This window comes from Ruditapes philippinarum, unplaced genomic scaffold, assembly GCF_026571515.1.
Source record: "Ruditapes philippinarum isolate M1 unplaced genomic scaffold, ASM2657151v2 ctg293_1_1_1_1, whole genome shotgun sequence".
NCBI classification, from domain to species: Eukaryota; Metazoa; Mollusca; class Bivalvia; order Venerida; family Veneridae; genus Ruditapes; species Ruditapes philippinarum.
The window spans coordinates 90,110-234,288 of record NW_026856434.1 but is presented as its reverse complement, the minus strand read 5'-3'; the positions used below and the strand labels follow the sequence as shown (position 1 = coordinate 234,288).

Sequence of the window (144,179 nt, the reverse complement as noted above, 5' to 3'; positions counted from 1 at the left end):
TGCTGGTGGCAAACGCACTATGTTGGTTTTGTCGTGACATGGCTCATTTATTGTGTGTTATTTACTTATAGTTGTATCCAAAGAATCTTGTGAAACAAGAAAGCAGTGACTATAGTGATGATGATGATAATAGTGATGATAATGATGATGATGGTGATGATAACTACGTAAATCCTCCAGTACCTCCAATATTTCCACCAGTAATTCAACAGGCACCATTATTTGGATTTGGTACACCAATATTTGGAGTAACAAGGTAAGATTAAGTTCTGATTTTGCATTAAAGGAACTCCACTGAGGTTCAAAATTCTAAAGATAAAAGAAAATAAAAATATTTTCATTAAAAACGATCAGCTGAGGCACTTAAACAAACGATCTGAAATTTTGCACAAACATTATTGGTCTAGATTTACATCAAATATGGCATTAATCTCGGAAAATTATTTTCAGTCCTATTATGTGGAGTCCCTTTAAGGAGAACACTTATTAGTTTTGGATGTAAAACAGATGTTAAAAGCTTTTTTTAGTTAAAACATATTTTTGAAGGCCTGATTGTGAAACTCATATAACTCACTTATGAGTCTTTTTCAAGGCACTTACCAGTATATTGGTGTGATATGAGGAAACGAGGTTGTTTTTGAATTGGTATGAGCCGTGCCATGACAAAACCAACATAATGGGTTGGCGACCAGCATGGATCCAGACCAGCCTGCGCATCCGAGCAGTCTGATCAGGATCCATGCTGTTCGCTTACCAACCCTATTACAAGTAGAGAAACTGATAGCGAACAGCATGGATTCTGATCAGACTGCACGGATGCGCAGGCTGGTCTGGCTGGATCCATGCTGGTCGCAAACCCATTATGTTGGTTTTGTCATGACGTGGCTCAATTATGTATTTGAATTGGAACTGTGCATTATTCTACACCAATGCACTCAAAATTGATATCTATTTCCTAAATTTCAAACTGTATATTTTTGTTATTTTTCCAATTTTAGAGCATATAAAACTGTGTGTCGTCAGTGCCCAGAATATAAGGATCCAGATACTGGGACGGGAGTTATAGGAGGAATAAAAACAGGTAAATTGTTCAAAGATGTTAGCATGTGTTTGTCCGGCATTTTAAAACTTATTAATATAATGCATTAAATAAAATTGTCAACTTATTGACATATTGCTCTTATAATATATAATTGCTTATAAAACGAGTTCATGTTTGCACTTGCGGTGCACCATCTCTTTTTTGTTTGCCTATGGATATAATGATATCCAGATATAACAATATAAATTTGGCGGTCCCCTGAACATGGTTGTATTTGGAGTATACTGTTGATACGGTATAAATAGGGAGAGTTATCCTACTCACTATGTGTTGGCATCAGAATCAATGTCACAGCTTTGTGAAGGGCTTTACATACTATTTTGCTACACAGGACTAATGTTTCACAAAATCCATCCTTTGAAAACAACTTTTTAAATGACCATTAACTCAACTTATTAACACAAGTTTATAACTTTGTCATGGAATTTATAATAGTCATGTATGTATTTTGACTGACAAGTTTTCAAAAGCTTGATGTTATTGCACAATCAAGTACTGAGATTGTGCAACAAGATCTTGTTCCATATTTCAAATTATCAACCCTCCTCATGCTAAATGTCGTAAATGGACTTGTCCATCTGTCTATCTGGACAAGGCTATTCATTATTTGTAGGGGAAATTTCAAAATATATATAGACAAAATAGTGAACATTGCAGACCATGATTGGAGTGACGGTACAGATTGCCGGCTGATCTTTGGTCTGCACTGGTGGCATAAGTGAATTCTCTAGCCACCAACATTTTATATTAGTTAACCTGATTTTAACTTGACTATATGTGTGGTGCTTTTATCACAGAAATTTATTGAAATCTATGTAATTCTTACCGAATATGTCCAATTTGAATAAAAGAATGTATTAATTGTGTATTTGAAGCTGCGTTCCCTACTAATAAATCAAGTAAAATTGGTATTTTCTTAAAAAAAACTGCCAGTTTTTTTTAATGACACTATATATTCATACTGTAACTATCTATGGTGTGTAGAATTTTAAACACAGCATATGTACTTTGTGTAAAGTTAAAATATGTTTATTTTATATTTACAAAAAGACTCTATAGCAATTACAAATATTTTCAAATATGAAATTTGAGCATAGTAAATTTCAAGCACATCTGGAACTATTCAATTATGAACTTAGGAGAATGTAGATGATGTTTTATTAATAAACACAAGGATGATTAGGAATTTTATATATTTTAACATTTTAGGAAAGAAAGATATTTTTACTATTTTCACACATGTAAAATATTTGGTCACACAAATTTTTACTATTGTCTGTCAGCATTTACACATGAGAATATTTTTTAAGTAAAGTAAATAAAACTGAATTGCATGATTTTCACATAAAGCTGCATTTTGATTTGTCAAAATAAACTAGTATTAAAATGTTTATTCAATGAAGTTACATTTGTACTTTAATGCCTTTAAAGTTTATTGAAAATTCTTCGTAACCATGAATCTTAAATCAGTGCATTTCTTTATATTTATCTACAGTTAGATAGGAAAATAGGAAAAATAACCCCACATATATCAACCCGAAACACCATTATTTTACAGCTCTTAATAATGTTAAGAATTTGATCACTGGAGCTGGGAACCAGGACAACAACACTGCAACTGCTGGTACCACCAATACTTCTGCTGAACCTGCAAGCTCAGGAGGGGAACCATCCACTTCTGGTGAGACCTCAGGAACAGGAGAACCAGCAGAAGTAAAACCATCTACCTCAGGCGATGGAGGTAATAGCTAGCTTTAATATATAGAGGACATTGATTGAGTGTATGTTCAATACTGAATTTATTGAACAAGTTGAATAAAATTTCATAATGCAAGCCCCTGGCGAGCATAATATTACTTAAGTCAACAAGTTCAATAATTTTAGAAATGAATCTACATGAATAAAATATTCTATCTATCACATATCTAAATAATAACCATTTTTCAATTAAAACAATCATTTGTTACATTGATGCACATATGGTGTAACACCAACATTAGCTTACTTTAATGCTATGTTTGTATAACCTTAGTGAACATACCATTTTTACAGAGTCACAAAAGTGGCATGGGTATGTGATAAAGTTATTTTTTCCACAAGTAATATAAACTTATAACCACTTTAAAATGCTAAATATTTCTATTTAAAATGTTTCTTTGTGGGGGACAGAGTGTGCTATAAAGCAATGAAGGAATGTCCATCTGTATCTTGTATAACTAAGAGAAATTGTCAATAAAAATTGCATCAAGATCTACTTTATTTTAGTAGTACATGTGTGTAACTATGAACTACAGAAATTTCCTTTCATGTAATGAAATGGCATGTAAGGTAATGAGGTGCCATGTGAGTTATTAAAGTGACCTATGAGGTACAGAGTTAACCTTTAAAGTATAAAGTTACCAATGAATATTGACATGACATTAAAATTAAAAAGAGACCTTCAAAGTTTTTAATACAGATGTGAACAATAATGATGAGATAACTTATAAGGTACAGAAATCACCTATGTGAGAAAGATGTTACCCATGAAATAATGAGGGAAACAATGATGTGATAAAGTGACTCATGAGATACAGAAGTTACATATGAGATATTGAGGTGACCTATGAAATAATGAGATGACTTATGGTGTATTGAAGTGACTTGTGACTTATAGAAATTTCCTATGAGTTATGGATGTGACCTATGAGATAATGAGATGACCTTTGAGGTATGGAAGTGATCTATTCATACTCTCTGATTATTATTTCTTGTATTTGTTTAGAGAAGACTTTCAAAGATGATCCAAAAGAGATGCCCACACCACCTAATCATGTTTGTGGACCAAACCAGAATCATATACTGTGTCAGTGTTGCCTTCAACCATTTCCAGATAACAGACTGTTCGGACAACAAAATCTTTCTCCTATATCATGTAAATAAAATATATAGTATTTCTTTTTATAAATGCTTCAAAGCATGAAGTCAAACTTTAGATTGAGACCATATATTTAAAGAACCTGTAGTAACACAGTGTTAAAGTAAAAACTCCTCAAACTGGAAGTGTCCCAGACCAGCATAAATTTCCACTTCAGGGAGGATTCTGGATTGCAGTGTCTTTCTCTTTTGGCAATGAAATTAACTACTGTATCATTATAGCAAAAAAAAATTTAGTAAGACCACATCTCTTAGGATAATGTCATTTGTAAAGTAGTCCAGTATTTTAGTGTTAGTTTGACTATACCATTCTTTATTCAAGAATGTACGAAGAATATCTAACAGTTTTATGTTTAAATTTTAAAGAAAGCTATGGTATACTTAATGAGTTAATTTAACTTTAATAGACTTTAGGTGAATTTAATGAATATAATAACATTATCAGAGATTTCCCTTATATAAACAAAGAAGGATATATTTCACAGCAGATGCACTTGCCGTCTAGGCCTTCATGATTATAATACTGCACATCTGAACTCCATAATATGCTATGTTATAACACAGATCACTAAAATAATCAAGATCTATTCTGTAAATTTATTATGTAAACATTTTATGACATGATGATTTCAGGTGGGATATGCTACAGGTCTTACTGCCATGCTTATTGGGGTTGTAGAAAAGCAGATTGTCTCGGATGTTTAAACAAATTTAAAGGTATTGAAAAAGGCATTTTTTTATATTTCTGACATGAATAATATAGTGGGGGAAGCCTTACTCAATAAGATTTATGGTAGAACATACTTATTAATTGACTGGGGTCCAGAACCCTTAAATCATAAATAATCTCAATTTCTTACAATTAGATCAACGGAGGCACTTAAAACAGAAAAAATATGCAAAAGATAAGAAAAGAATGATATATTGGAAAAGACCCCCAAAATGGCAGCCAGGGGAGGTAATAGTTGCTATGTTGTCACCTTAGTATGGTAATGAGTTAATTCTCATTGACTAATATAATGAGTTAACCCGTTACAGCACGAAGGTGACGATGTGAAACACATGTTATCAAAGTCATGATTTTATTTCACTGTAAAGTCTAGATCAACAACATTCACATGGTTTTCTGTTGATTTATTTTTCCTTTATGAACATTTTGATAATTTATGAGTGGTTCTTGTTTTATAATCAAGCACTGGGAAGTCTAGGATACTGTTCATTTGTCAGTACTTTTTATTTATAATTTTAGAGATGAATTTTGGAAGGAAGGCACTGGTGGGGATCATTCTTGATAACCAGTTTGAGTCAGAAATATTTAGGGTAAGTAATCTTTTTAAAAATTCATTGACATTTAACATATACATTGTATACTCTAATAAATGCCCAGGAACATTAAATTTTCCAAGATGGTTAATTAAGCTACCAAAATAATGGTAAATATTGTAAAACAAAACATGATGTTACTGTACATAATGCATACATTCAAATAGATTTATTTTTTCTGTCCGATTATCATCATATTTATATGTTAAAAGCAGTGTTGAATGTTTCATTCAGATAAGCATATGAATAAATATGTTATGAAACTTTTTCCGAATACTTTTTACGAACACCCACCCCTTGCAGACTTCCCGAAAGTTGAAAAAAACTGTCAGACATTCGGTCTGACAAACCATGAAAATCTGTCGGACCGAAACAAAATCAGTCGGACCAAATAAAATTGATCAAAATCAAATAAAAACTTGTGTGTGTATTTCTAAGACACTTTTTGTTTTTTATTTTTTTGCCGTCAAAATCGGCACAATCCGTACAGCGCATTTTCATCCCCTCCCTGTCAAACATCAATGATTCATGGTTCTGCTTCCATTTTTCATTAAATTTTGTCTCAGGTCTATTCTTTTCATCATTTTATTGCTGTTCTGCGCACTTTTCTGATGTAGATTTTCGGTTTTTCCAAGGTTTGGCACCTTTAGCAACGCCATTTTGTATACATGCGGCTTGGATAAAAGCCGGACAGTCGGACCGATCCGGAATAAAAAATTGTCGGACCTGATCAAAATTTATCAGACATGTCCGTCGGACCGACGTATTTCGGGAAGTCTGCCCTTGTATGTTTTATGTAACTCTGTAGTCACATTTATATCCCACATGTATGTTGCAGGATTATATAGACTCTAAAGGATTATCTGTGAGAGATGTGTTACAAGAATGTTGTAGAGAAATGGATGCCGGAAGATTCACTGTTACAGGTATGAAGTTTTAGCTCAAACAGATAATTACCCAAACAACTGAATGGTTCACAAACATTTTGTAAGAATCATAGCAAAGGTCCCAAGTTCCAAGTGGTGTCCATGTTCATTAAATTAAAACTTTATTCCTGGCCATCAGGCTGATTGTGATCATCTGTAAATTCCCTTCACGAGGCTGTCACTTTATGTATAACAGTAGACACAGTGAATTTATATCATTCACTCAAACATGCTTTCACACTTAGCTGTATTGCTTGCTTTGCAATGTGGAGATCCCCCTTGTGTCTGAGGGTTGCTTTTAAGGGTTGAGGTATCAGAATTGCAGTCACCAATTAACCCTGTGTGATTGTAGAATCGACTAAATGGGCTGGAATAAAAAGAGTCTATGCATCTTTTAGCTCAAGCAGGTGAGGTGGTTTTGAACCCCGGTATTGATTGCTTTGAGTTTGTAACAACCAAGGTCAGCCAAATTTTTTTCCTGTTTTGGCACCATATGACTTAAATTGTGTTGTGCATTGAAAACCAAACCAAACATACAGTGTGGAATTATATAACAAGTTTATGTCTATCATAGCCTTAAATATAATAGTAGATTTAAAAGTAAGTTTAAACTTGCTGATTTATTTATGCTCCATTGTGAAAAACAAGTTCTTACAACATCAGACTCTATCAGTATAGAGTAGACATGGTTGTTGGCCGAAGAAGTGCTTGAACCCATTATTCCTGGTTGAAAGGCAGACACCTTAACCACAAGCCAATTGCTCCTGTAAAATTAACTTGATGAATCATGGAATAATTACGTTAATATGATGTTTAATTCTAAACTTGCTGAATTTCTGAAATGGTTTTGCCCAGCGTTGAATTTGAAACAGTCCATTCAAATTATAAGTGATTTTAATTTTAAAATACAAAAACTGAGCTACTAACAGTATAGAGCTTTGTTAAACCACACACATGCACAGGCTGGTCTGGCTCTATACTTGTGGCAAAGGCTAAACCTGTTAGGTTTCGTAAAGTTATGTTTTATTCTGGACTTCCGTGTCTGTTTTTCAGCACAGGGAACACATCGAATGACGAGTGAGACCCCTGTCTGTTATGCTTGTGGACTCGCAAACTTCAAACAGCTTGCATTACAGTTTAGGAAAACATTAAAACGTGAAGATTTACCAGGTAAGTCAGCAAACATAACTAAAGATTCATTGGCCAAAGTATACGAAGTTCACACAAGTTCTAGGTGGCGAGGCAGACATTTTAACCAAATTGAATATGATAATCCTTATATTTGATTTATTTGCACGGTCTTTGTTTGGAGTTGGCTTTACTGCTCAGGTTTAAATTAACTTCCTATTCATGTATAAATTAATTATGCAGTGAGTATGGTAAAGGAACTCCACTGAGGATTAAAAGCCTAAAAACATAACATTTGAATTTCTTACATAAATGAGCTGGGGCACTTTAAAGAGAAATATATGCAAAGATAGTTTAGAAATATACTTTGAAATAAATTGGAAATCTTATTTTTATGCTTTTTTTTAGCCCGATTTGAGTGAAAAGTGTTTAAAAGCTTTTTATTTTGGGTCATTTTTTACAATTTGAGTAATTGTTCTGGAAAAACAAAGTGCACGAACGATCTAAAATTTTGCACAAAGATTAGTGGTCTAAACCTACATAAAATGGTACATTTATCTGGAAAAAACATTTTCAGTCCCATCATGTCAAAAAACCTCAGTGGAGTCCCTTTAATGAAAGTGTGTGGTTGTTGTTGTGGTTTTTGAAGACAGAAAGCAACAGATCTGTACGAGTGTGTTGTTGTTGTTGTTGTTGTTGTGTTGTTTTTTTTTCATAAAGAAAAGTGTGTTGTTGTGTTGTTGTTGTTGTTGCTTTTTCCCCACTATTTGAAGATAAAAAGTGTAATGAATCTAAATTTTTTGTATATTTTTCTTCAGCCAAGGCTCAGAATAGACCAGATTGTTATTGGGGTGCTAAATGTAGAACACAGAAGAATAAACCTCATCATGCTAGGTAAAAACATAAATCATTAGCCATGACAAATATGTCAACTTGAAAGTAAAATTCAATTAATTTCTCTTCTATTTCTGCTCAGTATCAGACCAAAAGAAATATGTAAACTTTAAAATTATTAAATCAAATTTATATTTGTATGTTTAGAACTGTAATAAGATTAACATAGTAACTCACAAAATGAAAGACAAGTTGACTGCCTCTTTCAGGATGAAAATTATGTTATCTTTTTTACATATGTTTTATAATATTTGTGTTAAAAACCACCTCTGAAAAAAGATGATCTCCAATGTATATAAAAACCATCATTTGTAGCCTTCGTTTACAGGTGATACTGTTTACTGTGATACTTAAAATTTCAATACTGTGATTATACATTTGATATTAGATATTTTTGTTCTGTTATAGGAATTTCAACCACATCTGTGACCAAACAAGACAATTTTAGTGGGAACTATATTTTTGGAACTGTGGTACTTTGGTACTATCTTCAGGTAGCAGCTACATAGTGAAATATAGAGAACTTGTTTCTGTGCTCAGCAAAAGAATTGGAAAGTGAACTGATAAAGAAAAAACTGTTTAGCAAACATGTAGCAAGTTTTGAGACAAATGTAGCAAAGATGGAAAAAAATGTTTTGCAGAAGATTTCCGGTGAAAACAGACTTAGTAGATCATGATTAGCTCATTAAACTGTGTATGTTCCCAAATAGTCTAATAATTATTGAAGTATAAATCCCCAATTTAGTCTTCATAAGTCAAAAGAATTTAATTAAAGAATGAATGTGTTATACATCTTTATAGAAAGAAGTAAAATTGAATGAAAAACTTTTTTCCATGTGTCAAATATAAGTGTCAGACATAGTGGCCAAGTGGTAATGGTCATTGACTTTAAAGTACTTGCCCTTAAACTGGAGTGGGTTCAAAACCCTATTTAACAGGAAGCTAGCTTACCAAACATTGGTGGTTCTACACAGGTGCCTGCTTGTGCCTGAAATTAAAATGCACAGAGGGGCATTTTAGGTCTTCTTCAATAACTTTAGCTTGAAAGACACCATGAGATATTTCAAGTGTTAGTTTGACATAAAACCCAACAAAACAAAACAATTGAAATATAAGAACTAATGGGGAAACTTCTGACATGCCAAGGCACTCCCAATGTTTTGTGACAAGACTGTTTTAGAGCTTAATAATAAGTACACATTAAAAAGATGTTATGTTTAAGAGCTTAACTAATGATTATATGCACATTAAAAAGATTAACATGCTATAATAATAAACACATATAAACAAATTAATTACATTTAACAAATTGTATGAAAAAAGATCTTGTTAAAACAACATAATGATTAGATAGATAAAAACCATGGCAATTATCTGAACCACCACACAATATGATACCAGTATGTTAAGCCCCTTTCTTAAAGTTTTCTGTATGATATTCCACACAGTTATCATGCCACTTTACCCATGAGTCTTCAAATTAAAGTCTACAACCAGGTGGTGGTTAGTCAACTGTTTAATGCATGATTGAGCATGGTCAAAAAGTACAATTATACTCGTTTGATTAACACAGAGACTTCCTGGCATTTTTGGGGGGTTTTTTTGTTTTGTTTTTTTGCTGTTTTGTTTTTACACTTTTTTTATGGATTAGTTTATTACATGATAATATTTGTTAAATTTGATACTTTTCTTTTGTTTTCACATGTTGTTATTTTTTGTATGCAAAATTAGTTATTACATGTTAAAGTGAATTGTTCTTATTCAAGTTTATGCAAATGAGTATGCATTACTCAAACAAAATTGAAACATTTTTTGCCAGGTATAAAAGTTATCTATTTGTAATAATTTTTAATAAAATTTGATAATATGATATACATAATTATATAACTGTGTAAGAATGTGTTCTTAATTAACGGGAAGTATATCATAACAATCATGAATATGCAACATTAGTTTTGGATTCATTAATTTTGTATTATATATATGTTACTGGATGTTTCACCTTAACCTGCTGGAACCAAAAGTGATCAGCCCTTGCCACCAGTACAGAGCCAGAGTAGCTTTTTGTCCCTGCAGCTGACCAGACTTTATACTTCTGTATGGTTACCTGTCTATTATTCTGAGATTTTTTAGCCAAAAACGTAGTAACAGGGACAGGTAATCCAGACTTTACTTTTGGTAGTTCAATTTGATATATTTAATTATTTATATTAAAATTCATTAATTTTCAAATGGATTGTTCCAAATTTTAAGTAGGACAATTCCATTTCTTAAGGTTTTTTTTTTTGTATTTTTACATTGAAATCCATTCATTTTTCAAATGGATTATTCCAAATTCTGAGTAAGGCAATTCCATTACTGAAGTCCAGCAGGTCAAATGTTACATCAAAAACATTTATAAAATTCTTAGCAGAACATGGGTCCAAGTTAATAAAAAATAATCTCTCAGCTTAAACTCGGATCTCAGGTATTTGATTGGTCAGAAAATTCCACAGAATGTACTTTGACCAATGAAAATCCTTTGAGAAAAGTCTCAGAAAAACGTTTAATAACCTCGTGGCCTGGCTCATTTTAGAGTTGATTCATTCATTGATTTGTTTATAATTGATTGATCAATCAATTCATTTATTGATTGATAATGTATGTTGTTGAATAGTTAGATTTTAGATACATTACATTTACTAGAAATCATGTCACTGAGATTTTAGATACATTACATTTACTGGAAACCATGTCACTGATCATTGTTTTATAAATCTATTACAAAATTGTTTTCATTGCAGTATTTTTGACTAATTTATTTTTCATTCAAATTGTATGGAATTTTAATCCGTATTTTGTAGGCATACCATTGTTTTTGAAAATAAAGAATTAAAGTTTTCTGTATTTGTCTTTAATTAATGATCATTTATCATTAAAAATGTAATCATCAAACATAATTGTTTTGCCCTATACATCAAGCTTGGATGTAATATGATGATAACCCATACCAACAACATAGTGACTTAAATTTGCGGTTTGTAGTGATTAGCGAGTGATTTTCACACTGTAATTGTTGTTCAGTAAAACATGATCAAGGATAAAGTACTCCTCATTGATTAATATTCATTGGGTAAAAAATGCTCAGTTAGAAATGTTCACGGTATAATAAATGTAAAATGAGTAATGAACCAGGAGTGAGTAGTGCTTATTGAAAAATGTTCACTGAGTGAGAAGTTACAGTGAGTAATGACCACGGAGTGTAAAAGTGCAAGGAGTGATGTTCTCGGAGTGAGAAATTCGAAGTGAGTAATATTTACCGAACTGAGGAGTGGTCAGTAATGTTCACCGTAAAAATTATATAAAAGATAAAATGCCAATTGAGAATTTTTTAAAAGACATTCATCGTTTCGGTCATTCATCATACAAAATATCAGACTTATCACAAATCTGAAAACTTTTTTGTTTACTCAGTTTGGTAAAAAAATCCCCAATGTAAATTGATATATAATGCAAGCGTGTCAGTCCCAACATTTTATGTAACTGGTATAATTTGTGTATATCATTGTGTTCATGTATATAACTGGTCAAATTCAAGATCACGAACGTTTCATGCATCAAACATCATTCTGATCATTGGCTACCTGTGGGGTATTTGCAACACTGTGCAAGTAAGAAAAATACTTTCTAAAACATAAAATTGTACACATTTAGCAAAAAAGAATATACTTTTTCTAATTCTTTGATATATAACATGATATTTGATTGTAAAAGTAGTAATTTAAGTTAGATATAAACTTCAAACTGTCCAATCAGTAAAATATTGAATCCCTTCGGCGCTCATGAATACGATTCAATATTTTGCATATCAGATGGTTTTCGGGTTATATCTTCTAAAACAGAGACAGGGATGTTCTAATCCCTCAATTGGCATTTCCACCGTTGGCAACAGAAAATGGTGAATTTTCCTTTCGGAAAAAAAAACAGTACGTTTTATATCAGGAAAGAAGAAAACGACGGTCAAAAAAAAAACAACAACAACAAACAAACGACCATGCCACGCGGAAAAATGGTGATTTTTACGAAAGATTGTACGTTTTATATAGTGAAAGAACAAATCACCGGTCAAAAAAAACCGACCATGCCACGCGGAAATCTCAAGGCCATATGTGCCTTATATCGCTGTAAAGAAGAACCTCCAAACTAACAATTTCTAATTTGCAACGAAATCATACATATGGTGTTTCCACGATTTGTAACAGAAAATGGAAAATAACATTACCGTTTATATAAGGAAATAACAAAATGGCGGTCCAAAAAGACAATGCCACGCGGAAATCTCAAATGAAGATAATGAAAATTTCAAGGTTAAGGTGACGAGTATCTATCTGCAGGGAACGGAAAACTCAGATGTCTTTGAGCGATACACTAACAGCGTGAGAATCATTATTATATAAATGGTACTTTAAAAACCACATTTGCAGATATATATCCGCGAGTGCGAGCAAATGATAGTGTTGTTTTATCTTTAGATGACATTTTATTTCAAAAAACGCCTAAAAACTACAATGTGTTTGATTGTAGCTTAAATGAAACTATTTTTTAATGAATATTATTAGAAAGAATGTTGTTTATTAGAATTTTGACAAAGTGAAGAGCAACCATGAACAAGCAAAAAACAAAAACACAAGAATACAAAACCGAATTTTTCAGAATTAAATAGAAATTGAATACAGGACAGAAAGGAGAAAAAAAGGAAATGAAATATCCGAAAAAGATTCTGAAGAAGAATTTACTTCGAATATCTGGGGGATTTGAACAAGGACAATATCAATATGTTGTAGAGAATTGTCTGCTTTCTTCAAAAAGTGTCCCTTTTTATTTATCGTTATTTAGTTTGGGTCATTTATGGTATGGGCATGGTGATTGTTCTATTCAATCATGATCCACTGGCGTGTTACTTTGCTTTGTCATATCTAAAAGCAAAGTTATCTCCCTTTTAATAATATAATCATTACAATTGAATATAGTTTTGGAGCATTAGTTTCGAATTGGCGAGGGTCGAATTTACAAATAAGAAACCGATCTAAAATCAAATTACATATCTGAGCTTCTAAATATCTATACATTCTATATTTCAAGTTTCTGTTGTTATAATCGTCTTTAAAATAATTTGGAAAAATTGTGGTGTTCCTAAATCTAAATGTTTTCAGAGAGAACCTGTGATATATTAATGCATGTTCGATTTGGAAATTTGCTCTTGAATTTGAAGGGGCATACGTGACTTTCTGAATAGTGAAAAATAGGTGCAAAGCAGCCTCTTTTCATGATATTTTCATTGCACATGTTTAGAACAGACAGAAGAAAAGCTCAATGGACAATATAATAAATGCAACGGTCATATCTGTTGTACGACAAAGATTAAATGGTTGTAAATATGTCGTAATCTAGTGTTTTAGGTGAGTTCTATTTACTCAAGGTTAAATTGCATAGAAACGAATACAATGGTAAAAAGAAGGTAAACTTTGCGGTAGTGAACACATCAGGAGGCAGGATTATTCCCGACGGACACACCTAAACCCTCGTACACACGGTCAGACCCCGCACCATCCCACCATACGCGGTTATGCGAAATCGAGATATGACCTAAAATGACCGTCTATAGTACGATTTTAGGCTCAACGTCGGCAAAAAAACAGAGTATTCCCGACGGAAACACCTATACCCGCGGACACAAGGACACGCAACGGACAATTTCTTGTGTCGTTACCTTATCTTAACTTAATTATGATGTACGCGTGTGCCCAACTACTTGTGCAACAAATGTCACTGTGACTAAAGTAACACAATGATGATTGATTGAAATGTACCACTTGAAAACTAAGATCGTCAGCTTTCAGAACAAATGCAAAATTCTGAAATCGGGCGCGCCCAATGTGGCATAATTCACGGGCCATTTCAGTACAGTTTTCGATGGAATTAAACTGTAAGATATTTAAAGAAAACTTAAGTAAACCGTGATGGATATTATAGGATATAATAGACCGAAAATGAAAATAAACATGCGTATCTCTTTTATAGGTATAAAAGTAAATACTTAGCAAGTGCTTTTACATTAAATAAAAGCCCCAGTATCAGTAACATTAAAAAGTTACTTGAGAAAAGTATTCGGTATATACACCACCTACGCCCTGTGCTACTGGTGAAATATATATGTTTGAGATCAGTGGTGCATGTTGGTTAGCAGATCATTACTGAACAGCGGCTGAATTTCGTTTTAAATTAATGTGTGCAATTATTTTTGTCATCATTTAAAACGTCAAACTTTTCGTCGTTTCGACAGATGTAACGTTTGTATTCATTATTTCAAATAAAGTATAACAGCAACGGACTGACGTGTTCATGTAAATGCACTATTGTTGAGAAAGCAAAGCACTAAAGGGACGTAATAACTCTTTTGGTGTTTGAAGCAATGCAAATGGTCGACGGGAGATAATCCTGTTTCTTTCTGAACTGTTGTTATAACTGAAGGAAAGTATAATAATTTCGAGACTTTGGCATAAATTCTTCATATGATATCGTGCGCTTTTAGCTGACTATTGATATTGTTGAAACAATCTAGTAAAACAATACTTAATTCACTAAATGTTAAGATTACATTTAGCTTCCTGAAGAAGTAAATACAAACGACCACTTAAGCAGAGCTAGACTTTATTCCCGGGTACCAAAACTAATTAGATACACTGAAGACGATTAAATGCTATGTATACATCCTCAAAATATCCACAAATATCTGGAAAGAATTCGTGTAATTAGTTCTGGGCAATTGCTACTAAAGTCATAAGTAATACATTGGCCAGCTCAACAAGATGCCTAACTTCTTAGAAGAAAACGAAACATAACAATAGAAAACTCCTCATTAGTTTAGACAGAAATAAACGTGTACAACTTTCGTAGAGGAGACTATTCAAAAAAACATGAAGAAGATGATGATGATGATGATGATGATGATGATGATGATGATGATGATGATGATGATGATGATGGTGGTGATGATGATGACGATGATGATGATCATGATGATGATGATTAACCCCGAATATTGTTATTCCTTGTGATTATACATATGTTGCAAGTCACAACTTGTCCACACAACCTCACTGCATAAACTCGCGAAACACATATGACACAAATGTGTCGTCTGCAAAATTGTGCTGCACGTGTAATGGTGCCATTCACTACTATTTCTTGTGTCGTTACCTTATCTTAACTAAATTATGATGTACGCGTGTGCCCAACTACTTGTGCAACAAATGTCACTGTGACTAAAGTAACACAATGATGAATGATTGAAATGTACCACTTGAAAACTAAGATCGTCAGCTTTCAGAACAAATGCAAAATTCTGAAATCGGGCGCGCCCAATGTTGCATAATTCACGGGCCATTTCAGTACAGTTTTCGATGGAATTAAACTGTAAGTTATTTAAAGAAAACTTAAATAAACCGTAATGGATATTATAGGATATAATAGACCGAAAATGAAAATAAACATGCGTATCTCTTTTATAGGTATAAAAGTAAATACTTAGCAAGTGCTTTTACATTAAATAAAAGCCCCAGTATCAGTAACATTAAAAAGTTACTTGAGAAAAGTATTCGGTATATACACCACCTACGCCCTGTGCTACTGGTGAAATATATATGTTTGAGATCAGTGGTGCATGTTGGTTAGCAGATCATTACTGAACAGCGGCTGAATTTCGTTTTAAATTAATGTGTGCAATTATTTTTGTCATCATTTAAAACGTCATACTTTTCGTCGTTTCGACAGATGTAACGTTTGTATTCATTATTTCAAATAAAGTATAACAGCAACGGACTGACGTGTTCATGTAAATGCACTATTGTTGAGAAAGCAAAGCACTAAAGGGACGTAATAACTCTTTTTGTTGTTTGAAGCAATGCAAATGGTCGACGGGAGATAATCCTGTTTCTTTCTGAACTGTTGTTATAACTGAAGGAAAGTATAATAATTTCGAGACTTTGGCATAAATTCTTCATATGATATCGTGCGATATAAGCTGATTATTGATATTGCTGAGACAATGTAGTAAAGCAAGACTTAATTCATTTAATGGTAAGACTACGTTTAGCTTCCTGAAGAAGTAAATACAAACGACCATTTAAGCAGGGCTACACTTCATTTTTAAATGTGGCCCGGGTACAAAAACTAATAAGATACGCTGAAGACGATAGAAATGCTATGTATACATGCTCAACATATCCACAAATATCTGGAAAGAATTCGTGTAATTAGTTCTGGGCAATTGCTACTAAAGTCATAAGTAATACATTGGCCAGCTCAACAAGATGCCTAACTTCTTAGAAGAAAACGAAACATAACAATAGAAAACTCCTCATTAGTTTAGACAGAAATAAACGTGTACAACTTTCGTAGAGGAGACTATTCAAAAAAACATGAAGAAGATGATGATGATGATGATGATGATGATGATGATGATGATGATGATGATGATGGTGGTGATGATGATGACGATGATGATGATCATGATGATGATGATTAACCCCGAATATTGTTATTCCTTGTGATTATACATATGTTGCAAGTCACAACTTGTCCACACAACCTCACTGCATAAACTCGCGAAACACATATGACACAAATGTGTCGTCTGCAAAATTGTGCTGCACGTGTAATGGTGCCATTCACTACTATTTCTTGTGTCGTTACCTTATCTTAACTAAATTATGATGTACGCGTGTGCCCAACTACTTGTGCAACAAATGTCACTGTGACTAAAGTAACACAATGATGAATGATTGAAATGTACCACTTGAAAACTAAGATCGTCAGCTTTCAGAACAAATGCAAAATTCTGAAATCGGGCGCGCCCAATGTTGCATAATTCACGGGCCATTTCAGTACAGTTTTCGATGGAATTAAACTGTAAGTTATTTAAAGAAAACTTAAATAAACCGTAATGGATATTATAGGATATAATAGACCGAAAATGAAAATAAACATGCGTATCTCTTTTATAGGTATAAAAGTAAATACTTAGCAAGTGCTTTTACATTAAATAAAAGCCCCAGTATCAGTAACATTAAAAAGTTACTTGAGAAAAGTATTCGGTATATACACCACCTACGCCCTGTGCTACTGGTGAAATATATATGTTTGAGATCAGTGGTGCATGTTGGTTAGCAGATCATTACTGAACAGCGGCTGAATTTCGTTTTAAATTAATGTGTGCAATTATTTTTGTCATCATTTAAAACGTCATACTTTTCGTCGTTTCGACAGATGTAACGTTTGTATTCATTATTTCAAATAAAGTATAACAGCAACGGACTGACGTGTTCATGTAAATGCACTATTGTTGAGAAAGCAAAGCACTAAAGGGACGTAATAACTCTTTTTGTTGTTTGAAGCAATGCAAATGGTCGACGGGAGATAATCCTGTTTCTTTCTGAACTGTTGTTATAACTGAAAGAAAGTATAATAATTTCAAGACTTTGGCATTATTTCTTCATATGATGTGGTGGGCTATAAGCTGATTATTGATATTGTTGAGACAATGTAGTAAAGCAAGACTTAATTCATTTAATGGTAAATTAAGACTACGTTTAGCTTCCTGAAGAAGTGGGTACAAACGACCATTCAAACAGAGCTAAACTTTATTCTTGAATGTGGCCCGGGTACCAAAACTAATAAGATACGCTGAAGACGATAAAAATGCTATGTATACATGCTCAACATATCCACAAATATCTTGAAAGAATTCGTGTAATTAGTTCTGGGCGATTGCTACTAAAGTCATAAGTAATACATTGGCCAGCTCAACAAGATGCCTAACTTCTTAGAAGAAAACGAAACATTACAATAGAAAACTCCTCATTCGTTTAGACAGAAATAAACGTGTACAACTTTCGTAGAGGAGACTATTCAAAAATACATGATGATGATGATGATGATGATGATGATGATGATGATGATGATGATGATGATGATGATGATGATGATGATGATGATGATGATGATGATGATTATGATGATGATAAACCCCGAATATTGTTATTCCTTGTGATTATACATATGTTGCAACTCACAACTTGTCCACACAACCTCACTGCATATACTCGCGAAACACATATGACACAAATGTGTCGTCTGCAAAATTGTGCTGCACGTGTAATAGTGCCATTCACTACTATTTCTTGTGTCGTTACCTCATCTTGACTTAACTATGATGTACGCGTGTGCCCAACTACTTGTGCAAACAAATGTCACTGTGACTAAAGTAACACAATGATGAATGATTGAAATGTACCACTTGAAAACTAAGATCGTCAGCTTTCAGAACAAATGCAAAATTCTGAAATCGGGCGCGCCCAATGTGGCATAATTCACGGGCCATTTCAGTACAGTTTTCGATGGAATTAAACTGTAAGTTATTTAAAGAAAACTTAAATAAACCGTAATGGATATTATAGGATATAATAGACCGAAAATGAAAATAAACATGCGTATCTCTTTTATAGGTATAAAAAGTAAATACTTAGCAAGTGCTTTTACATTAAATAAAAGCCCCAGTATCAGTAACATTAAAAAAGTTACTTGAGAAAAGTATTCGGTATATACACCACCTACGCCCTGTGCTACTGGTGAAATATATATGTTTGAGATCAGTGTGCATGTTGGTTAGCAGATCATTACTGAACAGCGGCTGAATTTCGTTTTAAATTAATGTGTGCAATTATTTTTGTCATCATTTAAAACGTCATACTTTTCGTCGTTTCGACAGATGTAACGTTTGTATTCATTATTTCAAATAAAGTATAACAGCAACGGACTGACGTGTTCATGTAAATGCACTATTGTTGAGAAAGCAAAGCACTAAAGGGACGTAATAACTCTTTTTGTTGTTTGAAGCAATGCAAATGGTCGACGGGAGATAATCCTGTTTCTTTCTGAACTGTTGTTATAACTGAAGGAAAGTATAATAATTTCGAGACTTTGGCATAAATTCTTCATATGATATCGTGCGATATAAGCTGATTATTGATATTGCTGAGACAATGTAGTAAAGCAAGACTTAATTCATTTAATGGTAAGACTACGTTTAGCTTCCTGAAGAAGTAAATACAAACGACCATTTAAGCAGGGCTACACTTCATTTTTAAATGTGGCCCGGGTACAAAAACTAATAAGATACGCTGAAGACGATAGAAATGCTATGTATACATGCTCAACATATCCACAAATATCTGGAAAGAATTCGTGTAATTAGTTCTGGGCAATTGCTACTAAAGTCATAAGTAATACATTGGCCAGCTCAACAAGATGCCTAACTTCTTAGAAGAAAACGAAACATAACAATAGAAAACTCCTCATTAGTTTAGACAGAAATAAACGTGTACAACTTTCGTAGAGGAGACTATTCAAAAAAACATGAAGAATGATGATGATGATGATGATGATGATGATGATGATGATGATGATGATGATGATGATGATGATGATGGTGGTGATGATGATGACGATGATGATGATCATGATGATGATGATTAACCCCGAATATTGTTATTCCTTGTGATTATACATATGTTGCAAGTCACAACTTGTCCACACAACCTCACTGCATAAACTCGCGAAACACATATGACACAAATGTGTCGTCTGCAAAATTGTGCTGCACGTGTAATGGTGCCATTCACTACTATTTCTTGTGTCGTTACCTTATCTTAACTAAATTATGATGTACGCGTGTGCCCAACTACTTGTGCAACAAATGTCACTGTGACTAAAGTAACACAAATGATGAATGATTGAAATGTACCACTTGAAAACTAAGATCGTCAGCTTTCAGAACAAATGCATAACATGCTCAACATATCCACAAATATCTGGAAAGAATTCGTGTAATTAGTTCTGGGCAATTGCTACTAAAGTCATAAGTAATACATTGGCCAGCTCAACAAGATGCCTAACTTCTTAGAAGAAAACGAAACATAACAATAGAAAACTCCTCATTAGTTTAGACAGAAATAAACGTGTACAACTTTCGTAGAGGAGACTATTCAAAAAAACATGAAGAAGATGATGATGATGATGATGATGATGATGATGATGATGATGATGATGATGATGATGATGATGATGATGATGATGATGATCATGATGATGATGATTAACCCGAATATTGTTATTCCTTGTGATTATACATATGTTGCAAGTCACAACTTGTCCACACAACCTCACTGCATAAACTCGCGAAACACATATGACACAAATGTGTCGTCTGCAAAATTGTGCTGCACGTGTAATGTGCCATTCACTACTATTTCTTGTGTCGTTACCTTATCTTAACTTAATTATGATGTACGCGTGTGCCCAACTACTTGTGCAACAAATGTCACTGTGACTAAAGTAACACAATGATGAATGATTGAAATGTACCACTTGAAAACTAAGATCGTCAGCTTTCAGAACAAATGCAAAATTCTGAAATCGGGCGCGCCCAATGTGGCATAATTCACGGGCCATTTCAGTACAGTTTTCGATGGAATTAAACTGTAAGATATTTAAAGAAAACTTAAGTAAACCGTGATGGATATTATAGGATATAATAGACCGAAAATGAAAATAAACATGCGTATCTCTTTTATAGGTATAAAAGTAAATACTTAGCAAGTGCTTTTACATTAGATAAAAGCCCCAGTATCAGTAACAATAAAAAGTTACTTGAGAAAAGTATTCGGTATATACACCACCTACGCCCTGTGCTACTGGTGAAATATATATGTTTGAGATCAGTGGTGCATGTTGGTTAGCAGATCATTACTGAACAGCGGCTGAATTTCGTTTTAAATTAATGTGTGCAATTATTTTTGTCATCATTTAAAACGTCATACTTTTCGTCGTTTCGACAGATGTAACGTTTGTATTCATTATTTCAAATAAAGTATAACAGCAACGGACTGACGTGTTCATGTAAATGCACTATTGTTGAGAAAGCAAAGCACTAAAGGGACGTAATAACTCTTTTTGTTGTTTGAAGCAATGCAAATGGTCGACGGGAGATAATCCTGTTTCTTTCTGAACTGTTGTTATAACTGAAGGAAAGTATAATAATTTCGAGACTTTGGCATAAATTCTTCATATGATATCGTGCGATATAAGCTGATTATTGATATTGCTGAGACAATGTAGTAAAGCAAGACTTAATTCATTTAATGGTAAGACTACGTTTAGCTTCCTGAAGAAGTAAATACAAACGACCATTTAAGCAGGGCTACACTTCATTTTTAAATGTGGCCCGGGTACAAAAACTAATAAGATACGCTGAAGACGATAGAAATGCTATGTATACATGCTCAACATATCCACAAATATCTGGAAAGAATTCGTGTAATTAGTTCTGGGCAATTGCTACTAAAGTCATAAGTAATACATTGGCCAGCTCAACAAGATGCCTAACTTCTTAGAAGAAAACGAAACATAACAATAGAAAACTCCTCATTAGTTTAGACAGAAATAAACGTGTACAACTTTCGTAGAGGAGACTATTCAAAAAAACATGAAGAAGATGATGATGATGATGATGATGATGATGATGATGATGATGATGATGATGATGATGATGATGATGATGGTGGTGATGATGATGACGATGATGATGATCATGATGATGATGATTAACCCCGAATATTGTTATTCCTTGTGATTATACATATGTTGCAAGTCACAACTTGTCCACACAACCTCACTGCATAAACTCGCGAAACACATATGACACAAATGTGTCGTCTGCAAAATTGTGCTGCACGTGTAATGGTGCCATTCACTACTATTTCTTGTGTCGTTACCTTATCTTAACTAAATTATGATGTACGCGTGTGCCCAACTACTTGTGCAACAAATGTCACTGTGACTAAAGTAACACAATGATGAATGATTGAAATGTACCACTTGAAAACTAAGATCGTCAGCTTTCAGAACAAATGCAAAATTCTGAAATCGGGCGCGCCCAATGTTGCATAATTCACGGGCCATTTCAGTACAGTTTTCGATGGAATTAAACTGTAAGTTATTTAAAGAAAACTTAAATAAACCGTAATGGATATTATAGGATATAATAGACCAAAAATGAAAATAAACATGCGTATCTCTTTTATAGGTATAAAAGTAAATACTTAGCAAGTGCTTTTACATTAAATAAAAGCCCCAGTATCAGTAACAATAAAAAGTTACTTGAGAAAAGTATTCGGTATATACACCACCTACGCCCTGTGTGTGTGTTTGTGTTTGTTTACCCTTGCCACCGGAAAGAGACCATATGGGCGAGCATATACTTCATTTATAATCATTAAAAAAAATGGGGATCTGATGTTTATTATACTTGTTATTATATCCGTACACCTACGCCCTGTGCTACTGGTGAAATATATATGTTTGAGATCAGTGGTGCATGTTGGTTAGCAGATCATTACTGAACAGCGGCTGAATTTCGTTTTAAATTAATGTGTGCAATTATTTTTGTCATCATTTAAAACGTCATACTTTTCGTCGTTTCGACAGATGTAACGTTTGTATTCATTATTTCAAATAAAGTATAACAGCAACGGACTGACGTGTTCATGTAAATGCACTATTGTTGAGAAAGCAAAGCACTAAAGGGACGTAATAACTCTTTTTGTTGTTTGAAGCAATGCAAATGGTCGACGGGAGATAATCCTGTTTCTTTCTGAACTGTTGTTATAACTGAAGGAAAGTATAATAATTTCGAGACTTTGGCATAAATTCTTCATATGATATCGTGCGCTATAAGCTGATTATTGATATTGCTGAGACAATGTAGTAAAGCAAGACTTAATTCATTTAATGGTAAGACTACGTTTAGCTTCCTGAAGAAGTAAATACAAACGACCATTTAAGCAGAGCTAGACTTTATTCCCGGGTACCAAAACTAATTAGATACACTGAAGACGATTAAATGCTATGTATACATCCTCAAAATATCCACAAATATCTGGAAAGAATTCGTGTAATTAGTTCTGGGCAATTGCTACTAAAGTCATAAGTAATACATTGGCCAGCTCAACAAGATGCCTAACTTCTTAGAAGAAAACGAAACATAACAATAGAAAACTCCTCATTAGTTTAGACAGAAATAAACGTGTACAACTTTCGTAGAGGAGACTATTCAAAAAAACATGAAGAAGATGATGATGATGATGATGATGATGATGATGATGATGATGATGATGATGGTGGTGATGATGATGACGATGATGATGATCATGATGATGATGATTAACCCCGAATATTGTTATTCCTTGTGATTAAACATATGTTGCAAGTCACAACTTGTCCACACAACCTCACTGCATAAACTCGCGAAACACATATGACACAAATGTGTCGTCTGCAAAATTGTGCTGCACGTGTAATGGTGCCATTCACTACTATTTCTTGTGTCGTTACCTTATCTTAACTAAATTATGATGTACGCGTGTGCCCAACTACTTGTGCAACAAATGTCACTGTGACTAAAGTAACACAATGATGAATGATTGAAATGTACCACTTGAAAACTAAGATCGTCAGCTTTCAGAACAAATGCAAAATTCTGAAATCGGGCGCGCCCAATGTTGCATAATTCACGGGCCATTTCAGTACAGTTTTCGATGGAATTAAACTGTAAGTTATTTAAAGAAAACTTAAATAAACCGTAATGGATATTATAGGATATAATAGACCGAAAATGAAAATAAACATGCGTATCTCTTTTATAGGTATAAAAGTAAATACTTAGCAAGTGCTTTTACATTAAATAAAAGCCCCAGTATCAGTAACATTAAAAAGTTACTTGAGAAAAGTATTCGGTATATACACCACCTACGCCCTGTGCTACTGGTGAAATATATATGTTTGAGATCAGTGGTGCATGTTGGTTAGCAGATCATTACTGAACAGCGGCTGAATTTCGTTTTAAATTAATGTGTGCAATTATTTTTGTCATCATTTAAAACGTCAAACTTTTCGTCGTTTCGACAGATGTAACGTTTGTATTCATTATTTCAAATAAAGTATAACAGCAACGGACTGACGTGTTCATGTAAATGCACTATTGTTGAGAAAGCAAAGCACTAAAGGGACGTAATAACTCTTTTTGTTGTTTGAAGCAATGCAAATGGTCGACGGGAGATAATCCTGTTTCTTTCTGAACTGTTGTTATAACTGAAGGAAAGTATAATAATTTCGAGACTTTGGCTTAAATTCTTCATATGATATCGTGCGCTATAAGCTGATTATTGATATTGTTGAGACAATGTAGTAAAGCAAGACTTAATTCATTTAATGGTAAGACTACGTTTAGCTTCCTGAAGAAGTAAATACAAACGACCATTCAAGCAGAGCTAGACTTCATTCTTAAATGTGGCCCGGGTACCAAAACTAATAAGATACGCTGAAGACGATAAAAATGCTATGTATACATGCTCAACATATCCACAAATATCTGGAAAGAATTCGTGTAATTAGTTCTGGGCGATTGCTACTAAAGTCATAAGTAATACATCGGCCAGCTCAACAAGATGCCTATATAACTTCTTAGAAGAAAACGAAACATAACAATAGAAAACTCCTCATTCGTTTAGACAGAAATTACGGTGTACAACTTTCGTAGAGGAGACTATTCAAAAATACATGATGATGATGATGATGATGGTGATGGTGATGATGATGATGATGATGATGATGATGACGATGATTATGATGATGATAAACCCCGAATATTGTTATTCCTTGTGATTATACATATGTTGCAACTCACAACTTGTCCACACAACCTCACTGCATATACTCGCGAAACACATATGACACAAATGTGTCGTCTGCAAAATTGTGCTGCACGTGTAATAGTGCCATTCACTACTATTTCTTGTGTCGTTACCTCATCTTGACTTAACTATGATGTACGCGTGTGCCCAACTACTTGTGCGACAAATGTCACTGTGACTAAAGTAACACAATGATGATTGATTGAAATGTACCACTTGAAAACTAAGATCGTCAGCTTTCAGAACAAATGCAAAATTCTGAAATCGGGCGCGCCCAATGTGGCATAATTCACGGGCCATTTCAGTACAGTTTTCGATGGAATTAAACTGTAAGATATTTAAAGAAAACTTAAAGAAACCGTGATGGATATTATAGGATATAATAGACCGAAAATGAAAATAAACATGCGTATCTCTTTTATAGGTATAAAAGTAAATACTTAGCAAGTGCTTTTACATTAGATAAAAGCCCCAGTATCAGTAACAATACAAAGTTACTTGAGAAAAGTATTCGGTATATACATCACCTACGCCCTGTGCTACTGGTGAAATATATATGTTTGAGATCAGTGGTGCATGTTGGTTAGCAGATCATTACTGAACAGCGGCTGAATTTCGTTGGAAAGGTATTATATGACTATATGTAACAATTATTGAATAATGAAACTATAACAGTCCATTTGAATTGTTTTGATTATATATTTCATTTTTATTAATAAACGATAAAGTAATGCATTTGAAAATTAATGTATAGAGATGAATACAACACACCAGAATATATGTATTAATGCATCAAAGTACAGTACATAGATCTGTAACATGGAAAGCTATACAAAAGGATGTACTATAATTTGGTAATTAAGTCTTGTAGGATGATTCAATTAATTGACTTTGTATAGAGTTCAATCCAGATCATGAATTTTATTAGACAGCATCACTGGAAACCCAATATTACTGTTTCAATATTCTATACTGCAGTCCATTTAACGGGTGTTTCAAAAAATGATTTCTTTATTGCTCATCTTTCAGCTTGCCTAGCAATACACAGATGGAACATTACATCTTCCTTGTCTCATAAATAACTATGGAAGAAAAAAGCCTTGTTGTGAGTGACATTGACCTTGGTCAGAAGATGACCCCTATTGTTTTTGAGGTCAGTAGGTTAAAATCAACATGGCCTTGATGACAAAAATGGATTATATTATCAAGCAATGTATACTTCAGTACTTTCAGTGCTTTGATTTGTTTACTTTCTTAGATCATTTGTGAGTAGCGTTTTGAAGGTGTCTTTTAAAACTTTATTTTTTTCATATCCTGTATACCTGAGACATTTGTCAAGCTACAAGTGTCGTATAACATTAGAAGGAAGCTAGTAAAAAGGATTAAGCTACTTTTAATGAGATAACCGCCGTTGATTCAGTGCTTCATTAACGAATTCGGCGTTACCTCGTAAAATGCTTTCAATTGCGTTTTATCTGCTTAATTTATTGTAAATTGGACAATATCTCAGGTTCACCGAATATAAAAAAAATCATAAAGCTATATGTACGTTATTGTATTTAAAGATATCAACGAAACTAAAAATCGCCATCCATACACTAGTCAGGTCGTCATTTTCACGAACGATCTTGAAAAATTAACATTATCATGGAAATATTTTTGATGAGGTTGAAAGTATAATGTCTCAGCAACCGTATGCGCTAACTCATTTCTTCTGATTTGGTGTACAATAAAAATATTAGTCCATTTACTTATCGCGGTGCTCGTTTTAGCCACTACATTGCACAATTCTGCGTTACTTTTGCACAATTCCTGCGTTATTTGCACATTCCTGCGTTACTGGATATTCATGGTGTATATGAAGGAAAAAAATAGCATGTTTTCAATATTGTAAGCAGTGAATTATTGGAGTACCAGGAGCGTATCTTAGATATTTTATAAATAATAATATCTGAAGTTTTCATATAAGCTAATTTGGATTACAATATCTCTTTCCAAACTCTCGTTATTGTTCGAAAAAAATGCTACTATTTTTATTAATGGCCATGACCTTTACCTTGATCCCAGGAGTGAGTCCATATGCTATACTAACCGTATCCGTATAAGCTTGCTATATACCAAGTTTGATTACATTATATCATTCCTAACACTTATTGTCCAGAAACCATTTTTCTATTTCAGTAACGGTGACCTTGACCACAGGGGGTCCAATTGCAATGCAACCGGAGTCTTCATATAAGCTTGCTACACACAAAGTTTGATTACAATATCTCATTCATAAATTAAGTTATTGTTCGGAAACCATTTTTCTATTTTTAGTAACGGTGACCTTGACCAAAGGAGGTCCAAATGCAATACCAAACGGGGTTTTCATATTAGTTTGCTATACACCAGGTTTAATCACAATATCTCATTCCTAACTCTAGAAATTGTCTGGAAACCATTTTTCTATTTTTATATTTCATATATATCACGCGGGAAAATATGCACCTGTTATATTTAAGTACTGTTTTTTTAATAAATGTTTGGTAGGAAAATGTACTATAATCATAAATATTATAGCAGTTTTAGCTGGGAAAGGATTATAAAACCGGAACATAGCATATAATCTTTTTTTCAATTTTCTAATTCGTTTTGGAAAAAAGAAATGATCCAACACTGAAATTTTCATTTTAGTATTTATTTCTAAAAAAATCACTGTTTCACATTAGAAGCAAATGTTTCAGCAGACATTATATAGCGAATCTGTTTCGTCTCGAACACACTATAGCAACACATTCATTAAACAACTTTACATTCATCAACACTACATAAGTGTATCAGGGGTTTACATTTTCTTTGACAAAACAATCCAAATGAAATTCAATGTATTACAAAAATTTTGTCCGAAGGTATAGTATAAAAAAATAAAAATGATAAAAAATATTAAGCCGATCTAAAGTTGAAAATCTAATCCATGTAATGTGTTGGTTGGTTGAAGTACCCGCGACGTGTCAATGTGTAATTGTACCTAAGTGTTTCTTTCATAAAAGCAATCAAACAAGGCTCCTAGTTGTTGCAACAACATTTACAATTGATGACTAGGCCAAGCAAAGATGGTAAAGATGGATAAACACGCTCGCACACAGACACTTGGGGGTACACAGACACTTGGGGTCGAGGATCGAACTTTTAACCCCATCCTGAATTTTTACCTTTACACAAAAAAGAATTTTATTTCCGTAATGCAATCCGTTAAAAATCAAATTTGATCTAGTTGAAAAATACATTTTTTTTTCAACTGGTAAAGTATCGCACCCAATTTGTCTGTGAACATGAAGCCATCCGAAATCAAAACAATAAACACATTTTATGATATCTCAGTGAATATATCATATTATGTTGTATTGACTGCGCATGCTCAATAGTATCTTTTCTTACTAATATTACACATGTTGCAATTTACCGCCAGGTCAAAAACTTATATAGGCAGTCTTGCGACAATGTTTAATACCGCGTGTACAAATTAAGAATGAACAAAACTTAGAAACATTTCTTGACAATACATTTAGGCAATATTTAAAAAATATCAATAAGTACAAGGAATGTATAAAAATGTGTACAAAGTTTTCGAGGTATTGGTAATATCTATAGTATAACTAACGCAACAATTCCACCAAACTTCCATCACTAGACATTAAAACAAGATATGTTTGTAAAACATGTATGCCCCCTATCAGCAGCCAATTAGTCATGTGATAAGGTTATTATGCATGACTTCTGACCCAGTGATCAAACAATTAATAAGGGTTATAAAGTATCTACTGGTCATGACCTTGACCTTTGACCCCTTGACCCAAAACTCAATAGGGGTCATCTGCTGGTCACGACCAATCATCATACAAAGTTTGAAGTTCCTAGGCATAGGCGTTTTTAGTAAATTGATCAGAAACCGTTTTTACCTACAAGGTCAATGTGACCTTGACCTTTGACCCCTTGACCCCAAAATCAATAGGGGTCATCTGCTGGTCATGACAAATCACCATACCAAGTTTGAAGTTCCTAGGCCTAAGGATTCTTTATTATTGATCGGAAACCGTTTTAACACACAGGGTCAATGTGACCTTGACCTTTGACCCTAAAATCAATAGGGGTCATCTGCTGGTCATGACCAATCACCATGCCAAGTTTGAAGTTCCTAGGCCGAAGCGTTCTTTAGTTTTTGATCAGAAACCGTTTTTACTTACAAGGTCATTGTGACCTTGACCTTTGACCCCTTGATCCCAAAATCAATAGGAGTAATCTGCTGGTCATGACAAATCACCATACCAAGTTTGAAGTTCCTAGGCCTAAGCTTCTTTAGTTATTGATCAGAAACCGTTTTTACTTACAAGGTCAATGTGACCTTGACCTTTGACCCTTTCACCTTAAACTCAATAGGGGTCATCTGCTGGTCATGACCAATCACCATACCAAGTTTGAAGTTCCTAGGCATAAGGGTTCTTAAGTTATTGATCGGAAAGCATTTTTACCTACAAGGTCAATGTGACCTTGCCCTTTAACCCCTTAACCCCAAAATCAATAGGGGTCATCTGCTGGTCATGACCAATCACCATACCAAGTTTGAAGTTCCTAGGCCTAAGGGTTCTTAAGTTATTGATCGGAAACCGTTTTTACCTAAGAGGTCAATGTGACCTTGACCTTTGACCCCTTCATCCCAAAATCAATCGGGGTCATCTACTGATCATGACCAATCATCATCTCAAGTTTGAAGTCCCTAGGCCTAAGGGTTCTTTCATTATTGATCGGAAACCGTTTTTACCTACAAGGTCAATTTGACCTTGACCTTTGACCCCTTAACGCCAAAATCAATAGGGGTCATCTGATTGGTCATAACCAATCATCATACCAAGTTTGAAGTTCCTAGGCCTAAGGGTTCTTTTGTTATTGATCAGAAACCGTTTTTACTTACAAGGTCAATGTGACCTTGACCATTGACCCCTTGACCCCAAAATCAATAGGGGTCATCTACTGATCATGACCAATCACCATACCAAGTTTGAAGTTCCTAGGCCTTAAGGTTCTTTAGTTATTGATCGGAAACCGTTTTTACCTACAAGGTCAATGTGACCTTGACCTTTGACCCCTTGACCCCAAAATCAATAGGGGTCATCTACTGATCATGACCAATCACCATACCAAGTTTGAAGTTCCTAGGCCTTCAGGTTCTTTAGTTATTGATCGGAAACCGTTTTTGCTTTCAAGGTCAATGTGACCTTGACCTTTGACCCCTTGACCCCAAAATCAATAGGGGTCATCTACTGATCATGACCAATCACCATACCAAGTTTGAAGTTCCTAGGCCTTAAGGTTCTTTAGTTATTGATCGGAAACCGTTTTTGCTTTCAAGGTCAATGTGACCTTGACCTTTGACCCCTTGACCCCAAAATCAATAGGGGTCATTTACTGGTCATGACCAATCACCATACCAAGTTTGAAGTTCCTAGGCCTTAAGGTTCTTTAGTTATTGATCGGAAACCGTTTTTGCTTTCAAGGTCAATGTGACCTTGACCTTTGACCCCTTGACCCCAAAATCAATAGGATTCATCTACTGGTCATGACCAATCACCATACCAAGTTTGAAGTTCCTAGGCCTAAGGGTTCTTTAGTTATCACTCGGAAACCATTTGGTCTACGGACCGACGGACCAACAAGTGCAAAGCAATATACCCCCTTTTCTTCGAAATGGGGGCATAATAATTCTTATGAAAGAAAATGCGATTTTTTATACACATTTTAACAGCTTTTTTAATTAGTATCACACAAACAACTATTTCATCAGAACACTAGAGTTCTTCAGTACACACAAAAGCACAATTCTTTTGGGAAAAGGTGCTGATTAAGCAAAACAAAAGTCATGTATCATTATTGGTTACCAATCCATCTACATGTATATATATACACATCTAAAAACTTCTAAAATTGGAACACTAAATAAAACTAAAAAGCTGCCGCACTGGACGAGAAAAACACTAACCAAGATTCATTCTTAATAAGCCAACATCCTTTTTTAACTTCTAGGGATTCATTCCAGAGACAAAATTAGAAAATTTACGCACGCTCTTTATGCCAGGTATCAGTTTTGTACGAATGAAATAAACACATATTGATAGATAACCCTATACATTCTATTTTGAAAGCACGTGATGTTGCTCTTTCTAAAAAAAAACACATTCGCCTATCTGCAAGTGAATTTTCGCGCGTATATTTAAAAGCTCTTCAAGATGGAGTTAAATGTAACAATGCGCATATTCGCGCGTCTTTTTATAAGCTCTTCAAAAAGGAGTTAAAATGTACTAATGCACATATTCGCATCAATGGGCGGAGAGTGATTTCACACAGGAAGCTTTCATACGCTTGTGCGGTTAAAGATTTTATCAAAAAAGTAGCTAAAATATGTATTTATAAAATATTTTATTACGAATTTTGTTGTGCAATATATATGAACGCAACATTGTTGCAAAGAAGGAAATTATTATCTTTCTCGACTGCCACCTATATATATACATGTATATCTATATATATATTTCACAATGTACATGTATGAAGCATATAATGAATACTTACAAAATTTATGGCATTAAAATAATAATGCATAGTAATGTATTTAATACACGGATAAAAATTCAAAAAAATGAAACATAAATGGGAAAATATCTCTTAAGTTTCTTTTTCTCAGCCAAAAATGCTTGAATAAAGTTTTTTAAAATTTTGAGTTGTAAAAATTTTTAAAAAATGGATGTTTTTGAGATTCCGTCAGTAAAAAATTACTAAAAATATAAAACTCCTCTACTTATAACGCTGTTTCAACGTATATTTTAGTGGAAATCATATAGGTCTGTGACTATGTACCGACAAACATATTATGTAAATGTAAGAAAAACCACACACATTAAATGAATTGACAAAACAAAAATAACCTGCAAATACTACCATGAAGTTGAATTAAAAAGTTTTCCTTTACAAGAAAAAATGCATTTAAGTACCATTTTAGAACCATAAATTTTCATTTTCAATGTTACACAATATAAGAAATTAAACAACTTTTTTACAATGTTTTGTGTCTTATTTATATACACATAATAACTGATAAAACCAGGTTTAATATAAAATTAACAATATTTTATTTCTAAGTCAAGGGAGATAATTCTTAAAAAAACTTTAATCGTCACCACCATCGTATCCACACCCACCGCCGCCTCCCCCACCTCCACTGCTTCCTCCAGAGTCCCCACCTCCGGAATAACCGCCCCCAATATCCCCACCACCGGAATAGCCACCCCCCAATATATCCCCACCACCGGAATAGCCACCTCCTGTATGTGAGTCGCTACTTCCGGTAGTACCTCCCCCAGTATTTGTATCCCCACTTCCGGTATTATCTCCTCCAGTATTAGTGTCAGTTTTTCCAGAATTATTCCCCCCTGTATTAGTAGTATTATTTTTCTGTGATTTCTGTAACGGTTGGTTTATCTGTTTCCGAGTTCTTTCCTTTTTTTCAGGTTCATGGTTAGAAATTTGTCTCTCGTCATCATCATTGTCTGAAAATAGTTACAGAAACAGTTAGAATAGTTATGACAACTGAGGTTTATGGTTTAACCTTTAACCTGCCGTATCTACGTAATGGATTTGCCCAGTAATGAATTTGGAACAGTCCATTCAAAATTTAAAGGGATTCAAATACGAAAATTTGAGCTACCAACAGTAAAGTGCCATACTAGACTTGCACATGTGTTCAGACTGGGCGGGCTCTATACTGACAACAAAGGCTTATCAATTCCGGTTCCAATAGGTTTATTTTTTAAGACAATAAAAGAAGCTTTTGTTGGAACTATTCTTGTTAAGAAAGTAAAACTAAGATAAGTTAAGTATAAAAAGGTTTAAAGGATGATGGTACTTTGAAAATACATTGTACTTGGAAATGAGGAAAACATATATCATCATCAATGCGGAAGTACATATAATAATACACTTTTATATTCAATATAATTATATTGTTTCCCTTTTTTAACTTAACATTCATATTATGAAGTGTATTAAGTAGGCAATCAAACTTGTATATTTACTCAAATTCATTATTCATTATCAATGTTCTTTCTGTATAGAAGTAAAGAAAAAAAACGCTATACATACATTTATATAGAGGTTTTGAGTTAATTATAAGTAAGTTATGTACTGTTTTGACAATCACCTAATGCTTATGTAAACTATAACGTTTACCGCAGAGCACGAAGGTACATTTTTCAGACTTAACTTGAGACAAAATTGCATGTAAGATTGAAAAAAAACTTATATTGTCAAAATGAATTGCGTTTTAAGTCATTGCAAGCACTTATTTATTGCTAATCTTCGAACCGTATTTAAGAAATAAAAGAAAAAAAACATATAAAAGGTATATATTTCCACATACACCGTTGCATCTGGTTACCAAATTTTAAATAGCAGTTAGTTAAAATAAAATATGAAAACCCAAAACATGTATAATAAAAAACAAGTGTATAAAAACGTTTTCGTTTATTTATGATATTATTAAAAATAAAAAAATATCTGTAAAAATTTTAATTCTTGCATAAAAAACTTCCTTTTTTAAATTGTGTAATATCATTTAAAAACTAAAATCATCCCTACAATTGTGAAAACGGGTGACAAAAATGCCCAAAAAAAATAAATTTATTTGGGTCGAAATTTGCACAGGGATAAACTTTTTTTTAGTAAATAAGGGGCGTCACTGTTACAGGCCCAAAATTTGACTAAAATTTTCTGTAAATTTAGGGTTTAAAAGTTAAAGTGCTGTAAATGGGAAAATTCTCCCCTTTTTTGGGTTCACAAACGAACCCCTTTTAACGAAAAAGCCACGAATGCCTGAAAAATCTTCATTTCACGTTAAGCGGACAGTCAGACGTTGACATTATAAATAAGTTAAATAACCAGTCTAAAAATAGATATATCCCATCTATTCCATTTCATTATAATGAATATCAAGGGAGGTAACAAGAATCACATTTGCAGGGCATGACGGAAATTATTTCATATATTTTTCCAACTAAAAAGCTAATATATATAATAAAGCACTAATTCTGAAATACAATTTCTCTTCTATTATTATATCAAATTATATTATAACAACTGAAAACCAAGCCATGTGTTCAAACCGTGTAACAAAAAAAAAATATTTAAACGAGTGTGCTGGTTGGGATAACACGTGCAATAAAGATTCATTTTATTAAAATCTATGTCAAATCACAAGGGAGCCACTTCAAAAAATGCATTGCAAGGATAACATAAAAAAACTCAGACAATATAGCAAATTTTATGACTTCTGATATATTCTGTAAAAGAATTAAAAAGCAGTATTTCCAAGATCTTGAAAAACATTTCCGTGCAAGAATACACAAGATTTTAAAGGGTATAAACGGGACGCCCAAGGACGATTCATCGCGTGCATGGGATCACCTACTAAACATACAAATTCAGTGCATTTATTAATTTTGCTCATGTCACCCACTCGTGACCCTTATTAGTAAACTCAATTTTGGAACAGAACAGAAGAGAACATGGAACACGACAAAAACAGCTTGGTTTACAGCAGAAGAAAACTAGCGTAAATCTGGTTATTTTAGCTGATTCTCTTTAAGTAAGTTCTTACCTCGTTATGTTTAACGCACTAACAAAAACAAAATAAAAAGAAATCGATAAAATGCAAATAAATATAATGTAGAGAAATGAACCATGCTTAACTTAAAATATTTTAAATGAGCGTTTTAGTAAAGGTTTTTATCCAGTGAAGCTCTTTAACTAGTTCAAGTTGTATTAAACATCATCCCGTACAGGTTATAAACCGACTTTCTAGCTTATTTTAACTGGTGGAGAATAATTGCACGTGCTCATACGTGCACAGTCATACAATTCTTAGATAGAAATCAAATGGAAAAGGATCTGCACGAGATTTGAGTACACAATGCTGTTTAAACATCACGAAAAATGAGAATATTCGAGCCAAAATAAAGGAATACTACATTAAAACTTCTTATTTATATACCTATCAATTTGACAGGAGCACGTGCGAGTTCAATATAACTGAAAAATTGTTAGTTTCGGGTTTTTCTCTTGTAAATTTGATTTATATGCTTCTAGTTTTATTTTCTTTTTTTTGGGTTCGAAAAAAACCCAAAATAAGCATTTAAAATTTTTTTGCCAAATTTTTTAATAAAAATAAATCCTCCCCGATTTATAAAAAAATTTTCCCCCTTAGGAAAATTAAAAAATTTCCTCACAGTGTTTACCCCCCCTTGGGGAAAGGTTCCATGATAAAGGGGAGATTAAACTGGTAGGGTTGGGTTTTTTTTAAGAAAATCATAAAATTTTGAAGCCGAACTCAAAAAGGTTTTACATTTTTTTATAAAAACGTGTATTGATGAAAAAAAAATGAAAATAAAATTAAAAATTTGGGTTTTTAAAAAAAAGTTTCCCAAATTTTAATTAAATTTTTTGATATTAATTTTATGAAAATAGTTTAATTGGGGCATGAAATTAAAAATAAAATTACATAAACGGACAGCATGCATTCTAAAATGTGTTGGAAGACAACAACTTTATATTTATTCTCTAAAATGAACGAATGTTATTTATACATTGCTTTTGCGGTTTTCACAATCCGTTCACCGGAAGTCAACGAATTGACAGCGCAAGCACTTCCGGTTGCAATTAGTTTATAACAGATAATTAAAGTGGGAAAATAATGTACTATAACTTAAAATAATAATAAATAGATTGTTAGCCACTTATTGTTTCTGCTATTTTCTTTTTTGAAGAGCGAAATAAATTGTAACTGTGCATTTTGTAAGCAAGTACATGATAGATAGCTAATTAAGATTGTACATGCGTTCTTGTTTAATGCAAAGATTTCTTAAGCATTAGTTGGAAAGTAAACATATTTTGGAAACACGAAAAGGCCTTGCACTTTAAAAACAAGACGTAAATATTCATTAAATGAAATAATGAAAAAAATTTTTTAAGGGCTGGAAAAAAAAAAAATTAAAAAACTTTTTTGGTCGGGTTCGGGGTTTTGGGCCCAAAACTTAAATAAACCCAAACTAAAAAAGCACCTGTTCCCTGGGGGTTTTTTCTGGGTCCACTGGCTTTTCCATTTAACATGGGGAAAGTTTGCCCCTTGGGTCGGGAAATCTGTTTTAAAGAAAACCCCATAGAAAAAAACTTTAAATTAAAAAAAATAAAAAGGGAAAAAAAAGAAAAAACAAAATTTTAGCAAAAAATTTAAAATTGCCCTGCCCCTGTCTAAAAAATTTAATGCTACGTCCTGCAAATAAGAAACGCCTGTAGATCGCGATTGATAATGATTGTCCGTCTTGCCAACGGAAAAAGTGGGACCGCGTAAATGTATGCCCGGATTTATTTTTAAAAGGTTCCATTTTCTTGTTTGGGTTAATGAACACCATTGGATTGTCAACGGCTTTTAGAAGACAAAAATAGTCTTTTTAGGAGGTTGTTGAATCAAACACCAATTGACATAACTACCATCCCTACGCCATTGTGTGATCTATATCGTATACATGAACATAATCTGAAATCGATATTCGTGCGCCAAAATGAACTGTGCCAAAACATCTACGATCGCAAATTATCTGCATTTAAGCATGCAAAAATAAGATTAGGTAATATCTCGCGCGTCTACAGTTGCAGACGTTATTTTCAAATCAATTTCTTATCAGATGATTATTAAAAGGTAGCATTGCTTCCATGAAATTCTATATTCCACTCTTCCTTTCTAAACGTGCATACAGCCAAAAGCAAAAAAAGTAGTTCTAGTGAACGCATTTAAAGTTAACAGACGTTTTATTCCTTTTCAGAACTTCCCCAGCAGACGACAGCTTTGACATTAGTCCCTTTTAAAGTGAAATCTTCGGAAAAGGCAAAATTTTAAAACTTAAATTTTACCAAATTGAAAAAAGAAATAATAAATGCATAACAAAAATATCTTTAATGGACCATTAATGAAACATTGAGCATAAATTAATAATAAATTTATTTACTGAATTCATTGAATGCAAATGTTTATGATACTTATTGTCAAAAATAGTAAATAAATATTGAGCATGTTCTATTATAACCACATTAAAATGACAAAAAATAAACAGCCTTTTTTTTAACCATACTTTCTTGATTGTATTAAAAGCAAAATAAAAAGTTTGTTCATTTAACCCTCCTTGTTGAGCTTTAATCCAACACCACATTTCTACTTCTTTTATGGCCCTTGAAATGGGGCGGTTTTGGCTTATCATTTTTTCCTTGAACCCCTCCAACTACAATGACAATAAGCATACATTTCCCAAGATAATATTCGGTCCCTTAAATGGCAACGTGTTAAAGCAAATTAAAATTTCCGGGATTTTGTTCTTTCTTCTTCTCTGTCCTTGATTTTAGTCAAAGTGGTGTTAAAATTTAATTGTTTAATAAATATAACATGTTTTAAAATACTTTTCTTTTTTTGAAGTTCCTGTTTTTTCAAAAAACCTCTTGGTAAATGGACATTTTTATAGCACTCTTGCAAATAAAGAACCAAGAGCCCGTAATTTGTTATTGTTTAAAATATAAGAAAAAAACCCGTTTTTTTAGGCCCCACATGGAGGTGTAAGTCATATGGCGACTTGTCAGCTTTTTATTGGAAAAGGTAGACCTCAGATGCCCCTTCGTGCACATTATTATCCGGCAACGAGCGGGCACCTGAGTAGAACTACTGATCTTTACGTCAACTTCCCTTTTTAAAAACGAGGTTTGCGAAAACAGTATATGTATATAAAGCCTATAATACATTGAAGCGCCAAACACCAAAATTTCTTTGGACTTATTTTTTGTAGTTATCGTCCACCTTTATACCAACTCATTTTCATGATTTTTGAGAGAACCATTTCAAATTAAGTCATAAGAACCATTTTCAACCCAGAATGCATGTTTACTGAATTTCAAGATTGAAATAAAAACTGATAAAAGTCATTAATGCGATTTGATAATCATTTTTTAGATTCCTCAAAAAATCATCGTTTTGAGTGTCAGTAGCTATTTGAACATGTATATACGTAGAATTCCTTCCCATCAGCATTTCCGGTGCATCTAGTAGGCAGGCGCATGCGTAATCAAACACGCAATTACGTACCTGTCCGTTTTTTTATTTTACATTTTACCGGAAGTACTCGTCATTGCAATATCTTCTTTACCTTTAGGCATACCAACACTTCTGCCGGGTGGACGGTTGGGACTGTTCCTGGTGTAACAGTATCCAGCAAACAGCACTACAAGGAAGATACAGGCGAGTCCGAACCCGAGAACGATTCCAGTAACAAATGTGTTATGTTCACGTTCCTCTCTCTCTCCTTTCGGATGATACCCTGCAAAAAAAGTAAGTTGCTATATTTCTATTGGATTTAACTCGATACAGGATTGGAGCAGAACCTTTAGACGCTTGCAGAAATCATGATCACAAAATAGACAAATATGGTGTTTTTTCGGCGGTTTTTACATTTTTCATTTTATTATCGTACACTAATCGGTGTGAAGAGATGAATTAGACCTTTAAAAGTTCATTCCATTGCATGAAAATGCAAAATTTGAGAATTTTATCATTCAAGCGCCTTGTCCGGTATATACCGGAATACGGTATTTATTGTGGTGCTCCAATCCTATCATATAACCGCAGCAAAAAATTCTTTAATTACGTTTATTTATGTAATATTTTCCGGAAATAAACAAGAGCTGTCCGTAAGACAGCGCGCTCGACTTTTTTATTGCTTGCCAATAAAAAAAGTTTTTGCAGTAAAAGGCAATACAAGAATCTCTGTATTTTTAAAGTGAACAATGGCCATGAGCATTAAGATATTTAGTGAAGAATTATTTTATTATGACATAATTTATGGTAAAGTGAACAAGTGGATAGGAATGAATTTTTTTAGATTTTTTAAGTTTTTTAGTGCTTGCCTATAATACAAAACATTGACAGTTAAGGGCCATAATTCAAATAAAATCTTTGACAGAATTACCTTCTCCTGGACATGTTTGGGAATCATGATTGTAAACAAGTATTCCAACTTTCAAATTAATATCTCAAACAGTTCAGTCAAAAAGTGGACTGGTACTAAAAAACTTAACCAAGATTCTAAGTCGATAAAAGGCCTTAATTTTTAAAACAAATCCTTGACAGAGTTACCTTCTCTTGCGTACAGATGGGGGTAATGATGTGAAATAGCATTAAAAGTTTCAAAGCAATATCTCAAAGGGTTAAGGCAATAAGTGGATTTTACCCATATTCAATGTATTTTCTAAGTCAAAAAGGGGCATAATTCTGTCAAAAACCTTGACAGAGTTATGTCCTCTTGTCTGTTGTTGAAGGTCGTGATGGTAAACAAGTATGGTCAGTTTCAAAGCAATACCTCCAATGGTTTTGAAATAAAGTGAGGTGGTACAAAAAACTTAACCAAGCTCAATACACTTTCTAAGTCAAAAAAGGGCCATAATTCTGTCAAAAACCTTGACAGAGTTATGTACTCTTGTCTGTAGATGGAGGTTATGATGGTGAACAAGTATGGTAAGTTTCAAAGCCATACTTGTAATACTTCTGAAATAAAGTGGGGTGGTACGAAAAACTTAACCAAGGTGTGACGCCAACGCCGACGCCGACGCCGACGCCGACGCCGGGGCGAGTAGGATAGCTCCCCTTTTCATAGAAAAGTCGAGCTAAAAATGGACCTTACCGCTAACTTTTTTGACAGCCTCCTCAAATTCTATATTTTTGACCTGCCCTTTTGAGCCGCATCTGTTGTAAACAGACAGTCTGAATCTATAGGCCTCTTCCGGTTTAAGAGGGTCAAATTCATAACCGGCTTCCTCGGTCATTACGGCGGTAAGTTTCTGGTGCTCTGTGCATACTGGTCCACGTGGTATTTTCAGTGAATCATCATATTTCTGTGAAATAAATGTAAGATTATGTAGTATGTGTTTATAAAACGCAATGCCCCTATCCCCCCACACCTTAGCAATTCAAAATATGCCAATACAATAACAGTTTTAGTTACCCTGACAGACATTATGCCGTGTGAAAGCAGAAAGTTTATACTACTTATAGAAGAAATATGTTACAATTAAAAGGTTAAACTTTTTGCACAGACAGACAGACAAACACAATATGCCTTCACAGTCATCAAATCAATTGATGTATGAGGGAAGAAGGGGGTTGGGGAATAACAATTACTGAAAGTAGCAACTTGTGGGAGGAACTACATATGTATCTAGTGACTTGTTGACATTAGGTAAAAGAAAATATATAAATAAGATGAAAGTTTATTACATTTATTAGTATATTGCCATGAGGTCAATATAATCAGTTAATGCATTTTATCTCGTCAGTGGATTTCTTGTGAAGATTATTTTTCTTGCAATGGGTTAAATTTAATTTAATAATGTTATAAAATTAAAACAGACAGGCGCACAAACATGATGAATTAACATACAGTAGCTGTTGAGAATAAATATAATGACAATAAGTTTTTTTTTTTATAACTGTTGTCAAAAGTGCAAAACAAAAAATATAAACGGCTACATTGAAAGAACAGCAATAGAAAAGGACAAAAGAAACTAACCAATACTTCAGTTCCACTTTCAATTGATAGACTAGCTTTAGGGTTCGCAAAGAAGGCGTACATATCAAACATGTAACAAAGGGCTGTTGGTGCACACCCTTGTACACCGTCAGCCGTGAAAATGAAAGAACAGTCGGCGAACGAGGAATTTCCGGTGCCTATTAAGATAGAGGTGCCTTCTTTTGCTACGGTTCTGGTAGTTCCACAAGTGACGGTTGCGTCGATCAGTATTTCGCCTGAAATTTAAGAAATAACGGCCTTGTGAAAAGGGACTGCTTTATTCAAAAATTGTTGTTACAAGAAACAATTTTCATTGAGACTGACATTGTGAAAAGCATAGACTATCGGAAAATACGAGTATAGACACGAAGTCTTGTCTGTGAAGAATTCCAGAAAAGTACTGTTGTAAATTAACGAAAAGATCCCCACAGGAAATGTATTTATCTTATTTTCTGTAAGTAAACTATATTTGTATCTCTTTTTGTGTTGAATATCCGTTTATTTCAAAGGGATAAATTATTATCAAACGTAAAGAAACGCTTGCAGGAATACTGGGTCGTCAGTAAGAGACAGATTATCCAGGAAGCGCGTGCAGTCTAACCAGACTATTGTCGTCTGCTAAATGACAGTTAAGCATTTTGAAACATTTAAAATGGACACAGCTACTAAGAAAAAGCTGAATACTCGCATATACAGATTTGAAGATTTTTAAAAATATAAGGGTAATTTTATTAAATGAAAACAATACAATGAGTCAATTAATGAAACACATAAAATATACATACTGGAAGGCACGGATGCCGATGCACACAGCGTCACTAGCAGTGACCCAACTAACAGTAACATCGTCATTCTGTCAAGCTTCCTGAAATTATATAGAGATCTATATATACATTTTCATAAAATAAAACATCGATTCCTGTATAAACAATATAAACAATCATTGGTATTTATTTAGTTCCATTTATGAAACTGATGCTTTTCCCAAACTTCTTCCTCTTCTTAGGTAAACCATCTACACGTTTTATTTGCGGTGGGCAGATACTAAAATTGCCGTCTGCGATTAAAACATTATCGTCTGCAGACCCTAAACATTCCTTCTACGAGACATATACAATTAATGAAACATAACATAATTTACATCCACTCCCACTCATATCAGAAATTCTCTTTCACTAATTACAAATTATGCAAATAAGATTTTTACTGAACAAAATTTTGTCGATTGTCCTATTAAATTATTCTAGTTACTTCCCCTGCCATTTAGGGAACAATAGTTTCGACCGGCAATAGTTTTGACCGGCAAAAACAGACGGCTTAATGTAAGTAAGAAGTAAAATAACAATTATTCATGTCGACAATGTAATTAAATGTACTTTTATATTTTGAAATGTTCACAGATGTGGTAATAAGTAAACGTCCAGTAAATCGAAAAAGACCTGCTTATTTTTATATCTTGACACAAAAAGTATTTGTAGGCCAGTTAATATCGATATTTCAAAATGCACGACCTTAGGTGTACATTGTGAAATAAATCACAGGTGCGCATTTTCGAGAATAACTTGTGAAATAAATCATAAGTATTTTGAAATAAATCACCTGCGTGCTTTTTCCGAGCTCATTTTGAAATAAATAATCTACAAGTACACCGTACATCAGATTTTTTTTGTAATATAAATTTTTGTTTCTTACTTGCATGATATAAGTAATTTGAGGTATAAAATAACTTGAAGGTTACAAGTATATCAAGTACTCATGCACGACTGAAAGTTGAAGGAGGAAAAAAACAGTTAACATTCACACTGCATACAAGTCGTGTGTGAGTGCTTATTCATTACAAAAAGATTAATCACTCGTCCAAGTTGTGCACATCTCCAAAACACGCCGTGCATACGATTTGCATTATTTTGATTAATTAAAGATTACTTGTGTGCAAAATATCAAATCTTTCGCTCACTCCGTTTTTTTTGTAATATTGTGGAAAATTATCCCAAATTGGAAAGCGCTACAACGCTTTTCACTTAAAGCAGGTTAAGAATAGCACAAATACAGGATTTTCAATTTATTTCTGAGTACAATCCTTAATAACATTTGCATATTTTTCCGCTATAAAATAACCCAATTGATTGTAAGACATACAATTTTTATGATTTAAGGCTTTTGGACCACAGCGGAGTTCCTTTAATGAAACCCCACGAACCAAAATTTTAAAAAAAGCATGAAAATTATCCCAAATACAGCCCAGTTCCTGTCCTCCCACGAAATGTGTAAGCAAAAATGCATCTACGTAATTATATATTAATGCAACTAGTTTTAAGTTAATCGTGTATATTCACCATGTTAGAGACTAGGCCAGATAGGTCTTTAAGTCTAGACATTAACTACATGTATATCATATTTCATCCTACATATAAACTCACTAATGGGCCCCACAGAGAGAAGACGCAGCTATCAGCAGCCAGTGGTCATAACGAGGCATTAGCAGCTACGGTCAAGACGTATAATTGTTCTTAATTAAAGTAAAGCCTGTCGTATTTTTCACAAGGTTAAATTATTATAGTTTGTAATTATTTTAGGACTAAAAGTGTTTCATTTGTGGATATTAATTAAAGCAGTTTAAGAAAAGTGTGATAGGAGGTATGTTTAATTTATTTGTATATATTTATTTAAGTTTATACTTAAAATCGTTTACCTTTTGTGTAAAAAAAAAAAAAAAAAAAAAAGAAACTCGTATATGTTTGATGTCTGAACACCACAGACAATATATACATTTGTAGATATACATTTTTAACAACAATATTTATTAGCCAATTTTGTCTGAACACTGCTGCCAAAATACGAAAAAAAAATGTCTGAACACACCACAGGCAAAACAAGATACAGTGTTCGTAATCATTGCTTATCCAAACACCATGGAAAAGCAAAAATTGTCCTGAACACCACAGACAAAAGACTCATTTGTTCGTAATGAAATCATGCTTATCCAAACACCATGGAAAAAGCTAAAAATGTCTGAACACCACAGACAAAAAGACTCATTTGTTCGTAATGAATCATGCTTAATCCAAACACCGATGGAAAAGCTAAAACTGTCTGAACACCACAGACAAAAGATACATTTTTTCGTAATTATGCTTATCCAAACACCATGGAAAAGCTAAAACTGTCTGAACACCAAACAGACAAAAGATACATTTGTTCGTAATTATGCTTATCCAAACACCATGGAAAAGCTAAATGGTCTGAACATTACAGACAAATTATATATTTGTTTGCAATAGGGCGTGTTCATACAACATGACATTAATAATAATAATAATAATAATAATATAATAATAATAATAATAATAATAAATAAATAAAAAAAAAAAAAATAAAAAAAAAAAAAATCAGGCGTCTTGCATATCACAGAGGGACGAATTAATGATTTATGTAGATATCTATTTTGACGGCGTTATTTACGCCTGACTGCGATTAAAATTCTAATCGTTTATATATGTTTCTACTTCATTTTATTGCTTAAATGGACTGCATGCTAGAAATGTTTAAAAAACCTTTTTAGGATCAATGGCCGACGATCAAGAGGTCGGAAACAACCAGTCCAATATTCCCAATATATTTGAAAATTCGGGACACTTGCAGGATCTTCTAGTCAGTTAGAAGACATCCAAAATGCAATAAAAGGTTTAACGGATTCTCTGACTGAAATGAGGTCTGACGTTAATTCTTTGAAAAGAACTGCAGTTACCTGCGAAGAAACATCAACTTTCGAAAACGTTTTTGCACGAGGGATGATTCAGGCTCAGATGACGAAAGCGTGGGAGATTTTTTCACCGAATCTGGGGTCACCGACGGAAATGATGATTGATGATGATGAATTCTGCATGGTGGATTCTTCGAGGATGCCTCAGAAACAGGAGCGGCGATAAGTGACAAACTAGCCACTTTGAGCAATAAAGCTTTGCAGGTACAACCAAAAAGAAGGAAAAATAAAGGAACCTTTTGGACACACACAAGAGGCCTAACAATGTAGAATTTCTACAAGTACCTTTGGTGAATGAGCAGTTGTGGCGACAGTTGCCATCTCAAGTCAAAGCACAGGATTTTCTGTTGCAGAGGACACAAAAAATTTTTTCGTCTGCTTTGGTACCGGTATTGAAGACCATGGATGAGTTAAAGACAGATGGACGACCAAAAATGAAAGTGTTGATTGGGGATACTTTCAAACTGTTAACCAATGCTTTTGTCACTACTTCTCAGATGAGACGTGACAGGAAAAATAAAGAAAGAACTTCTCCCGCTTTATAGGCCAATTTGTTCAGCAAACCAATCTGCCACTCATCTGTTTGGCGATAAAGTAGATGAAGAACTTAAAAAGTTAAGGGACAATAAGCAGCAACTTACATGTACTTCCAGGCGTTCTTTTTTAGGGAAACGCCAGGGCATGGCGACCCTGGTACCTCAGCACAAACGGAAACATGCACTCAATTCACAGGGCAACATGAATTTCAATCTACAGCGACGACGTCAAAATCACAATTACAGAACAAAACAGCAGAAAAAGAATACTTTCCAATCAAGAGCACAGAAAAAATAATATCCGAAGTAAGTAATCATAATATGAAATATTCCTCTACCATTATAAATACTTCACTCAATTTCGGCGGGGAAGACCAGAATGGCGTTGAATGAGTGGAGAAAAATAACCAAAGATAAAATGGATACTAGAAACTGTAGACGGTTATCGGGTACAGCTGTCAGCAACTCCTTTTCAGTATAAAATTCCAAAACCATTTAATTTTAAAGAAAACGAAAAACAAGCAATACAGTTTGAAATTACACGTTTTTTAAATCAAGGAATACTAGAACTTGCAGACGAAAACTTGGACGGAGAATACATTTCGAATATATTCACAAGACCAAAATCAGACGGACGGATTAGAATTATTTTGAATTTAAAATCTTTCAATAGCAACTACGTCAGCAAAATACATTTTAAAATGGAAACTTTGGGGTCAGTGACCACAGCAATGAGGAAAAATTGTTATTTCGGCAAGGGCGACATTTCTGATGCTTTTTTACACTATACCCTATATACGAAACGGGACAGACGATATTTTCGTTTCTTTTTCGAAGGTGTAAAATATCAATTTACAGCGCTTGTGATGGGATTTGCAAAAAAGCCCTATGATATTCACTAAACTGATGAAGCCAGTTTTTTCTCATTTAAGAGCGCGGGTCATTTAAGTTCAATTTACATCGACGACGCATGTTTACTCCGCCTGTGCTCGAAATATCAGCGAAACAATTGATTTATTAGACAAGTTAGGATTCACAATTTCAATGGGTAAATCTGTCCTGGTTCCGTCGAAAAAGATTGTATTTTTGGGATTTGTGCTGTGCTCTAAAACAATGACAATAAGATTAACAAAGGAAAATGTGATGATATCACAGAGCTTTGCAATAACATAATAACATGCCGGCGAATAACAATTTCAAAAATTTTCAAAGATTATTGGAAAACTGGTTGCAGCATCACCGGGGGTTATGCATGCTCCGTTGTACATAAAAACCTTTAGAACGACATAAGGAAAGGGAACTGAAAAACCAATAAGGGTAATTTTAATAGTTTTTTTTTTACAATCACGCCAGATATTTTGGAAAATTTGCGATGGTGGATTACTCATATACATTCATGTTTCAAAAGTATTACATCGCCTGACCCGAATAACATTATGTTTACTGATTCTCCGGGACATATGCGGCGCGTATGAGACGAACAAATGGTTTTTGGTCGGCGGAAGAACAAAATCAACATATCAATGTGTTAGAATTAAAAGCGTGTCAAGTTGGGCTATTGTCGCTTTTTAAACACAACAGAAATATCTATATAAAACTTTATATGGATAACACTACGAGTGTATCATACATAAATAATTACGGGGGGAAGAATAGATTCATTGAATTAAAATTGCACGCGATATCTGGCATTGGTGTATTCAAAGAAACATTTTGTTGTCAGCACATCATGTATCGGGGTCATTGAACCGCACGGCAGACAAACTGAGTCGTACTGGAAATGAAGATTTAGAATGGAGTATATCACCTGAGATGTTCACAGCAATTTGTCGGTCTTTCCCGTCCTTAAAATATAGATTTATTTGCATCTCGCTTAAATAACAAGTTTCCGACGTATGTTTCAAGACAACCTGACCCAAATGCTTTTGCTATAGACGCTTTTTCATTATCATGGCATGATAATTGTTATTATTGTTTTCCACCTTTCAGTGTAATAGGCAGGGTCCTGCAAAAAGTAGAAATAGATCAAACAGATCTACTGTGTTTAGTAGCACCAATATGGCCTGCACAGACATGGTGGCCGACATTAATACAACTTATTGTTGCACCATGCCTTCTACTTTCAGCACCCTCAGGACATCCTTACGTTGTGCCATCGACCGGGAAAGAAACACCCATTAAAAAAGATGAGGCTGGCGCTTTTTCCCTATCAGGAAAGCGCTTGAAGATAGAGGGATTTCAAATGAAGCTCAGCAGATTATCATTAATTCGTGGCGGAGAACAACCAGGAAACAGTATCAAACATATCTTAAACAATGGTTTCATTTCTGTGAAGGGAAACACGATCCCTTTAAACCCCCTTGTAGCAACAGTGATAGCATTGTTGTCTCACCTATATCAAAAGGGATAACCTACAGTGCGATTGGTATTGCCAGATCAGCAATTTGTGGGTTTGTTAAGATAACTTCAAACGTAGATTTCAGCAATAATATTAACCTGATATCACGGTTCATGAAAGGTGTATTTAACACAAGGCCGGCACTTCCGAGATATAAAGAGATATGGGATGTGCGAACATTTTTAGATTTTTTATCAAAAAACAGAAAATGATACATTATTATTTTTGGCTGGAAAATTAAGCATGTTGTTTTTATTGTTGTCAGCTCAGCGGGTGTCAAACACTCCATTCTCATTTGTTTGGAAGACATTAATATTTCAGACGAAAGATTGATAATAAAACACTCCACATTTATTAAAAGATCGAAACCTGGTCGGCATCAGACACCCTTTTTGTTTGACAGTTTTAAATCAGATAAACGCTTGTGTATTGTCAGCGTCATTAGTGAGTATTTACAGAGAACGAAAGACCTCAGAAATACCAATAAATTACTGATATCAACGGTCAAGCCTCATGGGGCCGATTCAAAACAAACAATTTGTCGCTGGATTAAGCTAATTATGCACAAAGCTGGGGTGCATAAATCATTCAAACCACATAGCACGCGCGCCGCTGCGTCTACAATCGCACACATGCGTGGAGTCCCGTTACAGACGATAAATGGAGCAATGCTAAGACAATCGCTAAATATTATGATAAACCAGTATCAAATACCAATGGAAAATCTATGCAGGCTATCATAGATATTGCTAATTAGAGTGTATAATAAGGGAAAAAAAAAAAACTGTAGTGATAATAATAATTATAGCTATATTTAATTACTTTCTATATAGTTGTGCATGGCATTTATATTCTGTAAAAATGATTTTACCGAATTGCAGAATACAAAAAGACCTTTATGTCTTGAAATTAAATCGTTGTTCTTCATAATAACATGAAAGATAAATATTTACTATGGAGTTGGATGGCACGTAATGTCCTTTCCAAAATATCGCAAAAAGGACTCTAAAATCTCTGTGGGGCCCATTAGTGAGTTTATATGTAGGATGAAATTAAATGATTAAGCTAGACTTACCTGTAAGGTGAAGGTTAATCATGATTTCATCCACATAAAACTCACTAAGGGCTCACACACCCAACCCGCTACCTCCCCGTTTAAACTGATATTTTTGCGATATTATTCGGCATTACTTACTCTAAAATATGACCACTGGCTGCTGATAGCTGCGTCTTCTCTCTGTGTGAGCCCTTAGTGAGTTTTATGTGGATGAAATCATGATTAACCTTCACCTTACAGGTAAGTCTAGCTTAATCATTTAATTATCACGGAGTAATAACCGACAGTCAGAATACATACAGTATTCAATAAACAACGGAGAAAACCAAGTAATAACAGATTTTTGGACATAAACATGTTATTAAATCTCGCAACTTTCTATAACATGGTTCCTATATCCTAACAAAATCGATGGCTGCTTAATAAGAATATTACATTATAGAAGCCAATATTTATTTCCCGAGCTGAACGGTAGCCAAAGAAAAAAAAATCTCGCTGACAACGTGATGCAAAGTAAGAAGATTGCAAATTGAACATTTTTGAAAATCACGATTCCTTATCAGAATTTCTGATAACTTGTCCTTGAAAAAAATACCACGTGATTTTTTGTTTGTTGTTTTTATTCCAAAGTTATTGAAAGAAGAATTCTATTCTATTTCACAGTTATTGAAAGAATAATTATATTCTATTCAGAAAGCTTCCAAAATGCATTTCACGATTTAAAACGCATTTGAAGATCATAAGAACGCACCTATTTCGCCATTTAACTGATTTTTTTTACATAATTTAACCGTCAAAGTATCTACAACAAATTAAAAACATACATAGCACTACAGCATTACTTAGTTCAATAAAACACGTGTAAAACACGTGTAAAACATCTGGTAACATACAACGTATCTGAAATACCGTGACATTTTGTTCCTCCAACGAATTAAAAATGAATCAAATCAAGGAAAAAAATGACGTGTATAGATATTTATTATTTCTGGCAGTCAGTTCCTGCTTATTATAAATAAAAATTGTTACATAAGCTATTTTTAAGTTGAAGGCAGTAATCGATTTCATTTCGGAAACCATCGATTCATAAATAAGTCGAACTTCTCCTAAGTCGAACTTCCCTTAAGTCGAACTTTAAGACTGGATTCTTAAACATTGCAATGCTGACGTATCTTGTAAATATTTCCCCTGAATGCAAGATCGAAGAAAACACGTTCATATTTCCAATAATCGCCCCCCCCCCCCCCCCCCAAGTAGCTTTGTAGGAACAGCACTAAAGTTTTAAACACTTTTCATTGCGATACATGAATTTTGTCAACGTCTCTTTGCCCCTATTCTGTGTCATTTGAAAGACCCTATTCGTCCTTGGTATATCATATGAAATATTATAAGGGGGGAGGTCAGTTACTTAAAAATTAAATCAGGTTTTAATTGGTGTAGAATCAATAACTTATTATAAGAAAGCTGTTTTTTGTCAACTGCAAACACCAAAACTTATACCAAAGAAACGGAAAAAGAGGAAAAGAAACGTTTGCTTTAAATGTTTCATAATTTATAACAAACAGACGGGGGAAGTGAATGTTGGTTTTAGCGTGCCAGCAATTTAATTCTGAAATCAAACTGTAAATATTTACATTGAACAGCTCTCAAAAATGAAGTCAAGGCTGCATGTATGAAACAAAATTTAAAACACCTGTTTCCTGTAAAACAACTATAAAGTACTGGTGCAAAATTGTTCAACCATTGTTGAAATAAACCGTTTATGAATTCAATATCGTTCTTCATATACTAGTAATTTAACTTCTAATTTAGTCAATCTCCGTACATCAACTTTTTCTAAAAGGCCAAGATTAAATTCATCTTGGTCACGTCGAAGGTTCTTTGACATTTAGAAGAACAGGAAAAAAGCGAACTTCGTCAATTTCAGTCCTAAGATAAAGCGTTTAGCTGACCGAAAATAATATTGCTTATGTCTTTAAAACTTAGGAAAATAATCATATTTGTAAATTTCAACACGGACGCTGTAAATCAACTAGTTCAAGTGACGCATTAGCTGATAAGTCTCTCAAAGATAACGTCAAGTCTAACTTTAGTGTATCAGGAAAACACTGGTTCAATGGGTTATAAATTAATTATTTCGAAACACTTTTAATACTACAAATATCATAAAGTAAACTTTCTCAAGGTCAAACAGAATTGTTGACTCTGAAGTGGTGAAAAATGTACATGTTGAAACTGTTATCACAATATTCTTATGACGGATTTCGTGTGCGTGACAAATAATATACATTAATTAAACGAACGCGATCTAGCCTTAATACAAAAAATTTAGGAGACGTTTCCCCTAGATCTACTGTAGAAAATTGCATTACTGTTTTGCATAGCATAGCATGACCGGATTGTTATATCTTTATTTAGATATATTCATGACATCTAAACAAATTGCTGATTCAATACTATTTTACATAATATATAACAAAGCTTTATTAATCAAATTATCCGTAAACTGAAATAAAAGCTTGCCCCACTGAGCCAACAGAAAGAAAATTTTAAATAATACCGTATTTTGAAATCATGTACATGTATATACTCTATATTCAAGGTGACCTTGAGTTTAATAATAAACATCGCTATACTATAAATTGTGTATATTAAAACGTTTACCGCTCGAGATATGCAAATTTATTGATCTCGTAAATAAGGTAGACGAACAATTTTATTTCGTGGATGTAAAAATAAACGTACCTTTTAAGAAGCTTTTCCTTATCATCCCCTGCTTTGTCTACTTAAATTACTCCACAGTTTCTGCCGTTACAATGAACTTTGAATGAAAACTTTTTGCAAATGATAAACAGTTTGTGTCAACTTGTCACGCTCCAGGGCACACGAAAAAACAGTTTAACATTTGAAACAGACGCTAACTAAGTTGACATATTTACATTTGTGATTTAGGTTCGGATAAGACGCGCGTTATCTCACTTCAGATCCATTGAGATCTCCGGAACTAAATTCTGCTTAAATCAATTGTCAATTTTAAAAGACGGAAGTGTCTTGCGGACATTTACATCAAAGTTAAGGATCTCGTTTAAGATCATAATAAAATTCCTGTTTAAAAAAATATTGCCGTTTAGAATTGTCTCCCCTTTTTGAAAGAAAGATCGATGACTGCAAGTTTCGTTACTTTAACACGGTTATATGGGTTTTGATACAAGGAAATGTTTTATTTGGATATTACAAGTGATTTAATATTAAATCCCATCACTTATTCAAGCAGAATGGGTCGCTTGGTATAATATCAACTTTATAAAAAAAAAGTACATGTACACACTTAGAATAGAGTATCCTAACTTTCGCTTTATATTTTCATGCATAAATGATACAGTCATGTCAAATTTCATTCACACATATTAACGCGGATGGTGAATTTCAATTTTGTAAGATAATGAAAAGAAAACATTCCTGGATATTGAAAACTGACGGAGAAGGGAGAATTTATTAATATACAAAATGGCTAGAATAAAACTGCCGGTCGTATGACGTAATCAATTCTACTGTTGTACACTGGTTGATCAAATGCCAAAAATGTCTGGTGAAAGTTCTTCCAGAAAAAGAAATAGTCCCCTCTCTGTAGCAAAACGATCGTAAGTTTATTCCTACAAATTAAGCAACAAAATACAATAACTTGCTTCGAAAACCGTCTACATTTTATTGCTTTAATCAATCCCAGAATTCATCCGAGAAAATTGTCTTCCCAAATGGGCTAACTTAGCTTTTACAATCCTGCGCGTATATCTGATTTTTGTAAACGTTTACTTAAATTACAACGTAAAATGTTGGGGTAAGGAATCATAAAAATAATATAAATATGATGGTGATGTTGGTAGTTTTCACTCCGTAGCACAGCAGTAAGCCACAACGAATTTACAAGAGCACAGTTCAGCGTGCGAATCGTTCCTGGGCAGGTTGTCTATTAGTTGCCTACACTTTCACAAGGAACTGATTACTCCTGTACATGCAAGAGCAGATGTATAGTGCGGATGACCGTAGAAATGATTTCATGATCAATCACAACGAACGTGATATGCACCGTTCGGGAATCGAAACCGGACCGCCCGATTCACAGTCCAAAGCTGAGCTAACCGGACGGTCCCAAATAATATAAATTGCACAATATAGACATGATATATATTAATGGACATTTTTAAAGATAATCATTTAACTAATTCTCTCCATCTGGTCAAACTTCTATTTAATCGTTAATAAACGAATATATATTACAAATTCTAAAACGGGTTCGAATCTTTTTTTCAGCGGAAAGTTATTATGAATGACCAGCTGTTTTATGGAAAAAGTTTTAGCTATATTATTTGCAGAGAAAAGTACCGGAATTCGAAATAGATCTTTATACTGGTTTACTTACAAGCAAATGAAGTGGGGGCAAATTTACGGCAATGAATACAGCCTCGGGATTGGTCAATAAATCGTTTTATCTTATTCTGATCTAATAAAACGTCAAAACAGTGACAGGCAATGCATTGTTATTGTGTCACAAATATCATTAAGGATTTCAGAAAAAAATCTTAAATGAAAACAGCGTGATAAAACCTTCAAAATGAAAGCGTTAAAATGATAAGAATGTGCGTCCTTGACCTTATTATGTAATTAATCCGTAGAGATTAATAGTTTGGTCATATTTCATTCATAGACTAATCTCTACTTAGCGAAATAACTTTTCATTGTCCGACGTCTATATTTGTAATGATAATCTCAATTTTTAAATTAATAAGCCTAAGCCCAGACTGATCATGGGAGGTTACTGCGTCTATTTTTTAAAATGCAAAACTTGTACTTTTAAGATCCTTCAATATAAATTATAATTATCACAGAAATGCATGTAAGCAAAAGAACCCCGGATATAAAACTACAATTTAAGAAATCACTTATTACGAAATAAACTATTAAAAATGCGGTCAACGCGGCAAAATTACTAGAAAAGTGCACGTTAGCGTTATAAAGCAGACGACAATATGATGAAGTGCGTTGTCATTTTAACATTTACATATGAATAATATAAAGCCTCCGTGTTATTAATGAAGAAACATAACTTATTTCATTGTAGTTGACTTAATAGAAACGTTAATTTAAGAGATTTGTTTATTGATCTCACTATCTGGTTTCAAGCCGATTTTAACAAATATTTGATAATGTATCACCTAGTCGGCTGTACTGGATAACTAAGCAGTTAATATAAAGTTCTCTACAAGTGGCAGGCTAGTTTTCTAAATCAGAGATATTAGACAAATGACCGTTTGACTCATTGTCCGAGATCAGTTGTCATGGGGAAATTTCGCCTTGTTCCGAGGATCACACCTACGACTCCTGGATTACATATCTGATGCTATCCTTTAGTCCTTATTGATCTAAGCGATAGACTAAAATGTGTGTACATACAGAAGATTTTTAGACAAATATAAAAGTATATGCAACAGTCATTTCGAGAGTGGCCTTTAAACCTGGCCATGTTGTATATTCAAATGTCTGACATTTCGGATGATTGTAACCTCTATGCAACCGCACAATATAAATACTAGTGTTTACACTAATTCGCCATTAACCTAATATATTGTTTTACGGTGTACACGTGACCTTGGATATATCATGATTTATTGTACCATAACGTTACCCTCCCCCCCCCCCCCCCCCCCCCCCCCCCCCCCACTCCCCACCAAGACAGATAATTCACTCTGACAAGAACATCCTATCTAACTCATGTGAGCAGTAATTATACACTCTTAACATCTTCACAAGGCTTCTTACCTTCTTAACACTGGAATTATGCACATATTGTATTGTATAGATTCTTCGAGTAAAGGAAAATATGTTAACACGCAATAATTTAACACAACATATATAAGAAACAGTCTCGTAAATATGTCAAATATTTAGGCTTTTCAATTATCGTCTGCTTCTAATAATAATTTATTTAAATTGACAGGCTACGAGTACTGGTACCCAGCCTCCAGGTCATATAAGACCAGACCACACACCCATCCCCATGTAAGCAGATCGAAATATTCGCATTTCCAAACTATATTAGTTTCAAGCTCAGAAAATAATCGCCAAAATAAACAAGAGATAAAAAATATTTAATTTACCTTTAAACACAACCGATTCCAATTTAATTCTGATAAAGTTCGCACGCACCCACACACGTAATGTTCAATATCACTTGATCAGCACCACCATTTCACTGAGTGGTGATCGATTGATTGACTAAAAAACAGCGAATTCCGTTACAAAACTTCTCTCAGATAACCGACACAGTTCTGCACGTTTCTACATATTTCTCACTCTTTAGAAAACATCTTAATATATCAAGAGAATTACAGAATATCGATGTAGGAAAAAAAGGGGATCCGTAGACTATATTCCACGTCGTTATATACTGAATATTAAGATGTATGTATAGAGAACATAAAACTGCAGCAGAAAAGGCTGTTAGATGCGTATTTTTAAATGTCAAATCAATAGCAGCATTACATGTGGGAAAAAAATCAAAGAAATTACCAGAAAAAAGTGTACTTCAAAATGTCAAGAACGCTGTAATAATCATATTTTGTCAGTGATGAATTAAGGGACAGTTCGCTTGATTGAATATAATGAGGTACAAATCTTCTAAACGAGGCATGCTTAAGTGTTAAAATGCGTAAGAGTAGTCGTCTGAACACTAAAAATAAAAATTTAGTCGTCTGCAACCTTGATAAAAATACAGTAATAAAATAATTCAAGAATATGAAGAATATGTTGATGTGATCTGACTGTTAAGTGAGGTGTCGTCTGCAAATATTGTTATAGCAAAATAAAATAAAACTTGAATTTGAGGAAGAAATTTTGATCATACAAATGCAAAATTTTCTCTTAACCAGACATCTTTACTTTAACGGTATTGACCATTTGGCGGCCAAAAATCTGCAGAATTGATTTCATTGGCGTCAGGAAATGCCTTGTCATTATTTAAGATAAATCATCTCATTTTCCGATCCTTCCCGACAATATTTCGCTGGTAATTTTTCACATTCAACTTTTAATTTCCTTCCGTTATTACAACCTTATGCCAAAACCAACTACACGGAACACATATACAAACATCTTAAATAAAAAACTCATCTTATGAATTGTTTATATCTTAAAGCATACAAATTGAAGAGCAATAAGAAGAGTTTCTTAAAAACAAGGTCACATGTTCACATGTTCATATGTACCAGTTGCGTATATCATGCATGAAAAGCTTCTCTATTTTAAAAAGTTGACGTCGCACGTGAAACGGTACGTTGTTACGTAGACAAGATGGACGACCCAATACAAACAGCGCTGTACAATAATTATGTTATCATTCAACTGTTCAGGGGCGCACGAGTACTAAGTTTAACAACTGGGCATTATGAATGCCGCATATAAATAATAACAAATAAAGTGACACTTTCACCTCACGTGAATCATAAACGCACATTAACATTATTTTATCTACCTATGATTTATTCATCTTGGTTTGTTAACATAATATTTGGGTCTCTTTTTATCACTTGTTTAGTTTTCATGAAATAATTATATGCATAGTAAAATCATTTACATAATTTATATAGATAACTTGCATTCATACATGATATGGCACGAATTCGTATAAAATTAAATTGCCCGGCGTTCGCATTAATTGTTGCATTTAATTTGCAACTGTTTTGGTTGGGATTTTGGGATTGAAAACCTGAAGGCAAACCACCGGTTTGCATACTATATTATATGTAGTTATGATAGACAGACGTTGTACTGTGCAAAATTAACATTGTCTTTCGTGCTATTGTTTTTAAATCATACACGCATAAAATTTACTGACATTTTTTATTTGTCTGATTTTACATAAATAATACATGTATTTATACTTTGTGATCAAAGGCAGTGCTTGTTGAAGAAATCTGAACTAGTTATCAAAATATTTTGTACATTGTATAAATATAGAAAAAATAAATATTCAAAGACGATTAAAATTTAAACAGTACCGGTGTGTATTGTATTTAAAATTACATGTTTTGTAATGGATCGTTTACAAATTGCCTTGTAAAAAATATCGTTTTAAATGTACTAAAAGTAAGATCTTTAGAAATGGAAGCGAGATCGGTTGAACACCGGTATGATATCAGGACATGCTTGGCGAACTCGTCACAAATTAACAATTAGAGAAACGCACGCATGCACGCACATGTGATAAACACATACGAAAAATACGAAAAATCATATTCTGACACTATGGATTAAGGGAATCGAGTTCGTAATAAAATCGTAAAAAAATTGGTGAATTTCGGTAATTTCCGTATTTTAAAGGGAGACTTATATAATAAGCGCCGATAAGATCGTGAGCCACAAAAATCTTTTCGGCTAAACTTCTTTTAAAAATATACATAACATACGGAAAATGACGACTTCTGCCGAATCTGTATTGGATGAAAAAGAAGAAGAAAAACAGAACGTGCCCGTTTCAATATCAGTTTGGTGTATGTTTACGAAGCATGCGTTAAGAACAGAATATCACGTAATAATAAATATTTAATTAAATTTCGCCTGGTTTCGTAAGAAGAATGGCTGTAAAGTGTCTGCTGCTGGATGATTGTAATCTGGTGTATATATAATCGATATAGATACATTCCTGGCCCATATTGTTTTGTATGAATTTAAGGAACACCGCAATAAGTGCACGACTATAGGCTGAAATGCATATTTCAACGCCAGGGACGCCCTGTCCTTCAATTACAACGAAAACTGACCGCCCCCAATTTACATAGAATTTTCGAGACCAGAATGTTATTTTTGCTTTGTCCATTGATGGCTGGATTTAATAAAATAAACGAATATACAAATATTCTATCTTGTTATACACTGGTCAGTGGTCATGTGCACTGGTTCAAGCTTTAATAAAATTCGCATTAATTAACGTTTTCATATTTCAAACCAAGTTCACCAACATTTATATATATGTCAACAGTTCGATTGCACTACATTACTTGTAATCTGTAATAATGCTCCATAAGAGCTTCATATATCCGCTTACAATCTGCACATGTTTTATATTTACAAACTCGTTCAGACGGTTCGCCCTTAACCAAATTTATGACTTGTTTTCTGGTTTACAAATGTATTTTCGTATAAACCAACCTATGTCATATTTTGTGTTTTACAAATGTTATCTTCGTATAAAAAGCCTAAACATTCTTCTTAAAATGCTGTATCTAGAAAAAAGCAGAGGTTTACTAGCAACCCCAGACCATTTATTAAAGTAATATATATGTATATGCAATTATGTTAACATTAAAGATCTAAGTGAGACCATTACAGAACAGTTTGAATTTTCAATTTATCTCTACTAATAAAAATAAAAAAGTTATGATCTTTTAAAGTCATAAAATTTTGTCGACTTTTTAGAATTTTTACTCTTATATGTTTATATAGTTCGATTCGTTAGTTTTTCTTTTATAATTTTTTCAAATATTTAGATATTTGCATGAAACTTGGTCATCTTTTGTATTTTTTCCTGCTCTTTTCATTTTTGAAGTCTATTTTTTGGTATCTTTTCATCCTGACCTTAAAACACCTTATTTTCACACAAAAAAATCCAACATTTTTTTTCAAAATTTATTCAAATGGTAAAACCCATATTTCATCATGATTTTCTTTTTAATAATATGCTACAAGATGATAAAATAAAATAAATTATATTAAATACATTATAACAGTTATAAATAACAATAAACAGTTCACATTTGGCTAAGATGGCAACAGTTTTCAATCCCTCATCATGTAATATTTTAAGAACTATTGACTTATTGATTGTTTCATTTTCAAAATAAACAGTCCATGTGAACAAAATGATACAAGTCCAGTCAAAGCATCACAGTTTTCTTGATTTTGTAATAGTCATTACAAATGTTAGGACACAATGTTTACTTAAATTTCAGTTAAAAAAACTGATCCTTAAAACCTAAATATTTTATTTCAAGGTCACTGTGTTCCTTAAAAAACCACTGTCTTCCCGAGTTTCTGGCTTCTGGAACTAATCCGCAACACAAAATGAATGTCCTGTTGACTTCCTGGGTGTCCTTTCTAGCTGGCCAAGTAAACACTCCAGCCATGCGACATGGGGCCATGAAGTTAACGGTGGCTACATCCTTCTCAACCTTTTCTACACAACCAGGATACCAGGCATCCTGGTACGCAATGGCTACATAATCGCCAAGACGGAAATCATCTTCACTTCAGGGCAAATAGTGCTTGCATTATTTTAATGTTTTATTAAATGGTTTATTTGAAAAAAACATTCATTTTATATCTTACTTAATGTGTTTATTTATATCTTTGTTGTCTAGGTCATCAGTAGCTGATTTGAATATTAAAAACCAAAAACAACACATTTCCAGCAGTGTCCTCTATTCAATTATCCTATATACATGTACTGATAAATGACTAAAATGTTCATTCTTTTAAGAAACTCAAGTTTCAAATCCTAATTTAAATATATTCCTACGTTTTTTCTGATATAAAATTATAAATTTCAAACAGAAAAAACCGATTAATAAATGACAATGTTTGTATAATTTTTTTGTTTACAAAAAAAAAATACATGTTCACGTTTCGGGTCAATCTAGGTCAATTTTTAAAACGGGCATATTTTCTTTTAAATACTTTGCAGTATATAAAAACATATTTAGAATGATTAAATATATTGTTTAAAAAGAATAACAACCATTATTTGTACCTAATATCGGTTTTGTAAGGGCTATATATGGATTTGTTCTCGATTGTTTTCGCCTTATTCAATATCACCCAAAAGGGCGGCACCTTTCCCCTCTGATCACCGCTAGGTCCCGTGACCTTTAATTAAATTAAATGGACGGGCTTTTTCCCCCACGTTTTTAAAATTCACATAAAAAGTCTTAAATTTAATTTTTTTAAACATTTTGAATCGATGTAATTACCTTATTTGACGAACAAAAGGGTTGAGGGAAAAGATATTTAAAAAAATTTTTCGCAAAAAAAGGTTCAAAAACAAACCGGAAAGAATTAATTTTTATTTAAATTAGATCACGTGATATTTTTTTTAACCGACTTTATCCATGAGCATATTTTAAAACAAGATATTTTTAAAGACCCTCCGAGATACCGACCTCGCGGGGGAGGAAAAAGACATACACTTGAAGTTTAACTGGGATATTTTTTCTTATTTTAAATATATTTTCACGTTTTAAAAAAACCATTTTAAGCAAAATTTTATTTTCTTTAATTATATATAAGTTTCATTAAAATACAAAATTAATAAGTTTATAGGAGATTTGATCAAAGCCAGTGACCCCCTATCAGTCACGCTAATTCTAATCAGATTATCGGTTTATCTGGGGTTGCTAGGTTTACGAACCAATGACGTAATGACGAGTACATTTACTTCATCACTCATAAGTGATCATGCACGAGTGCATATATCATACATAAAAACATATACATCATACATTACAAGATCTCATAAGAGAGTTCAACCATAGAATATCATAGATCTTGCTGACTTGAAATAAAACTATCCGATGCAATAACTGTAGATATTTGCTTACAATCGTAAAGTAAGCTGATAAGCGATGATGGATATGAAAATGGTTATGTTAAAAACCAGTTACTGACCAGTTTACACGGCAAATCTTGACCGTGTAGTTACAAATAACGCCTTAACGGTTTAACAAATTATTACATAACTGAAATATTCATATATATTTTTTTTTAGTTTCTACAAATTCACATTTAACTAGTCTACTGCATGTACACTCCGTTTATATATGATGTATTATATATATGCACGGAGGACATATAACTGTAATATGGATTTGTTTTTATCAAGGTCAGCTCGATTGTTTGATTGAACTTGACCCGAACAATACGGGATGTTACCTGATCTTAGCCGTGAAAAATAGGCTGTAAAAACGTGTACATGTGGAACAACAGTAAAACACCGTAAAAACCTAGTAAGCATGCGTTTATGACAATATATCTATACACATTAACATGTACACGATATGCAGTCACATATATGGAGAATTGTTATCAAAGTTGATAACATACAAAATAATAAACATTGAGACAATTTTTATCTTTCTTACCTGTATGTGCAAGGTAATCCGGGCAAACGCTATATCTGTTATATATCAGCAAATCTCGTTCAGTCTCGCGTGAAAGAATGTTTTTTCAAACCACGTGAAGCGTTTGTTGAGGTTATTTTCCCACCAAAATACTTCTTTTATCAGTATGAATGGAGGGTTCTCTCCGGTGTTTGAACAATGATCTAATAATCGATTTTGCAACTTTTGAAAATATTATCAAAGCTTTAAAATATTAGTATTCAATAGCTTAACAAACTTAATTTCCTGTGAACTTTAGAAAAAAACTTATTGATCGTATCATTATGTATTGAATTGATTTTTTAATTGTTTGTTTTTTCTTTATTGCACATTATGTGACTTTATATTGTATTTAAACGTGTATGTTATCCCGATGTGCCATCGTATGTGCGTACACGTTATGAAACTGTTTTGACCACAAATATGTGTCATACAGTTGACTTACCACTTTTCCCGCTATTACATCACCATTTATCGACATTTAACAGCTCTAGATCAAATATATAAGAATAATAAGCATGTGCTGCGTGCCTGCACCAGCCACTCAAACTTGTGACTCTGAGCACAGGTCGACCGTCACTTACTACTCTTAGCCCCCTGTACAACCGCATACTTTTTACTGTGGTATTTTTCATTTACAATGTGTTTAAATATTTGATACATGATTGCGATTCAATTGCCTTCTTTTTCGAATAAAAAGATACATACACATGTAATTATGTATTTAGTAAAGGGATGCAACTCGCCATCATTTTCCAGCACGCACTCATCTAAGTACAAACGTCCGAAATACCAGTAATGATGTATTAACTTCATGAATTCCCGATTTTATCTTCACAATTTCAACTTCGAGAATTCACGATTTCAACTTCACGAGATCACGATTTCAACTTCACGGGTTCACGTTTTCAACTTCATAAATTCACAATTTCAACTTCACGAATTCATGAAGTTGAAATCGTTAATTTAAGAAGTAGAAATCGTGAATTTTACGAATTTGAATTGTGAATTCACGAATATGAAATCGCGAATTCATGGAGTTGAAATATCCCCACCGGTCTTTCGCCATAAATCCAACATTTATTCACCAAGTTGCCAATTGTTGAAGCTGTCATTTCAAATATTTCAAGTATCAAGTAGATATGCAATTTTCAAGTCTCCATAAGTATAGAACAGCTAGATTTTTAAAAAGAATTTTTCGACTGAAGGGCAGTTTAAAGGCACTTTATGCCGAAAGTTCTTCTGTAGGAAGGGCAAACATGTAATTTATCATGTTGTATGATGACCTTTTTTCATTCCTTTTATCCAGAAAAATAACATAATTTAAAGCTCCAGAAAATAAAAGTTCTAATGTAAGAAAAACAAAAATGTAAATATGTTAAGTTTTTGTATATATTTTGTTTTATTTTTCATACAATCTAAAATTAATCAACACATATAAAGAATTTCATTCATATTTCATATATCAATTTTTTCCGGCTAATATATTCTTACTTTTAGACACAGTAGTAAAAATAAATTATTTATTGTTTTCTTTGAAATTTTCTTTAAAAAAAAAACAACAGGAAATTAAAAGTTTTTTTTAAAAAATAAATATGTATTTCTGATGTATATACACCTCTGCACCATTACTGTTATATTTCTTTTCTGTTTTTATGTGCTCCATAACATAATACTTATATTTGCTCATTAGTAATTACTATACTTATTTATTTGCATAATGCTTCCAAAGTATTCATTTTTATTTGTAAATTAGCAGTAAATTTCTTAATATATTATTTAAATTATTATATTATGGAGAAGAATGTTTTAATAGAAATTTATACAATAAATAAAGCTCTTTTATTACAAATAAACTGATTTTAAGTTGAAAATCTTCTTTACTTTATTGATAATAAATCAGTCCAACATGTTGCCATAGTGATGAAATTTACACCACTGATTAGGTAATTTTATTGCCACTATTTATGTGTCATTTCAGCTTGATTGGATTAAAAATGAGATTGCCAGAGGCAAATTACATAATGCACCCCCTATTATTTATGACCTGTCAATAAAACAGTGCAATATCCCTCAGGGAGACAGGTTAGATAAAATCAATAAGGTACCTAGGAGTTGGCTTATCAGTTATCAGTAGGGTTTAAGTGGTAGATAGTGTACAGGGCTGAATGAGTTAACATATTTAGAACATATATTATATAGAACATGTGAAATGTTAAACACTTAAAGAAAACTGAGAATGAAAAATAATGTATGATTCATGTTGCAAAATGTAAATAAAGTGGTATTTTGACTTCCATACAAAATACTTAATCACTGTAACTCTACATATTGCCAAAATGCAAAAGAAGCAAAAGATTTCTCTGGTATATGGCAAAAAAAGAGTAACTTTTTGGAAACTAAAATAAAAAGCTTTTGAATGAAAAAAATTATAGCGTTTTAGGCTTCATGGGCCTTTAATTGAATTGAGGATATTTTTGTGATTGATTTCTTCACTGAGTAAGACAAGTATCAAATGATAACAGGGGTACATCTTTTAAAAGGTTTATTGTGCAATACTACATGAATAAAAAACGAACATAGATAAAAACACTATTCCTACCTATAATTTAACATAATTTTATTAAAAAAAAACAATATATGTAAAGGAAACACACACGCATATCTCTCTATAGAAATGCTCGAACCCTGCAAGCTGAGTGCTGGTATCGACTATAAACACAGTGCCAATGACCGACCTAAACATAATCTGGCTACGTATCATAAAATGTGCCGCGTCACGACAAAACCAACATAATGCGTTTGCAACCAGCATGGATCCAGACCAGCCTGCGCATCCGCGCAGTCTGATCAGGATCCATGCTGTTCGCTTACAAACCCTATAACAAGTAGAGAAACAGATAGCGAACAGCATGGATCCTGATCAGACTGCGCGGAAGCGCAGGCTGGTCTGGATCCATGCTGGTCGCAAACCCATTATGTTGGTTTTGTCGTGACACGGCTCAAATACCAAACTATTAAAATGAGTAATCCATGAAACAAAAAGTGCACAAGTTCGATAAACACTGTTTTACACAAGTCAGTACACATATTTGTAATTATTTTTGAACAGAAAATTGATATAAAAATAAAACCCAGCAAAAAAATCCGAACAAAAATACTTTAATCTTATTGCCAAAACACATAAGAAACCGGATTGAATGACTTTTAGGAAATTATGACAAGACACCAAAAACCAGAAGATTTTGAAACTGAAAATTTTAGCAATTTCTTTTAGGCTTTATGGGCCTTTAAAGTTTGTATTTCATGTGTGGAATGTATCATGTCATTATATCACTATTTAAAAATAAAACAGACATGAAAAATACATTCATATATACACAACATCCGGTATGTTCATTTAATAAAGCCAACAACATTTCAAGCACTGAGTCATAAAAGTATATCCATTGATACAAATATGAACATTAATATAGGTAAAAAAAGAAAGTGTATCTTATATTATGATGAAAAATATATACATGTTTGCCATTGGCCCAGAATCAGTCACTTGAAAAATAAAACATATATATACTAGTATACATATGAAAATAATATATTATATATTATTATATTCTTTCTACATGAAGATATGTGACCAAATCAACTGGCAACTCATTTCTAAAGAATTGACCTGCTGAATTTGTAGAATGGAATCGCCCTGCTTCTAATCTGGAACGTTCTTTTATATGTTTCAGGGATGTTTAATAAGAAAACACAGAAAATTGAGCTACCTAGAGTAAAGCACCTTGCCAGACTACAAGGATGTGCAGGACAGTCTGGTTCTATTTTTAGGGCTTTATAGGCCCTGGCCTACAGGTCTTATTTGAGATTTTTTTATCTGATTTGCAGAATGAAAAGGCAGCATGTCAGTGTACCAAAGTTCAAAAGGTTTGTTATAACATGCCTTCATTTTTTTTAATTATGCTATTTTGGAGACATTATAAACTGGCAAACTACTACTTAAAAACATAAACATTTATACATTGTATATATATTTCTTGCAATATCTTATCGACTAAAACACGTGTTCGTTATTGCAATCACTCACTTGAAAAATTCTATTAAATCCGCTTTCATATTAAGTAGAACATTGCTATTCTGTTATTAGTTCATATCAAATACATAATATACTGTATACTTTTAAGAAGTATTAAGTGTACATAGATTTGTGTATAATGTTTAAAACAGAAGCAGCAGGGTAGACAACTCTTGTAGCAGACGACATTTTTCAATACGAATATTTATGTTGCATTGTATCCCCTGTTTTATTTTATCTATTTTTTTGAGTGTGCAAAATTACAAAAGTAAATAAAAAACGTTAACAAATACACCGATTCCCATGCGGCACACAATAAAAAATAATATATATCAAATAATTATATTTAACTTATTATTACCTATATTGATAACTATATAAATTCTTTATAAGCAGCGGCAGGATTATTGCTTATATTCTAATGCTATAATTTGTTATTGTCAAACCATTTATTTCGCAAATATATCTATTATTATTGTCTTTTAATTTATTATGTTTACTTTCGTATTAAACTTATTGTAAAACACATCTTGAGACATATTCGGATGTAACACTAAAATCGGATAAAACTGTATTATAATCGTACATGTATACCAAGTACATTGTAACCTCTGCCACGTCATAATCTCTAAAACATAAACATCAGCAATATCTTTTCAATCCAAATTAAGACTTCATAACAACTTTAACCTCTCTTAAGAAAGATCTCTCAACAAAAAACAAAATCTTTGTCTCAATCTCACAAAGGGTGTTGTTCAGCACAGGTTGCACTGTCATTGATTTTATGTCATCAAATTAACGCATAATTTTGATAAAGTTATTTCATTGTGTTGTTATTCTCCTGTCTCACAAAAAACATTTGAGCCGTGCCATGACAAAACCAACATAATGGGTTTGCGACCAGCATGGATCCAGACCAGCCTGCGCATCTGCGCAGTCTGACCAGGATCCATGCTGTTCGCTTACAAACCAAATTACAAGTACAGATTCTGACAGCGAACAGCATGGATCCTGATCTGCACGGATGCGCAGGCTAGTCTGGATCGATGCTGGTCGCAAACCCATTATGTTGGTTTTGTCATGGCACGACTCATTTAAATTTATCAAATTTGTTACTGTAGGGGTTTTTCTTCAGTTTAATTTTCCACAGGCACACTATGGACCAGTCTGCACATAATTGCACACTAACCATGGACCAGCCTGTGCATACTTGCACTCTAACCACAGGCCAGTCTGTGCATTTATCACTTGCACTATTAATAATAATGGCTGCCCAAATTCATGATTTAGGTTTATACAAAATTTATTTTATTTCGATTGTGTAGGAAGCTATAAGTTTATAGACACGCTTTCGAATCTGTTCCTGGAACCAACCAGTACTGAGCAATGAGTGTAAAGTCTCTTGCCCAAGGAAACAACGACTTGCCCCTGACAGGGTTTGAACCAGTGCGGCTAGCGATCATTAGTTTACTAGTCTGATGCCACTCGACCATGCCGCCACTTTGATTCACTTTTTGACACTGAAACTCATTTAAATCAAACTCACTGCTGGACAAATCCATTATACAAATTCTTAATTTAGGAAGTGAAAGCTTTAGATACGATATTATATTGTTTACATACATGTATACATACCATAATGTTGATATATACATTTTATTGCCATTTACTCCAGTGTCATTCGTGTTATTTTAATAACAGAGAGGAGAATAAGTTTTAAAAATAAGAAATAATAATTTAAGTAAAAATTAATCACGTTGTGGTGCAGTTGGTAGTTTAGCCTCCGGATCAAGGCAGTAAGCCACTTTGAATTCATCAGAGGGAAACCAAAATTATTGACATTATCTGTGACATGTTTAAAGGGACTCCACTGAGGTTTTTTTACGTGAAGGGACCGAAAATATTTTTTCAAGATTTTTGTATAACTAGATTTACGTCTGGACCAATAACTCGTGTACAAAATTTCAGATCATTCGCTCACTCCGTTTCCTAGAAAGAGTCAATTTTAAATGATGACAATTGACCCAAAAATGAAAACCGTTGCAACGCTTTTCACTCAAATCGACCATATATCGCATAAAATCGATTATTAATTTAATACCGAGTATCTATTGCTTGGTTTTCAAATTTAAGGGTACCAGTTGGTTTAAGAAAGAATTTCAAATTTTATTATTTTAGGCTATTGGACCTCAGTGGAGTTCCTTTAATACATAAATAGTAAACAATGATGTTCAGCGATTGTTAAAATATGTACTTGCCATAAATATATATGCCATTTATATTCTCAAAAGATCAAGGCATTTTATGTGAAGAGATATGTACATGTTAAGTTTCCCAGCCATATAATAGTTTAGCAAACTGAGAAATGAAGGGAGATCATCGGCGCTGACCTAATAGTGCCCATTATTAAGATAATTACCTCCCTTTAAACACCAATCTGGTTAATTTCGTAATACTGTATTTTTTTTTGTAAATCAACATTTGTCATTATATAGAATCACATATGAAACCGTCAAATGATATTTATTCCATTTTCAAAAACACCTACATACAACATATATTATTACCGCAATTTACAACATATTCCTACATTTTCAGACGAATTGAATCTATCCGAAATACTACACAGTATAATAATGACTGATTCGATATCTTCAGGAAATCTTCATTTTAGCAAATTAATTTGCATAAACATTTGCATATTGACATTTCTATACAAATACATTTCTTTAAAATTGCACAAAATCATGTAGAGCTATATGTCTACTCCAAATATACATGCATGTATATGAAATTTACATTCTCACATTCATATTTTTAAACATAAATTTAAGATTACCTCTATTTTCAAATCATACAAATACAAATGATGCACCAGTCATTTGCAACCCTGCCCCTCCCACAACCCCAAAGATTAGTGGGGACCTTGACTTTTGGACATTAAAAAATCCTGGTAACAGACATATCCCCGACTTCTTTGGCGCCAGAACAAAATAAGAGCATTGTCCAAATGAGGTACAGACAGACAGAATATAACCAAAGCTTGCCTCATCCCCCCCCGCTACCCACTTTACTTTCCCGAGGGTGGGGTCGGGGTTACTAACGACTGGTGTATACAACATCAAATCGATTTGTGTATCATTTTTTCATGCTCTGGAATAAATGTAACAATAAATCCCTAACAATATCATCAGACCAACATATACCGGAAGAAAACCGCACAAAGGAATGACAAAGAGATCTCTTAAAAAATCTAACATCTGGCGTAAACGTTCATATGAATCAAATTTTTAAATAATATGCATACAACAAACTTAGTTTTTAGGTAACAAATGTAGTTGTTTGAAATGCAGGAACTATTGTACAACGAGAAGCCATATTTTGTCAAATATGTAGGCCCTTTTCTCAACAAAAAACCGCCTAAATATAGGATTAATCAAAAGACTAATACCTTAGACTTTATAGAAAAATTATATGTTTTGTTATAGAAAAAACTTCAACATAAGTCTACACAGTTTAATTTCAATTCTAACTTTCTGTTTCCGATGGTTCAGGCGTTCCCGGCACAATCACTACTTCCGGTGGATCTAGTTTAGATCCTTCCGCGCCGCCATCTTTTGGTGAGTCTTCGCCGCCATGTTTTTCGCGTGCTTGATCACTTTTGTCGTCCTCGGCGAGAGTTTCATTGGCTAATTCAAATGTTTCATGATCGGACTCTTTCGTTAGCGGAACAGTAACATCTGAATCACGTGCAGGAATTTGTTCTTCGTTAGTGTCTGTTTTACGATAAACTGCTTCCGGTTCGTCTGATGATTGAGCGGCTTTCTGTCTGATGTGAAGTTTTTTGCGGAATGATGAAATTATACTGCCTAAAATAGGAAGAAATCGAGATAAATACATTTCCCTTCCTAACATAAGCATAATTTCTTAATTAAATAATTAAAAAAAATATTTCGTCCAAAAATTGACAAAAACAAGAAAGTCAAAAATTTCATTCAAAATAGAATTGAAGAGTATAATCGACTAGAAATTTATTTTCTAAAATGTTCTCATTTGTTCGAATTTAATTCTAGCTTAAAGTGTTATACTATACCATGCAATGAGTTAAGCTGCTTGAAAAGATATTTTGTACATGTATATATACTAAGCAGTGCATCTCACTTTTTTCTTTTGGATTTTAAATTGTTAATCATATGTGGTTTCACTTACCCCATTCATGTACCACATTGTCAACAGGGTATAAATGGTACCTTTTAATTTTTTCAGAAAAAACTATTTCTAAATTGCCCCGTTTTGGGAAAAGAATCTGATAGAATTTATCATATCCGGTGTGTTGGGAAGGCGAGTATAAATGTCATTATAACGGTAGGAGAGAAAGTCAGTTAGAAGAATGGAGAAATTGGAAAAAGTGTCAGTGAAACAGGAGAGTAAGTCAGTGTGAAAAATGGAGAAAGTGGAAAAAGTGTCAGTGAAAAAGGAGAGTAAGTCAGTGTGAAAAATGGAGAAAGTGGAAAAAGTGTCAGTGAAACAGGAGAGTAAGTCAGTGTGGAGAATGGAGAAAGTGGAAAAAGTGTCAGTGAAACAGGAGAGTAAGTCAGTGTGAAAAAGGAGAAAGTGGAAAAAGTGTCAGTGAAACAGGAGAGTAAGTCAGTGTGGAGAATGGAGAAAGTGGAAAAAGTGTCAGTGAAACAGGAGAGTAAGTCAGTGTGAAAAATGGAGAAAGTGGAAAAAAGTGTCAGTGAAACAGGAGAGTAAGTCAGTGTGAAAAATGGAGAAAGTGGAAAAGGTGTCAGTGAAACAGGAGAGTAAGTCAGTGTGGAGAATGGAGAAAGTGGAAAAAGTGTCAGTGAAACAGGAGAGTAAGTCAGTGTGAAAAATGGAGAAAGTGGAAAAAGTGTCAGTGAAACAGGAGAGTAAGTCAGTGTGGAGAATGGAGAAAGTGCAAAAAGTGTCAGTGAAACAGGAGAGTAAGTCAGTGTGAAAAATGGAGAAAGTGGAAAAAGTGTCAGTGAAACAGGAGAGTAAGTCAGTGTGGAGAATGGAGAAAGTGGAAAAAGTGTCAGTGAAACAGGAGAGTAAGTCAGTGTGGAGAATGGAGAAAGTGGAAAAAGTGTCAGTGAAACAGGAGAGTAAGTCAGTGTGAAAAATGGAGAAAGTCGAAAAAGTGTCAGTGAAACAGGAGAGTAAGTCAGTGTGCAAAATGGAGAAAAAGGAAAAAATGTCAGTGAAACAGGAGAGAATGTCAGTGTGCAAAATGGAGAAAGTGGAAAAAGTGTCAGTGAAACAGGAGAGTATGTCATTGTGCAAAATGGAGAAAGTGGAAAAAGTGTCTGTGAAACAGGAGAGTAAGTCAGTGTGAAGAATGGAGAAAGTGGAAAAAGTGTCAGTGAGTGTGAAGAATGGAGAAAGTGGATAAAGTGTCAGTGAAACAGGAGAGTTTATCAGTGTGAGGAATTCAGAAAGTGGAAAAAGTGTCAGTGAAACAGGAGAGTAAGTCAGTGTGAAGAATGGAGAAAGTGGAAAAAGTGTCAGTGAAACAGGAGAGTAAGTCAGTGTGAAGAATGGAGAAAGTGGAAAAGTGTCAGTTAGACAGGAGAGTAAGTCAGTGTGCAAAATGGAGAAAGTGGAAAAAGTGTCAGTGAAACAGGAGAGTAAGTCACAGGTAGAATGAAGAATGTTGAAAAGTGTCAGTTAGTCTGGACAGTATGTCAGTGATTAGATTTGAGAAAGTTGAGGAAGTGTCAGTGAGACAGGAGAGTGTGTCAGTGTAAAGAATGGAGAAAGTGAAAAAAGTGTCAGTGAAACAGGAGAGTAAGTCAGTGTGAAAAATGGAGAAAGTGGAAAAAGTGTCAGTGAAACAGGAGAGTAAGTCAGTGTGGAGAATGGAGAAAGTGCAAAAAGTGTCAGTGAAACAGGAGAGTAAGTCAGTGTGAAAAATGGAGAAAGTGGAAAAAGTGTCAGTGAAACAGGAGAGTAAGTCAGTGTGGAGAATGGAGAAAGTGGAAAAAGTGTCAGTGAAACAGGAGAGTAAGTCAGTGTGAAAAATGGAGAAAGTCGAAAAAGTGTCAGTGAAACAGGAGAGTAAGTCAGTGTGCAAAATGGAGAAAAAGGAAAAAATGTCAGTGAAACAGGAGAGAATGTCAGTGTGCAAAATGGAGAAAGTGGAAAAAGTGTCAGTGAAACAGGAGAGTATGTCATTGTGCAAAATGGAGAAAGTGGAAAAAGTGTCTGTGAAACAGGAGAGTAAGTCAGTGTGAAGAATGGAGAAAGTGGAAAAAGTGTCAGTGAGTGTGAAGAATGGAGAAAGTGGATAAAGTGTCAGTGAAACAGGAGAGTTTATCAGTGTGAGGAATTCAGAAAGTGGAAAAAGTGTCAGTGAAACAGGAGAGTAAGTCAGTGTGAAGAATGGAGAAAGTGGAAAAAGTGTCAGTGAAACAGGAGAGTAAGTCAGTGTGAAGAATGGAGAAAGTGGAAAAGTGTCAGTTAGAAAGGAGAGTAAGTCAGTGTGCAAAATGGAGAAAGTGGAAAAAGTGTCAGTGAAACAGGAGAGTAAGTCACAGGTAGAATGAAGAATGTTGAAAAGTGTCAGTTAGTCTGGAGAGTATGTCAGTGATTAGATTTGAGAAAGTTGAGGAAGTGTCAGTGAGACAGGAGAGTGTGTCAGTGTAAAGAATGGAGAAAGTGAAAAAAGAGTTAGTGAGACAGGACAGTATGCCAGTATGAAGACTGGAGAAAGTAGAATAAGTGTCTGTGAGACCGGAGAGTGAGTCAGGGTGTAGAATGGAGAAAGTGGACAAAAAGTGTTTGTGAGACAGGGGAGAATGTCGGTGTGTAGAATGAAGATATTGGAAAAACTGTCAATGAGACGGGAGAGTAAGTTAATGTGTAGAATGGAGAAAGTGGAAAAAGTGGCAGTGAGACAGGAGAGTATACCAGTATGAAGAATGGAGAAAGTGAAAGGGGAGTATATCAGTGTGAAGAATGGAGAAAGTGAAAGGAGAGTTTATCAGTGTGAAGAATGGAGAAAGTGGAAAAAGTGTCTGTGAGACAGGAGATCAAGTTAGTGTGTGGAATGGACAAAGTTGAAAAAAGTGTCAAGTGACAATTTTTTTATACGAATCGACAAGATTGAAATAGAACAAAACAAAGAACTGGTAATTTCTGCATTGGTTCAAATCATGAAACATAACTAAATCAAAGCTTAATAAATCAATCTTTTAGACATCCAAATCAGTTTTCTTCCTTTAAAACTTAAAACGTTATTGATTTTGGTAATAAAAGACTTAGAGTTAAAGGAAAACAAAGAAAATTTAAGCCTCTAGCGAATTTATTTCCGCCTTTTCCAAATGTAGCATTACATCGTTACAGGGTCCAATCTGCATTTTCATGTGCAAGTTAGATTTATTTGTCGTGCATAGTTAATCGCTTTTGCCTGAATAAACTCCTTTGCATGCTATGTCATGCAAAGCCAAACGCTTGTTACATGAAAATAAATGTGCGGATGATAATATGTTGCATGATGGGTAAAGAGTGTGCGATAGAACGATACCAGTCTCGAGCAAAGTTGATGTTCTTTCACAATCGGAACATCTCGGATAACTTCATTAAGTCTATCTTACGGAGAAAGCCTATTTGTTACGTGGGTTTTCACTTCCGCAAAAAGGCAGAACAATGCAGATCTGGAGTTTTTATTGAAACTATTATGGAAGGGTGAGGATGACAGAATGATACACACAAGAAAGAAACTGTGCGATGATTTGAAATAAAACTCATCGTAATAAGAAGTTACCGCCGGATTCTATAGCTATAAACTGACGGTATTTTCGGATAGACTAATTTTTCGGACAAAGTCGAATTAATATATTTTCTTTTTTTTTTGATTATATCAGCGTAACTGATATTTGTTTGTTAAAATTGATTTATAAAAGTAGATAAATCCCATTTAATTTTAATCCTGTTAATCATTATTAAATAAATTCAGCCAGCGTTATTCGCTCATAGCCAATAAAACGCTTTTAATACATCCGGCGGAACCCATATCCGAAAATAAAAATGTTTCACACTTCGAATAGCTTACTGAATACGTCTGATACTTTATCCTGATGCATCATGGTTGTTATTAGAAATTAAGATAAAATGTAAAATATGAGAATAAAAATTGCATAAATATCACACCTTTTATCCCACATAACACATTATCAAACGCAACATTATTTTCTATGTAACACATATGGGGTACATATGGATATATGATGTAAAACATGAATGCCAACCCTTAGCCTGCTTGGACAGGAAGTAATTAACCTTTGCCACCAGGATAGAGCAGGTCCAGTCTTTGTAACCCGACCATGCTCTGTATGGTCCTGGTGGCACAGTGTATTTTGACATTGAAATCCGTTGAAATTCGAATGAACTACATGTATTCCAAATTCTAAGTAGACCAGCACAAATCTATTATAGAAATTCAGCAGGTTAAGGGAAGAATGAGAGTATTATATGAAAGCTTGATGCATGGGGACAACATTAAAAATATGTGGGAGGTAGGGGGACGCAGCATGGCTACCTGCTTATACATTTTCAGCGGGGTTTTCACTCTTTAGTTGTTGAGACTTGACTTTAAAGTTAAAAATTGGGTGCCCTATATGTAGAAAATAAAATAAAACACAAAAATTGTTATTTTCTACAGAATTATAAAGAAAAAACTTAACGCACACATGCCAAGCCTGTTCTAAAACCAGAACTTATCTTATATTTGTCATTTTTTAATGATTATACATGTGTCACCATCTATAGCCGCAAGGCAGGCTTATTATGAATCTATATTTGGTATTCTCTCTTATAATAATTACCAGAACAAAAATTAATCTACTCATTATATCAAGGGACAAATTGCTTTTGCTTAAATATCCTGTAAAACTCTTGAAGGCCTAAATCATTTCAAGAAAACGTTTAAATCAGAATGAAGTAAATGTTTAAAAAGGTTATTTACTACTAGTGCCAAAAGCAAGAAGTTAAAAGCAATGTTCTTTTTTTTCTGTTTAAGAAAGCTTATTTCAAAGCCAAAAGACTTACATTAACGATGCATCACATGCTTAAGCTCTTTAGAACATGTTCCATCATTTTATGTACTTGCTTGATTGAAATCATTGATTATAATTTTTAATAAATTAAAAATAAATCAATAAAACCCCTATACATCATTGGTTACCTTTCTTATGAGTATTGCTGCTTGATTGTCGGGTGCCTCTGTCCGACGACGAGGAAGAAGGTCCGCCGGAAACTGCTTGGTGCTTAGTGTAACACCAGGCTACAAATAGGACAATAAGGAAGACACAAGCTAAAGATATGCCAACTGCGATGCCCTCCACATACGTCTGATGTTCGTCTTTTTCAGATGTTTTTCTAGAAGCGTAGTACTCTGTCAATTAAAGATAATTAATATGTTCATTAATTTTTAAGTTTCCTATTGAAAAACAAGAACAACAAGGTAATCTATAAAAACAACAATCCGTGTTAAACACGATTGAAAATCAAAACGCAAAAACAAATTGTTCTATGGGTGCGAGGGTGATAGAGGACGAATGTTGTCGTCTGCAACGATCGTCTATGATATGTATCTTGTAAGTGTCAATTTGTTTTTCCAGAATTTTCCGGAATACGTATTTTTACTAAAATGTCTTCACACTCATTGGTAGACAGTGCTTGACAAATTATAGAGATTTTGTCCAGTTTAAGTGGTACCTTTACGTAATACACGCTACAATGTACCGTGAAACAAAACAGATCAGACTATTAAATAGATAGCTATCAAAGTCACGTAAAATCTCAAGAGAAATAAAGCGATTTTACGATAATTTATGTCACAGACGTAGACAATTTTCTTACATTATTTATTTAATAAGCGTCTGAAATGTAAAGTTCTTCGGACAGTCTAACTAGTGTCTGTAAATGCCATTAAAAATGGTTATATATCTTTCCTTTTTTTCCCTTTTTGCATACACGCTTCGGGAGAGCTTCTTAGTATGATATTGTGTGATTTATATATAACATTTAAAGCTACATGCCTCCAAACTTAAAAAAAAATTACTTAAACTTAAGAAATGTAAAAATATTAAAGATTCAAGTAATTATTGACATGTTTTATGTGTTAATGACTGATTTTTTTCAATATTATGACTATACTTCTACTGTGTTACTAACGCAGTAAGGGCTTTTTTGCATATTTTTTTTTTACCTCATTTAAGTAATTTACATGAGTTGTAAATGAAATTAATAAGGTGTAAATTGCTTCCTTTTGGTCACTTCACATTAATATACCTTTAAACATATTTTAAAAATTTTCATGAAAATTAGCATTTATCTGGAGGCGTGCTGCTTTAACGCCCTCTGTGACAATTTCCGTTCACTTTACTATCATTAGTCTATAATTATTCTCACCAATACATTTAAATAGAGATATCTCATTTCACGGAGAAGGAATAATGGCCACGAAGATGTCTAGAACATTCCGAAACAATTATTGAAACAATCGACCAATCAATTATGATCGTGATTAAATGTGTACAGAAATAAGTAAGATTTATTTGATTAGGCTGGTCCCCATGCACATCTTTTTATCTATGGCCAGCCATTTTGAATGGGAACCAGTGTATTACTTGTAGAAGGAGAAACAGAACCTTGCTACAGCGGACTCAATTTTTTTAGTATCGGATTGATACATACTTACGCAATTTGCTCATCAATAAAGGCATCCCAAGGGAGGTAACTCCGCTTGGAAAGTTTGCATAATTCATTAGTAAGAAATCGCTCCAATTAACATTTTTTTGTTCGCAGAAGCATGCAATGCTGATGAATAGTTCCAGAAGAAATTTGTGACGTTGAAATGGTAGGTATTTAGTTGTTGTACTAGAAACGGACAATTTAAAGGCATTTATTTGCTTATTGGCCGACTTTTATGTCAACATTTGTTACTAGTGAGTAGGTATTGCCAATGTTAGCATTTATTTACTTAAATAAGATTGTAATACAGAAGCTTTCCGTTTGGTTTTATTTAAACTTTGAAAAAAAGTTTATAATTTTGTAACAATCAATGCTGCTGCATCAACTTGTCTTTAACCCCATTATCCTCACATATGACCTCAAAACAAATAAACTAACAATGCAATGAAATTCGAAATTTCAATTTAAGTGTGCTTTTTTTGTATGACTTTTAAACGTTTATGGTGTCGCTATTATATGTGATCAATGTAATACTACAGTAGTTATCCAGAGCAAGAGTACCCCTTATCACCATTAAAATATGCCACACAAGTAAACATGAATATCTAAAATTTCCCTGAAAACGCATTACAAAATGGACTTAAAACGATAGAAACTTTTGATATTGGATTCTTATAAATTCATAAGAACAAACAACGCAAAGTTCCAATTTTTAAGTCAGTTTCACAAATTATTGGACGGTGTTTTGGTAAAATTGAATACCTTCACTATGGTCCCTGACCTTGTCTTTGGTACACCTTGCCGAGATGTCCAGATCGAACTCGTACAGCGGGTTCTCATCAACGTAAGAATACTTGTAGGTTTCGATCACTTCCAGCCTAACAGAGCCAACATCCCAACAGAACGCATCTTTACTCTGATCGTGGCAATTGTACTCCTGTAATTTTAATTGAGAAATTTTCAGACTGAAATTTTATTCAAAACAAACTTAATTTTAGGACAGTCTCGTACTCCGAGAGAACGTGCGAGCTGTCATAACGTTTTAATTTTGTTTTACGCTGCACAACCACAGTTTAGTTCATATCTTTACGGATGAGGGAAGACCTCAAATAGAGTAGAACCACTGACGTTCCGTACGCTAGCCGGATAGCTTTTTAACTTGAAAGAATCCAACTTCCCTGGCAGGATTCGAACCCGCAGCGGTGTGGGGTAAGACTGATGTGGTTTTGAAGTCAGTGACCTTAGCCACTCGGCCACAGACGCCCCTACGAACTGACAAAAAGAAGTAAGGACGAAATAAAGAAGGACGACCAATAAAAGAATGGTGGACGAAATATAAAAAGGGCGTGTGAGATAAAGGATGCGCGCGAGTTATAGGGTGCGTATAAAAAGGGCGTGTGAGATAAAGGGTGCGCGCGAGTTATAGGGTGCGAGCGAGAGATAAAGGAGAGACGATATAAAAGGGCGGACGACAAAAGGAAACGGCGGGGGATATAAAATGGAAGCTTAAAAATGATAAAAAAATCAGTAGAAAAACGGAGGAAGTAATGAAATAATACAAGCGAGGTATTGTTGTTAACTAGCAATATCTATAATCCGGAATCATGGTCAATATTTCCAGGAACCCGGGGCAAAAATAGTGATTAATCTTGGGGGGGGGGGGGGGGCGGTTTTTATTATAAAAATATTTTTTTATCAAAAGATACACATGTAATCGTGTTATACATCCATTCACCTTATCACCTATAAATGGCATAACATTAATATTATTAACAAAACAGCCTTTCAGTAATGAAATACATGTATTCAGTTTACCTTGACTAAATCTCCTCCTTTCCGGAACTTGTGACCTACAAATTTGACCTTTGCCTGACACGAATGTATATACGCTTTCTTATACGTCACGCATATGGCGTCACAGACGTAGCCATCTTTTTCTCTCGGCGTGAACACGGTAACGCCGCAGTAGCCAGCCGGTGCCAAACCATTTGATTGTAAGTTCACTTCATGTGATGGACCAAGTTCGACAACTTTCCCACATTCTGGTGTCTTTCTCTTGTCCATGCTCACTGAAAACATTATTTATATCATAATTATGTCATATTTATATTATCTAAAAGGCAACATTTAAAATTAAGGTATGTTATTTGTGTTTACGATTGTGTTTCTTCGTCAGTACCTTCTGTAAATAAAGGCATCATTATTATTATGACTACATATCTTCGCTTTGGAAAGTTTTAGGTTAGTTTGATAATATCTATAAGCTCGCATGTCCTGGAACTAACTAGTTCTGGTGTCATCATCATTATTATTATTAATATCATTATAAAGCCTAATTATATGGGTTAATGAGTACTAAATTTGACATTTAAATAAAATTGTATAATAGTTTGGGGACCTTTCTGTTGAAAATATGTCAGTGTTAAATCGTATACATAAATGCACAGTGCGTTAACTGGAGTGCGGTATTAAAGTTACCCGCACTCCGGAGCATGCCCATTGATTGGTTCATTTTTGCTGGGGTTTATATATTTTGACGGCAGAGACAGGGAAAGCGACAGAAATATCATATTTAGATGCTCGGTGATTGGTTCCTTTTTTCTGGGGTTTCATATTGTGACAACAGGGATCGTGTGACTATGAAACAAAAGAGAAAGAACATCAAAACACTCGGCAATCTTATTAATAACTCGGGGGCTACGCCCGCTCGTACAATTGTTCGACTTTTTCTATTACATAACGTATAATTATTGTTGACAATCTGGTATCATCAAAAAGTCATTTCGTCTCTCTGAAGAAAAAGCCAACCCACGCCACCCAATATCTCATATGCCCTCTTTCATTTCCGTAATTTAGAAATGCCAGTTACAGCTGGCCTGACCTTTAGGCCTTATCTACAAATCTATATATCCATACGGATTGCCAATAACACGGCTCCCAAGAAGCGCTCTGTAGGAGCACATTTGTCTCGGAACACATTTGTCTCACGATGTGTGACCGATGTGCTCGTAAACATTCATGTTTACGACAAATTGGAAATGAGACAGATGTGTTCGACCAGCAATAGAAAGGACACTCAAAGCACATTTGTCTCACAGTCTTTCATAAAATTCTAAAAAGGTTATAATTATGCTCGTCCATATACCGGCTATCAGCAATTGTCCTGTGTTTTCTGTATTTATAATACCGTTTTTAGGTCACTTCCGGTCAATCAAACACTTCCTGCCTCTGCATAGGAGTCACATATTAACTTAAAGAATATCCCTGTTCTGTATGTCACAATGAAAATTTCTTCCAGTACAGTATCCAGAGCCCAAACATATATACAGAGTGTCCTTTCTTATCGTTATTGATTGTGGATGCTTTAAGCTTTATAAATGATTTAAAAATAGTCTAAGCAATCTACGGTTGCATAAACGGGACATAGTATTTTCTTATTTATTACGTGCGCAAGCGATAGCTATTACGTGGCCATCCGATACTAATACTATTACGTGCGCAGCGATAGCTATTACTTTCTAAAGGGATAGTTATTGCGTGTGCACGAGGATAAGTACATATTCCGCATTTGGGCTTCCTCGCATGAATAGTTAGACGCCCCAAAGGAGTGTCGAACCTACAGCGGTTAGGGGGAAGTGGTTTTTTGAAATCACTCGGACACGGAGGCCACTTCATGATCTCAGGAAGAAAATGAGAAAATCATCCCATACATATTTTGTTTTCGTCAGATAAAATATCGCCATTTTCCGACAGATCCGCCATTGAAAAAGCTCTTACAACGTGTATGAGTCCCTAAAATAATCCGGGTAATGCAATAATTATGGAATATCGGCCTCGCATAATCGGGCGAGACGGGAAATTCCGACGAGACACGAATCGATGCACGATATTGTAACACGAGATCTCGCAATGTCGAAGTATCCCGTACCACGAGATGTCAAAGTAGAATATCGTGCCTCACGTCATGTTTTGTCGAACTTTCGCTCTTCATGTCGTGTCTCTCGGTAAAATATCGCGCATCGCTTCGTGTCTGTGCTTCTCAAAGGTTTGACTATGGTAAAGGAACCAGCGCGGAGCCATCTGGCCTTGTCGTAATGGACACCATTTTTTCTCTTAGCATGGCCACAGACGTCTAAATTTAAGCTATTTTCTGTTTAAATTTCATCATTGATATCTTTTTGACATTTTGGTAAAATTGTACTTGATAAAGTGAATTTCAATTTTAATATTGGAGGTTCTTCCACGTCATAGCAGATTATGTAAGTGATTTTATGTTAACAAATGTGACGCTAGACATTTTCTTAAGAGATGCATGACTCCTACTTTTATCAGTTTTATCATAACTCATGATTTGTTCTCTAAAATGAGTCTAGCTATGTTTTGTAGATCTTCGAAAAACGTCCGTTTTATATAGATTATAAAGGGAATACTATTTAGCGGTATTTGGCCTCGAAGGATTTTCTTGTCTCACGTCGAAGTACGAGATGCAAAGCGAGGCGCGAGATTCCAGCGAGATGCGAAACGAGTCACGATATTGTATCGTTTAAACATCGCCTGATTACGTTGTTTTGTTTGGACATAAGCAACAACTTTTGTCTCTCTGATCCACTATGCACGAGGGTACAATTTTGAAAACGCGATGGTGCGATGATGAAAACACCACGGTACTATGATGAAACAACGATGGCAGGATGGTGAAAATACGATGATTCGTTGACTTGATGGTGAAAATAATATCGCGTTTTCATCATAATGTCATTGCAGTTTCATCATCTTACTAACGTATTTTCAACATCGTAGCATCGTGTTTACACCATCGTACCATCACGTTTTACCATCGTACCATTGTTGTTTCACCATCATACAATCGTTGTTTCACGTTCGTATCATCGTGTTTTCTCCATCGTACCATCGCGTTTTCATCATCGTACCATCGTGCCATCGCACTTTAACCATTGTACCAAGGAATGTCGTGCTTCAGGTTTAGCCAATCAAATTTCTTGAATTAGAGGTATTAAAATACATGTATATATAGTTCCACTGTGTAGGTTTTAGGTTTAAGATTTTATATTAAAACATTTGCAAACCTATTTATGATGAAGTAAAACGGCGAACCTCGATTCTAAAACAAAATCTACCGTGGGAAAATATGTGACAAATAATTCATAACAAATGACATGAGACAAATGTGCTTTCTTGTCCCTTAAAAAACATGAGACAAATGTGCTTTTTGTTCCCTTAAAAAACTTGATCGGAGCACATTTGTCACACAAATGAGTGTTTTGGGGTAGACATTTGAGGTCCCATTTGTCTCACGTGGGACAAATGCGAACGCATCGGTCTTACGTAAGACAAATGTGTTCCGAGACAAATGTGCTCCTACAGCGCTCTCTATTTTTGACGCTTCTAAAATACAGTAACCTATGTTATACTTATTCCAGAAAAAAAAATCATGAATAATTTATCTGATCCTTAACTGAACCTCCCTTCATAAGCGTATTCGATTTGGACTATAGTTAATATAACCCGCTAGCACATAATCTGGAGGATGGTCGCGATCAGACACGTAAACCAGCTCGGCCTGCGCTTCCGTGTAACCGGAACAAACATGATACAGTTGGCTGTTTGATGATTTCGGAATTTCGATTTTGGGATCCGTGTACTTTTACCAACAAAAACAAAGGCAGATTAAATGTCAAAACAAAGAAAATGATTCACATAAATTCAGTACATTGTATAATAAATCTATAGCTAGCACAAGAATGGAGGATCTGCTGTCTCGAGCTCATTATGATGGAATGGAATTTAGATTAAATGTTTTTGAACGTTCTATAATGTACAGACGATTTGAAGTTTCCAGAATTCATTTTGTTATAAATGTTTAAAGAACTTCCAGGGAGGCTGGCATTTTTTCAACTTTATTTATAACTTATAAACTTTTAAAAACGATGTTTAATACAAGATTGTGTGTATTTTCACGAGCAATTGTTGAGATATCAATAAGAAAATGTTTGAAAAAAAATCGTATTCTATTTCCTCACAACCCAAGTAAACCCCCCCCCCCCCCGCCCCCCCCCGACAATGTTAGAAGAAGTGATCAAAGCTATTCTGTATTTTATTAGCACATAAAAACAGTACTAGAGATAAACATGTATCGAAAAAGAGGAAAACACTATTGGCATGAAATCCGCGTTGATCGAAAAATTATGTCGTGTATGAACTGGGAAATCCACATGTGTTACAGCACAGCCATAATGTTACTATTGAACTCTTGTAACTACAAATACAAGAGACTGTATATCAATAGCTTTGAGGCTTTTCCCAATAATAATCAAGTTATTCTATTTATACAGATGATTGTTCCCAACTGTTACAACAGCAACGCTTACCTAGGAATTCTTTTGATAAAAGAATATAAATTTTAACATGAATTGTCTCCGTATTTTAGAAGTATGGGTCTTCATACACGAGTTAATTTAGATGACATACATCATGATTATTACTTAAACTGATCTGGCAAACAAATCTACATGTATACATAAATTTCTAAATCAATGGCTACAGTAGATATCGTTTACAACGTTTTGGCACTATCGCCGACGGACGGCCATTGTAGGTGCCCGTGACCCGCCCGGGAGAACCATGTCACGGGTGAGGATCCATATTTTTTACGAAAATAGGTAAAAAAAATATGGAATTTGGAATTTAGTTTCTCCAGGGAGTAGGGCTTCATGAGTTACATTTTTGCTAGGTTTTCACTAAAACCTACCAGGACCTTGATGAGTTATTATAATTTTCCACCCACAAAATAGCCAAATCTAAGAAGACCATGACCCGCTTACCCAACCCCCCTCTGGATCCGTGCATGTCTGGTGGAGGGTTTGACCCCCATCCCCTCTGGATCCGCGCATGTCTGGCGGAGGGTTTGACTTGGACGGTACATCTGTCAAACGGTATCATTGGTTAGCCTTTATTAAATGACCTCGATAATTTCGAAGACAACATTGCTACGTGTTTTATCATAAACGTCGCCAATTGTCTCCGTAGTTTTTTTTAAGACAAACACTTCATTAATATTATTATGCTTGTAATTGCTAGAGAAAACATGGATAAAGATAGCTTAGTGAACAAGGCATCTTGGCAGCAGGCCGTGATTGCGTAATTACGTCATGACGCAAAAAAAAACAGAATATTAATACCAGGTATTTCATGGCACGATAATGAAGGTGTTTGTATAAAAACTACTTGTTCATCTTTTACTCCCATTAATTAGTATTTGATCACAGGAATCAATTTGGCAGTGTACTCTAATTGTACATTGTTCATTTACCAGCAACTCGGTCGTGAGTTGAAACAATCTTAATTAACAAATATTAAAACATGCTGTGCTAGACAAATAAATCTTTCGTATAAGCTTGACTTGACTAGTACATACCTTAGTTATTCTCGTTGCTATTCGGCAAACTTCGTGACATTACGACAAATTTCGTAACTTTCCGTGTCGAGTACATAAATGATTAAACAAATGAGTTCACCTAGATTTTTTATTCCTCCTGATCACATAGACGCTTATTTGATCTTAATAAGACACGGAAAGGGGCGAAGTATGCCGAAATGTTCCAAGATTATGAAGGCGAAGTATGTCGAAATTTTCCGGATTTATAAGGGATTGGATCAGCAACTTACCAATTGTGTGAATTGATGATACGTAACTACATTGTAGCCAACATATAACAGCAAATATGATCTTTGTAAAGACTTGAGCGTCCATTTCTTTTTCTTATTTCTATCCTGAAAAATAAATGAGATGTAACTTTAACACTATCCCTACTGAATTTGTTTTCTAGCTTCCATTTTTTTTTTTGAATTTAACATTTTCAGTTTGGGGGATATTATGATAAAAATTAAACAATATGGAGCCTGGTCAGACTTAATGTGTCTGATTCTAGCAGGGTAACTTTAAACTAAATGGTAGCCTCTACAACGATATGATTATAATTTATGAAGTTATCGAAGTATAACGGAAATGGCCTAAAATATAACGGAAAGGGCCGAAACTATAACGGAAAGAGCCGAAATAATGCGGTTGGTTACTTTGAGTCGTTTCTCTGGGCAAAGAAAATATGGATATATGATAATTGATTTCGAATACTGTCCGACATTAACACAATTAAAAATAGTACAAATAAATGACACTTCAATACGGTAGTCAAAATCAAACTGATTTTCAATAATGATTAATAGAATGATTTTACAATTGATGAAAAATATTTGCCTGTTTATCAATTCGTCTGTGAATACCAGTCGATAGGCAGCAAATATGTTGTTAAATTTTATTGATTAGAATTTATATATGACAATATAGGGTGCACAAATGAAATCGATAACAAATTCTGTTCAGTTCTGTTACGTGACAATGATATTACTGTATGGTGATGTATTATTGATTATGTTGACAATTTCAGAGTTAGGTCACGTGATGGCAGATCTATGCATTTACTGCCAAACATTGGTTTATCACGGAAGCATTATATGACACTTCTGTGTCACAACTAAATTAGGCAAACACTTGGGAATACATCCACACATCACGCGATGTCATGTTCAAACAGTGTTTGGGAATAAAGAACAGATGCGCAGAATGGATAGACACTTGAGAGACTTTAAAACATTTAAATATCAAATGATAGCAAGCGTGCTAGTACATGTATAAGTACTGGGAACGCCATTTCTGAGCAACAACTGTTAGAAAATGTATCAAAAATGCCTGTTTTTACTCTTAAAATGCATTATACTTCAAAAATCAATAATTCTAATTCTGTAAAACAGATAATATGTGTTTAACAATGATTAATAATAGATTCTAAACAGAAATTTAACCGTTAACCATGTGCCATTCACTCATAAAGCGTATAAAGCTATATATTTTTTTATAAAATCTATCAAAAGATTATACAATATTATATATTGTACATGTATATAGTTTCCATGAACTTATGGTCGATACTTGAAAATGTTGAAATATAGAGTCTCTGTAATTTTGACTTCTATACAAAACAATAAATTACTAAAATCATATCAACATTATTCAACAATTTTAAGCCCTATATTTAACATACATAAATATTGTAGAAATGTTCAGGACCATACTATAATGCTGCTATTTTAAGCAGGATTTTTAAAGTCATTTTAACCGCTAAGTAATGATTTTATGCATGCGCCATTTGCATTTCTAGAAACATACAAACATATTTTTGTTTCACGTGGGTATTTGAAAATATTCTTTTTGTTTCAAAATTAAATCGTTAATTTTGTTCACTATCAGCTTTAGATATGTAGCTTTACACACTTTAAGAAATAATGTATGTTTTTCTCTTTATACAAAGTTAAACAACCTCATTCACGTTATTGATTTCCAGTACTGTTAGAAAATTGATTTTTAGATATCCCTGGGGTGTATTTCGTTCAACTATCATCAGCGATGCATTCCTGTTTGCTGTATAATGAAATCAAAATTTTATACAGGAAAAAAATCGACCAAAAATCGATCACAGATAATGGTCAATGACTTCAGCAATTTTACTTGATGATAGCTTAAGAATATCAGCTATATTTACCCAGATCCTAATAAAAAAGAAAGCAATTATCCATTAGTCTAGAAACCAGACCACTGAAAAAGTGTACCATTGTCTATACAAGGCCAGGAGTACAGAATCGGGACGTTCTAATCCATCAACGTATGGCATATAGTCTGTCCACTCACACAGTCAAATTAATTCGAGAAAAGAAACAGCAAGTTCCTTACACATAGTTTAAATAGTTTCAAAATTCAACTGTCATCGTAAAGTTTTTCCTCGAGAAAAATACAGCATGCGTTGGAATGCATGTATACATTTGTTTACACATTTGTTTATTTGTCTTAAAAGCTACTTTATCCCTAAAGAAAGCAATAAAACAGTCTATGTGTGATCTAAAAGATATGCCACATGCTTTAAACTTCTTGCAAGCATTTGCCATCACTAACGATTCTCTTGAAAAGCCAATATTTAGCTGCAGGGACTTGGTAACAGATTTACAACAAAACTTTTCCGTTAATTGGCATCAATTTTTTACCCGTTTTAGGGGCAAAACTTGTATTGATATATCCCCCTGCAAGGAAACTTGACATTCTAAAAATAAACAGCACGTGCATGAGAGATAAAGAGGAAATAATATTGCAAAATCGATAGTTTTGTTTGTTTGATTGGGTTAAATACGTCACAGTATAGGTCATATCGCGACGTTCCAGCTTTACTGGTGGAGGAAGACCTCAGGTGCCCTTCCGTGCATTATTTCAGGCACCTGAGTAGAACCACCGACTTTCCGTAAGCTAGCTTGATAGCTTCCTCACATGAAAGAATCCAAAGTCCCTGTCGGGATTCGAACCCACAGCGGTGAGGGGCAGGTGGTTTGAAGTCAACGACCTTAACCACTCGGCCACGGACGCCCCACAAAATCGATAGAAACAGATTTGAAATTTACGAAGTTAAAGGCACAATTTGTCTCAGAAATTTAATAAATATTTCCATTTCTTCTTTAGAAGAGGCAAACATGTGTTGACTAATGCTTTAAATAGTAGAAAAATGTCAAATGCTTATTACCGATAGTAAGTTAATCTGAGTGTTAAATAATTTTCCAACGTAAGCAAAGTAATAGTTTAACTTCAATACAAAATACCTACTCATTACAACTGTATTTATTAAGCAAAATAAGTTAAAGCTGTTTCATCATATGGCAAACGAGTACATTTTCAGTAATCATTGCAACAGAACACCAAAAAATAAAGAGGTTTTGAGAATAGATGAAAATAATAGCATTTATGATACTTAATGGACCTTTAAAAACAGAAACAAATGGAAAACGTGGTTCATGTCGGAAGGAGTATTTATTACAGTCATGCCGTTTAAAACAAACATGAATTACAACAACGGCTGTCAATAATGCATCGATTTCTTTAAGTATCTTGTAAAAGATTGAATTCCAGATTTAGTCTAGATACGCTATCTGGTAATTTCCGTGGTGTGGGTGGATGTATATGCGAGTGTCTTTGCGTCTGTGATTTAATAAAAAGTTTACCAGATACATATATGAGCCGCGTCACGACAAAACCAACATAATGGGTTTGCGACCAGCATGGATCCAGACCAGCCTGCGCATCCGCGCAGTCTGATCAGGATCCATGCTGTTCGCTATCAGTTTCTCTACTTAAAATAGCGTTGGTAAGCGAACAGCATGGATCCTGATCAGACTGCGCGGATGCGCAGGCTGGTCTGGATCCATGCTGGTCGCAAACCCATTATGTTGGTTTTGTCATGACGCGGCTCATATAATGTTCTATCTATCGAGGCATTTACAAATGATACTATTCGGGCTCGTTATGTAAATTTGAAAAAAAAGTTCATGCACGTGTCTGATTTGGTTTTAAACTGCTAATGATAAATGGCGACTTTCTAGCTTTGCAGCTTGAGAGAGACCTCGTGTGTGTTACCTTGGTTTAAATTAATGTAAAGGTATAAAGTATAAACGAGGTCCCTTCGTATATTATTTCAGACCCGAGTACAACCACCGACCTACTGTTAGCAAGCTGGGCAGATTCCTACGCTCCCTTCGCAGCTCACTGAATGCAATCACGTTAAGAAAGTGAGCGATAGTGGAACATTCGACCGATGCGCAGGAGAGTAGGCAGATTCCTAACCAGGCGGGATTCAAACCCTCATCGATAAAGGGGCAAGTGATTTAAAAGTCAGAGGTTATGGTCGCTGTTTCATAATTTTGCTTCATAATAATTTCTATATGTGCAATATAATACAGTTAAAACTCTTTCATATACATACATATATACACTAGCTTGTTAAACGAATATATGATGAGGTGTCGTTTCAATGAATAATATTATGTAAATTTTGGTCACTCTGAGGGATGTCCTTGATAAGGCAGACACCAGAGATTGAGATGAAATGTCATAGACAGAGAGAATGTGTCACTTAACTTGATTTTTTGTCATCAATGTGTCAGAAAGACAAAGTTTTTTGTCGGTGTGGCATAATTCCAGCGTTTTTCAGACCGATTCTTGACACCTTTTAAAAACTTTCAGGAAATCTAGTAAATTAAAATATCAAATGCATCCCACAATCGTAATTGTCGAGCTGAATGTTGGACAAATTATTGTCAAGCCTTGACCATAACAGCAGTGGTCTTGATAAGTCTTAATCTTTAAAAAATATCAACAATGTTAAAGGCCCATTATGCCCCGTAAAATGATTTCTATTTTTATTTCTCAAAAGATTTAGATTTTTATTTCTTATGTACCTTTTAAGTTGCTCATTGACTTAGTTATTTCCTGAAACATCTCTTTTTCTGTTAAGTTTTGGCAATTAGTACAGTAATATTGATTAAGTACTCTGCAAGGAAGTCAAAATAATACTTTGTTTACATTTTGCTACTTTTATGACAAAATATTTCACATTTAACTCTACTTTCTTCTGGTTTCAAGAAACTAAAATGTTTTCAAATCAATATGTAAACGTAATGAACTTTTTGTTTGCCCTTTCTAAAGAAGTAAAAATTTATTCGTTTCTGAGTTTTAGAAACAAGAAACCCGCTAGTTAGTATATCTATCGTGATAACCTCCATACACCTTTGGGTAACCTTTAAAAGAGGGGAACCATAAAGTTTGACATTTTGTCTTAAAACACTAAATATTCGAATGCTTCATCACAATATCAGAACGTTCATCTCAAGGGATAATCTAGCTAGAAATGTCAACCTTATGTCTCGAATTGATTTTCACGAGACATCGCGAGAAGTTATTTAAAACGATTGTCATGTCGTAAATTCGATACCATGTTCTTAATTGCACGAAGAAAAAGAAGTTTTCGGAACATGTATTTACCGCGTGTAATTAGTTGTCCCATAATGGAATCGATAGTAAACGGGAATTTCTAGTGCTTGAAAAGATTATTGAAGCCCTTGATTTGTAAGCATCTTACCGGGTCGAGCCACCCTGGCATACCTGGTGTCGCCTCTTACCACTAAATCTATGTAATAACAGGAACTCTGTTATCATTGGGGATGTGCTTTTATTGTTGTTGTAATTTTGTTAGCGTTAGATTTTTGGACGTGATTCTCGTATACAAGAATTCATTTACATAAAATTGTGCTGCCAAATAAGATTTCCTTATTATAAATAACGACAGTTCAGTTCGCGCTGCCTGTAGATATCCATATTAATCGATACAGATTGTGCTGATGTAAACAAATATTACATAAGACATCAGATATACCGCTGGGATAGGTGTGATCCAATTAACACCGGAGCGACAACAAAGACAGTAATTAACGATCGATTTAAACATTTTAACCGATAAACATTTGTTGTTTCTTTTCCGTCGATTTAACGAAAACTGTATCTTAAAAGTCTCTTTACCGGACTTAATTTGACTTCCTTCAAAAGCTATTTCAACTCCTTCTATTACAATGGTATAGTGGTTTTAACTTAAAATTACCAAACCATTCATAAAGTCTGATGTGAATCAAATACCCTTTTCAAGATAAACGTAGATATGTATTTTTAACTCGATTGACTATTAAAATTTTAAATATTATCAAACGTAAAAGAGTGATTTATTTGCAATGCTCTGAATTCGACACAGCCGAAGTGTCCCATCCCACTCCCTCCCATCCACTACGGTCACAAACACATGCTGAACTCAGTAGGAAAATCATCTAATTTCAGATCAAGGTCTCGATAGTTCGAACCTCGGTTGAGGCGAAATTTCTCATGGAAAATTGATCTCGAATATTAAGTACGTGTATAAAATAAAATTCTGACTGGATACGACAAAAAGACAAAATGACGCACGAATACATCGTGGATTTAATATTCTTATATTAAATAAAAGTGAAATATACAAAGTACTTTAAAAGTGTAACGTATCTGAAATTTATCTGAAACGATCAACTCAAGTTAATGTATAGAAATATCCCCAGGCACGTGATTTAGACTCACACATTATATAATATCTTATACATGTACAGAGCATGCATCGATCAAAGGATCAAATGGTTTACTTACTTACCAAAATTATGCTTATTTCAAGTGCCTTTTAAGAAACAAGAACGTCTATGACTGTTGAATAAGAAAGTAATTTGTTTGTAATGTTTCTCCTAGAACAGAAATGAGAATTACAGCCAATAAAAGCAAGTCTGGGTTTTGTTTCGTGTGACATAGTTAGGTGGAAAATCTACTTTATTATCTTAGAACATGAAAAGTGAAAGTCTTCACACTTATAGGTAATTATTATTACCCCTTACCACACTAAATATCTTAAAATGGACTTGCCTATCTTTCAATCTCAACACAACGATTTTTTTACGGAAAAGTTCAAAATAAAGTATTGGTCGAATAACGGACAGTGCCGACCATGATCAGATGGAACGGGTGTACCGACTAATCTTGGCCTGAAATGGTCACATGGTGAGATTCTGTAGCCGCCGGCTGACTAAAGCCGTCCTGCTAAATAAATAAATAAATAAATAATGCAGTATTTTGTATCGACTAAAGATTCAGAAGGTTGACGGTTCCACTTGACCCCCTCTGTATTTAATTTGCAGAGTTCATCTCAGATACTCCATAGATTAGAGACCTGTTGACCTCAAAATTTCCGACAAAAATATGAGAAAATATAAAGCAGTAACCTAGGATTTCGTTCTGAAAGCATAAAGATATAGACCTTATAAAGCAGTTAAGTGATGAAACTGAAGTCATTTAAAGCTTTAAAATCGGACAAAGATAATTACTTACGATAATTTTAAGTCCCGGGTTAATGTAAAAAAGTTCCGGTACGGCGATTGAGGAAATATGATGGCCCCAAGCAGCTTCCATACTTTAATATACATATTTACACTTGACCTAGTAGGAAGCGATGTTTTTGGCGTCTGCTACTGTAACAGTCTGCTACATCTATGGCGTTTTCATTTTGAAAATTACTCAGTAACAAGCTAACTATCTGCTATTTAAGACCGTAAACGAAGAATCGGGTTAACTAAAGGTCAGATACTTTGGATTTAGACGGATTGAGCGTTCCATACAATCGGAGTCTCTTAGTCATAATTGGAATTGGTACTCTCATTGAAAACCGACGACAAATCAATTTTCTCGCAGTATCCTCAATAGCTCATTTACCACCTATGTTATAAAATTTAGACACTGAGTAAATCGATATACGAGACATGGATTCATAAAAATGAAATCAATGATCTGAAATTTCGTGGGAAAATCATCAATTCGCCGCCTCTTTGTGGATCTAGAAATTCAAAATACGTAAAGCGTTCTAGAAAATATCACAGAATGGATCTCTTATGATTATATATGATTGTTGGCACTGGCATACATACACACGTGTATATGTCAGAAAAATCACAAATAACAGCAACTTAATTGATATATAGTAAAACAAATCATTATTCACTTACCTTCGAATTATAGTGTGTAAAATAGTATATATCCTTGCCTTAACGTATACACCCTTGAAACAACCGGGTTACTCGCTTACCGACTGCCTTTTTTTCCTGAAAGAAGAGGCTACCAGCAGGGAGTTTTGATTTTTTTCGATATCCAATATTTATAGATGTTATTGAAAAAAATAGAATGGCACACAGATGTGCGATTAACCGTAGGGAAACACACAATGGAATGGCAACCGCTGCTTTCAGTAGATTGGACGCTGAGATTTGAGGCCACGCAAGGGATAATTGATTTTTCGATACCGCAAGGGGAAGAGATTGGGGGTGTCATAAGTGTTATCATATTTGAAGAAAAGGCGCGAGAAATGCTGGCATGGTTTATTTTAATGGTGTCAATATGACCTAATCTGTACAAGATCTGAAAGATGGGACTGTCTTTTGACTTTTATCAGATGAAAATACATGTGTTTTGTATTAATACACAAAAACAGAAAACATTTGACGTTGATAAAATCAGGACTACTGTATATATTTATAATATTATATATCTTTTATGTATATCTAATTAAATTATCTTAATAAATATATAATACAGTAATTATGAAGAAATGAAGACAACAATTAAAAGATTTTAGAGATACACGCGTCCATAATCAAATTGTAATACATTGTATATTTATTTAAATACATTTCTTATAAATGCACCACAAGATGCAGAAAGAGAAACTTAAATACATTTCATTGCTGAGAATTAAACAATATGGCTTTGATTACACATAAGAGAAATACGGCAACAGAAACCTGTGAAAATCAAGATTTCGACGTATCGATTATGTGAAATTTTATTTAAACTTAAAGATGATCCGAAATATCAAGACAATCAAACTTGAGAGAAATGTATTAATTTTTATGAAAAGTAAAAAGATTCAAGATTTAAGTAATAATTTACATTTTATGTGCGCTTTATGACTGATTTTACTGTAATATGTATCACCAAAATTATTTCTACTGCGTGACTAACGCAGTAAGGGTACTTTGCATATTTTGACCAAGTTCGTATATTGCGTTAAGACATAATTATACCTGATTTTGACCTGTTATTGGTTATTTCCGTGAATACATAATAACAATGAATGCAATTAGAAAACTACTTTCTTTTATCACACTTCACAATATTTCACTTTTAAATACATTTTCAAGATTTTTTTCATGAAAATTAGCACGAATCTGGTATTGGTTTAACATACATATATACTTGTCGGCTTTTAACAAACATACTTCTAGCCGGAAAACATGCACGTGTTGTAAACATGTCATTTCGCTCATCCAATATTTATAGAAGAGCAAGCACGTGCGACGTTTTTTTTTCTTTATTATGAAATATACCTTTTGTAGTTTGTCACAAACTGTGTAGCCTCTGCTATGTACAGACATGACTACAAAACACTACTAAACGTTTTTCTTATTCTTTGTTATTTTTCATTTAAAGAAAGAACTGACGACAGTTAGTGTCTTAAATTTATTCACTTGTCAATTTTTTTGTATTTTTCATTTAAAGAAAGAATGGTCAACAGTTAGTATCTTAAAATTATTCAAGTTTTGTAGCACCAAGAACTTCTTTCTGTAAAACATTTTAACTTTGTTAACCCTTTCACTGCCATAGGGACGGCGTATTTGCCATATGGACGGCTTTTGCCGTTTCCATAATAATAATAATAATAATAATAATAATATTAATAATCATAATGAATATATAGATAATTATACCATCGACAATAATTATTATTATACTAGCATATTTGGAAACATATATGATTATTATAATACTAATAACAAATAATAATAATAATATTAATTAATAATATAGTAATTTCTTAGAAAACCTTCTGGCAAATAGGTGATCAATAAATAAATAACTCTCTGGCAGCGAAAGGGTTAAGGTCTTTATATTATGTATCATGGTCTTCCATTACAAGAATAGATAACAGGAACTTAAATTTATTCAAATTTTGTAGCACAAAGAACTTTCTCTGTAAAACATTCAAATTCGTTGAGGTCTTTATATTATGTACCACGTCATTGTTAATTGTATTGGCTATAATGTGTATTGTCATTTTATGCCAAATAAAGAAAATGTTATGTTATGTGTTATATGTTATGTTATGTGTTATGTTATGTTATGTTATGTTATGTTATGTTATGTTATGTTATGTTATGTTATGTTATGTTATGTTATGTTATGTTATGTTATGTTATGCTATGCTATGCTATGCTATGCTATGCTATGCTATGTTACTATGCTATGCTATGCTATGCGCTATGCTATGCGCTATGCTATGCGCTATGCTATGCGCTATGCTATGCTATGCTATGCGCTATGCTGTGCTGTGCTGTGCTGTGCTGTGCTGTGCTGTGCTGTGCTGTGCTGTGCTGTGCTGTGCTGTGCTGTGCTGTGCTGTGCTGTGCTATGCTATGCTATGCTATGCTATGCTATGCTATGCTATGCTATGCTATGCTATGCTATGCTATGCTATGTTATGTTATGTTATGAACCCTTCCGGCCGTTAAATCAAATATTTTACGATAATGGCTAGACAAATAAAACATATTAATTTATTCCATGGGTAGTGTCCTAAATCGTCCGTACCAATAACGCATTCCTATTAGCACGTGTTTTTCACAGATATACATACACGTATATTAAATTTAGCTATTTGGCTTTTTAAAATAATAATTAAAAATTGGACACCGGTCTGACCATCAATGAGGGTCACATCTTTTGTTTAACAGGTTGGTTTTGCAGTACTTAGCCTCTGGATAAGTATCCACACACTGCCAGTTTTCAATCACAACCACTTTTCAATCACCCCTAGAATTTTTTTAATTTTGACCTTATTTGTCATGTAACCAAACTGTAAGCACATCTTGTATTCCCCTTGACTAAATTTATCAGCAGCAATGTCAATTTAGGCGATAAAAAAAGAAAATGCTAGCATTTTAGTTCAAAATATGTAAAACGTGTGTTTTCCACTAATCCTTTATTTACACAGTTACAAATCGCAATAATTTTCTAAAAATAATTGATATACAGACTCAGTTTTTTGTCAGTCTGCAGAAATGGATATTAAGTTGGACAACTGTTTCAATATCATGAAGTCATAATGTATACTGCACTTCAAAAGCTGTAATTTTAATATGTACATATTTTACCCTACAGTTCTTAATTTGAAGGTAATACATCAGTAAAGTAACAGTCACTTAACCAAGGAAAAACATTCTCTGTGATAACTTTTCAGTACGCAGTCACTAGAATGGGGTCATATAGACCCTAAGATCCTAAAAATTTCACAAGAACATGCTTTTTCTGTTATGCAAATTGAAATGTACATCCATACCCCAATTGTGACAGCTTTACCACTGCAAATAAATATCTAGATTGAAAAACGGCATTATAATTAGGTTAAAATTGTTTATTACCATTTATCTGAAGTTGAGTTTGTCAAAATTTCTCCAAAATACAGAACTAATTATATTTTAACATTGTATGACATTTTTTATGTGATACAGTTTATATTTTGTTAACTGATTGAAAAGTGGTTGTGAAATTTTGAAGAACAGGAAAATGGGTCAGTAATGATTTGTCCTCGATTCATAGTAATAATACAAGTAAAATTTTAAAAAGTTGGTGCATTTATTAGCTGAAATGATAATATTTGCAGAATTGAAAGAGAATTTTTTTTATATATAATTTCACTGTCAGTTATTGTTGAAAAATCTGTTAGCTGATCGGAAAGAGGCAGTACGGGGATACATAAGGGAAACTACTCTATAAAAATAAATAGTAACGTTATTTAAAAAAAAACAGAATTACCTCCCTTCTATTAATAAACAAAGCTTAATTTGGTTGCTAGGTTAGTATTATACAATGAAAAAGGGTATAAAAATGTGTAAACTTCAGATAAATATCTGAATAACTTATAAAAATGTTTTTTATAATACATATTAGTTGTCGAATGGAATAATTTATAATATAGTACTTCTTTCCACCAACTTATGTCAACAGTTGTCGTGGCCGAGTGGTTAAGGCGATGGACTAGAAATCCATTGGGATCTTCCCGCGCAGGTTCGAATCCTGCCGACAACGTTATTTTTATTTCTCTTTTCCTTACTTTTTTAATATTTATTTTTGAATCACATTCATATTTTAATATACACTCCAGTTCATCAAAAATTACTCGACATTTATTCGTTATGACAATTTTTTAACCAGTCAGTGTCACTGTTAATTACAATGGTTTTCTTTTCCGAAAATAAGCTTTCAATTCCGAGGAAATTGGTCAGAAGTGTAGATGGATTGATAAAAACACGAACAAAGCTGACTTATATAAGGTATAAACAAAAATCAACAACAACAAAAAAACTCATACAGACAGGAAGAGTTCCGCAAAGATTATTAATGCGTAAGTTAGCGTTAATTGTTTTTTTTAAGTTCAATGTCTCGCTTGATTTTACATAAGTCTTTGTTTTAATAGCAAACATGTATATCCTAACCTTTTCTTTAATGTATGAGTATTTTAAAGTTTTAAACACAATAGAGACTACACAACTGTTTGGTCACGAACTTGTGTATTTCCAACTTGTATATTTCCTATTAAGCTACGCACACGTGTATCATTAAGCTACGCACTTGTGTAATTCCCCTTTAACGCATAAACTCTGTGTATTTCCCCATTAATCCACGAACTTGTGTATTTCCCCCATTAACCTAGAACTTGTGCATTTCCCTATTAACCAACGGCCTTGTGTATTTCCCCATTAACCCATGAATTTTTGTATAAATCTATTCAATCAATGAGCTTACGTAACCCCCACCCCCATTAAACCATTTAACTTGTTCATGTATATTTCCCCACTAACTTCAATAACTTCAGTATTACCAACATTAACTCCTGAATTTGTTTATTTATAAATCCGTTCAATCGATGCGCTTGAGAATTACTCCTATTAACACATGAACTTGTAAAATTACCCATTAGGCATTATCAAATTAACTCATGAACTTGTATAATTACCCATTAGGCATTATCAAATTAACTCATGAACTTGTATAATTACCCATTAGGCATTATCAAATTAACTCATGAACTTGTATAATTACCCATTAGGCATTATCAAATTAACTCATGAACTTGTATAATTACCCATTAGGCATTATCAAATTAACTCATGAACTTGCCCCAGATGTTCTCATATATATACAGAATTGAAAGTTAGATCCCTTTACCTAAAACAATCCAACTGGTCTTATACATGTATGCACGGTTTGCATCTAGGTCATCATGATTACATCAGGCATGCTCTGATAATAATAACACTTTCGAAGTCTAGAAAATAGTGAAAAAACGCGTAAGTTTTTCTACATTTATCTTTCTATAATGCCGATTGCAAATACCGTTTTTCCCCCATTATTTAAATTAGTCTAGGTAAACATTAGCAATATATAAAACTAAACAGCCCCTGCGTCAAGGTGAAAATCCCTTAAAAACGTAGGAATTTCCACCTATTTTGAAAGTAAAGAAACAAATCATAATATATGAATATATGTATACCGTCATCTTCCTGGGAAGACGACTTCCCCAAGATCTAAAAAATGTTCTGGTAACTCTATTTAAGAAAATCGAAAAATTAGTCAGTAGCCGACTATTCGAATATTATATAAATAACACATGGGTTTGTGGGTAACAGTAAAAATATCATCCCGAGAAAAATACTGTTACCCGAGGCGTAAAGGCCGAACAAATACTGTGATGATCTGAATTTGTAAACTAAATCTAACTGTAACAAAAATAAACCAAGAGTAGAATAACTAAACTGTCTTTACCTTGCAAGTTGTAAGTGTACTGTAGGCCTACTTGAGAAGCTGTTTTTCTTTAATTCTTTAAGCAAGTGATGATATATACCAGTCATAAACACATACAATAAGCTGTGTTTTATTTAGAAAACAAAACACTAACCCATTTATAAGGTTATGATCTGTGAAATCTGATACTTCTGTATCCAGAATATTCTTCGCATGGTTTTTGACAAAGTGCAAACATTTACAAAATAACAATGATATTCTACAGATGTCTGTCCACCAACTCTATCTGTAACGTTTCACTGGTTAAAATTGTTTTAAATAATCCTTTGTTGCATGTTTTAATCGTCTGCATGTTCCAGTTTGACCACGGATTTATATTATGTAATATAAATCCGTGGTTTGACACAAAATTATTCATATTACAATTAATAAACGGATGTTTACTTTTTGACTATTCAACAAAAAGATATTTTATACGCGAAAAGAACTCTAGGGTGCAAAGAACTAAATTTTATGAGAGTCATAGTTGGTGATGCCCTAGGCCCTATCGTCGAAAATAAGAATGAATCGAGAGAAAAATGGCGGCCATTTTATTTCATTTTATTTAGAAAATAGACCACGTGACCAGATTTTATACTCTTAAAAATACTGTTACCTATGTACAAAATTCTTAGTCACGTGGTCCACTTGCATTAACAGTAAGAATAACTCCCAGAGGCCAATGGGAAATTAACATTACGAAAAAAGTGAGGGGTAATAATACCGATTGCTCAAAACAAATATTGCAACAAGCTAATGAATTATTTTTCCTTCTCAAATTACTTATGTAAAATGTTTAATATTGGTCGAAGATCTGATTTATCTGGACACATTTAAAATTCCAGCAAACAAAGGGAGGTAATCGAGTTGCTTAGAATATATCCGGAGCTTTTGAAATACACAAAGGTATTCGCGTATAAGATAAATAGTTAAATACAAACATGAAGTTCGTCAGGGATCGGTATTATTAATTTGTATCATAGTTTGGGGACCTTTCTACGGAAGAGCATTAGTGCCAGGTGTATGTTTTTTATTAACTCGAAATTTCGAGTTAGTAAGTCGAAATTTCGAGTTATTAACTCGAAATTTCGAGTTAGTAAGTCGAAATTTCGAGTTAGTAAGTCGAAATTTCGAGTTACTAACTCGAAATTTCGAGTTACTAACTCGAAATTTCGACTTACTTATCTCGAAATTTCGAGTTACTAACTCGAAATTTCGAGTTACTAACTCGAAATTTCGACTTACTAACTCGAAATTTCGACTTACTAACTCGAAATTTCGAGTTACTAACTCGAAATTTCGACTTACTAACTCGAAATTTCGAGTTACTTATCTCGAAATTTCGACTTAGTAACTCGAAATTTCGACTTATTAACATTACAAGAATGGCCAAAGTTATTAGTTAGATGGTATAAGATATAGTAGGCAGTGCCTTTGAAATACACAAAGGTATTCGCGTATAAGATAAATAGTTAAATACAAACATGAAGTTCGTCAGGGATCGGTATTATTAATTTGTATCATAGTTTGGGGACCTTTCTACGGAAGAGCATTAGTGCCAGGTGTATGTTTTTTATTAACTCGAAATTTCGAGTTAGTAACTCGAAATTTCGAGTTACTAACTCGAAATTTCGAGTTAGTAAGTCGAAATTTCGAGTTAGTAAGTCGAAATTTCGAGTTACTAACTCGAAATTTCGAGTTACTAACTCGAAATTTCGACTTACTTATCTCGAAATTTCGAGTTACTAACTCGAAATTTCGAGTTACTAACTCGAAATTTCGACATACTAACTCGAAATTTCGACTTACTAACTCGAAATTTCGAGTTACTAACTCGAAATTTCGACTTACTAACTCGAAATTTCGAGTTACTTATCTCGAAATTTCGACTTAGTAACTCGAAATTTCGACTTATTAACATTACAAGAATGGCCAAAGTTATTAGTTAGATGGTATAAGATATAGTAGGCAGTGCCTTTGAACGATGGAGATGGAGAAACGGGTGCCTGGACAAAAACTATTGAAATTTAACTTAAACTTAGTAATGGCATGTACACACCGGACCTAAAAAAACAAGGCTTCCTTTAATTTGTACGTTCAGGCGTTCTTCAGACGTTGTATTGTATCCAATCTGTTCGAACATATCCTTTCACTAATCATATTCTTCTCATCCCTGTAAAAAAAAACCGATCCTATACTTCACGTGTGGACATCTGAGGAAAGTATCGCGGCGTGGCCAAAATAGGGCGTGCTGAGGCCTTTGTCAAAATTGTTGGACTGACTATATTTCTTGTAAAATCGGATGCTTTTATATTATTCCCAACATATATATAACAACAAGTATCACTTTTTATCAACTTTTATCAACACAATATCAAAGTATTAGTAAATAATGAATAATGTTACAAAAACATTATTTAGTATAAAGAAACGTGACAGACTAACTGGCGTATATACGCCAATTAAAACTTATTTAACACATGATATTGCACAGTTTACAATAGGGTGGGTTTTGGACTTGTTGTTTTCTCCACATGATGGTTGTATGTGTGCTTAAGAAAAAGAAACACCCGGTTAACACAGAAATGTGGAAAGTGTGATTTTACACCCCCCCCCCCCTCCACAAAAAAGCGAAGGATATGTTCAGTATGTGTGGACAATTTGACCCTATAAAATTGTTCTGTTAAATAAATGTTAAAGGTGCTCTGTCAATGTGCAACAGCTACACACGAAAGAAAGTATCTTGAATTCAATCCTTGCTTTCACCGGCAACCAATGAAAGTCGTGCAATGTAAGTCGAAATTTCGAGTTAGTAAGTCGAAATTTCGAGTTAATAAGTCGAAATTTCGAGTTAAGTAACTCGAAATTTCGAGTTAGTAAGTCGAAATTTCGAGTTAGTAAGTCGAAATTTCGAGTTAGTAACTCGAAATTTCGAGATAAGTAACTCGAAATTTCGAGTTAGTAACTCGAAATTTCGAGTTAATAAGTCGAAATTTCGAGTTAGTAAGTCGAAATTTCGAGTTAGTAACTCGAAATTTCGAGTTAGTAACTCGAAATTTCGAGTTAATAAAGAACATACACCTGGCACTAATGCTCTTCCGTACCTTTCTGTTGAAAATGTGACAGAGTTAAATCGTATACATACATGTATACATGCACAGTGCGTTAACTGGAGTGCAGGTATTAGTTACCCGCACTCTAGAGCATGCCCATTGACTGGTTCATTTTGTCCGGGGTTTACATATTGTGACGACAGAGAAAGGGATAGCGATGGAAATGTCATATTCAGATGCTCGTTCATTGGTTACTTTTTTGTGGGGTTTCATATTGTGGTATAAGGGAACGTGTTTTTATGTTTGACTATGATACAAAAGAGAAAGAACATCAAAACACTATACTCGGGGGCTACGCCCCCTCCTACAAATCAGATAGCCTCGTGTTTCGATGCTCTTTCTATTACGTATTATTAACCTTTCTGTTGTTAAATCGTATAATATACACGCACAGTGCGTTAACTGGAGTGCAGGTATTAGTTACTCGCACTCCTGAGCATGCCCATTGATTGGCTCATTTTTGCTGGGGTTTACTTATTGTGACTGCAGAGAAAGGGAAAGCGACAGAAATTTTATATTGTATCGTCCCCTCGTACAAATCAGATAGCCTCGTGTTTCGATGCTCTTTCTATTACTTATTATCACAAAGTTAATAAAAATATTTCTATAGAAATAGGAAGGTTTAAATCGTGACTTCCAATAAATTTCCGATCAACTTTCAGGAATTTAGCACCAAAGAAAATATAACCGAAGTTCAAGGTTAAATGGCATGCTTATACAAGAACAAAATCTTTTGTTTGTTTTCATTGAAAAAGCTTGACAGTCGCCATGTATACATCGTGACTTTCAGTAACCTTCCGTCCAACTTCCGGGAACTAAAATTAGCAACCAAGGTTCAAGGTTAAATGGTATGCTTACATAACACCAAATTTTTGTTTTGTTTATTTTTACAGTTAAATAAGCACTGCCAGCGTTACTAAAACTTACTTTACAGCCAACTTTGATATACATGTACATAGAGGGTACCAATCTTCAGTGTGTATCTTGTCAATGGTAAACAATCGTCGGAACCACACCCCCAATGGGTACTTATAAAGTGTACACGTAACGAGTTTTCCTAGGTTACCGGAAATAGGGTATGCCAGCATGGCATTACTTATTGTATCAACATTAAGAAAAGGTTTGGAAAACTTGGTCTCGCTAAGAGAAAGGGTCTCCTTACCTTTCAGTTTGAAATAATTTACAGCCGACAATTACTTGACAGAATACAATCTAGTACTATAGAATGGTATAATTTGGTTCATATCAACTTTGTAAACCTTTTGATGTTTCCTTCCCTTCATGTTTGTTCATTAGGGAGGGTATTTATAGGAGTCTTTCGTTTTTTGGTATCTGTCGCCATTCCCATACACCGTTTTGAGCATGTTTGTAAAATCGAGCTCGCTGCCCGGTTGTTGCTTGCCTAGGGCCTGCCGGTCGAGCTCGCTGCCTGTCTGAGATCTGCTAGTCGGTCTGGCTATAACCGGATGAGGTTACATGTGTATTTGAAGCACATGTACATAAGGTACTTAGACTAACCTAGAAGTTTCAAAGTCAATGTTTCTTACTTTCGCAAATGTCCATGCCGTTTTCCAACTATATCATACATTGGAACATGTAGATTTTCGGGGAAAGGCATACCATATATGGTAAACAGGATGACGGACATTTCCGGCCTTAATAAAAGTGCCAATTGTTAATCAATAACTATTAGTAAGTTACAAATTCAAACACCTTTTAATGTTAGTTTTTTTAGCTTTATTATCGGCAGTAAACATACAACCTTGTTCAAAATAGAAATATCTTTTTTTTAAATATTTTAAAGCAGTTCTCTTTGATGTGCGTGAAGCATAAGCACAATTTCATTAAAATAAACTAAGTTCATATCCACATTCGAATACATGTATAATGTAAGTAAAGGAAATGTCAAATGTTGTGTTGGCAAGACAGTCCAACACGCATTTGAATATAACGTCAGTATAGGAAACGCCAAATGTGTTGTTAAATAGACAATCTAGAACGTTGAATATAATGTAAGTATTGAAAACGTCAAATGTTGTGTTGGCAAGACATTCCAACACGACATTTGAATATAACGTCAGTATAGGAAACGCCAAGTATTGTGCTGGCAAAACATTCCAGCTCGACATTTGGATATTACTTAAGTAAAGGAAACACTAAATGTTGTGTTGGCAAGACATTCCAACACGAGATTAAGCGCAACATTCGAAAATTATGGAGGTATAGTACAATTCATTCGACACAACATTCGCCAAAAATATATAGTAGCTCCATTCCTCACAACTTTCTGACTTTGCAGGTTTGAGTTTTAATTAATGGGGTTGACTTCTTGTGTTTTATGACTCCAACCTTAAAACTTCTGACTTCCTTGTGTCTTTTCACTTCCGGCTTTTTACTTGTAACTTTTTACTCATTACTTTTGTTTGAGAGGAGTTCCTTTTTTAAAACAGACAACAAACGAAAGTTATTAAGAAGTTCCAATTTTGCTTTCTTTTTTGGTAAGTATCTTAAAAGCAGCATGCATTCACATTTATGATAATTTTCATAAAAATGAAAAGAAAATTTATTTATTAATAAGATATTGTAAAGAAACAAAGAAAGTAATTTATACATTGCAATTACACAATACTTACAATCCATGTAAATGCTAAAAGGGGGTCAAAATGTACAACAATAGCACTTACTGCGTTAGTCACGCAGTTGAAATAAGGTGATATAAACGTCAAAATCAGTCATTTACCAATATAAAATGTGCAGTATTACTTGAAACTTTTTACGTTTCGGATAATCTTAGTTCATTTTTTTCTCAAGTTTGATTTTCTTGAAATATTATGGCTCATTTTGAGGCATGCAGCTTTAAATAATAATAATAATAATAATAATAATAATAATAATAATAATAATAATAATAATAATAATAATAATAAAGCAGAATTGTGAAGTTGACATTGTGAAGTGTACCTATATACGTGTGAAATTAAATTGCATCACATTGATAAAATTGAATGTCATATATATTTTTTTGTTTTTTCATGGTAACCGGTTTAAGAAATCATTCAAATATTGAAGCAAAATGACAAATTCCACTTTCCAGGTCACCCAGAATATAATAACATAATGTTTAAGGAATTTAGTGATGCTGTAACAACTGAATCAACCGACTTTATAAAAGAAACTTGCCTTAAGTTCAATGTTTGTTTATTTGTTTCATTTTACGCCTTTTCCCAACAGTATTTCAGTCATATAGGCGGGTAGTTTCCTAACCATCGTTCCTGGAGAGTTACACCAGTACTAGACTACCTTCCTCCGTGCTAAACTACCAAAGCATCTCCCGGGGATCGAACCCACGCCAGAGAGGTAACTGGATTAGAAGTCATCGACTCTAACCCCTCGACCACGGAGGCGGTCCGCCTTTAGTTCAATGACGTGACGATGACATTTATCGTAGATATGTGATAAATGGGGTGTTTCTTGAATTCACGTGGCGCTCGTGCAAATGTGGATATTTTCTCACTTCGGTGTGTGATATATAGCATGTAGATAAACAAACACGTTCTTTTTATTTCATTCCTATAAAGAAGTATAATAACATGCTATATATCACACATCGAAATGACACGCGGAAAGAATATGACGCCAGACGTTCAACGGTCACGCGAAGACAATAGTACTTGAAGTTTTAAGACATTATTGCGAAAAACTTTTAAAGATTTTTAAAATGATGGTTGAATTGAGAAATATTCATTTATAACAAAATGCAACAATAGATTTTGATGTCAGTTTATAAATTTAAGGAATAGTAAAACTAATAACGTATGTCAAAAAAAGAAGAAAAGGAATTCATATATTTATAAATTCAAAATAAATATATATAATCTTTTAATCATTTAACAAATAAAACATGGCCTTGAGGGCAATATGCAAGTTTATGGACTGGTTGGTTAGAATGAGGAAGGTATATGGCCCGAAGCGCAGCTGAGGGCCATATACCTTCCGAGGTCTGACCAACCAGTCCGTTAACTTGCATTTTGCCCGAAAGGCCATGTTTTATTTGTTATATTATACCGAATTAAATCCTTTTATTCCTTTGTTTTTTTGCTGTAATTTTAACAATTATTGGCTTTTAAATAATACTTGTTCAGTGTGTGAAATATCTCAAACCCTTGTCGGATTCTGTTTTATAATTTTCAAGCGATGCAGCAAAAAATCATGCTCTTCTTTTAATATTGCATTTTATTAATTAAATAAAATAAATCGGTCTCTGATAAAGAGGCGAATCGCCTAGCCATTTTGACAGTTAGGCAGCACACCACACTAAATGAAGCCGCAGCTTCGAATGGCCAGGGAGGATTTCATGGATATAGTGACTATTGTGGATTTAAATGACTGGTTGTCTTTAAAATGCATTTTGAGCATGAAATTTGTTTTTGTGACATGTAATATGATCATTGGCAAATTCGAAAACATGGTTAGAAATCACATGCTGATAATTATTGATGTCAAGGTGGCCATTGTTTGTAAACATTGCTTTTAAACAGCATGCTCGGTTAAAACAAGTAATTTTACAGGGGGGTACAAACTTTCAGCAATAGCAAAAAATCTACAAGGCCAAGCACCTATTTCTTTGTGATATTTTGCATGCATAGGGAGTTGCTAAAGCAGTGACAGAGTTTTTGTAGACCGTATATTTGCAGGTATTTTTTGCCGGAGGGACGAAAAATGTTGTTTTGGGTCTCGGACCACTATAGATTTTTGGCTTTTACGGAATGAATTGGATTTTTTTGAACTGCCTGACTGTTGCACATAGGATGATTTCATTACAGATTTGCAATGGTTTGACATATATGGTCTTAACAAAATGTGTTTTCGTTTTCCAGGTTGTGTAGTTTGGGATCAGATTTATCAGACATATTGCTTGTAGGACATTGACGGCAGAAACTTGAAATTTAGTGTGGAGTGCTACCTTATCGCCTGTTTGTGTCGTCGTGAAATTCGCACGTCGTGAAAGTTACATTTTAACGGTATTCATAAGAATTATGGACCGACCCCGGTCTGTATGCGGTTTATGGACCGGATGACGTCATATTAAATATAGAAGGGCGTATGCAAATGAGGTATAATATTGTAAATTACATATCATCAAACGTAATATATATCAATCAACATATATTCATACATTACTGCATACTGTATGCAGAAACGAGTCTCACTCGTTAGCATTTCTAAAGGCAGCCACGCCTATCATCAAGGACCGCCCAATGTGGGCATTAACACAAGTACATTTACACTTGCATATTCTTTATGAGAGAAACCTATCACAAACACAAATAAAAATACATATATGTATGACATGAATCAAACATTACAGCCACGTTCCGAGTAAAAATGATTACCAAAATACTTATAAAGTATTTACAGTCAAAAAAGTCAATAAAGAAAATGACATTCAACACATATCTGAATAAAAAAATAAACGCATGTATCGGACAGTCAATCCCAAAGCTGAATGACTTACACACTGAAAAATACGCACGTGCAAAACGTGCGCAAAACGACACCTATCGGAACTACGTTATCAAGGGAAATCAATTTTCGACTAATTCACTTTGCTTAAACGTCGAAAATTACATTTCTTGGCATAATACGGAATTTGTCACACGGGTAAAACCAAGTATATTTCACATGTTAGCGTGAAATAAACTAATGTTTTATTTTAAGTGCATTGTACATGAAGATCTGATATTAGCTTCCATTTGTCAAGGTTGCACGTTTCCCTTTGTGATTTTCAGTGGCTAGGCTAGGTTTTGTTATCAATAATGCTTTTCGTCGGAAGATAAACATGTCATTGAGTTAAGTACTTCCCCGCTGTCTTAAGAATTCTGGAAATGTACACGGTTGACCATCTTGCATAAACGCTCAATTTCATCGGCGATAATATTAGTTAACTTTACTTCTCTATTATTTAAACTTACTGAATTTCTAATTATGTTTTATTATATAATTTATGCTTCTCCTAATTAGGTACTAGTATTTTATTCCTATTTAGGAGTTACATGTTATATTGCAACTTCATTTACTTGTGGAGGGTAGACAAGGAGTTTTAACATAATTACATTTGCAGTAAAACATTCTTACCGAGTTTGAAGAAACAACCTTTGGTAGTGTTTGGAAAAATCTTTATAATTTTTTTTAAATAAGTGCTTAAAATGGGCATAGCTTAAAAAAATACTTTAAGGATTATATTCTTGTGTGAAATGTGGTGCTTTCTATGACAATAAACATGCATACCAAGTTTGAAGCCAATAGCTTTGACAATTGAGGTCAGCCAACACCGACACCGACGCCGAAAAGAGGGTCATGGCATCAGTTTCGAAAGCTGCAGCTAATTAATATATCAACATACACAAATGATTGGTTACATAACATTTTAAAGCCATAGTCAAAAGACATTTATTTGTGTAAATTTAACGGCACAGTAGAAAGTGCGTGCTACCAGCTGACCAATCACAATACAATAAAATTCAGATTAAGAAAAGGTTAAAGTTGATAGACGATGTTTGTAAACAATTTATTCTAGACATGTTGACTCAGTTCTACGGAAGAGCATTAGTGCCAGGTGTATGTTTTTTATTAACTCGAAATTTCGAGTTACTAACTCGAAATTTCGAGTTACTTATCGTGCTGAGGCCTTTGTCAAAATTGTTGGACTGACTATATTTCTTGTAAAATCGGATGCTTTTATATTGTTCCCAACAAATATATTATAACAAGTATCACTTTTATCAACTTTTATCAACGCAATATGAATCAAAGTATTAGTAAATAATGAATAATGTTACAAAAACATTATTAGTATAAAGAAACGTGACAGACTAACTGGCGTATACACGTCATTTAAAACTTATTTAACACATGATATTGCACAGTTTACAATAGGGTGGGTTTTGGACTTGTTGTTTCTCCATATGATGGTTGTATGTGTGCTTAAGAAAAAGAAACACCCGGTTAACACGGAAATGTGGAAAGTGTGATTTTACATCCCCCCTTCACAAAAAAGCGAAGGATATGTTCAGTATGTGTGGACAATTTGACCCTATAAAATTGTTCTGTTAAATAAATGTTAAAGGTGCTCTGTCAATGTGCAACAGCTACACACGAAAGAAAGTATCTTGAATTCAACCCTTGCTTTCACCGGCAACCAATGAAAGTCGTGCAATGTAAGTCGAAATTTCGAGTTACTAAGTCGAAATTTCGAGTTACTAAGTCGAAATTTCGAGTTAGTATGTCGAAATTTCGAGTTACTAAGTCGAAATTTCGAGTTAGTAACTCGAAATTTCGAGATAAGTAACTCAAAATTTCAAGTTAGTAAGTCGTAATTTCGAGTTAGTAAGTCGAAATTTCGAGTTAGTAAGTCGAAATTTCGAGTTAGTAACTTGAAATTTCGAGATAAGTAACTCGAAATTTCAAGTTAGTAAGTCGAAATTTCGAGTTAGTAACTCGAAATTTCGAGATAAGTAAGTCGAAATTTCGAGTTAGTAACTCGAAATTTCGAGTTAATAAAAAACATGCACCTGGCACTAATGCTCTTCCGTACAGTTCTGTCCGTTTAGGATAATTATTTAGTGACGCAGCGGACAAGTCCACTATTACGGTGTAAAACAGTTATCATGTTGTGTTTATTATCTTTAGGCACGCAGGCTTCCGATATAAATTAAAATATCGTCAAATTAATCAGCGTAATGCAGTTGGTAACGTTATCAGTTAATTTTTTAGTATATTATCAATGCAAGACTGTTTCGGATTGTACATTTTTCTCGAAAATAATTTCTATATATAAACAATCAAATACGAATTTGTTATATTTTTCTTGACATTTAGTGTTGTAATAATTTCTCAATTCACATATTTTGTTTCCAAAAGTAATATCTTGCAAATTTGTACAACCTTATCCTGAATACTAAACGGAATGAATACATGTATACAAACTGTTTCAACAATATTTCAGATGGCACGAAATACTCGTGCACTGCACAAGTATTATGACTACTGCATACTTCACACTATACAGGTTAAAATATTATTACCGGTATATCTTAATTATTAGACATTATAACAAAAACTACCATTTTTTATAATTAATTTGCATCTTCGGTAAAATTGAAAAAAGAAAACAAAGAAAATAAGGAAAAAAGTTAGACAACTTGTGAGGCTCGAACTCGTGAAAAAATTTAATTTGTATTGCATCCCAATGACTTTACCAACTATGCAATCAAGATAATTAAAATTCTATAGTTTATCTAGTACTTTATTCGCTTCTAAAACCCTGTTTTACCTGATTGCAAAGTTTTGTGTACACAGAAAATGCAGGTCACTCTCACATTATCATAGCGGCACAGTGCTGTCTTTCTTTCATATTACACAAGAAATGTGGTAGGAACAAATATTCATAATTCATCTTTTTGAATGAATGTTGTCCTCTGTAGACATGGTTTTATACATATTTAGGATTCTTTTTCTCGTGTTTATGTATTTGTATGCATACTGAGATAATCAAATAAACTTGAAACTTGAAACAAAATATTAAAATAAATTCAATAGCTGTTTTTAATAGAAACAAATATCATATGCATTACGCGAATAATCAAACGACAAAAACACACTTACAACGGAATACATATACACTTCTTTTAATTAAGCTATAATGATTATATAAGCACATGTATATATCGGAAAAGTTTTACTGTATTAAGTACATGTAGAATACATTTTGTTTACCAAGTCGAATGTTACTGCGATTCCGCACGTCAGTCACGAGACATTACATATTCCACGACATTTGATGTACATGTGAATGTTTTTTTCCAGAACGTGTACACAGAAGTGGATGTAAACAGAAGTTTATAATAAAGAGACCTAAATCACGTGTTTTGTTGTTGTTTTTAGGTTGGGTTGTAAAGATGATAATGGCGATTTTCCAGCGTAAATGGAGGAAGAAAAAAATCGGCCCTCTGAATATAATATCAAAGACCAGTACCAGTACTAAGCCAGATCTCTTGTCAGTTGCAGCTGTTAGTAGAAAAGGGATTGCATAAATGTTGGCCGCGTACGCACGCACGAAAAACCCCCAAAAGTTATGCCTTTGATCTGGATACCCTTAATAATGTAATCTCAATATCTTTGGTTGTAAGATTAAAAAAATAAATAAAAATATACATGTACATTATAATAATGCAATGTTGTAAACAGTTTCAGCCAATGAAAATCTTACAATATGTTTTCCCTTGTAATAAGTTTTCATATGAAATAATCATGAGTTCACGACTATGATTAAACATGGACATGTAAGTATTTGCACATGTCTTTGACCCCTGGTGTTGCTTTAAGTTTTTAACACCAGAGATTAGCCAAAATCATCTTTCCTCTTTGACCTAAACTGTGTTTGTGCGCCGTGAAACCAAAGAAAGAAGGAAAGAAATGTGCACGTGTCACGACAGACATTTTCACGTGATGTCTTTGTTCCTCCAATCCTCTTTGTGTATTAAGGTTATTAAACATTGATAAGTAAAATCAATATTTCTTAGATCATCCAAATTTTATGGCGGTAAGAGTCCATTGACCCGAGTAAATAGTCATTGACCCGAGTAAATAGTCATTGACCCGAGTAAATAGTCATTGACCCGAGTAAATGGTCATAGACCCGAGTAAATTGGTCATAGACCTAAGACCTGAAATAATCAATATATAAATTTTAAATAAATTGTCAAGTGATTTAATTGCACCAAAAAAGTTTTCGTCTGACCATTTGAAACAATAAAAAAATCAAACCAGAAAAGAATGTATAAATCGATCATTTCGGGCCTTCTAAAAGTAAAATCCCAGCGTGGCAGCCATAAAAAGTTGCACCGTATTTCACTTCAGTGTTGTTATATTTTTGTGGTCCTTCGGGATGATTGGCTCGTTGAAAATTGAGTACCACTCAAGCCGGTGCTAGAGAGCCTGAGGGATGGTGCAATTTTTCATAACCCCTCATGTACAAACTCAGTCCAACCGAGTCTGCAATTTTCATGAAATTTTGCTGATTCAAATGCTTCCAAGGGGTTACCTTTTTTCAGACTTTTATTATTTAATAGAATTTAATAATGCGCCATTGATTTCTTTGTCTAAAACAAGAATTATTCATATATTTGCAGCAGTATGAATACATGTAGATAATAATATAAAATACGTTTGTCCAATGAAAATTAACGTTACAAACGAAATTAAGACATACACATCATATGAATAGAACTGTTAGAAATGAGGATATTTTTTATTGTAATCTACATGTCGTAGAAGATGAATACCATTTCATTTTTATTTGTCCTTGTTATATGATATAAGAAAAAATATATAAAAGATACTATTATACTAGACCTAGTAAGTATAAATTCACTGACACAAGACAAAATCACTCAACACAACTCAACCAATATCAACCAAATATATCTAACCAAACGAATTTAACTGATAAACTAAATATAATGCAACAAGCAAATACAAGTGAACCCAGATCAAAAAAAAAATCTTGGATGTCTTACATATAGAAGGTACATGTACAACATAATACATGTAATTCATCCTCTATATTGTTTTGAAAGGGACATGTTTAGATATGATCTTTTGAATTTTGTTCCTATGCATTGTAAAATTGTTTATATTTGTATGACGATGAATAATTGTACAAGTCAAAATAAAGTGTTTATTATCCATTATATTGTCGTGAAAAAGAATGCAATATACTTGTATTTCTCTTCTTTATTTTCCGTGTAATTATATGAAAACCGTCTGTGTGACTCTGAGCAGTAACGATTTTGTCGACTGAGCGATTTTTGAAATTATTATAAGAAACAGAAGTTCTGACTTTTGAAAAAAAATGTACAAAGTATTGATAAATAACAAAAACAATTAAAGGCACATTATGCCTCGGAAACGTATATTTTTTCATTCTTTAGAAACATGAGTTATATGATACTTTAAAGATGGGTTTAGAGCATGTTAGATGCTTATCACCTAATGAAAGTAGTGCTGGATGTAAAATTATCCGCCATAAATTAACAAAATGTGAACAAAGTAGTATTTTGCCTTCCATAAAAATACTAAATCACTACAACCGTACTAGTTGCCAATAAGCAACAGATACAAAAGAAGGTTAAGGTAACGTTTTGGAAACTATAACAGGACATTAAATATGAAAAAAAAACGAGAAATAAAAATAAATAATAAACATCTGAGGCAAATTGGACCTTTAATGGATGGAAATGGTACAGACACGTGCTCAACATCTGATTCGATCGTACAAGATCACAAGTACATGTTCTCAGTTTTCAAAACATGTATATATTATTCTCGATTTTGCTAATTTCCTAAAGGTCAGCGCTTGCGCAAGTATGCTATGATAATGGATTATTCACATTGTGAACTTTCGGTTTTTGACCAAAGCATTCTGTTTTCTATGTGCTAATATATGTTTATGCCAATATTGATTAAACTTACCTAAAGGCCGAATAGAGATACATTCTTGAAAGAGCCGAAATACATCCGTTTTGTAGAGGTTCGGGTAATTTGGTATAAAAATTCAATTATTAGATTACAATGGTAAGTAAAAGAGCCAATTAACGTTGTTATAAGAACACATTTTTGTAGAGGTTATTGGGATTAATTTGTAGATATATTAGAACTAGAACTAAGAGATAGAATGGTAAAAGTACCGATAAACATTGTTATAAGAACCAATTTTGGTAGAGATTACTAGGATTAATTTGAAGAGATACAATACTATTGGGAGAAAGTTAGTTAAAAGAGCCGATTTGCATCGGAATGAGAACAATATGTTGTAGAAACACGCTGATATAAGTGTCCCATTGTAAAGATACTTTGGTATAAAAGCTAAATTTGCAAAGATACATTTGTATTAGCTCTATGAAACGTCAAATGTTGTGCTGGCAAGACATTCCAGCATGACATTTGGATATAATGTAAGTATAAGAAACGCCAAATGTTGTGTTGGCAAGACATATCAGCGCAAAATTAGGATATAACGTAAGTTTAGGTAACGCTAAATGTTGTGTTGGCAAGACATTCCAGCTCGACATTTAGATATTACGGAAGTATAGGAAACACTAAATGTTGTGTTGGCAAGACATTCCGACGCGAGATTCAGTACAACATTCGAAAATTATGGAGGTATTGCTGACATGGTAACCGGTTTATGAAATCGTTCAAATATTACAGCAAAATGATATATTCCACTTTCCACGTCACCCAGAATATAATAACATAATCAACATAATAATAAATCAACCGACTTTATAAAAGAAACTTGCCTTAAGTTCAATGACGTGACGATGACATTTATCGTAGATATGTGATAATTGGGGTGTTTCTTGAATTCACGTGGCGCTCGTGCAAATGTGGATATTTTCTCACTTAGATGTGTGATATATAGCATGTAGATAAACAAACACGTTCTTTTTATTTCATTCCTAAGAAGTATAATAACAGCAATATTTTCTATCGACTGTTTTCAATGTTCAAAGTGCTGTAGAAGACACGCGGAAAGAATATGACGCCAGACGTTCAACGGTCACGCGAACGCTGCGCATGCAGACAATAGTACTTGAAGTTTTAAGACATTATTGCGAAAAACTTTTAAGACATTATTGCGAAAAACTTTTAAAGATTTTTAAAATGATGGTTGGATCGAGAAATATTCATTTATATGGAAGCCCTGGAGGGACATTTTTAATTAATATTTAAAACTTAAAACTTATTATTTAAAATTTAATTCTTAGTATTTAAAATTTAATTTTTAATATTTAATACTTAAATCTTATCATTAAAATGGACGCGGGAAACCATTCTGTAAACAGATTGACGCCACAAGTAGCGGCAGCGAAAATACGAGTTGCGAAGGAAGTAAGTTGGTCTTTATATACAAGAAAAATCGTTTTGAATCACAATAGGACACGCACACGGACTTAATTTCATGGTGAGGACTGGCTTGGGTGGGTTTATTTTTTTTTTTTTTTCAACAGATTGTAGGGGTTAAAGGTCAGAATTGGGCTGAGGGTAATATAAATTAACTTGGTACAATTGTTCACCGCCATGACAAGGTGTGTCGCACGTAAGAACCATGCTCGAAGGTCAATGTCACATTTAGCGGTCTTTTTTTATACTTACTAGTCCATTTTTGATGCAGTTCACAGCGTCTGCTATAATATAATCAAGCAAACAATCAAGCAGACTGGACATGCTACCCTTGGGGATTTAGGTACTGTAAATCTTAAATAAAAAGCCTTGGTTTTAAGACGAGTGATTAGGGCCACCATCATCCTACTGGTATGATCATTGATTTGCATTGGAAATTTACATTACCAGTCTTATACAGTAGTGTGCTTTTAAATGCCTGCAGTTTGCAAAAACCTTGTCACAAAACTTTAGATGTAGATAAAGGGGCACTCCCTACATCTAGCAGATTATATTCTGGAAACATAAAGTTTGTGCTAAATGAAAGTAAAATGATAAATAAATACAATGTCAAAGAAATATCTAAGCTGAAAGAAACCTCATTTAACCACAATTTATCAATTGAGAGGCTTTCTGAAATAAATTGCATCAACCCATTAATTGTACAGCAACAACTCGCTTACAGTACTGCTAAATATTTTAACAGCTGATTTTATCGTTAATGATTGGGAATGTATAGTTGAAACATTTAATTTAAGTTATAACATTTTAAGATTCTATTATTTATATTTTGGAGGTTTTTTTAGTTTGACATCAGTTATAAGGTATGTCCCTCTAAGACCAAAATTGTATGAAATTGGTTCTTAATAAAACCTCTAATATATTTTAGGCAACTGCTGTGAAGAAAGTCAGAGGACAAAGCAGTGCATATAAAATGAAAATGGGATTGCAGAACTACCGAGATAGAAAGTACAGCGTTGATACTGAAGCAAAAGGTGGATAAGCATAATGTATTACACATTTGGGGAAGTCTGGCAGAAGAAAGAATAAGAATTCAAGCGCTGAGTTACTATTTCCCAGATGGAGAAAGTAACATGGACTGTGTGGAGGACTTCTCATTGGCTTAAGCATCAGGACAAGTGATTGACAGTTATACTGATGTAGACCAAAATCTATGTAGTTTCACAGAGTATTTAAGAGCTTACAGTTTGTTTGCGTCACAGTACCACATATACCTGAGATAATGGATTCCATGTAGAAAAGGGCGACAGAACCATTAACATAAAGTACAGCAAAATTAGGCACTCATTATATTCTAAAGAACAATCTGAAGTATTTGCCAATCAATATCGCGGTGCTTTAATGCGTCTGGGAGTCCAGAAATAGATAATTTATGAATATGATTCGTTTGAAGAAAGATGGGTATGTGGTTTCTAGAATAGAAGTACAGAAAACAGTCTTTCTAGAAAGAGATGGAAACGTTTATATTTGTCCAGAAGCTTCATCGCAGCAACATTCGAATGTGCTAAATCAAATATTTGGTTTTTAAGTTGATGATAGTAATTGTTTGGTTCTTGGTAAATCACAATTGTTCACAATCATAATTACATTCATTTAAAAATGGTTGATAAACGGAAATTTAGTTTGTAGTGGTATCAATCGTTGTTCTGTTTTCATGTGAAATTGTATGCAACTGACACATATGCTGTAGCCCTGTGATAATTATAAGCATACAAACTAATTGCCAATTATAGATTATGATGTGATTTTGATTATTATAATAATGTTTGCTTCTTAAACACTTTTATCAATGTAAAAGGTTAGTTGTTTGTTCCTGCCAAATGCTCAAAGCACATTTGTGGCATATGTTTATTTTCAGTGACATTTCTTGTTCTATTTAGTTGAAAAATAATCATTTTGTTGAGTTTGCCTAGTTGGGCCTTCAAGTCTCACCAACATGGCAAAACTTGCTATGTTTTAACTTTACCTGAAAACATAAATCGTGTTATGAATACCCTTTTATTTTTATGTTGTATGCTGAAGGTAGTTACCCAAGATTGTTATCAATTGGAAGAGATTGTAGATACCTTTGATTTTGTACTTTGATTAGTCACTGTATTTAAAGAGTAAAAGTTGTTACACTGTCTTTGCTGCCTTGTTTTTAAAGTGGACTGTAATAAACAACTATGGCCTCTCTATACGCCATCAGTAAGGGAAACAATATTACCATCTAATCTTTTCTTGCTGCCATTGCCTTTAAGTAGCAGTGCATAGAATGGTTTGCCTGCGGACTGCACTGTAAAATCAGTGAAAATGCTTAATACTCAGGGGAAAATAAGAGACATTTTCTATTTGATGGAAACAGTTAATTTGCGTTACTTTGGCAACATGCAGTAGCATACGGGATGATACCAAAGATGTCAAAGTACTGTACTAATTCTATCGCCCGACCTATAACCAGATATCAATTTTTTTGTAACCAACTGTTTTTAAAAAATGTCGAACATGATGGGGTTTCTTGTCATTGTTAATTTCAGCAATTTTAGCTCACAAGAGTTAAGATTTTTTTTACAATAAACGCAAAATAAACAAAATATATATGGTCTTAAAGCTTCTCACATACTTAGTGGATCAAACAGTAGTTATACAAAAGTTTGTTTGCCAGTTTATTTTAAAACAACATTTTAGATGCATAACTATTTGCATTGAAAACTGTTCAGAAATTAATAGAGCTCTGTGTTTAATTCAATAAAGACAAAATCTGATATATTTTGATTCCTTTTTAGCTCATCTCAAAGGTGAGCCGCTGTTATTGCCCGCCGGTGTGTTTCTCAACATTGCCTTTGTGAACACAATACAGGTCACATTTTGTGTCTCATCGCCATCAAAATTGTTTAGAATATTTAGCTAATTGATTTTCTAGGTCAATTTTAATCTTGGTTATCTGGGGTCATAAACTAGGTCACTAGTTTAAATCAAAGAAAAACATAGGGAACACTTTAGATGTTGTATTTTCAACTTGAACAACTTAAAAGTTTATGAGAATATTTGTCTGGATAATTTTTAGGTCGAGTTTGAATCTGGGTCATATGGGGTAAAAAAAGGTCAAATCAAAGAAATTTTTTTTGAACACAACAGGTCTTTTTTCAGGTGGAACAACTTTATCATATGTAATATATGTAGGTTAAATTTGAAACTTGGTCTTTTGTGGTTAAAAAGTCCTAAAATTTGACCCCTCCTGGAGAACATTTGGCAAATATTTAGTACTGCCTACAAAGAGCTCATAAGGTTTATCTTCTAATTTCCTACATACGGTTTACTTAGATTTCTAGTAATGTTTACTCTAAGTCAGATTTGTCATGCAATCATCAATGTAGAATCAGAATGTTTCACGAGAGGTCTCGTCTTTAAGTCCTTTTATTATTTTTTCCGTTTGATTTATGACCTGTTCTAACGTTAACAATAAGTAACGCGAACTCGAGATCGGCCCAGAAATTTTAACTAGCAGTTAAATATAAAAAGCATAAACTTAGGAAAACCATGAACATCAATGTTTATTAATTAAAAAGTATATATATTATTATCTAATGTTCAATCATCTTGATTTGTTTCATATTCAATATCCTACAAATCAACATTTACACCATAACAAGTAGAACCTGATAGTTCTAGTACATTAAACAACATTTAATTTCTGGTCTTCCAGTACAAGTGTCTATGTTTCTATGGTCGCACATTGTGTAAATTCTAGTGAATACAAAGCGATAAAGTCCCGCTTGAAGAACATCCGTTACATAAAATCGCAAGCAATCTGTATGAATTAGGTATGACGTATCAAATCGTCCACGCGCTCTCAAATCCTTCAACGTATTCATCCACCTTGGAACCATAAGCCGTCTCCTTTAAACTGCAATTCTTTCGTACGATTTCTTGAGGAGTAAACATGTCACGGTGATGCCCTTAATAACGAAGTATCCTCTTTAACTGAAAAAGACCAAGGCGTATGTTGTGCCGACAAAGGAGAAGTAAAACAATTTCTGCGTACTTGAAGTCAGCATGAAAGTACTGCGTAATCACGTCTAACCTGGTGCTTCCGTTTCCAGATGGCAATAGGGATGACACAACTGTTGACACAGGAGTCACTTTCAATAAAGTGATAAAGGCAAACATCAAGGGGATCTCCATGTTTATCACCTTAAAAGAAAAAGAAATAAATGAAATATAGCGTTATAAAAACAAAGGGCTGGGGCTGTAAAAATGTAATATTGTTATCCACCACCAACAACTTAACATTATCGTTAGACAAACCTAACCCCCTGAATAGCAGGTATATTTTTATCAGTTTTAACGCTTCATCCAGAACAAAATGTATTGACTTTCTCAACCGCTGCTTTTGACACCATGTAATCAATAAAATGTAAAGTCTTTGATAAAACTAATATATCTTAATCGTTTCAACTGTTAGCATGAAATTATAACGATCGAGATATAATAGTTCATATATATATAAAAAATGGCAATTACCTGTAAGCAGCTGCATCGAATTTGCCAGTTTTTCTTCGTGTAACAACCTTTTGCAAGAGCCCATTGAATTCAAATACCCGCGTCTTATGTATTCTGATCTTAATTTTTAAGTATTAAGAATTAATTTTTAAATATTAAGAATTAAATTTTAAATATTAAGAATTAAATAATAAGTTTTAAGTTTTAAATATTAATTTAAAATGTCCCTCCAGGGCTTCCATACATTTATAACAAAATGCAACAATAGATTTTAATGTCAGTTTATAAATTTAAGGAATTGTAAAACTAATAAGGTATGTCAAAAAAAAAGAAGAAATAGAGCTTAATATGTAACTCTTATCGTACTGGTCAAGGGAAGTAATCGCTGCAAGGAGTGGTATTCTTCGCGTAATACGGAATTTGTCACACGGGTAAAACCAACTATATCTCACATGTTAGCGTGAAATAAATTAATATTTATTTTAAGTGTATTGTACATGAAGATCTAATATTATCTTCCTGTTGTCAAGGTTGCACGTTTCCCTTTGTGATTTCCATTGGCTAGGCTAGGTTTTGTTATCAATAATGCTTTTCGTCGGAAGATAAACATGTCATTGAGTTAAGTACTTCCCCGCTGTCTTAAGAATTCTGGAAATGTACACGGTTGACCGTCTTGCATAAACCCTCAATTTCATCGACGATAATATTAGTTAACTTCACTTCTCTATCATTTAAATTTACTGAATTTCTAATTATGTTTTTATTTCTCCAATAAGATACTCGTATTTATTCCAATTTAGGAGTTACATGTTATATGACAACTTCCTTTACTAGGGGAGGGTAGACAAGGAGTTTTAACATAATTATATTTGCAGTAAAACATTCTTACCGAGTTTGAAGAGTGTTTGAAAAAATGGATCTTTATAAAAAAATTAAATAAGTACTTAAAATGGGCATAGCTTAAAAAATACTTTAATGATTATCTTCTTGTTTGAAATGGGGTGCTTTCTTTGACAATAAACATGCATACCAAGTTTGAACCCAATAGCTTTGACAATTGAGGTCAGCCAACACCGACACCAACGCCGACGAGATGGTAATGACATCAGTTTCGAAAGGTGCAGCTAATTAATAAATCAACATACACAAATGATAGTTTTTTCTCTCAAGGTGGTAATAAAATTGGTTACATAACTATTAACATTTTAAAGCCATAGCAAATGACATATTTTTGTGTAAATTTAACAGCACAGTAGAAAGCGCGTGCTACCAGCTGACCAATCACAATACAATATAATTCAGGTTAAGAAAAGGTTAAAGTTGATAGACGATATTTGTAAATAAACGATATTTGTCTTTCTTTTATATACACAAGAAATGTGGTAGGAACAAATATTCATAATTCATCTTTTTGAATGAATGTTGTCCTCTGTAGACATGGTTTTATACATATTTAGGATTCTTTTTCTCGTGTTTATGTATTTGTATGCATACTGAGATAATCAAATAAACTTGAAACTTGAAACAAAATATTAAAATAAATTCAATAGCTGTTTTTAATAGAAACAAATATTATATGCATTTCGCGAATAATCAATCAACAAAAACACACTTACAACGGAATACATATACACTTTTTCTTTTAATTAACCTATAATGATTATATAAGCACATGTATATATCGGAAAAGTTTTACTGTATTAAGTACATGTAGAATACATTTTGTTTACCAAGTCGAATGTTACTGCGATTCCGCACTACATATTCCACGACATTTGATGTACATGTGAATGTTTTTTTCCAGAAAGTGTACACAGAAGTGGATGTAAACAGAAGTTTATAATAAAGAGACCTAAATCACGTGTTTTGTTGTTGTTTTTAGGTTGGGTCACACAGACACCTTGTAAAGATGATAATGGCGATTTTCCAGCGTAAATGGAGGAAGAAAAAAATCGGCTCTCTGAATATAATATCAAAGACCAGTACCAGTACCAAGCCAGATCTCTTGTCAGTTGCAGCTGTTAGTAGAAAAGGGATTGCATAGATGTTGGCCGCGTACGCACGCACGAAAAACCCCCAAAAGTTATGCCTTTGATCTAGATACCCTTCATAATGTACACTCAATATCTTTGGTTGTAAGATTAAAAAAATATAAAAATATACATTATAATAATACATTGTTGTAAACAGTTTCAGCCAATGAAAATCTTTCAATATGTTTCCTCATACAATAAGTTTTCATAGTTTACATCACATGTTTTCATGTGAAATAATCATGAATTCACGGCTATGATTAAACATGGACATGTTAGTATGAGCACATGTCTTTGACCCCTGGAGTTGCTTTAAGTTTGTAACACCAGAGATTAGCCAAAATCATCTTTCCTGTTTGACCTAAACTGCGTTGGTGCGCCGTAAAACCAAAGAAAGAAGGAAAGAAATGTGCACATGTCACGACAGACATTTTCACGAGATGTCTTTGTTCCCCAATCCCCTTTGTGTTTAAAAATTAAAAAACATTGATAACTAAAATCAATATTTCTTAGATCATCCAAATTTATGGCGGTAAGAGTCCATTGACCCGAGTAAATGGTCATAGACCTTAGTAAAGAAACATTGACCTGAAATAATTAATATGTAAAATGAAGTTGTCAAATGACTTAATGCACCAAAAAAGTTTTCGTCTGACCATTGGAAACAATAAAAAAATCAAACCAGAAAAAAATGAATAAATTGATCATTTCGGGCCTTCTAAAAGTAAAATCCCAATGTAGCAGCCGTATTTCACTTTGAACAATGTTGTTATATTTTTGTGGTCCTTCGGGATGATTGGCTCGTTGTAAATTGAGTACCACTCAAGCCGGTGCAAGGGGGGCTGAGTAATGTTGCACTTTTTGCATTACCCCTCATGTACAGACTCAGTCCAACCGAGTCTGCAATTGTCATGTAATTTTGCTGATTCAAATGCTTCCGAGAGATCACTTTTTTCAGTCACTTAATATTTCATAAGATTTAATACTGCACCATTGACCTCTTTGTCTAAAACAAGAATTATTTATATATTTGCTGTAGCCGTATAAATACATGTAGATAATAATATAAACTACGTTTGTCCAATGAAAATTAACGTTACAAACGAAATTAAGACATACACATCATATGAATAGAACTGTTAGAAATGAGGATATTTTTTATTGTAATCTACATGTCGTAGAAGATGAATACCATTTCATTTTTATTTGTCCTTGTCCACGAGGGCCATGCACGTAATTCACGGACTCAGTTATCCGAAAGTCAAGATTATTGTGTGGCCAAGATGACCACTGGCGTTTCCAACGAAATAAACATTCAAAAAGGGCTAGAATAAGTAGTTCAGATGTTCCTCTTGACGAATTCAATACCCTAAGCATCGATGATAAACTTTCCGTCATGTATTCTGATGTTAGAAAAGTGTCCGAAATTGAGGCCAAGCTTGACATGTGTATGAATCTAAGTCCCCGTTTAGAGCAGGCTGAAACATTATTGACTGATCATGAAAAAAGGCTTAAGTTTCTTGAATATAAGTCCTTAGAGCTAGATACCAAAAGTAGAAGATGTAACCTAATATTTGAAGGTTTTGCAGAACGCAAGGCAGAGAACTGTGCTGAACGGGTGCAAAACTTCTTAAAGGATTATCTCAATTTCGACTGGCCTATCTCTATTGAACGTGCATATCGGCTAGGAGCATTTCAACGTGGGAAAACGCGCGCAATTATAGTTACATTTGCGAATTGTTCGGATGTTCAAGAAATACTACGTAACGCATACTTGTTGCAGGGGCATGGGTATAGCATAGTGTTGGGAATCGGAGGACAAACTCATAATCGATTAATCGGAACAATCGGACAGGCTCTCCGATCAATTAATCGGAATAATCGGACTGAATGTTTTCCAGCATAACTAACTAGAAAATAGAAATCATTATAACTTTTATTTAATATAAATTAATGTTTTATCTAATTGTCTGTTTAACGTATTACAAAATACAAATTCTTCAGTCAGGACACAGTTTACATACATGTAATGATTTTCATATTCATATTCAGAAAAATCAATGTGTCCCTGTTGCCAGCATTTACTTATTTAATCAAAAATAAAGTTTTTATTTAAGTGCCTATTTCACAATCAAGCTAAAATAAATATGGTTAAACTAAGGAAATTTTGAGATTCAGGGTTCCAATTCCTGTGGGAACTATTCATGGTCATATAAATTATAATAAATTAATAACTGCTACCAATAATTGATAAAATGTATCTATGTGATTAATAAATTAATTTAATATGCATGATCAGGAATAAAAATGTAAGTTACCATTTCACATAAAAAATTTAATTCTTTTATTTCATTTTTAATAACAGAATCGCCGTACCATCAACGGTGTCTTGGTAAATATAAGTTTAGAAGCCTTTTAAATTTATTATTTAACATTATAGATGGACAGAGTAACGAAGATTTTTACAGTAAAATACAGCATCAGAATCCGATTTTAATTTAAACGGGTGGGGTACCTTTATTTGCATATCCTTTACAACAAAACGTGCACACAACTTTAGCCATGTCCAAGTTATCATGGGTAGCGGGTGCTTCAATATTCAGCTTGTGGAAACCAAAATGATTCCAGACATTTGATGATGTTTTCGTGAAGATTGAAGAGTATTCAAATTAAATAGCACAAAGCTAAAAAAACTACGAAAAATAACAACCACAAAGGAACAAAAAATAACACTAAGCGACAATCGATTCTGTTCGACCACAATCGATGTCGGCGACATTATCAACATACCGATCTCTAATCGGATAGCGGCGACAATCGGCCCATCACTAGTATAGCATTAACAAGGATTTACCACGGGCTATCGCTTTAGCTAGGAAAGATCTCTGGCCGACTTATAAAAACCTACGTAGAACATTTCAAGATAGTAAAGTTATCCTAGCATTCCCGGCGAAAATCATTAAAGACGGTGAAATTGTTATAGACAGATTCCCTGATTGGGACCAAGTAATGAACCCACCAGTTGTAAAATCAGCTGATCGTAGTAAAACAGCTGACCGTAGTAAACAAATCTATCAAACCGTGAATGAATCGCGTAGTGATACACAGCGCAGTAACGTACGACCAGATAATTCGACCAATCAGAGCGAGCCAATGGACCACGAGGTGATTCATTCGCAACCACGTGACCAACAGCTATATACTGCCCAGCGTACCGACTCACCTGAACGAAGGGGGCGTCTCACACGTGCGAATTCCGCTTCTCCAAGACGTCCAGCCACATACAGTCATGTTTCGAGCCCACTAACTAGCCGCGCCAGTACACCAGAACCGAACCTACGTAGCAACATATCGCGTCCATGGGACAATGATTCAAAGGACAAAAATAAAAAATCATTACTAAATGAAACTAACTCGCATACCGATGGTAAAAAATAGGACATTCGGGGGAATTCTTTTCCAAAATATAACAAAAATGAAATAAAATGTGTTTCTCTTAATGTGAATGGTTTAAAAAAACGCCTTCAATATCCGGACTTTGTCGATTTTATTAACTTGCATGATTTTGTATGTATACAAGAAACTCATATGGATGCTTCTGATATTGTTGACATTGAAAATTTTGTATATTTTTCAAAATGTCGTAGTCAAGCTTATTTGAGAAAATCAGGGGGTATCGGACTATATGTTAAAGAATCCTTAAGTCAATTTGTAAAACCTATAGAAAATGATACTGACTATATTTTTTGGTTTTCCTTGGATAAACATATGTTTAAGCTAAGTGAACATGTCATACTAGGTATAATATATTTACCGCCAGAAGGTTCAAGATTTTTTAACGATTTAGACTACAGTACTTTTGAAAATGAAATTATTTCAAAGTATAGTTCTAATAAATATGTCCTCTTAGCTGGCGATCTGAACTCACGTATTGCAGAATTATCTGATTTCATCCCATCTGATTCTTTCTTAAATGATCATTTTAACATTGACGACGAATCGGTGTCTTTCTTTGATAAATATAAAGTATTAGAGGAATTATCAATTCCTCTACGTAGATTGTCAAGTGACAAAAGAATGAATAATCATGGCATTCAATGATCGAACTCTGTAGGAGCAATAACATTTTTGTTGTTAATAAAAGAATGTTGAATGAATGTTGTTGGTAGATTTGAAACTGATAGGCCCGCAAATTTAACTTTCAGGGATAAATCAATTATTGACTATCTCATGGCGAGTGTTGATGCATTAAAACTTATATCTGACTTTAAAGTTATAGAAACAGACTCGCTTTTTTCCGATGGACACAACGCGTTATATTGGACATTAAGTAACTTTGACACTAATTTTGACAAATCATATAAGAATGAAAATAAATCGCAAACTAAATCAAAACCGAAATGGCGAGAAGAGCAAAGCGACAACTTTGTAACAAATATTGACACTAATCATTTATCATACATACAACAGCTGTGTAACTCAACTAGTGCTCAGAATGTAAATGGAAATATAGAATTTATAACAACAGAACTTCAATTACTGCTATAAAATTCATCAACCAAAACATTTCCAACATTGACTCGTAAAACATACCATAAGAATAACAAGAATAAGCCTTGGTTTGGACCGAAATGCCACAAAGCACGAAAAAATTATCACGATGCTAAAATTAGATATAACTTAAATAAAACAGACGATAATAAGTTGCGCTTAAAAAATAGCAGCAAGCAATATAAAAGAACAATGAACTATTACATAAACAAATTTATACATGATAACTCATACAAGCTAAGAAAAATGCAAACCAAAAACACAAAACAATACTGGAATTTTCTAAAATCTATTAATCCAAAATCAGGTAGTAAGCCATCGCCCTCTATCAACGAGTTTTACGAGTACTTTAAAAATGTAAATAGTAATCCACATAATGATACACATATGAATTTAGATCAAACATTTATAGATAATTCAAATGTCTATTTAAATAAGGTCATAACGCAGGAAGAAATTCTAATTTGTATCAACAAATTAAATAATGGCAAGGCCTCGAGTCCTTCTGACAGTATAACAAATGAATATATTAAGAGTACAAAATCTATTCTTTTACCCATCTATGAACGTCTTTTTAACATAATTCTTGATTACGGACATTTACCGCCTGTTTGGCTGGAAGGCTGGATATATCCAATTTATAAAAATAAAGGAGAATTGAAAAGCACTAATTCTTACAGACCAATAACAATATTATCATGTCTTGGTAAATTATTCACTGCTGTCCTAAATTCAAGGCTTAACAATTATATGGAAGAATTCAATCTCCTAAATGAAGCACAAGCAGGTTTTAGAAATGGCTACTCTTGCTCGGACCACTTATTTACATTGCATAGATTAATTGAAATTTTAAAGAAGCGTAAACAAAAACTATTCTGCGGATTTATTGATTTCTCTAAATGTTTTGATACTATCTGGCGTTTTGGGCTATGGCATAAATTACTTCAATATTTTATTAATGGTAAAGTTTTTCAAGTTATTTTCAATATGTACAATAATATCAAGTCCTGCGTTGTACATTTAGGAGAAACATCTCAATTTTTTACTTCAGAAATAGGGTCCGCCAGGGGGAAATTTGAGCCCGATACTTTTTTCCATTTATTTAAACGACCTTGAATCTTATCTTATATCAAATGGAGCTTTGGGAGTAAATCTAACTGATACTATAACTAATGAAACATGGCTTAAACTATTACTCTTATTATACGCAGACGACACAATTATAATGTCAGAATCAGCTGACGACTTTCAAAAATGCTTATCCTCATTTAATTCATATTGTAATGAATGGAAACTAAAAGTTAATGCTGAGAAAACCAAAATAGTTGTTTTCGGAAGTAGAAATGCAAAGAATAGATATAATTTTACTCTAGGTAACCAGGCCATAGCTATTGAAGACTGTTATCATTATCTTGGAGTAACCTTTACCAGTAACGGCTCTTTTCTAAATGCAAGGAAACATGTGACCCAACAAGCAAATAAAGCCCTAAATCTGCTATATTCACGCTGCAATAATGCAGACTTACCAATCGATCTTACACTTAAACTTTTTGATCATACTGTAATGCCTATCTTAACCTACGGATCTGAAATATTTGGCTTTGAGAACTTAGAACTTCTTGAAAAAATCCATAACACATTTCTTAGAAGAATAACCTGTGCTAGGAAAAGCACTCCAAAATATATGCTTTTTGGTGAATTAGGCAGATACCCTGTCGAAATCATAGTCAAGACTAGGATGATATCTTTCTGGGTTAGACTTTTACTTGGAAAGCAAAGTAAACTTTCATATATCCTATACCAATTTATGTTAAATCATTCAGACCAAAATTATAAGTGGATAAATAAAATTAAAGATATTTTAAACTCTGTTGGCAGGACTGACTTATGGATTAATCAAAATACAGCCGTAAATAAAAGTATCCCATATCGCATAAAACTCATCTTAATTGATCAATATAAACAAATATGGCACGATCAAATGCAATCATCAAATAAAGGCCGCATATACAATAGCTTTAAAAAGTCGCTTACTTATGAAAACTATCTAAATTTAATCCCGCGCAATGACTACATTACCCTTTTCAAATTTAGAACATGTAATACAAGACTCCCATCAGAGACCGGGCGCTATGATGGTACCGCTTTCTTAGATAGAACCTGTCCTCTGTGTACAAGTGGCTCCCCAGGCACAGAAAGACATTACATCTTTAACTGTACCTATTTTAACAATCAACGCAGCATGTATCTTAATAACGTTCACTTAGTTGATAACGAAAACAGTTTTGAAAGCTTAATAAATTCAACAAATGTGCCCAAACTGTTGAATCTTTGTAAATTTATCCGTATAGTCTTGGCAAAATTTTAATTATATAGCATCCAACATGTTTATGATAATAGTTTTACAGACTTACCCTTTTTCTCGCCAAAATAATCCATAAAGATACTTCTGCAATACTTGAATACATATATACTCAGTGTGAGAACTTTCCCATATTGAGCGCGCGCATATCTATTTATATCTTTCGCCAATTATAAATTATCCGTTATAATGCTACTGTCCTAAGATGATAATTTGGTCTTAACGGTACATGGAAAAGTCGAAATACGGGGTTATCTGGCTTATTATCCGATATCGTAATAGTAAATACTTACTGATACTATATAGCATTATTCTTACAGAATCGTTTGTGTATTACCGTTATGGCTCTGTCGGTAGGTCGGAGTAATTGTAACTATTAGTGTTTTGTACTCATAGGTTCGAACCCCACTTAGTGTCATTTTATAACCACATTTTTTTCTTCTTACTCTGTTTTTTTTATCATTATTCTTTATTTATTTTTCGTTTTCCTTTTTGTTTTCTTCTTATAATATATATTTTATAGTATATATTTATTTTTTTATTTCTATTCTATTTTCTTTTTGTATTTTTTATCGCAGTGTAATAAAATATTCCAAATCACATTCATGTATGTATATGAAAAAAACGGTCAAACTTGTTTTCTGAACAATTGGCTGTTCTGAGGTAAAAAAAAATGTGTCTTACCAGTAGTCGAACTTCTGCCTGTACGGGTAAAACACATTACTGACACGATTGCTCTACCTACTACGCTAACAAGTCATATGATAATATGTAGTTTTATTTTCATTTTTATAGGTTGTGGCATTGATCTGCCTAACCTATTTTTCGCATTGTTATTGGTCTTTGTTATGTAAACAAAGGCTCAAGTTATCATCCTAGGGCAGTACCTGATTGAATTTTACCCGAAACAGCGTAATTAAATTACAAACTTATCGCTTCAAAACTCTTTCAAAAATATACTTATTTTATTTATTTTGTTTATTTTTATTATTATTATTATTATTATTATTATTATTATTATTATTATTATTATTACTATTTTCCAAGAATGGTAATAATAACAATAATAATAAATACTGTCCTAGGATGATAACTTGAGCCTTTGTTGAGAAGTAAGACACATTTTTTTTTACCTCAGAACAGCCAATTGTTCAGAAAACAAGTTTGACCGTTTTTTTCATATACATACATGAATGTGATTTGGAATATTTTATTACACTGCGATAAAAAAAAATGCAAAAAGAAAATAGAATGGAAATACAAAAAATAAATATATACTATAAAATATATATTATAAGAAGAAAACAAAAGGGAAAAGAAAAATGAATAAAGAATAATGATAAAAAAGAATAAGAAGGAAAAACTGTGGTAATAAAATGACACTAAGTGGGGTTCGAACCTATGAGTACAAAACACTAATAGTTACAAATATTCCGACCTACCAACAGAGCCATAACGGTAATACACAAACGAGTCCGTAAGAATCATGCTATATAGTATCAGTAAGTATTTACTATTACGATATCGGATAATAAGCCAGATAACCCCGTATTTCGACTTTCCCATGTACCGTTAAGACCAAATTATCATCTTAGGACAGTACACCAAGGTCAAGATCTATATTGAAGCGTGACTGACATACAGTAATCAAGGGAGAATCTCAAAATTATATCTGAACGTAAAGTTTTATTTATAACTTGATTGAATCTCTTAATACATTCTTTTTATATGTGTGTTTTCTGTTTTTGTTTTTATTAATATTTCTTGTTTTTCTTATGAAGATGAACTGTTAAATTATCTAGAATTAAGAATATCCGAATCCCCCCCCCCAGAAAACACACTATAATAATTCACCATATTGTTTACATTATAGGAAAAAAATATATGTGCAAAATTATGTATGTTTACTGCTGGAAAACTAATGTATTATATATGTGTTATATTAGAAAATCCTCATATTGTACAAATGTGCTTGAGTGAATAAAGATATCTGTCTGTCTGTCTGTCTGTCTGTCTGTTATATGATATAAAAAAAAATATATAAAAGATACTATTATACTAGACCTAGTAAGTATAAATTCACTGACACAAGACAAAATCACTCAACACAACTCAACCAATATCAACCAAATATATCTAACCAAACGAATATAACTTATAAACTAAATATAATGCAACAAGCAAATACAAGTGAACCCAGATCAAAAAAAAAAAAATTCTTGGATGTCTTACATATAGTAGATACATGTACAATATAATACATGTAATTCATCCTGGTACAGACACGTGCTCAACATCTGATTCGATCGATACAAGATACATGTTTAGATATGATCTTTATTTTCCGTGTAATAATATGAAAAGCATCCGTGTGACTCCGAGCAGTAACGATTTTGTCAACTGTGCGATTTTGAAATTATTATTAGAAACAGAAGTTACAAAGTATTGATAAATAACAAAAACAATTAAAGGCACATAATGCCTCGGAAACGTATATTTTTTCATTCTTTAGAAACATGAGTTATATGATACTTTAAAGATGGTTTTAGAGCATGTTAGATGCTTATCACCTAATGAAAGTAGTGCTGGATGTAAAATTATCCGCCTTAAATTAACAAAATGTGAACAAAGTAGTATTTTGCCTTCCAATGAGTCGTGTCACAACAAAACCAACATATTGGGTTTGCGACCAGCATGGATCCAGACCAGCCTGCGCATCCGCGTAGTCTGATCAGGATTGTCAGTTTCTCCACTTGTAATAGAGTTGATAAGCGAACAGCATGGATCCTAATCAGACTGCGCGGATGCGCAGGCTGGTCTGGATCCATGCTGGTCGCAAACCCATTATGTTGGTTTTGTCATGACACGGCTCAAATCACTACAACCGTACTAGTTACCAATAAGCAACAGATACAAAAGAAGGTTCAGGTAATTTGCCTCTGACGCTGTGAGTAACGTTTTGGAAACTATAACAGGGCATTAAATATGAAAAAAAGCTTTCGAGAAATAAAAATAAATAATAAATTTCTGAGGCATATTGGGCCTTCAATGGATGGAAGTGGTACAGACACGAGCTCGACATTTGATTCAAAAGTACATGTTCTCAGTTTTCAAAACATGTTTATATTATTCTCGATTTTGCTAATTTCCTAAAGGTCAAGGCATGCGTACGTTTGCTATGGTAATGAATTATTCACATTGTGAACTTTCGGTTTTTGACCAAAGCATTCTGTTTTCTTTGTGCTAATATATGTTTATGCCAATATTGATTAAACTTACCTAAAGGCCGAAAAGAGATACATTCTTGAAAGAGTCGAAATACATACGTTTTGTAGAGTAGAGGTTCGTGTAAACTGGTATAAGATCCCAATTATTAGATTACAATGGTAAGTAAAAGAGCCAATTAACGTTGTTATAAGAACACATTTTTGTAGAGGTTATTAGGATTTATTTGTAGAGATACATTAGAACTGGGGCTAAGAGATAGAATGGTAAAAGAACCGATAAACATTGTTATAAGAACCCATTTTTGTGGAGATTTAAAGAGATACAATAGTATTGGGGGATAGAATGTTAAAAGAGCCGATATACATCGGAATGAGAACAATACGTTGACATAAGTGTCCCATTGTAAAGATACTTTGGTATAAAAGCTAAATTTGCAAAGATACATTTGTATTAGAGCTAAACTTGTAGAGATAAATTGGAATTGGAGCTATATTTGCAATGATACATTGGTATTAAAGCGAAAATTGCCGGAAGTAATTGGAATTAGAATTATTTGTATAGATGCATTGGTATTAGAGCTAAACTTGTAAAGATACATTGGTATTAGAGCTAAACTTGTAGAGATACATTGGTATTAGAGCTAAGCTTGTATCGATGCATTGGTATTAGAGCTAAACTTGTATAGATACATTGGTATTAGAGCTAAACTTGTATAGATACATTGGTATTAGAGCTAAACTTGTAAAGATACATTGGTATTAGAGCTAAACTTGTATAGATACATTGGTATTAGAGCTAAACTTGTATAGATGCATTGGTATTAGAGCTAAACTTGTAAAGATACATTGGTATTAGAGCTAAACTTGTAAAGATACATTGGTATTAGAGCTAAACTTGTAAAGATACATTGGTATTAGAGCTAAGCTTGTATAGATGCATTGGTATTAGAGCTAAACTTGTATAGATGCATTGGTATCAGAGCTAAACTTGTAAAGATACATTGGTATTAGAGCTAAACTTGTAAAGATACATTGGTATTAGAGCTAAACTTGTAAAGATACATTGGTATTAGAGCTAAGCTTGTAGAGATACATTGGTATTACATTGTAGGGCTTAACTTGTAGAGCTAACATTGGCATTAGAGCTAAACTTGTTTTGATAAATTGGTATCAAAGCCAGACTTACATTGGTACCAGAGCAAAATTTGTATAGATAAATTGGTATCAGAACTTAACTTGTAGAGATACATTGGTATTAGAGCTAAACGTTTATAGATACATTGGTATCAAAACTTATCATGTTAAGATACATTGGTATTAGAGCTAAACTTGTATAGATCCATTGATAATAGAGCTAAACTTGTAGAGATGCATTTAAATTGGAGCTAAATTTGTGGAGATACATTGGTTTTAGAGCCTTACTTGTATGCATACATTTGCATTAGAGCTAAACTTGTATAGATATACTGGTATCAAAACTAATCTTGTATAGATACATTGGTATTAGAGCTTAACTTGTATAGATCCATTGATAATAGAGCTAAACTTGTAGAGATACATTTGAATTGGAGCTAAATTTGTGGAGATACATTGGTTTTAGAGCCTAACTTGTATGAATACATTGGTATTAGAGCTAACATTGATATTAAAGCTAAACTTGAATAAATACATTGGTATTAAAGCTAAACTTGTATAGATACATAGATATTAGGATGTGACCTACATTAGTTTTAGAGCTAAACTTGTATAGATACATTGGTAATAGAGCTAAACTTCTATAGATACATATATATTAGAGCTAAACTTGTACAGATACATTGGCATTAGAGCTAACATTGGTATTAGAGCTACACTTATATAGATAGATTAATATTAAAGCTAAACTTGTATAGGTACATTGGTATTAGAGCTAGCATTGGTATTAGAGCTAAACTCGTATAGATACATTGGTATTAGAGCTTAACTTGTATAGATACATTAGTATTAGTAATGTTACTAGAGCTAGGAAGAGACCCATTAGGTAACAACTATAGTCATAGACTGACAAAGTCAGAGATCAACTGACACGAGAAATTTTGCATCGCCCGAGGATCAAACCTGCGACCTTTGGATTGCAAATCCCAATGCGCCCCTAGTGAGATACGCGAGCGAACTTTTATTTGTGCTCACTTTCATCAGTTGTAAGTGATCAATTTCTTTTTTTAGATTTTTACCTGATTAAAAATAAACAAAACTCAAATTGTCCAGTTTAAATTACCTTTGGTAAGGAAACAAAATAAAACTATGTTAACAGGAATATTTTAATCTGTCTGAATCGTATCAGAATAAAAAAGCATCAGCAAATACAATTAAAGTTGTTTTGGTAAGCATTTTGGATCATGGTGTATGATGTTTGATGAATTCAACTTATCCACGGACGTTCCTCTACATTCGAGTCCATCTGAACACGGGCAATAATTCACGTGCAAATTGTGATTTGATGGGTCGAGTGTCGCAAACACGTGGCAAGCGTGACCCTGGTATCGCAGTGGTCGGCATATACCGGAAGTTGGGTGAGAGAATATGAATCTTTTCCGGTCGATACCAACACAGCATTCCTCTGTAGCACAATCAGCATCCGATTTACAAACTCCTTCTTCCGGCGGAAGGCCGCCGTCAATCTAAATATATAAAAACAAACATAATGTGTCACCTTTTGACACATGGAACAAACATGGTGTTTAGTCAGCCAGACATTTCTATCCAAAGATAAACCGGAACCGGATGTGACCAACATTTGATAATTTAATTCTTTACATATTTTATTTTTTGAAAGAAAGTATATCATTTAATATGTTATTCGTGTATTCTTTTAAACGTGAGTACCAGTCAAATGTCAATTGGAACTTCCGGGTAAACATTCAATTGTCACGTAAAAGGTAAGTGAACAACATTTACAAACTGGTTTCCTTCTGAGATAAAGTAAAGTGGAACAGATGACTGACAAATGTCATTTACACATTATATTTGACAATTAAGAATACAACGGAAATTGATTTTTACTTACGAGACAGATCAAACAGGCGTACAATATTAAACAATAGTTCATCGAAAACATGGCGGTGAGAGCTAACGACTTGTCTTGTAAACAATGACGAAATTTAAAATTCTGCAAATAGAGCACTGCACTTGCCTTAAAGGTGGTTGAACCTACTAAACACTGTACTGTAAGGTACGGTGCGTCCTTGGCCGTGTAGGTATGAATCCGTCCAACATTTGATATCGTCTTGAGACTATCCAAAATTTTATTGAGATCACCACACAGACTTTGATATCATTTTTGATACCATCCAACATTTTAGACGATCTAAGCTGTGTAACCATCATTTAAGATTGTTCAAAATGTGTTACCATCTTTCAGACCATCTAAGCTGTGTTACCATCTTTTTAGACCATTCAAACTGTATTATCTCCCTTTTTAGAACATTCAAAACTGTTTCTATCTTTTAAGACCATTCAAACGGTGTTACCATCTTATAGACCATCCAAACTGTGTTACCATCTTTTAGCCATCCAAACTGTGTTACCATCTTCTAGACCATTCATACTGTGTTACAATCTTTTAGACCATGCAAACGGTGTTTCTATCTTTTAAGACCATCCAAACTGTGTTACCATCTTTTAAGACCATCCAAACTGTGTTACCATATTTTAAACCATCTAAACTCTGTTACCATTTTATAGACCATTTAAACTGTGTAACGATCTTTGAGACCATCAAAAATTGGATTTCATTTTATCTTTGGAATTAAAAAGGTGTAGATCATCTCTGAGACCACAAAAACTAAAATTACGTTAATTTAAATTTGAAAATATGATTCCAATATGAAATGTTCCTTAGTCTGGCCACCTTTAAAAGGTCTGAAATCTTGACATTCAGATACTAAGTAAAGATATATGCATGCCGTTTCATATCTATATGTCATTGATAAGGTATAACCTACTAAATAAGATATACAAAATGGCAACTTGTAAACATAACATACTTTTACTGTGTGCACTGGTAGGTTTTTAGTTCTTGTTTTATATTTAAATATAAAAATATTATTATCTTTATCTTGTACAAGTAACCATCAGCTCTTTCATTTTTTGCGCCCTTTTTTTTAATACTTGTCGTTATTGTTTTTTCCTTTGTGTGTGTTGAGGGGTGGGGGGGATGAGATGGTGCATTTTTGTCATTATAAATACATGGATTATTCAGAAAACTTCTTAAACAGAAATTACTGAATGATTAAGAAAAACAAAAACAAAAGTGCATTTTAGTTCATATTCTTTTTCAGTGACATTATATCTTTCACAAAGGCACAAAAACACATTTTAATACAATGCTTACAAAAATCATAAAGAATTTGATAAGGAAGAACAGTATAGTTCAAAATTGTTTTTTCTCAAACTCTCTTTTTGTCGCCGTTTCTGCATAGCTTTAGATGCAGTTACAAGATTTCGACCCATATCAATCTTTCGATGTCGAGATATCATGAGACTTTATCAATTTATATATGTATCACTTCAGGTGGTCTTTACCATATGCCACTCTACATCCGGGCAAGAAGGTACACGCTGTACAACACAAGCTGAGTGCCCGGATGGCTTATGCTGTGTACACAATCCGTTGACAAAACCGGAAACTAGGAAGCGCTTCCTTTTTGAAACATACACACAACATGACCATGGCTTTTGTAGAAGGGCTCGACAATTCAATGAAACGTGTTGGCCTTTAGGTAAATCTGAATAGCGATTTGATAAATTTAGATATAAATTTGATGCCAACAAGGACTCTAACTGATTAGAATCTCTATCTTGGAATCATGTACTCTCTGACCTGTACTGTAAACAGTAAAATGTTAATGCTTGATTCACGTGAAAGGAAAAGACGTATTCCGGTGACGTGTACACACTTTATATAACGTGCCGGAAATACAATTTTAAAGGCCAAATGAGTACAAAGATATATTCAAAAGGTAGAAAATGAAAGAAAACGTACGCGTACATGGAACAGTTTTATGATTTCATATGAAAAAGTTATGTAAACAAACGGTAGTGAAAATGACTTTTTTTGAATGCCTGTGTAATGAAAGTACATTGTTGTATTTTTTGCTCGACTATAAATGAATAAATAAAGAAATAAATAGATAGATAAATAAATAAATAAATAAATAAATAAATAAAGAACTGTTCTTTTTATAAAGACGTCGGCGTCACACTTTGATTACGTGTAAACGTGACAGTTGGTATCTCCAATACTATTGAAGTGAATGGTTTGAAACTTCAACATTTATTTTATATAGGAGGTCACTGTTCACTTACATGGATTTTGACATAAGTATAATACTGTTGCCTTTTTGGACTTAGAAATATTCCATATTATCCAGGCTCTTGTTTTAATACCAGGTAGAATAGTCGAGCACACTGACAGATCTTGTGTTTTCTATGACAGGTCACGACGGTAAGAACGCTCAGCTGTTCGAGTTTTTCTGTCCGTGTGTGTCTGGACTCGAGTGTAGAGGGTTGGTAGTCCACGAAAGTAACCATCAGATCATTCATCGCTATCCAAAATGTCAAACGCCAGAATCGGTAAGAACAACAAAGCATTTAAAATAAATTTTTAAATAGTTTTATCATATTGGAAATTAACAATTAGACAACTAATGTCACTGAAACGACAAGCCTATGTCTTCAGTATGGAAGCATGCATGTCTGCACATCTGCGTAGTCCGACGATGCTCTATCATGTTAGTCGCCGCTTGTTTCACCTTTTCGATATTGAGAAACATCTTTAAAAAAACGCACGACTGGACGGTTCCGGACGTAGCGTATTACATATCTATATTTCGCCAAGACCAAATTGTTTGGTGGCAAAAGCTACACCAATTTTTGATCACATAGTAAACTGTAAAGATAAAGCAGGATAAGGTTGAACTGTTTCAAGAGAGCTTGATGGTTATGAACCAACATAGACCAATATTGGATACACATAATTTAAAGGACCATTGCGTTGACAAGGATACAGACTTTCTCGTGACAACACAGCTAGGTTCCAATAAAAAAAGAAAGGTTTTCTTCACAAATTATGCAAAGTCAGTGATTCTACCGACATTATGTCATAACATATTAATTTAAACGAATCAGTGTTTTTATTTTTTGACCAGCAGCAATTAATAGGGGTCAATTTTCATATTTTTTCTTGATGGATATAAATAATTCCTGGTGACCGTCAACATGTACATTTTTAATGTAAATAGAATTTATTTTAATTCGATTGTGAAGGAAGCATAAAGCTTATTGAAATGCTCCTTAGAATCAACCAGTACTGAGCAATGGGTGTAAAGTTTCTTGCTGTAGGAAACAACGCAATGTCCCTGACGGGGGTTTAGACTTATGCGACCAACAATCTTAAGACGAGTTAATCATTCGGCCTATGACTTTTTGTTTGCTTTACTATATTTTAACAACAGAATTTGATTGATAATGGACAAACGCCGTCTGGGACTGAATGTATGTCTGACAGCGAATGTGGCAGTGGCATGTGTTGTGTCAGCTATCCAATGGACAAGAGAAGCCAATCACAAGGTCATCATGGCTACTGCAGAAATGAACGAAAACTCAACGAAACTTGCGATTTGCAAGGTAGGAACATTTATGGCCGTTTGAGTCTTAAATTGCCTTTCTATAGGTTGTTTGTGATGGTTTAATACCGAAATCAACACATCGTTGGTCATATTTTGGCGGTCTGTCATACCCCTAACAATTTTTCTTTGATACCTTACCAGTAATAACCAGTTTCTCCGCAAGTGATTGGGCACTTATCATACATGATGTATGTAAATAACCATGGACAGAACTCTAAAACTATAAAAGATATCAGCATGAAACTTTTTAGGTACACGGCACATAACTCGGAAACCATGAGGTATCTATTAGAAACTTTGTAGGTACATAGATCTCATTAAATAGTAGTGCAGTGCAAAGGAACCATAACTCTGCCTTGCCTAAGTCTGAAGTTATTGTCCTTTGTTGATTTTTACACTTTGAATTTTGTCCGGGACATAGCTCTAAAAGTATAATATATATGAACAAGTCATTTTGTAGGTAAATAGATCTCATTGGCAGGATGGACATTGCAAAAGAACCATATCTCTGCCTTGACTAATTTTTGGAGTTATTGTCCTTTGTTCCTTTTTTTCACTTTGAACTTTGTCCGGGACATAGTTCTAAAACTATAGGAGATATTTACATAAAACTTTGTAGGTAGATAGATCTCATTAAATAGAAGTGCAATGCAAAAGAACCATAACCCTGCATTACCTGCGTTTGGACTTATTGCCCTTTTTTCAATTTTACACTGTGAACTTTGTCCGGGACATTGCTCTGAAACTACAAGAGGTATCGATAAGAAACTAAGTCGGTGGATAGATCTCATTGATTAAAAGTCAAGTGCAAAGAACAGTTACTCTGCCTTGCCTAATTTTGGAATTATTGCACTTTGAACTTTGTCCAGGGACATAACTCAAGAGGTGTACTTTTCTGTGTCCAAAACCTATGCGGGGAGCATCACCCGATTCAAACCGGGCTGTTGTTCAAATTATAATTTTCGCGAGTATTTTCATTTCTGGATTTTGTTTTGGCTTGAGCACTTCAAAAATAATAAGTAAGGATCCATTTTATGAGATGCAGCTTTCTCTGTCAAAATCATGACTTGGAAGTTCATATATTGTTGTGCTCACTCAATATTATGTGATGTTTTCCGTTATTTTATATGTTCTTCATGATTAACATTGCTCTGTGTTTGCGTTCATTGTTGTTATGTTTTCTAATGATTTTATGTCTTACTTTTTCAGGACTTATCACAACCCACATAGATGTTTATGTTGTCTGCTTTATTTCAACGTGTCACAATTTATTCCCGATTTAATATCAACATTTTACTTATTTCTTCAGACACTTTGACCCACGACTTTCAGTGTCAGTGCCAGGCAGGCTTAGAGTGCCGTGGAACCCAGGTGCACCATTTCGGACAGCAAACCGTCCATGTAAACACAGTATGTCAGAAACCACTGTCCGGATGAACTGAACAGATCTTGATACTGCTTATAAAATGTTTTATTAAAAAGGCAGTAACTGCATGCAAATAAAATTGACAATAATGAAGCCACTTCAAACTGTTTTGGTCTCAATATATGTCCTTTTTTACCTTACCAATTGCATTAAGTTTTAAAGGCACGTCATGCATACGAAATTTATATTTTTTTAATTCAACATGTGTTTAGTAATGTTCTAAAAATTCATTAAGAGTATATATGTTGGATGTTTAACAACTGTAGAAAGTAGCGTTAAATGCGCGGTTATAAGCAGTTAATATAGCAAAATGTACAATGTTCCTATGTACAAAGTAGAATTTTGACTTCCAAACTAAATACATATTGACTTTAATCATTTCAAAAGCCAGCAGAGGAAAGGAAGCCAAAGATAATTCGTGTGTAAGGCCAATGAGTATTTGTTTGGAAACTGTAACAAGATACCAAAAATTAAAGGTTTTGAGAAATTAAAATAATAGCATTAATGAGACCGATGGGCCTTTAAATGTGAATAAATGAGCTTCACAGCAGAAGGAGAGGTTTAACTGAGCAATGTGGCGCATATATCAACTTTCTTCTGAAAAAGAAATAAACGGCAACACAGACAGCAGACTGCTCTGATCACATTTGCTTTTGTTATTAACTGTGCAATTTTCCATTATCTTTGTTATTTGGCCAAGAAATTTTGTATTTGCGCAAGTCCATACATAATACTGAAAATGTAGGAAGATGTTTTTGACAACAATCTGCACTGTTTCAATCGTGTTGACTTTCACAGTCCAGTATTGGCCATTATTGGCCATGTGTTTATAATGTCTTTATAGGCTTCTTAGCCATTGCAAACCTATGTAATTCAATATCTATTATTTCACAGATATTTTAATGTTATTAAAAATGTTCGGAAAAAAAACGATGTACCTTTTTAAGCGACTGAAGGTTTATATAGCATGAAAAAGAGGAGGTACATGAGGAACAATTTATTCAAACCTGTGCAACAGTCTTGTTTATAGATTACACAACAAATGTCCGCGTTTCAACCGGGCAGTACTTAAAGGCATATTTTATATAATCATTTGAGGATCTGACAAGCGTTCGTGACAACATATTAGCATATTATACATATACATGTATATTACATATTCATGTATACTAAACATATATTAATTATCCCATAGTTTGGTAGTTTCGTTGGCTCTTTGCGGTGATTTTCACACATTTTTGGTAATATCTTGGCATTATCCGCCTGGATAACTTTCCAGTGACTACAAATCTCTCCACAAGAGAGTCACTACGAATTATGATAAATAATTTTGAAATCAGCGGCGAGATTGATGAGCAGAAAGACTGAATTTCTGAGATAATTAGGCACGGAGAAATTCAACTCGGTAAAGGATCGAACCATCGACTCCTGCATTACAACTTTGAGTCTTTTCCTGTTAACCATAGCAGGTGGATCTATTCTTTCATTATGAGAAAAATTACTGAAGTTAAATTTAGTTAAAGGCTCATTATGCTTCAGAAACAAGTAGATGTTTACTTCTTTAGAACGGACAAACACAAGTTTTATAAAGTTTAAATAATGGTTTGAGAGCATGCTTTTCGCGTAGGGTTGAACGTGAAATCATTTGTCATAAAAGTAGCAAATTGTAATCAAAGCACAGAAGACGCTGAATTTGTTTGGGTCTCAGAATGTCAGAAAGGTGAAGGTTGTAAGATTATAAACTAATTTGTTTTTGTATAGTGCCACCAGTGCTTTCCAGCGTTTTAATTGTAGTTAATTGAGTTTAAGACTAATTGCAACACTGATATTCAATTCAATGTTTATTTGACTTAAACAATTTGAAAAAAAAAGAGTTGCCTTCCAGGGTTTGAACTCCAGACCCCTCGGCCACGGTGAAGTTATATGTAAAAGGCCTGAAGAAAACCATATTATTCTAAATTAGGGTTTGTAACCCTTATTATTTCGACGCTAACTGTTGTTTAACACAGATGTTAATAATCATGGAGTTTATTATAAGCATGTATATCTATAAAGGATAAAACAATATTAGAAATCTTCGACCATTCGGGAATTATTTTGCTTGAAAATTAATGCGCCTGTCATTTGACCATCTTTACGCAGTGATCTCCCCTGAATTTTTTCGGCGTTAGTGTACATATAAAGGGAAGTAACCGCTTCAAAAAAGCGGCCTACTTTCGGCATTTGCAATTAACAGCATCAGACTCTGAAATTTCGCTACCACTATTTGTTTGGTCTGACGACCCAAACAAATAAAAATAGTAGTTTTTTGACATCCATTCAAAACACTAAATCACTATTTTTTTTAAAGTTGCCAAAATGCAACAGAAGCAAAACATAGTTAAAGTTCAGCTAAGTGGCCAATGAGTAACGTTTTGGAAGATAATTATTACAGTACAATGGAAATACAAACTTGAGAAATGAAAATAGAAGCATTTCTTCGGCATAATGTGCCTTTAAGGTATGATATTAGTAAACATTAGTATACATGAAGCCGAGTAGTTTACGCATCGGGCTAGTCATCTGAGGATTGTTGGCTGCGTGGATTCAAACCACGTCAGGGGTAAGCCGTTGTTTCCTTGAGCAAGAAACTTTACACTCATTACATAGTACTGGCTGGTTCCAGGAACGGCTTTGAAAGTGTTTCAATAAGCTTATAGCTTCAAACACAATCAAACTAAAATAAATTAGTATTAAATAAACCAAACATAAGGTTATCTCTCCAAACAATGACCTATCAAGATTAAGTTAATAATAACAGGGGCAAAGAACGATTAAATATTCCGAATTCTTTTACTGAACATCCATGGTTCAAAAAGTGTACCTATAGAATTTGATATGGAAATTAAAGCTAAAATCGTTTAAGTATTGTCGTAAGAACAACGACTGTATTGTACAAGTAATCAAATTATGGTCTACTTTATAAACTATTAGAGTGAATATCCACATTCAATGATTGCAGCCCTTAAAACATATACAAACAAGAACAGTATCATCTCGAGGTCACTTAGTCCTTATGATTGGCAAAAAAGCGAAACACAGCACATGTGACCTTGCATGTTAAGTACTATCACTTGTGCTTGACAAAGATCAACGAACTTCAGACATTGTTACTAAAAATAAGAGATCCCAATAATATCTCATAAACAAAAGGTTATTCAGTGCTATAGTTCTCATCTGACTTCACATCTGAGTTGCTACTATATTCTGTTTATTGTTTAAAAAATGTTATTTTCAGATCTGATGACTTACCATTGTTAATAAGACAAAGATAGCCGACTTTTATTGCATTTTACATTTCGGTATGTACTCAAATTTTGTATGCCTGTTTTAAATGCCTTGTGTTCATCTCCCCCAAAGTTTCTTCCCTTTCCTGAATTACTGTGCATCCTAATTTCAGACTTTCAATATAAAACATGATGATATAGTGCACTGTTGTATTTAATAAAACACACACGCATGCACACACGCGCGCGCATGCACACGCACGCGCATACGCATATACATGTGTATATGTATACATAAAGATGCATTGGTGCCTTGCTTAAAAATGTTCAATCAAAATCTTTTAAGTGCATGCTTGATTGAAATATTAAAATGTCACATGACTTTAAAGAACGTGTCACCTTTGACTGATAAGGGAAATAAATAGAGAAAGTGCGATAAAATGGCGGATGGCATACATCTAAACATTTTAGTATGTACATTGATTTATTTACAGGTGCAACATTGATATTTTCTCAGTTAAATATAGAACGCATGGTGATAATAAGATTTTGGGTAACATGATTCTTTGAATAGTGTTTTTAATTTGTTGTTGTTTTTTTTATTATTTATAACATGTATGTATAACCATACTGCCTACTTGTTTACAGTGTTTATTTTCTATGATCGTCCCAACATTGATCTGAAACTAGCAAATAATTTTCATCTCATATACCAATCATTCCCTAAAAATGATTATGGGCAAAAAGAGCATGCATTCGAATCGCCATAATGGTATTGTCCCAAAATAATGACGTCAGTGGAAAACACCCCTTCGCGTGACAGAAATGTACTAAAAATAGTCGAAATTTGCCGTTGCACTTTTTTCTTTTGTAAGAACAACTATGATAATTATCACACTAAAATGTTGTTTTTTTTACCAAATTTTTCTTGATATAATGGTGACAAAATAAAATGGAGTTGTAACATTATCAAGGTAATCACGTGCTAAAGTTTTATTTCAGATTTCTCTATGTTTTATAGCCACTTATGGGCTATGGGTGAACACGGGGATCCGCGCTGCGCCACCAAAGAGCGTTGAAATGCAATACCTGTTGGATGCACACAGCTTTCCTGATGGGGTCACATGTAAAACGCAATCAGACTGTCCGAACGCTATGTGTTGCGTTCATAACCCTTTGACTAAACCTGACACAAACAAACGGTTTGTGTTCGGCCAGTATTCTGACCACGACCATGGCTTCTGTCGGAGGGCAAGAAGGTTTAATGAAAGTTGTTATCCTTTGAGTAAGTCGTTTAACACGTTTTATAGTTAAGAAACAATATATATGCAATCGTAACTTTTCGGCCTTTTCCGTTAAACTTCTTATTATGACCCCACACAATAGTATAATTACACAGAACGGAAACCGTATTTCTGTCTTACCTACGCTACATAATTTAAACAAAGTATTATTCTTGACAGCCAAAATATTTTGTTTATTCTAAAGGTGTCGAATAATTTTTTTCGGACGTTTCCAAAATTGCACCAAAATGACGTTGATTTATGTATGACATGACGTTATCCATTATACGCTATGCGTTCTTCATTGCTGTATCGTTGAATCTTAGAGGAACTCCACTGAGGTCCAATAGTCTGAAAACCTCAAATTTATATTTTACATAGGTCAGCTGCGACATTCAAAAACGAATTATATGCAAAAAATAATCAAGAAATATACACGGGTAAAATTGATAATCGTGTTCTTAGCTTGATTCGAGTGAAAAGCGTTGCAACGCTTATTAATTTCATTTTTCACAATTGAAATAATTATTCTGGAAAAAAATAGAGTGAGCTTATTATCTAAAATGTTGCACACAAGTTATTTGGTTAGACCTGCACATCAAATGGAACATTTTTCTCGAAAAATTCTTTTCAGTGCCGTCATGTAAAAAAAAAATGAATAAAAAATAACAAAAATGATAAAAATAAAATAATAATAATAATAAAAGAAATAAAAAAACACCTCTCTTAGGAGTACCTTTAAGAGCGGATACCAAAATTATATATCAAACTTAGTTTCAAACAGAGTCATATGATTTGTATCTCACTTATATTTTTCACTATCTCATCGAAGAATATGAGATAAATGTGTTTATTATTTGATTTAATGCGAGCGAGTTTCTTTAAGAACGAAAATACACGTGCCATGACAAAACCAACATAATGGGTTTGCGACCAGCATGGATCTATACCAGCCTGCGCATCCGCGTAGTCTGATCAGGATCCATGCTGTTCGCTATCAGTTTCTCTTCTTGTAAAAGGAATGGTAAGCGAACATCATGGATCCTGATCAGACTGCGCGGATGCGCAGGCTGGTCTGGATCCATGCTGGTCGCAAACGCATTATGTTGGTTTTGTCGTGACGCGGCTCATATGTTGTTGTTTTTTACCAGGTCATGATTCCGCAAACCCGGAGTTGTACGACTACTTTTGTCCATGCGAGAGTGGTCTGGACTGTCGGGGCTTAGTCGTTCATGAAACAGAAACAAAAATAATTCATCGATATCCGACATGTCAATCACCTGAATCGGTTAGTATTTGTGGTCGTGTTTGTTTTTACCTTTTTCAAAATACCATTTTGCATCAAGCCGGTGTTGGGGGGTGGGGGTGGTTGGGACATGAGATAAGCCGGTGTTAAGTTGCGGGTCAGAGATATTGGGCATTTCATTGTCTTCTTTGAACAGGCTCATCAAATTCGAGTTTCCGATTTTTACCCGTTTTTAAATCTCTGAGCTGGTAGTACATGTATAAAAATTTCTTATATCTATAGAGCAAAAATTAAAACAAAACAACAACAAAAACATAGAAAGCTTACATATTTTTGGAAAACAATTGCATGTATTGTAAAGATATATAGCCTGACTATATACTGTGGTAAAGGCTTATCAGCAAGAAAAGGATTAAAGATGTAGTCAAGGTCATATAGAAGTAGACTGCACATAGTTGATAGTACATATTCTAGTAGTTAAGGTGGCCGCTGACCGCTGTATAGGTTCGAATCT

The 144,179-nt window shown here is 33.7% G+C and overlaps 6 protein-coding genes, 1 long non-coding RNA gene and 1 other non-coding gene across 11 annotated transcripts in view; 4 read left to right on the top strand and 4 right to left on the bottom strand.

Moving 5' to 3' along the window:
• The window catches only part of LOC132746527 (E3 ubiquitin-protein ligase CHFR-like), a 20,402-nt gene extending 11,643 nt beyond the window's left edge, over window positions 1-8,759 (top strand). The window contains exons 10-19 of the mRNA XM_060735712.1: window positions 72-256; window positions 999-1,098; window positions 2,606-2,843; window positions 3,867-4,016; window positions 4,652-4,735; window positions 5,268-5,338; window positions 6,180-6,267; window positions 7,321-7,437; window positions 8,214-8,289; window positions 8,698-8,759. Of these exons, the coding sequence (XP_060591695.1) occupies window positions 72-256; window positions 999-1,098; window positions 2,606-2,843; window positions 3,867-4,016; window positions 4,652-4,735; window positions 5,268-5,338; window positions 6,180-6,267; window positions 7,321-7,437; window positions 8,214-8,289; window positions 8,698-8,737 (1,149 nt within the window). The 3' untranslated portion in view covers window positions 8,738-8,759. The remainder of the gene's footprint in view (window positions 1-71; window positions 257-998; window positions 1,099-2,605; window positions 2,844-3,866; window positions 4,017-4,651; window positions 4,736-5,267; window positions 5,339-6,179; window positions 6,268-7,320; window positions 7,438-8,213; window positions 8,290-8,697) is intronic.
• Window positions 8,760-32,329: 23,570 nt separating this feature from the next.
• On the bottom strand, window positions 32,330-35,289 carry LOC132746525 (uncharacterized). Its single transcript, XR_009627991.1, has 2 exons — window positions 34,822-35,289; window positions 32,330-32,716 (listed from the first exon to the last, which is right to left on the bottom strand). It is a non-coding gene; the product is annotated as an uncharacterized LOC132746525 (long non-coding RNA).
• Window positions 35,290-38,343: 3,054 nt separating this feature from the next.
• LOC132746523 (uncharacterized) lies at window positions 38,344-60,849 on the bottom strand. 3 transcript variants are annotated; one of them, XM_060735708.1, is made up of 5 exons: window positions 60,765-60,849; window positions 41,608-41,687; window positions 40,823-41,058; window positions 39,938-40,148; window positions 38,344-38,578 (listed from the first exon to the last, which is right to left on the bottom strand). In XM_060735708.1, the coding sequence occupies exons 2-5, from the start codon at window positions 41,672-41,674 to the stop codon at window positions 38,364-38,366; spliced, it is 729 nt and encodes a 242-aa protein (XP_060591691.1). In that variant the 5' UTR covers window positions 41,675-41,687; window positions 60,765-60,849; the 3' UTR covers window positions 38,344-38,363. The 3 variants fall into 3 exon arrangements, with proteins under 3 accessions (XP_060591691.1, XP_060591692.1, XP_060591690.1); XM_060735709.1 differs by lacking the exon at window positions 60,765-60,849 and adding an exon at window positions 54,732-54,928; XM_060735707.1 differs by lacking the exon at window positions 60,765-60,849 and adding an exon at window positions 51,322-51,630.
• A 4,414-nt stretch (window positions 60,850-65,263) lies between these two features.
• On the bottom strand, window positions 65,264-91,319 carry LOC132746522 (uncharacterized). The gene is made up of 6 exons (XM_060735706.1): window positions 91,093-91,319; window positions 83,266-83,370; window positions 77,395-77,648; window positions 76,342-76,516; window positions 74,069-74,278; window positions 65,264-68,729 (listed from the first exon to the last, which is right to left on the bottom strand). The coding sequence occupies exons 2-6, from the start codon at window positions 83,348-83,350 to the stop codon at window positions 68,389-68,391; spliced, it is 1,065 nt and encodes a 354-aa protein (XP_060591689.1). The 5' UTR covers window positions 83,351-83,370; window positions 91,093-91,319; the 3' UTR covers window positions 65,264-68,388.
• A 3,826-nt stretch (window positions 91,320-95,145) lies between these two features.
• Trnas-aga (transfer RNA serine (anticodon AGA)) lies at window positions 95,146-95,227 on the top strand. Its single transcript has one exon. It is a non-coding gene; the product is annotated as a tRNA-Ser (tRNA).
• A 36,835-nt stretch (window positions 95,228-132,062) lies between these two features.
• Window positions 132,063-132,981, bottom strand: LOC132746520 (prokineticin Bm8-f-like). The gene is made up of 2 exons (XM_060735704.1): window positions 132,823-132,981; window positions 132,063-132,436 (listed from the first exon to the last, which is right to left on the bottom strand). Exons 1-2 carry the CDS (start codon window positions 132,871-132,873, stop codon window positions 132,125-132,127), a joined length of 363 nt encoding a protein of 120 aa, XP_060591687.1. The 5' UTR covers window positions 132,874-132,981; the 3' UTR covers window positions 132,063-132,124.
• A 703-nt stretch (window positions 132,982-133,684) lies between these two features.
• LOC132746521 (uncharacterized) lies at window positions 133,685-137,974 on the top strand. Its single transcript, XM_060735705.1, has 5 exons — window positions 133,685-133,818; window positions 134,329-134,536; window positions 135,253-135,389; window positions 136,271-136,442; window positions 137,754-137,974. Exons 1-5 carry the CDS (start codon window positions 133,717-133,719, stop codon window positions 137,879-137,881), a joined length of 747 nt encoding a protein of 248 aa, XP_060591688.1. The 5' UTR covers window positions 133,685-133,716; the 3' UTR covers window positions 137,882-137,974.
• A 3,506-nt stretch (window positions 137,975-141,480) lies between these two features.
• The window catches only part of LOC132746519 (uncharacterized), a 4,523-nt gene continuing 1,824 nt past the window's right edge, over window positions 141,481-144,179 (top strand). The window contains exons 1-3 of one of the 2 annotated variants that reach the window (XM_060735703.1): window positions 141,481-141,606; window positions 142,139-142,421; window positions 143,571-143,707. In XM_060735703.1, the coding sequence (XP_060591686.1) occupies window positions 141,577-141,606; window positions 142,139-142,421; window positions 143,571-143,707 (450 nt within the window). In that variant the 5' untranslated portion in view covers window positions 141,481-141,576. Of the gene's footprint in view, window positions 141,631-142,138; window positions 142,422-143,570; window positions 143,708-144,179 lie in introns of both variants that reach the window. The other variant, XM_060735702.1, reaches the window with a different exon arrangement.

Bases quoted from the DNA above. Each gene is read 5' to 3' on its own strand.
- LOC132746521 (XM_060735705.1), top strand. From the start codon at position 133,717: ATGCCGTTTCATATCTATATGTCATTGATAAGGTATAACCTACTAAAT. The intron at 135,390-136,270 runs GTAAGAACAACA...TTTTAACAACAG, and splicing joins AATGTCAAACGCCAGAATCG to AATTTGATTGATAATGGACA. The intron at 136,443-137,753 runs GTAGGAACATTT...TTATTTCTTCAG, and splicing joins CGAAACTTGCGATTTGCAAG to ACACTTTGACCCACGACTTT.
- LOC132746522 (XM_060735706.1), bottom strand. From the start codon at position 83,350: ATGGACGCTCAAGTCTTTACAAAGATCATATTTGCTGTTATATGTTGG. The intron at 77,649-83,265 runs GTAAGTTGCTGA...TAATGTTTTCAG, and splicing joins ATCATCAATTCACACAATTG to TGAGCATGGACAAGAGAAAG. The intron at 68,730-74,068 runs GTAACCAATGAT...TTCCTATTTTAG, and splicing joins CAGCAATACTCATAAGAAAG to GCAGTATAATTTCATCATTC.
- LOC132746523 (XM_060735708.1), bottom strand. From the start codon at position 41,674: ATGACGATGTTACTGTTAGTTGGGTCACTGCTAGTGACGCTGTGTGCA. The intron at 41,059-41,607 runs GTATGTATATTT...CTTAAATTTCAG, and splicing joins ATCGGCATCCGTGCCTTCCA to GCGAAATACTGATCGACGCA. The intron at 38,579-39,937 runs GTAAGGTCCATT...CTTTTTTTGCAG, and splicing joins GGCTGTCAAAAAAGTTAGCG to GGTATCATCCGAAAGGAGAG.
- LOC132746520 (XM_060735704.1), bottom strand. From the start codon at position 132,873: ATGTTTTCGATGAACTATTGTTTAATATTGTACGCCTGTTTGATCTGT. The intron at 132,437-132,822 runs GTAAGTAAAAAT...TTATATATTTAG, and splicing joins ACGCCTGTTTGATCTGTCTC to ATTGACGGCGGCCTTCCGCC.